This window comes from Pelodiscus sinensis, chromosome 5, assembly GCF_049634645.1.
Source record: "Pelodiscus sinensis isolate JC-2024 chromosome 5, ASM4963464v1, whole genome shotgun sequence".
Taxonomy (NCBI): domain Eukaryota; kingdom Metazoa; phylum Chordata; order Testudines; family Trionychidae; genus Pelodiscus; species Pelodiscus sinensis.
This window is the reverse complement of record NC_134715.1, coordinates 127,833,602-127,955,497: the sequence shown is the minus strand read 5'-3', so window position 1 is coordinate 127,955,497 and position 121,896 is coordinate 127,833,602. Positions and strand designations below refer to the sequence as shown.

General features: G+C 47.3%; 1 protein-coding gene and 1 long non-coding RNA gene across 2 annotated transcripts; one reads left to right on the top strand and one right to left on the bottom strand.

The window, feature by feature from the left end:
- Positions 1-9,104: 9,104 nt before the first annotated feature.
- LOC142829704 (uncharacterized) lies at positions 9,105-17,578 on the top strand. The gene is made up of 2 exons (XR_012904448.1): positions 9,105-14,517; positions 17,202-17,578. It is a non-coding gene; the product is annotated as an uncharacterized LOC142829704 (long non-coding RNA).
- Positions 17,579-18,094: 516 nt separating this feature from the next.
- Positions 18,095-93,059, bottom strand: ADRA1D (adrenoceptor alpha 1D). The gene is made up of 2 exons (XM_006139230.4): positions 90,847-93,059; positions 18,095-21,392 (listed from the first exon to the last, which is right to left on the bottom strand). The coding sequence occupies exons 1-2, from the start codon at positions 91,808-91,810 to the stop codon at positions 20,824-20,826; spliced, it is 1,533 nt and encodes a 510-aa protein (XP_006139292.2). The 5' UTR covers positions 91,811-93,059; the 3' UTR covers positions 18,095-20,823.
- Positions 93,060-121,896: the final 28,837 nt, after the last annotated feature.

Sequence of the window (121,896 nt, the reverse complement as noted above, 5' to 3'; positions counted from 1 at the left end):
CCAATGCTGGAGTAAATTTGCCAGGTCTCAGAATGGCTGCACTATGCTTGTGTTTCTCCAGCAAGGAGGCTGGAAAAGAGAGTCAACTCCTGAGACAGAAAAGAACAGCAAAGATTGAAAATGTAGCATCTCTCTCCTTTTGGGTGTTTTTTTTTGTCTTGTTTTGTCTCCTAGGAACGGGATCAGACTCTAACAACAACAGAAATAACTGCAACTCGAGCTGCTTTCTACTAACATCTTCGCTTTTCCCCAAAAGGTCAGTTATTACTATCTTGAATACCATCTAGGCGAGTGTCAGTTGATTGGGGAGGAGGTTTGCTTATAAGCATTCTCTCCAGCTAAAGGGAACGGGAACAAGAGATGTTCAGATGAAAGTCTTGCTTAAAACCTTACCTTTCAAATGCTTTCCCCCTTTTTTGGTATCTTTAATAAGAGGATTTTCAAGGGTGTGTTTGCCATGGCATGAGGCAGGCTGCAGGGCTCTGTGGACCAGCCCCGCCAAAACCTAATTGATTGTTGTTTCATGTTGGATGGGGACTGGGTTGTGTGAACAGCTTTGATTCTTTGCACCCCTTTATTCCATCTAAATTAATACACCAGCACCGCATGGGATCTGTTTTCCGTGTGGCTCCCTTCTATGAGCTTCTCAATGATGTGTCGGCACTTGGCAATCGACAGATGGTGATGGGTCCTGCCGTTACTGGACGCGATGACCTGTTGAGATCCCTTCCAGTTCTAGTGTTCTATGATTCTATGACAGTGCCGGGCAGCCAAGCGTTCACATCATAGATGGCCTTGCCGGGAGAGTCTCAATGGATCACGGAGACCGACCTTCCCTCTTCTCCCTAGATGCGGTTCCCTCTGGGCATGAGCGTCCGGTGGCTTAGGGGGGAAGGCTCTGCTTTCCCAAAACACCAGCCTGGCCCCACCCACACTCTGTCCCCCAGCACGTCTACAGTAGGCTCACTGGGGGCAGAGTGTTGTTGCCCCCAGAGCTCTCCCTCCTGGTGCTCCGGGGTAGTTTGGGCCATAGCACTGCCTCCCACCCTGGTGGTCCTGGGGCCAGGGAAGCTAATGCTGGCTTGGGCCATGTGGCTGCCTCCCTCCCTGCTCTCTGGGGATTCTGGGGCGTGCTCTTCCCCTCCCTGTGATGGGGACGGGGCCGGCTCCCCCACCCCCAGCTGTGCCGGCCGCCCATGCCTCCAGGGCCAGACAGGAGAACCATGGCCGGCCAAAGTAGGTAAAACTTGCTCTCCGGCTGCCCATGCTACGCCTGAACTGTGCCTAAACGGAGAATTTCCCTCTCCACGAGCTATAATGCGTTGACTTTCTCTAACGAGCATCCTATTTACTCAAAGCCATGCAAAATCCACAAATCAACAGACCGTTCCTCATAATTCTACAGAGGCTTCCTGTCTGGGCTCAGTCTGGGCACTTCAGTGACGGCTTGTTTGCTTTTGGTAGCTGGAAAATAATTGAAATGGCTGAGCGAAAACGGGGAGAAAATGGCAAGAAAACTATTGTGTGCCCAGGCAGAACAACTGTAAACAAGTTCTCCTGTGTCATGGGAGCCCGCCCAGGTGTCTGACAAAGTGCCCATCCACGAGGTAACACTACAAACTGCTCCATTTTTAAAAATTTTGCTACCTTACATCAATCCCTCCCGTTCCTTCATCACGTCTTTGCAAACTATCCACAGTGAGACTGAGCAGCACATAGGCACCGACTTATCGTTTTGCTAGGGGGTACTTGAGCCCGGTTTTGCCCCAGGCCACACCCTCTCCCCAGCCCGTCCTTCAAGCCTCTGCCTCACCTCTTCCTGCCCCTGCTCTATCCCTGCCCTGCCATTTCCCCGCCTCCTCTCCAGAGAGCACCCCATCCCCACACCTCACAGAGTTTGAACGCGTTGAATTTGCATTTGCTAGCTCCTCTCTCTTCTTACAAGCACTTCCGGAGTGCTGCAAAATAGCTGAGCCATTGGCATGCAAGAGGAGTGGAGAGCGGAGGTAGGGGGGAGGAACTTGTTGCTGGTGGGTGCTCCATACCCACTTTTTTCCCCCCGGGGCTGCTCCGGCCCTGAAGCATCCCCAGAGTCAGTGCCTATGTTGTAGCAGCTAAGGCGTGAGACAATGGGCTTACAACATTTGAGTATTTGCAGGGGTGCTCACATCAGGGCAGGAGAGGAATTGAGTCAGACCAGCTGAGGACCTGACCTTACACATCCAGTCCAACTTCTTGACATTCGAGAAATGGTGGAAGAGTATTTGCTTTAAAACAAGGCGGCTAACGCACCAGTAAAGGTACTTAACGGATGATCAAATGTTTGACAGTGCTCTGGAGACGTGCAGCTGGCTTATCACCTACATAGCACCCGGGAGCTCAGTGGGATTCTGCTGGTTTATGCCGAATTGCAGAGCTAGCCCTGAAGGTGCTGAGTCATCTTATGGCACTCGGATGTTTTATGGAGCCAGGGAACCACCCCACACTGGCTTAGGCAGAGTGCAGGCCTGCTCTGGGGCTCACACACCGTCAGAGAAAAACAGGAGCCGGAGTCACCCAGCAACCAGGAGTGCCTGGCTGTGGAATGTGATGAGTTCTGTGCTGCTATCTCCCTTGGGGCAGGGAGTTTGTTTCCTATCTTTTTAACTGGTGTGCGGGGCAATGCTTCGGGGATCGTCTCACAAGCCTCCATATCATGGGGTTGTCCCCCACTTGTTTCTGAAAAAGGACCATTTGTTCCTCCCCTTTGTTTATAAGCAGAGGCAGGGTGATGAAGCTAACAAAAGGCTCGTCAGTACATGAACATAAGAACGGCCGTACTGGGTCAGACCAAAAGTCCATCTAGCCCAGTAGCCTGTCTGCCGACAGTGGCCAGCACCAGGTGCCCCAGAGAGGGTGGACCAAAGACAATGATCAAGCGATTTGTCTCCTGCCATCCCTCTCCAGCCTCTGACAAATAGAGGCCAAGGACACCATTTTATCCCCTGGGTAATAGCCTTTTATGGACCTAACCTCCATGAAATTATCTAGCTTCTCTTTAAACTCTGTTATAGTCCTAGCCTTCACAGCCTCCTCTGGCAAGGAGTTCCACATGTAAGGAGTTCCGGTAAGTCCTGGTGGGGACACTTTGAGCCAGGAGGAGGGCAGCCTTGTTTCCAGCATGGGTCCCATGGGCTCTCCTGCAGGAGGCAACAGGGAGCCAAGCAACAGGCTGCCCGGCAGGTTAAAGGGGCTGGCTGGGGGCATGCGCCCTCACTGGTCTGGGACTGCCCCAGCCTTGAGGCTCCTCCTGGTACCCACTGGATGGGGCAGTGTGGGGCTGAACCTCCTTTCTCTCTGAGATTAGTACTAGGACTCTGCTCGTAACTTGCTGTTCCCCTTCCTGTCGCAGTCAGGGAGCAAAAGAAAAGCAAGAAGCATTTCTACATCTCTCTCCCTCCTGGCTGGTTTGGGGATGGGCAGAGGATTGGCCCCTGCTGGGTGCTCGCTGCATGACAGCGTTGGGAAGGGAAGAGCAAGCAGCATTCTGGTGAGACTCTTGGGGGAGAGGGGTCAGCCCCCCTGCCTTCCCTATATGGCAACCTTGTCCCCTCTCACTCTGACACAGCACTATGGGTATGATCCTGCTAGCCCTTCTTTGGGTCACTAAAACATTTTGCATGGCTCACAGGACTAGCTGGAAGATGGGTTTGTCTTAGAGCAGTGGTTTTCAAACTAGAAATGTCGGGCCCTGGGGCTCATTGCCGCAGGGGGATCTGGTGACCAGTGGGGGTGCTAAGGCAGCTTCCTGCCTGTCGTGCTGCACCCCAAAAGCAGCCAGCAACAGGCCCAGCTCCTGGGGAGATGGGGGGAGAGGGAAAAGTGCACAGGGCATCCCCTGCCCTGAGCACTAGCTCCGCACGCCCATTGGCTGGGAACCTGCTGCCGGCTGCGTCTAGGACACAGCCTGGTCTGCGGTGCCAGGAGTGGCAGGAAGCTGCCTGAGCACCCCCGCTATGCTGCTGACAGGGGGGCAGGGCTGGGGCAAGAGGGGTTTACCTCCAGCAGCTCCCAAAGTCAGAGCCCCCTCCTACTTCCCAAAGCTCTCATCATCAGTCCCACCCCAGAGCCCACACTCTGGGTCACGGGCATCAATGATTTTCTGCAACTGCGTCCTGAGGAAAACGGTTTGAAAACCGCTGTTGTAGAGAGGCACTTTCTATACCTTTGCGAAATGAGACAGGCAAAGGCAGAGTGATAAACCCAGGTATGCCCTTCACAGAAGAATTCACAAAGGGATTAATACAGTCAGAACAGGAGTCTATTGTTGAACGGCCTAGGAAGTTTATGCTATTTCTGGGGAAAAGGGCTTTTAAAAATAGAAAGCCATTTCCAAAGGCATTTATAGTGAAGAGAACCAGGGGAAATAAATTCAGGTCGAGCATTTATTGTGTGTTGGCTTTTCAATGAAAAAAAAAAGAAGTTTATGAAGAAAGGTTCACGCTGGCCCCACTTTTGAGGACTTGACTTGGTTTTTAATCTGTCTCTCCAAGGTTCTTAGATACCACAGCAAGAGACACAATGCAGATGATGACAAGCAATTCATGGACACAAGCAAATCTCTTCTTAGGCTCTGGTTCTGCAAGCCGCCCTATCTCACTCATTTGTCTGTTATCACATTGCCTCTCTGTCCCTTCTGCTTGACCAGGAGGGCTAGCATGGGCGGTGGGCGAAGATAGGCCTGAGGGAGGCAAATCCCTAACCCTGCTTCACCCCCACCCCTTCTGCCCAGGCCTCGCCCTCACGGGAGCCAAGCCACCTCCCCTACAGCATCACGGGAGGTCAGGCACTGGGGCCAGCAACACTCCACCCACAGTACGCCTACAGTAGGCATTCTGGGGACAGTGTGTGGGTGGGGCCAGGCTGGCGGTTTGAGAATGCAATGCCTACCAGCCGCCCACGAAGACTAATTTTGGTTGCTCATTAGTATATATCTCTTGCAGCTTTCTTGCATTTTCTTCCACTTTGCCCTTCATACGGGAATCGCTATTCCTGGACAGAGCCATGTTCTCTTTCACATCCTTACTCCAGCATTAAAGACATAAGGCAGTATAACCTGGCTCTTTGGGAATGTACATTTTTGCTTTGCCTTTGAACAAAAAAAAATATTTCAGTTGTTAAATGTGTTTCAGGGCATTCCCCAAGGAGGAAGAGAACTAGCTAGACCCAAAAGACATTGGAAAAATGAGTAAAAACTTTTATGTGCTGTGGTCGGTGGCCCCTCTGCTCATCGCCTGTTTGTTCACAATTTTTGTTGGAGGGAAGCTCTCTGATCTCATGGGGATGTAAGCTGGGTCTAAATGAATGTTTTCCTGACAGCTGGCTGGGATGGGGGAAGAGACGCTGGGTGTGTCTATGTAAATACAGTTGGCTCCTGCTTTGCTTAGATGTGCTAGATATTCAGCAGATGGAGTGGTGTTTTGTTGATTGTAATCAGCTTGGGCAACTTATGTTAGCACTGAATGCAGGGGGAGTGAAATATGGTTACCAATTTTTGTGACTATTGTGGGAATACAGGATTGTGCTTAACCCATTCCATTCTTTCAGTTTAAAGAACCTTGGTAAAATAAGGGCTCGAATATCAGAGCCCTGTAAAACAAAGGTGCTGGAGCCATTTCTATAGTGGAGATGCCAAGTGCCTTGGAACCAAATTGTAAACTCTGTGTACAATGGAAGCCACTTCAAGTCAAGGGGTGCTGCAGCACCCCTCCTTCCCCGCACCCATAATTCCAGCACCTATGCTGTGAAAGTAAGAGGGGAGAAGGGGACAGGACTCTCAGCCTGCTTCTCCCCACTGTTCAAAGAATAGAGCAAAATGGGGCGTCATTAGGAGCCTCTTTTGTTATTTTTAAAATGTTCCATTAGAGCTGAAATCACATAGAGCAGGACTGTGTTTCAGCCCAAGAGATGAAATCCTTTGAGATGGGGGCCCTGTTTCTGTCCAGCCTGCAAAAGAGCTGAAAAGGACGAAGGCCATTCCTCTCCATGTAGTACCTGAGCACCTTTTATATCATTTTTCATATCAGTATTATAATGATCATTTCATTCTACCACCAACTTTCACACGTGGTATCGACACACTCTAGGAGATGGACACGAGAGGCTGACATCATCCCTTCTCACGGAAAAACCCACAGGAGGGGGCTCTGGGAAAGGAAATCTCTGGGAGTATCCTTAGCAGCAGTCAGTGGTAGTGGGGCTTATATTGAGGTATTTTGCCCAGCCGACAGCTTGCCCAAAGATTACAGCTGGAGCAATAAAGGCTGAGACTTGTGGTCTCCCCAGGCCCCAGCCTCATCATAAAGATTACAGCAGCTGTGGGTTTAAGAACGCCATGGGCTACATGTTTGGTTACCTCTTTTACTAGCCCATCTACTGGATAGTGAGCTAAGAAAGTAGCAAGGCTCAGTCTGTCCGCAGGAGCACTGCTTGTGTGGCACATGCCAGTCAGTGCGTCCATCCCCCTTGGTGGGGCAGGACGGGAGGCAGGGAACGAACTTTCTCCCACTCTGAAAAGATGTTTTCTGAAGCCTTGTGCCTGTCGTGTGTGTCTCGGTTCATCCAGTAATCTGTCAGTGAGGCTGCAAAATCATCCCAGGAGTTTATTCCAGCGCTCATCATCTATAAATACCATCTGCGTGCTGATGGTGCCGCCTTTCTGTCGGGCTCTCTTGACTGAGGCGGTGGTGTCTGACGTCTCACCCTGCAGCACGGCTGTAAAAGTGTCTCCCAAACAGCCACATACTTGACCCACAGCATTTTTTAAAGACACTTGGTCCTAAACATTGGCCCTCTCCCAGCATCGTGCGCCCTTTGGTACTCCGAGGAAGACTGGCCAGCTTCCCTGTGTACTTGGCATGGTCCATATCGCAGGCCTCGCTCAGTCTATTTTGAGACGCCCTCGTGACATAGGTCCGTCCCGTAGGGACTGAATGACTGGGGGCCGTAGGGATGTGGATTTCTTTCCGTTTGCAGGCCACTGCACTAGGAATATTTGTTCCTCGTGTAAGGGGACTGTTACCCCTTACTAAAACTCTGTGGGAGTTTTTTGGTTTACCAGCTTCAGAAGGGGAAGGGTTCATGAGACTGACAGACCCCAGAGACAATGGAAAGCAGTCAACACTCCAGCTCAGCCTGACTGACAGGTTGTAAGTGGGGATTGTTCTGGCTCTCTCTCTGAGCAAACAGGGAGCTGAAAGAGCAGAGCGAGCTGTGTGCAGGAGAGGTCCTGCAAAGACAGAGATCTGAAAGAGGAGTACAAGAAGAAGTCCTGCAGCGACAGAACCAGACACAGACAGGCCAAGCAGTGCAGACCCTGTGTTGAGCAGCAGACTGGCAGTGCTCAGAAAGCCAAAAGGAACAGAGAAACAACACAAGGAGCTGGAACTGGCCAAGCAGCACAGCCTGCAGCTGGATGTGGTGAGCTACTGGGACCTGCAAAGTGTGGGGAAAGGCTCTGGACTGGGAGAGGGGTCTGGCCACTTAGAGACTGAGGCTGTGTGGTCACTGCCAGTGCAAGCGTGTCCAGCCTGCAGCCCCTTGCAGCACATCCAGGGCTTCTAAGGAAGAGACTGTGAACTGTCCTTACACTCTGCAGACTGCTGTGTTGATGTCCCTGTGCTACAGAGCAGGGCTGTGTGTTCTCATTTAACCATTCTCATTGTTTCTTATTCTATTCTCTTTAATCAGTTGATGTTTAATAAATTGTATTTGCTTTGAACCTTATGAAGTGATCACTGGGCCAAGAAGGCCTGCAGTGTAAAGAGAGCACCTCGGAGTGGGGACACCCTAACTCCTGCCCCTAGTGACTACAAGGTCAGGGATTAAGCCCCAGGAAACCTGGGCCCAGCCTTGTTGGGGTTTCAAGGGCTCTGCTACTCAGGAGAGTGGAGGGGGAGCCCTCAGGATCAGGGAGCCGTGGGGTAAAGGAAGTGGGAGCGGGGACTCAGATCCTTTCGCTGGTTCATTTCACCGGGGTGTATAGAAGCCAGGAAAGTTCACCACAAGAGCGGGACCATTCCCCCGCTTACACTCGTTATGTGTTTTGTCAGCACAGAGCTTAGTGCAGGCACCAGACGCTGAGGTAAAATTCAGGACCTACCCACAGTGGGAAAGACCATGGTGGGCCATGAAGGCTGACCTAGGGCACAGCCTGAGAGGCGATATGTTCTAGGGTGCAGGGAAGTGGCACAAAGAGGTAGGTGGGTAGTCCAGAGGGCCTCCCTTGTGGTGGTGCCTGTTTTTTAGTGGGAGGGTGTGTGTGTGGGGAGAGAGGCCTTCAGGACTGTCATTGCGGCACTTGTCACTGGCAATAGATCACTCTGCAAACTCCATACATAAATACAATGAATAAAAACATCTTTTTCTAACCCCACAGCCAATTCCCAGGAGCTAAAATAGCTGCGTCGGCCCTTGATGGATAGGCTGTAAACTACAAAAACCAGACTCTACACAGAAATAAACAAACGACTGAAACTCTGTCACAAGCAAGTGAAAGTGAAGTAGTTGTCTCCAGAGTCTTAGAGGGCAGGAGGTAACTCCCCTGGTCAGGTGTGTCTGGTCTGCTCAGCAAAGCAGGCGCGCTCTTCTGGGCCAGTAGGATGTACTGGCCACCCCTAGGCCAGGTAAAAGTTTATAGCTGGTTCAGGCTAGAAGGGAGCATTATGAGCATCTGTCAAACCTCCTGCTTAGCCCTGGCCAGAGAACCACACTCCGTTTATGGGCTTAATGCAGGAATCACTGTGTTTGAAATGGATTGTGGGTATTTTAAAGTAGTGGCTCTCAGTGCTTACAGGCTACTGTACCCCTTGCAGGAGCCTGATTTGTTTTGTGTATCCCCAAGTTTCACCTCACTTAAAAACAACTGGCCTACAAAGTCAGACATAAACTAGAGACGTGCCACAGCACGCTAGTACTTGAGCTGCTTCCTCCCGCGCAGCGGCCCGGCTTCGCAGTGCAGAACTCAACCGAGCACCACGGCGAGAGGCGAAGGGGGGCAGGGCGGTGATCTACACAGCCAGGGGGCAGGAGGCGAAGGGCATGACATAGGCTCCAGGTCCCGCCCCCTGGCCGTGTATATCACTGCCCCGCCCCCCTTCGCCTTCTGCCGTGGCGTTTGGTTGAGTTCTGCGCCGCTCAGCCGGGCCGCCGCACGAGAGCAAGCGGGTCAAGCGGCCATTTGGGTTCAGTGTGGGGCCTATTGCAGCACGGGGCCAGGGCAGCCACCCCGCTCGCCTGCCCTATATCCACCGCTGTGTGGGAGGATGAGAGAGAAGTGCCCCCAGCCAGCACCTTTCACCTGCCTGTCTCTTTTCTGTATGGTTTTATGAGAAGCAATCCCATTCCAAGCACATCCCATTTTCCTGGCACAACTATCTTGCTTTAAGTTAGGAGAAGAGGAAGCTGCCTGCTGAATCCTAACTCTTACCATTTAGGAAGAGTTCTTGAACAGCCAGCCAGCCTGACAGACAGACAGACAAACGCTCGCAAATACATAGTAGATAGAGCAATATAAAAAAGGCATTGTATGAAATTTCAGTTTGTAATGACTTGGCTAGTGCTTGTATGTAGTCTATTGCAAAACCAGGCAAATAATGTAGCTGAGTTGATGTATCCCCTGGAAAACCTCTGTGTACCCCTAGGGGCACAAAGAACCCCTGTTTGACAACTAGGCTACGTCTAGACTGACATGATTTTCCGGAAATGCTGTTAACGGCAAAGTTTTCCGTTAAAAGCATTTTCGGAAAAGCACGTCTAGATTGGCAGGATGCTTTTCCGCAAAAGCACTTTTTGCAGAAAAGCGTCCGTGTCCAATCTAGACGCGCTTTTGCGCAAAAAAGCCCTGATCGCCATTTTCGCGATCGGGGCTTTTTTGCTCAAAACAAATCTCTGCTGTCTACACTGGCCCTTTTGCGCAAAAGGGACTTTTGCCCGAATGGGAGCAGCATAGTATTTCCGCAAAAAGCACTGATTTCTTACAGTAGGAAGTCAGAGCTTTTGCGGAAATTCAAGTAGCCAGTGTAGACAGCTGGCAAGTTTTTCCAGAAAAGCGGCTGATTTTCCAGAAAAACTGGCCAGTCTAGACACAGCCCTACTGTGTTAAATGGTAACCTGTGTTCATTTAGGCCCAATTTTTAACAGCGAGGGAGGATTATTAACCACTGTAATAAATTATCTACGGAGCAGGTGGATTCTCCAGCACTTGCAGTCTTACTTCTAGTTTAAATTACTTCAGTTTCTAGCTGCTGGCTCCCGTACTTTCTTTTTTGGCTCAACAAATCTCATCCTAGACACTAGCCTTTTGAAATGGCAGTGGGTGAAGAGACAAACTCAGTGGCGCCATGTAAACATCCCACCTGAGTGGCAGTGTGCGAAAGGATGGATTGGGGTTTAGACGTCACGGGGGCAGTGGAAGAGGTGTGGGTGCTGAACTCCTGCATTCCATTCCTGAAGTAATTCTACCTCTGATGTTACAAATCATGAATGGAGTCTTCCGTCTGCAGAAAAAGGCATAACCCGACCCATTGGCTGGAAACTGATGCTAGGGTGTACATCTGTAACAGCGAAGGTATTAATTAATCAGAGGAACAATTTGCCAAAGGCTATGGTGGATTCTCCATCACTGATAAATTTCAGATCAAGAAGGGACAGTTTTCTAAAAGCTCCGCTCTAGGAATTATTTGGGGAGAATTCTCTGGCCTGCGCTATGCAAGATGCTAGTCTACATGATTACAATAAGCCCTCCTGGCATTGGAATGTATTAATTATGAATTAAACACAGTTCTGCCAGTAAAATAGGTGTTTCTAAATCCCCTAGGCTGCATTAAAATATCTGCCTTTGCTGCTACCAGATTGCCAATTTATTTCACACAGGTCACCAAACATACTTCTCCAATAGTAAACAATTTGAGGTTACATGTTACCCAGAGCTGGAGTCAAACCAGTGACCTCATGGAAAAGGATTTGTAGTTCTTTATTCACCCTGAGCCATTGAGCTCAAGCATTGGTTTAGATGAGTGCTTATCAATTTTTTTGGAAGATTAATATTTCATCAGAAAATGCAATTTTGATTAAATTGAAACAATTTTCATTAATGTGCTACTTTTGGCAAACTTTTTGATGGGAAAATACTGAAGCAATTCTCTTTGGGTTTCTTACTTAGAACAATAAGGTCAAAGCAAAATGTTTTGTCATATTTTTCACTGTTTCATTTCATTTAGACATTTACATGATAATAGCCCAATATTTGATTAATTAAATATATATATACAATGTCAAATAGTATGACAGTGTTTTGACATTATCAAAACAAAACAGCATTATCATAGCAAAATGAAATGTTTTCCTGTTGCCGAAATTAATCAGCTCTATATCATGAGCATGAAATGATTCCATGTTACCAAATTGAAAACTTGGAATTTCCATGCATGGGAAACTTGGACTTTTTGTCCTCATTTGGTGTGGGAAAAAATTGAAATGTTGGGATTTCCCATGGAACAGAAATTCCATTTTCAACCTGCCTGTGTGCCAACAGAGTTGTATTTTGAAAGGAAATGGCTAGTAACCTTGGTCATATAACTATATTGAGATTGTTATTGATGCTGATTAAGATGCTACTAGACTATTTGTTGTTTTTAAAGTTTTTCCTGTTACAGACTAACAAAACATTTATATGAGCTTTTGTGGGCACAACCCACTTCTTCAGATAATGTTAAAGACTACTCGGCTACCCCTCTGAAGCATTAGAAGTTTTGTAACTTTTAGCTGGCAATCAAAGGGCATTTAGGAGGTGAAACTGGTCATCATTTTGGTCCTACAACACCCCAAATCTATCCTTTGGATCTTGCTGAGCTGAGATGTCTTTCAGGTATTGCTAGCAGTGGACAGCAATGTAAACATGGTTCCAGGTTTTCTGCCACAGTGTCATTGTGGTTTTTGGATACACGTTTTGTAATAGTTCTTTTTGCTGGTTGCGATGTGCTGTGAGTTCCAGTCTTCTGAAGTGCTGAATATCTCCAACACGCCATTACCAGAGCCCTACGCGGATACAACTTTTGCATCTGCATCTGCAAAAGGGAGCTGTGGAGATCCACATCCATATCTGCAGATGTGGATACCCGTGGGTATAAAGCAGATATTCACAGATTTGCTGGACTTTACCCCTTGCAATCTATAGGAACTGATGGAGCTTAACTCTTCACATAATCAGGCCAACACTTATTAATATGTCTGATGAGTGCTTCCTGACCACGGAAGGTATTAAGATTCATAGCACTGACTTCAGCAAGCTCCCAGGAACTGAATACGTTTTGTCTTGTTTTTACCACATGCATCAGGCAAGTACAAAAAACTCAAGATGCCAGACAGAGAAGTGCCATGTTCAAGGAAGAGCTACAAGTCCCCTGCCTTTGAGCCTCTGACTTTGCAAGCCATGGAGTCTGTGCAACACTTACATGCCCTTAGCTGCTAAGTTAAAGGGATTGTGTGAAAGCCGAGATGGGACATTTTGCCCTGGTAGAGAAAGATCACTAAGTACATGTGACAATAATAACTTCCTTTATTTTTTTTCAGGGCTCTGCAATATTACAAATATGTAACAAAGGAAAGGAAAGGGTGTTGCTTTGCTCCTGTGGCATCTAAAATTTCACCCCAACAAGTGGGTGGGAAATTGTAGGCAGAAAATTAGAAGAAGCCCCTTTAAAAAGGTGCAGTCTTTTAGGTTTTCTTCATCCCTAATGACTGTGATGTTTGTGCAGCTAAAGCAACATTGGACTCTGGGCCCACTAATGGGGGGGGGGGGAGGAGAAGGGGTCAGTTGCCCCAGGGCCCGGGATCCCTGCTACTATTGCACTTGCACCCGGAGTCCTGGGGCCTTTAAATCACTACCAGAGCACTGCACAGCACACGCTTTGTGGGCTGGGGGGTCGGAAGGAGCACCACAGTCTGGGTGGTGCTGAGGGCTGACGGCTTCAGCCCCGCCCCTTCCGCTCGAGGCCCAGCCCCTCCCGGGAGCACAGAGCCAGACCCCACCCAGGGGCCGAGAGAGGCTGTCGGCGCTCTTGTTGGAGCTACTCAGGCTGCGGTTTATCCTCACATTGTAAGGACATATTTCCTTCTCCCTGGCACCGTGGCTTGCTCCCCTCCAAACCCTCCCACAGAAGAATTCAACTTTTTGGCAAAATACTGTGATCCAAGCCCGAAATATTTCCATTGTAAAATGTTGTTCTGGTGCCTCGGGAGCATTGCCGTTTGGTTGCCCATGGTTCCATTCTTCATCCAAGGCCAGGCCCCAAGCCGAACTTCATCTCCCATGATGCACTGCCTCCCTTTAACAAGCAGGGAGATCACGATGTTTTAGGAGATGTAGTCCAACCAAGGAGTCTAAAGCATAATGGGTTCACAGGACCTATCCTTTGAGTGTCTCATGCTCCCATTCTCCTTTGTGGTGGCATTTCACAATGGAACTATTTCAGTGTTGGACATTTTTAATTTTTTGGTTGAAAATGAACAAAGGAAATCAGAGATTAGTCAGGAAAAAAATTCATTAACTGACCCCCCCACATTTTCCATCAAACAACAGTTTCAATGAAAAAAAAAATCAACTAGACCTAATTCTTCACCTTTATCACACTGGGGTCACTTTTCCCATTCCAGAACCCCCACCTAATCCCAGGATCCACAGTTCCTCCTATTCAGAACACGCCCTTCCCCATTCACCAACATGGAAACACTGGGATTCGCATGCCCCCTGACATCTTTTTGTGATTCGCAGGCTGAGAATTGCTGAGTTAGATCACTTCAGGGTGACATGCCTTCTTTTCAAACCCCCATCTTATATACCAGCTGGGCAAACTTTTTTAATTAATGTAATTTCACCCTCATGTAAATGCCTTAATTTTTTTTTATAAATGTGACCTTTATCACCTCCCTCCCTCCTATATTTCAAAATTCCTACAAAGCAACGATACTGCAGCTTAACAATAACGATGCACTTTTTAGACAGCATTGTGCGTGTATTTGGTACGGACCAAAACATGTGCATTCAGTTTCGAAGAGTTTACATCAATCCAACATACTTCAAATCACGAAACAGAAATACTTTGACTAATAAATACATCTGAGGATGAAAAATAAAAATCTATACATAAAAAAAACCCAGCCATTGCTAAAGGAAATGTACACTTATATACACATTGTAAACAATAGAAATGGAACCTGACTTCAGTCCTGCCTCATGGTGGATAAAACCTTCTGTCTTCCAGGAACGGTCGTTGGGAGGTTCTGCTAACATTGTAGCTTCAACGAATGAATGCTCAGAATGGCCACACTAAGTAAAACTATGCAAAAAGTGACCCCCCCAGAAAGCCAGTCTAAGCAAGTGGGAGTTCTTGGACACTAGCGATGCACATGCTTTATGAAATGGCCTAAGGATTAACCGCTTGGAAAGTTTGGCGATGTTGGGTTGGCTCACCACCTGGGGTAAGTCAGCACGGCTCTACAGAAGTCAATGGAGCTATGTCATTGGCATCAGCTGAGTCTTGGACCCGTTTCCTCAAACGGGTGAAAAAAAGTTCTATCCTTTGGCGAGACCTCTGCTGGTTTCCATTGGTGACGGGATTGCAGGGCAAAGCTCGGGCTGCAGACTCCCAGGTTACAAGTGTTTGGACCAGATGTCCCCCTCTCCCTGCAAATTAGGTACATTAGTGGAGGGAACCCTGGCCTACTGGAAAACATTGTTCTGGTGGATGCTATTAATGGCTAGTCCTAGGCTGAGAGGACAGTTCAGGATTTCAGTTTGCCATGAGAGGAAAGGAGTCTGTGCTGATAAACTGTGGTTGGAGAGCAGTGGGGTGTGTGTGAGGGCTCTCTGGTGGAGATCCAGGGGTACAGGAAGAAGGAGGCAGAGGGCAGGTGGTAGTGCAAAGCAAGAGTCCAGATCTGCATGTTTCTAGATGTTTCTGCATGTTTCTAGCGATCTAGATATTGATATGGCCCCCATCATCAGAGTTAAGGTCTGAGTGGTTTTGGATCAGAGTAGGGGGCAGGAGCTAGCCAGCTGCATCTAGTGTTGGGCTCTTTGTATGTGTCGGGAGGCGGAAGGCGAAGTAAAAACAAATTCTCTCTTCAACAGAAGGAACTAGAAACCATGTGGATTTCAGCTTGTGGTGTCACTGTTCTCCCAGGGTAGGGAGACTGGGAACCTGATTGTGCACAGCATGTAAAGGAACAAGAGCAGAGAGTTTTACAGTGCAGCGAGTGTGGACTCTTTTCTGCAGTGTGGTGTTTTGTGCAGGAAAATGTTAGGCTTCAGGCACTTGGCCATATGCTCCTTTTAATCCAACACCACTTTCCCCTGATCTTAATGCAAGAGGTTGGGAGCTGGTATCCTTGGGATTTCCCAACAGATTTTCACAGTGCTGTTTGAAAAGCCCCATGTTAGGCTGGGCTCAACCTTAAACCTCTACATCCTAAGATTTTCAAATTTGGAGGAAGTGTGGGCTTTTTAAAACTACGTTGCAACACTGGTCTGTTTCTACCTTGGATAATGAGGATCAGCTCTCAAGCTTCAGGGCACAATTACCTGCAGGGGTCAGGAAGGAACTTTTTCTGATGGGTGTTACTGCACAGTTGGGTATATGCATGAAGGGTTAATTTCTATTTCCTTTTCAATATCAGGTGTTGGCCACAACATAGTATTTGCCATGGTTCATGCACTCTGGTCTCTATCTTATGCTAATTACATATTCCATGGGTCTTTTTACTGAATATGGATTTGACACATGTGACCTTTGCACTAATTCAATTTTAAATTGGCTCATTCATTTGTAAATACACGATTTACAGATTATATCATATGGGTGCCTATAATGTATTATATGTATGGGTGCCTATAATGGACTCCTCGCCGCTTTTGTATAATGTATTAGGTTTAGTCTTACATCCGAGAGTGGATATTTTTACCTGTGTTGGTTTCTATTTTTGTTTTAAACTGGCTACATCATAACCCCACCTAAGGAGCCATTATGATCAATTATGTAAATAATATATTTTGGTACAAGCACTCCTTTTGAAAGTGTATATGTCATTTCACATTGCAATTAAATGAGTTGCAGGAAAAGGTCATTTATAAAGTGTTTACCAAAATGGTTATCCAATCAGGTGAAAAACGTCTTCTTTCAAAATTCCCATGAGTGTTTTTTCATTCCTCGTGATAATTATTTATATGAGCCAAGATACTTTTTCCCTTGATAGACAGGGATGGTCTCAAGAGCAATTTTGCATCTATAGGAAACATTAGTAGGTCAGAATATGAGCTTTTAATATCATGCATAACAATATCAATGGGAGCATTGTAGGAAGAGACTAAGGCTAGCTAATGATCAATGGGCCTGATTCTTTTCTAATATAATTCAATGAAATTCACTGGAGGAACTATGGGTGTGATTTTGATTACACTGGTGTAAATCTAGACTCCCAGGAGGTCTAAAGCTGCATAGGTCCAATGGACTCCCACTTTAGTGAAGCGATATTGATTTGTATTAGCCAGAGGATCTGGCTTTTTTTGTTTTAGAAATGCTTCTTTTTGACATATCTGAAATAGTGTGACCAGGAAGATAGAGCTTCCCTGTGTGCTTAGTTACCACCCAATTTGGAGATCAAACCTTAGTGATGGTTAAATACTGATGGCAGAAAAATTTACCCGGGGCATTTTCAAACACCATATAGGACAGGCTGCGACAGAAAAGAACTGAATCACCCGAACATGGTCAGTTACAGTTTGATTTCAAATGCAACTAGAACTGCTTGCCAGAAGGGCAGAATTTGGCAAGACACTATCGAAGTATTGCACAGTTGCCAGGGTTTGAATCCTTTTCTCTGATGGATTCAGCCTCTCTGCACAAAATCAAAACAGGCTTGTCAGAGGAAACCTGCATCCCTGGTTTATTTGAAGAACAAAATGCTGTCTAACTGCGTTAGACTGCAGCCCGTGGCAGGTATTAACAAATGGCTTTACAGTGAATACCCCCACATCATGCCCTAGGGCATCTCCAGATGTCTTAATTCAAACACCAGGACAGCTCCAATTAACAAAACAAAGGAGGTATGTGTTTGTGTGTGTTTGCTTGATGACACTTATTTTTGTCTCCTCTATTCCCCTGCAGCTGTGAATGGAACCGGTGGCACACCCACAGTTGGAAGCATTCAGCAAAGCAATGCCTAAGTGAGCAGAGGTTATGAATTCAGGTATATAAAATCATAAAAATGAATCAGAAGCAGCTAATTTAAAAGGTCGGGCAGACGTGTTAGCAACAACCTCAGCTAGTTGGGAGGAATCTTTGCTCAAATGCTTGCTAGGAATGGCTAGACCACACTTGAAAATCTCCAATTCATGAGAAAATGCCCGTGATTCCGGAAATGACAGTGTGAGTGTGTGTGTGTGTGTGTGTGTGTGTACCTGCATGTAGAACCGAAATCGACACATACCCACGGGTGGATGGATGTATTCACAGCTCACCGAGAGGGAAATCATCTGCATAAATCCATTAATATGATCAGAGATTCCCATGTCAGATCAAATTTTCATGCTGCCTTTGACTAGGCCTCCATTTTGGTGGGTGCAATTACTATCACTTGCACCTCCCACAGCCTGATGGCAGGTGGAGGTCACCCCTCCTCCCTTGGGTACATGATTAGATGCACCTTTTGTTTCCTCTCCTCCACATACGCACATGGGCCCCATCCAGCTGTTGCCGTACAGCACCCTCCCTGTCCAACGGGTTAGACGCCAGTGCAGCTCCACCTTAACATCCATGGAACACGTGCAGATGTGGCTGGCGTGTGGGGAGAAGGACAGTGAATGGAGCCTCTTTGGTGTATGTTAGCACAGACCTTACTGTGGTCCGCACAGTGTCTCCGTGCTAGGCTCTTCCCCTTCCTACGCTCCTGACAAGCCACCTGCTCTGGGATGGATTTCATGCTGCTCTGGCTTTGCCTACCTGGTGCTTTCGTATATGCCTGTAGCCTGCAAGTGCCTTGGCTTGGGGGGGGGGGGGGGGGCGCCTGTCTTTGATTGGCTGTAATTGCCCCAGGCCTCGCTCCACGATGCCCCTCCTTCCCCAGTGGTCGCTCCTCTGACTTGAACAGCTGTGGGGTCGGGCCCCAGACAGGTGGCAGTAAAGGAACAAGATCTGCAGATTGAAACAGGCCCGGCAGCTGCCGCGGGAATTTGAAAGGGCAGAGTTGGGCTTTGTGAGCCACGCTGTTCTTACACTGCTAACGGGCTATTGGGTTGTTCTCAGTGCTCCTGTTATTGATGCTCCCTGCAGGGCTCCTACAACCCCCGCAAGCTATACGCTGTTCTCACTGAGATGGCCCAACTGGGCTCTCCTTGGGAATTTTGCCAGGTGACTTGGCAGAACTGGGCCTATTGGGATTGCTGAGAGCTATTTGGCAAGCGTGTTAGCAATCCCTGAACTCATTGTGACGAACCAGCTATGGTTCAAAGTGAGTGCAGCATTGGCTGGTGCTGCTTGCTATTGTTGGCTTCCTGCAGGGACATATTTTGACACACACCAGCCCTGCTTGTGTAATAAATTCATTTTGGTCAGTGTCAGCGTGACAACAGTATTGCAATAGTTCTCCTACAGCCCACTCCATACACCACCTCTTGGTATCCAATACATTAGTTCCTTCCTTCCTTCCTTCCTTTTGTATATTGAGTTTCCATTTTAAAATGAGGAGAAAGGAGGAGAACACATAACACCTGGTTCTTCTAACACCGTGAGCCTGGCAGATCACGTTGGCTACGTCTACGCTGCAGGTTCTTGCGCAAGAACATTTTGCAGAAGATATCTTCCCACAAAAAGTTCTTGCGCAAGAGTGCGTCCACACTGCCATGGATGCTCTTGCGCAAGAAAGCTCTGATGGCCATTAACAGAATGGCCATCAGAGCACCTGTGCTTTTTCCGATAGGGGTTTCTTGCGCAAGAAACTCCTGTTGTCCGTCCACACACACCTTTTTGCGCAAGAGCTCTTGCGCAAAAAGGCTTATTCCTCGTAGAAAAAGAAATAACTCTTGCGCAAAAAGCCCTGTCTTCTGACGATCTACTGTGCTTTTTCTTGTGCAAAAACGAGCTTGTAAGGTGGACACGCCGCGAGTTTTTGTGCAAAAACTCTGCAGTGTAAACGTAGCCTTTCTCTTCTTGCAAAAACTTGGTCCAAGAGGCTAGGTAAACATACTTCAGGCCCCAGTAACAAAAGCCATGTTAGTCATAATGGGCCAAGTTTGCCCCAGGAGGGACTGCATTAAGCTGGGTGGAAAACACCTGGGATGAATTTGGCATCACATCTCCACAAGGGAGTGTGTTTTCCATATCTTTGCACCAGAGGACAGACCTGAGATAAGACTTAGACATGGGTTCAGCCCACAATCCCTGAATCCAAATGCACTAGGGAATTGGACAGAGCTTGGGTCTGAATCTAAGTTAGGCTCTTTGTGGGGCCTCCTGAGCCCATCAACTGCATGAAATGCAACAAAATAGACACCTGAAATACACAATTGGGTGAGGTTTGACCGACTAATTGGCTGAGTGCAAATATACGACCAAGCATAACACAGAATGTGACCAGGCACAGAGCTGTGTAAGTGCTACCGATGGTGCCCTTTTGGAGGGTCACTCGCTTTCTCCACATGGTCTAGGGCACGGGTGGCCATGACATGCTCTTGGTTGAGGGCTTAATCTGTAGCTCTGCATGCTGGGAAAACCCCCCCACCGTTGCTCCCGTTTGGCCACCTCAAGAGCAAACCCACCTGACGATAACTGAGGGCCACTGAGCAAGGAACTGTACCCAAACGGCACAAGAACCATGACTATGCACCTGGATGGACTCCGCTCTAGAACGCTGGCACATCACAACGGGAGGAACGCCGGCCCCTGTGGAGGGATGTTGGATTTGAGCGCTGACACGCTGACCTCAGAGATGGGCCCACACGCAAACCACGCGATGGCTGAAGCTCAGTCTGGAGCTCGTGTCTGCCCCTGCTTCTCTCTTATTGTTTGGGCAGGATGGAGAGCAAGGCCGGGGGCGGTGGCAGACGAGCCAGGCCTGGCCAATATCATAAAGCATGCCTAGCAGTGTTTCCTCGCTGCTGTCTCAGAGCCTTGCCCAGCACCTACTGCCAGCCCCAGCTCTGAGCCCCTGGTGCATTTCAAACGCCACATAAAATGAGCAGGGTATACCACAGATTGGGATTAGGAAAAAAGACCCACGCTTCCCTTGGCTTCTGCATGTAAGAGAGGATGACTGGTCAGGCATAAACCCAGCTTATGCATCACATTTGGCAGCAGGAATCGAACCCTAGGGCCCGTCCCCTGGAGCAAATGTCACCATGGGACTCCTTGCTGGGAACAGCCTCTGGAAAGAGACATGGTCACGTGCACTGAGACAGGAGAATTCCACCCAGCTTTGGTGTCTCCGTGGTGTGGAATTTTCCCCTTTTTGATAACTGCTGTGCCATTCTGGGGAACTAGACAGCAGCTTTTGCAATTATGAGACACCATCCCCCCACCGATTGTTTCTCCGGACCTCGCAGTCTCACTGCTCCCTTCGCCTGACAATACGGAGGAGAAGACTCTGACCTTCCACAGGCGCATGAGTGTTTCCACCCTTGTTCCTAGAGCACCCTGTAAGCTCTGTGGGCAGTGATCACAGACCTCCCGTTTTCGTCACCTCTTACGACACGTAATGCACATTTTAATACAAACAAACAGCTGTCCCGGGGTCTTAAATATCCGTTTCTCTGAGCCCACAGCAGTCCGGTAAGTCGTACATTTGGGGGTCAATGCCCTCCATGAAGTCGTTAGGGATCCCTATCGAAACCGACTCCACCTCCATTTTGTAGGCGGCGGCCACCCCGCCTTTGCTGGAGCCGCCCTTTATTTTGTTGGAGAGGGTGTTCATCTTTTCTTTCAGCTGGGTGGAGGATGGTTTCTGGAAAGCGGTGAGCACCCTCCACCCTTTGAAGCTCAGCGTTCGCCTCTTCGGGGCTCGTTCCTGGGCGGTGGAGTTCAAGATGAACGAGCTGTTGAGGGTGGCGATTCTGGGCCCCAGGTCCAGCTCAGAATCCCGCCCCGAGCTGCTCATGGAGGCTGCTCGCCAGTGGTTGTCGTACACCCTCCAGAGCGGCCGGCGGCGCCGGCGGCACCGGCACTTGAGCAGCCTGATGAACGCTCTCTTGAACTCTTTGCTCGAGCAGGGGTAGATGATGGGGTTCACGCAGCTGTTGAAGTACCCCAGCCAGAAGATGACCTTGAAGACCAGCTCGGAGGGCTTCAGGGAAGGGAAGAAGGAACCTTGGAGGAAAATTGGGACAAAAAAGGTTAGAATCACAGAATCATAGAACACTAGGACTGGAAGGGACCTTGAGAGACCATCAAGTCCAGTCCCCTGCCCTCTTGGCAGGACCAAGCAACATCTACATCCCTGATAGGTGTCTATCTGACCTGCTCTTACATATCTCCAGTGATGGAGATTCCACAACCTCCCTAGGCAACTTATTCCAGTGTTTCACCAGGAAGTTTTTCCTAATGTCCAACCTAAACCTCCCTTGCTGCAATTTATGCCCACTGCTTCTTGGAAGGCAATGGGAGAACTAGAACGGCAGGTCAGAATATAAAGCTCTGCAAGGAAGGGCGGAACCAACTGCAACCCTGCATCAGCTCGGCATGCACCAGATCTTACTGATGTTTATGGAGGGCTCAGGAGAGAAGCAGCAGCTCAGGACCATTTGGAGAACGGAGGCTCATGGCCAGCGTATACAGCCCTCATAAGTCCTTGAGGCTTGGATTCTCACTGGGCAGGGTGGAGAGTCAGCATTATGAACTATGGGAAGGAGGGTGGGTGGAAGGGAGCAGGGGATCGCTGGGGTATGATGACCGTAGATCTGCTACTAAGTCATGAGCCACCCCGCAAGGCAACGTAAACCTACCTCACAGGGAGTTGATGAGGGCTCGCTGCATAGTGTTTCTAAAGGACTTTTGGATCCGGAGCTGAACAGGTCTTTGTGCTCCAATTCCTTTTTGACCTTTCTTTAGGTAGTATTAAATCATGGGGACTGAGTTATCCTGTAATTACGTCTTCTTAACATGGGCAATATTAACACATGGCTGCTTTTGGAGCAATTGTGGACCAGCTGTAGACAGGAATGTCCACTAGCTGCTCCCCATGCATAACCTGTATGAAGGCCGGTGTTCCTTGTAAGCTGAGCGTTTGGGCAGCCACCTAGGAGAGATTTAGGTGCTGTCCAGCTGATTGGCAGAGCCCCCACAGCTGGCAGCATGTGTTCCTCTTGGTGGTACACATCTGCACATGCTTTGGTGCACATAATAAACTTTATTCCACACATGGACGGGAAAAAAATGAGAGGGAATGTTGATGAAGGCCCTTGAGTGAAGAATCCACCAAGAGGAGAATGCAGCGGCACAGGGCAGCCACCACGTCCCTGCCACTGTAAGGACCAGATGCTGGGAGGATGCGGCCCAGACTGAAAAGCCCTCGGTGCTGACTCAGGAAATGTGTGGCAGGAGATATGCCGATTGTGCACATGACAGCAGTAGCCATGCATAGCACAAACACCGAGAGAGCGGGTGAGTGCTGATATCACACACCAGGGGAGTGCAGTTTAAGGGACAACATGGAACACAGAGATGTAATTTCCTGTCCCAGCTGCTGTGATTCTGGGCTTCCATCTTCATAGCACCATGATTCTCTTTGGCACTAGATATTAATGAAATTTTTTGGCATGCTTTTTGGATCTGGAAGCAGTGCAGTCTAATTGATAAGTCACCGGCCCTGGCTTCTGGTTCCAGCTCTGGCACAGTCCTTGTGCAACTCAGTTTAAAAACTGTTCCGTGCCTCAGTTTTCCCATCTGTAAAAGGGGCAAAATGGTATGCATCTTTCTTCACAGAGTGCTTGGAGATTTACAGATGTAAAATAGTAATGTAAGTGCTGACTGTTACTCACTTTTTAGCCTTAAAAATTTTTCAAACAAAATATAACCCCTTAAACCTTCCCAGTTATTTTTTGCTTGCAGTTTGCTTTACTAACTTTAAAAGACATGCACAAACACAAATAAAAAACCCACAATGCAATAGGCAAGAGACTGACAGGTGAGCTTGTCACAAGTGCAAAGGGATTTAGGAACATGAGCCCAGAAGATTTTCAATCTCAACTCGGGTAGGCACTTGTGACAATTTCATTACATTAATTCAGAAGGGGTTTAACTATGAATTTTAAATTAATTAATTAAATAGATCATAATCATTTCTTCAGCTTGGTTAAATTAAGCATTATTCCAGTATCACTGCAAAGGAATGCAAACAAATACGACTTTTTATGCTGCCCACCTTTCGCGTCTAAAAAGCCAGGACTTCCCAATCATGAACAGCAGATGTCACTGTCGTACCCACAGAGTTCTGCTGCACCCTATTACAGTACACAGAAAAGCCTGAAATAACTTTCTGACTCAGCCTTAATTTCTTTTAATTTTAGCTCTGGATGACAAATCACGACACTGTGTGACTGAGCGTTAATTCGTATTTTGTAAATATCATTAGCTCAAGGTATCATTATTATTTTATCTGCGCACATAGCCCTTGTGTCATAACAGTTGAAAGGGTGTTGAGAGTCTGGCATGAAGCCACAAAGATTCAGCAATTCCCTGTGAAGGAGTAAACCTTCCATGGCCCAGTGAGGCACGTTCGAAATCTTCTGTCAGAGGAAAACATAATCTGTAAAAGCCAGGGCCCTAATTCAGCAAAGAACTTCAAGCCATCTCTCTTTTGCACAGAACTTAAGCATAAGCCTATCTTTAAACAGGTGCACTCTGAAACTGTGTGTAGCTCCTATGGGCATCAGTAGGACTTACGCGCTTAAGCACAATCTTACAGTGACATGTGACATGACAGGCAAGGCAAGTTTTTAAAGTGGAGTATGTGTGTAAAACCTAGTTCAGGAAAGCAGGTAAGTCGTGTTTAAGCACATGTTTAAGTGCCACTGAGGACAATGGAACTTAAAAACATGCTTAAATTTAAAGTTAATCAGGGATGGTCTGGCTAGTGACGCTTTCCAGAATTGGGATCAAAACCATGTGCTGAAACAGGGCCAAGTGGTGATTTGCAGCAAGGGACTATGAATGTTTTAAGTTTAGGTTGCTCTTTGAAACCGACCATGTCAATAGAGCTGTGCAGCTCCCAAACCACTTGATCTGTAAGTGTCAGGGTTTTACCCTTGTATTATTATGAGTGATGCTATGGTGCGTAGGAGCCCTGGTCACGCCCAGGCCCCACCGTGCACGGTGCTGCACAAACGCCAAACAAAAGGCAGTGCCTGTCTCAAGGCGTTTACCATGCAAACATAAGGCAAGAGACGGTAGCATGGCTGCAGACTGACAGGGGCGTACAAGGAAGCAATAAAACAATGTTGGTGAGCAGGACGGGCGGCGATCTAGCTGATTTGTAGGTATCCTGGCAAAGGAGGAATGGAAAGGAGAACAATGAAGTGGCTTTGTGGCTGTCTCTGGGGCGTGCCTCTCAAGTGCCAGGGGCAGGCTGGAGAAAGCAAGGAGGCGTGTGTTTGGCCCAAGGTGCCTGCCAACAGCGCCCTTTTGTTACCGTTTCAATCCGAGTGGGAAGGAGATATCCCAGTAGTGAATGAGAGCTGACTGGTAGGATGGGGCTAGCAGGACTGCCAAGGCAGGGGGGAGGGGCAGCTGACTTGGGGCCCGATGATTTAAAAGGGCTTGGCAGCGGCAGTGTCCGGAGTTCCCAGATGTTTGAAACTGCTGCCCAGTCCACACTGCCTGGGGCTCCGGCAGCTAAGAAGGTTTGGCTGGGGGAGGCTAGCCCCGCCCCTTCCTCCAGAAGCTCCGCCCATTCCAGGGGCCTGGAGCTGGCCCCTCCCCTGCCCAGGCACCCAGCTATTCGATCGGCAGCCCTGCCAACAGGCTGGGACAATGATCATCACGGCGGCATTTTAAATGGACGAGAGCGAGGCAAGGCTGCATTGGGGAGGATGTTGCATCGATTGAGAATGAGAGACGGCGAGTGCCTGGAAGAAAGTTTTAGCTGTGCAGTTGGAGAGGAGAGGCCATATCAGAGCCATAGGCTGCAGAGCCAGGAATACCTCCTGGGCTATGGTTCAACCATCTTTTCTCCAGGCAAAACTGAGCAGCGCTGTGACCCCGTGTGCCCGGTTGCAACACCACTCACTCGAATTGCCAAGTAGCCTCACTCTGATCTGACCCAGCCACCCTCCCCTTCCAGCCAAACCTTCAGACCCATGAGTGCAGCCAGCTCTACTAACTCTGAGAGGGTATGTCTACACTACCCCGCTAGTTCGAACTAGCGGGGTAATGTAGGCATACCGCACTTGCAAATGAAGCCCGGGATTTGAATTTCCTGGGCTTCATTTGCATAAGCAGGGAGCCGCCATTTTTAAAACCCCGCTGGTTCGAACCCCGTGCAGCGCGGCTACACGGGGCATGAACTAGGTAGTTCGGACTAGGCTTCCTAGTTCGAACTACCATTACTCTTCATGAAATACCCAGAGAGTGGCAGAGCAATCGAGCTCCCACGGTTGGGGAGATACTCACTCAGATTAGGAGGGGGTGTGTGTCGGAGCTCATGGGCTAGGGGACAGGCTGGTAGTGGTGAGACTGACTGAGAGAAGAGGAAGGTCAGGAGGCGAAATCTCCGTTTCCTCCCACACACTTGAACTGGGGCTCCACCGCCCTGTTCAACACGTGACACAGACGGACTCTGCAAGAGTAGAAGATCATGCCCAGATTAGGGCCCCACGGAACAGGCAGATGGTGGTGTTCTCCGCAGTGCTGGAGAAAAGAGGCAGCCGTGAGGGCTTGTGGGGAAGAAGGAGCAGAAGGAGCCAGGTCTGGAGCGGTGAGGTCGACCCGTCAGTCACGGTGGTTGTGTTCGGGTTTGCGGAGGAGATCACCCAGAGATGAGGTGCAGAGGGAGAAGAGAAGTGGGACCAAGGACAGAGCCCCATGGAACGGGAAGCTGGAGGAGGATCCTCTGATAGGTTTTTCTGAAGGGGTGATTAGAGAGGTAGGAGGAGAGCACAGAGTGATCGCAGCCCAGGCAAGACAAGGTCTCAAGAAGAAGAGCAGGCTTGATGGCGGTGAAGGGGGCTGGCAGGTTGAGGAGGAGGATGGAGTATTGGCTCTCAGCTTCGGCTAAGAAGAGATCATCGGGGAGAGCAGTTACAGCAGAGTGCAAGCCAGACTGCCAGGGGTCTAGGGTAGATTGGAGAACTCCAGACATCTACAGAGGGGATGTGAGTGGGCTTCATGAGGGACATCAGGAGAAGGGAAGGGGTTAGAAGTAGTGTTCCCTCTAATTATTTCCATCCACGGCAGAATAAATTTTGTTATGTGCACCGAGGCATCTGTGGATGTGCACCACCAGTAGAAACGCTTCCTGCTGGCTGTGGATGCTCTAGGCCAGGCATGTCCAAAGTCCGGCCCGCGGGCCAATTGCGGCCCATGTTCTGGTTTAATACGGCCCCACAGGTAATTTGGCAATATCTATCTTTTATGGCCCCCAACGAATCCATATGTATTGAGATGAATACATTGTAAAATCTCAGTTAATGTCAGTTGGTCTAAATCAGTTATAAATATATTTGGACACAACATGTATACTTGGTGTTATGTTCCTGTTCATAATTTTTGAACTTAAAAGTTGACAGACAACCTTTATTACCAATAATATGTAATGTACTTTACAATGTTCCTGACATATATTTCAGCTTCCTGGATTTTTTTTTCATCTGGCCTTCAGATATGAAAGGCAGAGTGATTTAACACCTGTTTAGATTTGTCATCCATGTGACGAAATGAAAAGTATGCCGTTTGCAATAAACTTTGCATAAAATAGTTAATTTGCATTTAATTTTAATGGTTCAAAGAATGTCAGGCAAAATGGTTGGCCCTCACGCATGTTCACTTCATCAAATCTGGCCCTCTTTGAAAAAAGTTTGGACACCCCTGCTCTAGGCTCTCTGGGCATCATTTGAATCTCTCCTGGCTGGCAGTCCACACACACAGCTTACAGGGAACACTGACTAGAGGAGGACAACAGACAAGCACCTTCTGTGTTGGTGATGGGGAGAAGGAGAGAGCTGTAGGCGGGGATGGTATGTCTGCACTCGCTCGTTAATTCGAGCTAGGTAGGCAAATCGGGCAACCGGAGTTGCAAATGAAGCCCTGGATTTAAATACCCCGGGCTTTATTTGCATGTTCCCGTCCAGCCGCCATTTTTAAATCCCCCTTAGTTCGAACGAATTGCTCGCGGCTACACACGGCAGTTTAAAGTTAATCTGAACTAAGTCCTTAGTTCAGATTAACGGTTAGTTCGGATTAATTGTTACACCTCATTCCACAAGGACTTAGTTCGGATTAATTTTAAACTACCACATGTAGCCGCGGGCAGTTTGTTCGAACTAAGGGGGATTTAAAAATGGCGGCCAGACGGGAACATGCAAATATTTAAATCCTGGGCTTCATTTGCAACTCCGGTTGCCTGATTTGCCTACCTAGCTTGAATTAACGACCTAGTGTAGACATACCTGGAGGGGAGGCACTCTGGCAAGCCAGGAAAAGTCACGTCGTATTTGTTAATTTTCTCTTGAAAGACATCAGTAACTCTGCATGGAGAGAGCAGTGGAGGCCGGAGGCAGGGAGGGTCAGATGAAATGAGTCAAAGATGGCAGAAAGGCAGCTGGGATTATGAGTGTGAGATCGCTGAGGTTAGCTACTAGGAATAGGTTCTCCTGTGCTTAGCCCTGTGTGCTGCTGTTGGGGACTGTAATGCATGCTTGGATCTCGACCTGGGCTTCACAACTGCTTCTGTGCACTCAAACTCACCCTAGATCTGGGATAGTGATAGATACTGATTGATCTGGATGCCCCTAAACTTTGGAAGGCTCAAATTTTCAAGCCACATCCAGGTGGCTACTTTTGAGCTGATTATGTAGGCGTGCGTGTCCCTTATGTACCGTGACAGGGTCAGGCCAGAGGGATACAAAAGAGCAATGGAAGGGAGGTATATTAGCCCCAGACTGAGTAATTTTCTGTTTCCAGGGTAACCGGCAGGGGCTAGTCCAGAAACAGCGAGAACTTGCCAGAATCAATTGGGGCAATTAAGCGAGCTTACAGAGTCAGGTGAGCCAAGGCTAGTTAGAACACCTGGGACCAATTAAAGAACCAGTTGAAACTGGCTATAAAAAGAGCTTCTCTGCAGTTAGTTAGGGCACATGAGGAGCTGAGAGGACAGAGGGAGAGCTGCCAGGAGTTTAGGAGAAACAAGCCCCCGTGGAGAGTAGGAGGATGAGCCTGAGAGAAAGAAAGTGATGGGGAAAGTGTGGGAAATAGTCCAGGTTTTTTTAAGCTGTCTCGCAGCAGGTATTGGAGACTCTTACAGGCAGCTGCTATTACAGGGCTTTGGGCTGGAACCCAAAGTAGAGGGTGGGCCCGGGTTCCTCCCAGTACCCACTTCCCGAATTCTACTTGGGGTAAAGACTGGCTGGGGAATAGAAAAGGGTCCATCCAGCCCTGTATTATTTGGGGGGGTCCACCAATATGTGGGGTTTGGTTTCCCTCTATATCTTATGTTGGCTGATGCCTGAGGTGTGGGGCCTAAATTGAGGGCTGCTGTGAGCCTCTGAGGCAAGCAAATCCCCCTGAACGCACAGGCCCCACCAAGTTCCAGTAGGAGCGTTGCCACACTACAAAGAGCAGGAGCACAGCCCAGGGGCTTGTGTTCAGGCCTGTGTTTTGGATCTTGAGGGGGCTATTCCTGACTGGGTGACTGTGGGCAGATGGTGTGATAGCTCCATGCCTCAGTTTCCCCACATGCAAAATGGGGATAACAACCTTCTTCTCCTGCCCAGAGGTGTGATGAGGCTTAATTCAAGACTGTCTGTAGAGTGCAGTGAGTTCTGTAGGTGAAGGGAGATGTAGAAGTGCAGAGGGGAAAAAAGGAGAAAAAAAGAGGAAAAGAACATAACACTACAACAACAAAGGAAAAAAGGAGCCGCGTTAACAATGAATCTTGTAACTACGTCTTGAGTCACGTCAGCTAAGAGATCAATTCATGCTTAGAGCAACACATTTTAGGGAAAAAATACCTAGCCGTACACTTATTACCTCTTGGTGCAATGTGCCGACTGTCAAGTCTCCCTTGTTTCTGTATGTGTCGTTAGAAACTGTGCATTTTTATAAGGAGAGTGCACTGAAGTTTAACACTAGTTGTTGTTCTTCTAGAACTTTGTGTACATATAAGACCAAGGGGCTCATTAGCATCCCTATTTGTATGCAAATATGCATGCCCCCTCAAAGAGATGCAAAGTAAGTGCATCCATAATTCATCCCACCACTTGCAGTGTGATTACAGAGCTCATATTTGTTAGTAACTTTATATACATGTAAGCACTCATCAGCGTGGTACTGAGGAATAATGCTGAGCATAGTTAGATAAGGCAGAAAAAATCATTAGTCAGAAAGCAGTGGCTGTATCTCTCTCCCACATGGAGAGGGAGGGCTTTCCAGATTGGGGCTCTGTTATATAATCGTTACATTACAGATGCTATTCAGGCACAGTGTGAAAATGCTGAATACTGAACACACTTAAGAGGCAAAATCCCAATAATTTGAAGTGAGATTTAGGCTCCTATGTGAGTAAATCAGTTTTGAATAGGAGACTGGAGCTCCTAACTCACTTACGTACTTTTGCAAATTTTGCTCAGGGGCTCCCAGCAAAATGGAGCCCTATATCCCAGATTGCAAAGAGTAGACCAGACAGGCCGCAACCAATGAACATTGTTACAGGCTGGGGACTGACTGGCTAAGTAGCAGTTTTCATCCACAGTAATCCCCAGGTCCTTTTCGGCAGACGCTGGATATGAGGAGGCAGTGTGCCCTTGTAGCCAAGAAGATTAATGGCATATTACGTTGCATTAGAAGGAGCATTGCCAGCAGATCTAGAGAAGTTATTATTTATTTGGCTCTGGTGAGGCCACATCTGGAGTAGTGTGTCCAGTTCTGGGCCCCCCACTATAGAAAGGATGTGGACGCATTGGAGAGGGTCCAGCGGAGGGACCCAAAATGATTATGGGGCTGGAGCACATGACCTATGAGGAGAGACTGCGGGATTTGGGATTGTTTAGTCTGCAGAAGGGAAGAGTGAGGGGGGATTTGAAAGCAGCCTTCAACTTCCTGAAAGGAGGTTCCAAAGAGGATGGAGAAAGGGTGTTCACGGTAGTGACAGATGGCAGAACAAGGAGCAATGGTCTTAAGTTACAGTGGGAGAGGTCTAGATTGGATATTAGGAAAAACTGTTTCACGAGGAGGGTGGTGAAGTATGGGATGGGTTCCCTAGGGAGGGGGTGGAATCTCCATCCCTAGAGGTGTTTAAGTCTCGGCTTGACAAAGCCCTGACTGGGTTGATTTAGTTGGGATTGGTCCTGCCTTGGGCAGGGGGCTGGACTTGATGACCTCCTGAGGTCTCTTCCAGCTCTGTGATTCTATGAACTATGGAATGGCAGCGGGAGAACCTGTTGGGGCCACTCCACCAGTGTCTCCATCCACACTGGCACTGTGTGGTGGGGGTTGGCCTGGCGGAGGATCACTCAGGAGTTAACTGGTCCATGAGGACAATGTGCATCAAGGTGCCTAAGTAGGGAGAAAGATCTCGAAGCAGCAGAAGAAGGGAACCAGGCACATGCCAGGTGAGGATCTCAAAGCGCAATGCTAGCATAGTCCATTCAGCTTTGTTACACCTCACTGCCTCACTTCTCACTCCACAGGAATTACCTCTGTGATGGACAAGGCCCTGGGTCTGCAGAAGAGCCAGGAATAGAACCGACATTTCTTGGTTTCGAGCCCTGCGGGGTGACCACAAACCCATCTCTCCTTGTATTACACTTGCTGTTATTCTGCAAGCTTTGCCGTTTACACGCAGAGAGGGGGCAGTGTTTTTCCTCCTCTAGCGATGGGCGAATAGAGTGTGCCAGAGAAGGCACACCTGAAGATGGGGCATATACGGGTCAGTACGAAGAACTGAACTCTTAACATGAGACTAATTGGCAGAAGCCATGGTGCAGCACCTGCCTCGTGTTCTGACTTTTTCATGAGTCTCTCTGGTTGTGGGTACTTAGGGTTCGGCTACGCAGCAAACCTGGAATGGCACGTGCTCAGTAAGATTCAGATGCTGCTTCTGGGGCTTTACAAACATTAAAAAAAGGTTATGGGGCAAATCGCAGCGCGGGGGTGGGCAGGGTGTGAACAAGGGGCAGAAATTAACCAGCCTGGGAGGGTCAAGTAACTTTAGGGTGAGGCAGAAGAGGAGCTGGAAGGGAAAAATCAGGCTGGGGGGGAGGAGGAGGGAAGCTGGAGTTTTATTCTGTTGGGTCTATTACTACCAGCTCTGTGTTCTTGGGGAATGAGGGCATAGTATCTAGGCCAGTGTTTCCCAATTGGTGCTCTGCGGAACCCCGGGGTTCCTCGAAGTGAAAGTAAGGGTTCCATGAGAATGTGCCATTGCCCCGCCCCCTCTTAAAGAGACAGTCTATTTTGCAGGGTTTTTTTTTGCTCGACCAATTCTGACGGGTGTTTTTTTTTTTATTTTTTTTTCTTGCCAAATTTTACCCTGGGAATCCTAGGGGTTCCTTGAAATTATTTTAAGCTGAAAAGGGTTCCGTGGCCAAATAAAATTGGGAAACACTGATCTAGGCTATCCGACTCATGAAAGACATCCCCCCGCCCAATCTCTGCTTGAACCAAAAGAGGCAGCAGCGAGGGGGTGGGACAGGCGACCCCGCGGAGATGATGCTGAGGGGAACTGGCGTTTAAGCTGGCTCCCCACAGCACCGCTTCCCCCCCCCCTTGCTGCCTCTGATACAGAGGCAGTGGAGGAGGGGGGAAGGAATGCAAGTAGTCGACGACTCGCTTTCATCCCTAACCTAAACCCCTCTGAAAGCTCCCCATGTCTCCTGTGCCTCACTTCGTTAGTATAGAGAATGAAGAACATAAAGTCCAAGGCAAGAACCACACCCTGCACCCCCATCCCCAGCCTGCCCCTGCACCTCACCTCCTGCCCAGATCTTGCTCCCTCTCGCTGGCAGCCGTGTCCTGCACACTGAACCCCTCATTTTTGTCTCAACCCCAGAGCCTGGGGGGGGGGGTCCACAAAATCCACTAACACTAGAACCCCAGAAGAGTAAATCGGGGATTGGTCTTGCTTCGGGCAGGGGGTTGGATTCAATGACCTCTTGAGGTCTCTTCCAACTTTATGATTCCATGGGAAGCCTTGAACCTCCCCCTCCTTCTCCCCCTCTCCCCGTGGGGCTGCAGGTCTGAAGTGTCTCAGCTGGGGGCCACATCAGTGAGGATTGGGGTTTTTTGGAGGGTTTTTCTTCGCTTCTCACTTGTGTGGTCCCCAACTGATTTTTCTGTGGGTCAGTGGCCCTCGACCCCAAAAAAGGTTCCCCACCCCTGCCATAAATAAAGAAAACATGGGAACCTTTTGTGAGAAACTAAGTAAAATATTAGTGTATGTCCATTTAAAATGAAGTTTGATAGAGTTAAAGCACTTAGTCTGTTTAATTTAACCAGTAAGGAAATATTAATTTAAATGATTAAACCGTTCCCCCTAGCTGCCGCCTTAGCAAAATAGCTCAGGCGTAATTATATAATTAATGGCGAGTTTCCATTAGCAACTGGTGGTCCACGGGAAGGTTTGCATTCAGCCCGGTGGGCCCACGGGGCCAAAAAGTTTGAGAACCACTGTGTTAGGGTATGTCTACACTACCCTCCTAGTTCGAACTAGGAGGGTAATGTAGGCATACCGCACTTGCAAATGAAGACTGGGATTTGAATTTCCCGGGCTTCATTTGCATAAGCGGGGAGCCGCCATTTTTAAAACCCCGCTGGTTCGAACCCCGTGCAGCGCGGCTACACGGGGCACAAACTAGGTAGTTCGAACTAGGCTTCCTAGTTCGAACTACCATTACTCCTCGTGAAATGAGGAGTAACGGTAGTTCGAATTAGGCTTCCTAGTTCGAACTACCTAGTTCGTGCCCCGTGTAGCCGCGCTGAACGGGGTTCAAACCAGCGGGGTTTTAAAAATGGCGGCTCCCCGGGGTTTTAAAAATGGCGGCTCTCTGCTTATGCAAATGAAGCCCGGGAAATTCAAATCCCAGGCTTCATTTGCAAGTGCGGTATGCCTACATTACCCTCCTAGTTCGAACTAGGAGGGTAGTGTAGACATACCCTTAGGGAGTTGGGAGAGCACTGTGTTGTGGGGGTATGGATGGGCTGGTGGCAGAGTGGCAGAGTTGTGGGAACAGCACCTCCCACCCATGAGGAGCGGCCCGGGCCCAGCCCCACTGGCCAGATGCCCAACCTACACTCACTCAGCGCTGGCCTTGCTGAGCAGGTAGAGTAGCTATAAAACTTTTATTGCTATATAAATTCTTAGTATGTTATAACAGAAATCACTTTACCGAGAGCTGCGTCCACTCCAATTTTTCATTAACCTCTCTTATGCACACTCATTGCATGACTATGTTGAACTCCTTTATATTTAAAAAAAATGTGGTTCACAGTTACAAAAAAAGCACCCCCTCTTTACAGCGGTGGAAATGACGCCAGACAATCAGGCCCACAGAATCACAGACTGTATGCTTTTCAGGGCAGAGACTGTGGCTTGTTATGTGCATGGGCAGCCCATAGGACACTGTAGTCTGTACCAGGATATAAATAACATAACAATAACTTTATGGAACAGCCACAACTGTGTGCTTCATTATACAGCAGCTGTAACAGCCAACGTCAACTCTAGTATTGCCAATCCCAAAATATCAAAAATCATACTAGCGCCTGCCCTTGCAAATGATCAGAGTAAAAATAATCTCATGATTTTTCAGTCAAATGGACTCTTTTATTCAGTTCTGATTTGGGAGCATTTTAGGGGTCATGTGTTCAAACTTCTCTTTACAATCTGGAGGATTAAACACTTTGGCTACGTCTAGACTGGCATGATTTTCCGGAAATGCTTTTAACAGAAAAGTTTTCCGTTAAAAGCATTTTCGGAAAAGAGCGTCTAGATTGGCAGGACGCTTTTCCGCAAAAGCACTTTTTGCGGAAAAGTGTCCGTGGCCAATCTAGACGCTCTTTTGCACAAAAAAGCCCCGATCGCCATTTTCGCCATCAGGGCTTTTTTGCGGAAAAGAAACCTCTGCTGTCTACACTGGCCCTTTTGCACAAAAGTCTTTCTGAAAAAGACATTTGCCTGAACGGGAGCAACATAGTATTTCTGCAAAAAGCACTGATTTCTTACAGTAGAAAGTCAGTGCTTTTGCGGAAATTCAAGTGGCCAGTGTAGACAGCTGGCAAGTTTTTCCGGAAAAGCGGCTGATTTTCCGGAAAAACTGGCCAGTCTAGACACAGCCTTTCTTTTTAACTGAAAGCTAAGATTCTGAAGAAACAGTCTTGTGAAAAGTGGCCACCCCGTAAATCTGTGGAAAAGCCTTATGACTCTTGTTTGTAGTCCCCAGTTTTTCTGCACAAATAAAAGGCATCATTTATATCTTGAGAATAGAGATTGCTCAGGATAATCGAGTAGAACGTCTAGGATTTCCATATTGCCAGAGGTCACGGCTAGAAAAGTGAAGGTTATTGGATGGAACTAATGCACGGTAAATATGCCCTAGAGAGGTAAGACCTTTGTTTGGATGGCTTATGCTTCATCTGCACAGATGATACCTGGTGATGCTATCGAGCTTCAAGCACTCACTGGTCTTCAGAAAAATTCCATCGGCGTTAGAGACTGAAAGAACACCTGTGACGCATGAGATTCCCAAAAGCTGTAAAAGATGATTCTGAAGAAATGAGTTATGTGGGATCTATGGCATCACAGGTGATAGATCCCAGAAACAACAGTGTGACGGATCCCTCTCCCCCATGCTTTATGAAATGGACTTATGAACACAAATATACATATTTCAAAGATGCTTGGAACAAATTGCTTCATGTGACCTATCACTCTTCATATCTTAATCTGCTGGATCTGTTTATCTTATTTTGGTGTATGTATCATTCTTGTGTGTAAAGTTAGACCTAAGGGCTACGTCTAGACTGGCATGATTTTCCGCAAATGCTTTTAACGGAAAAGTTTTCCGTTAAGAGCATTTTCGGAAAAGAGCATCTAGATTGGCACGGACGATTTTCCGCAAAAGTACTTTTTGCGGAAAAGTGTCCGTGCTAATCTAGATGCGGTTTTGTGCAAAAAAGCCCCGATCGCCATTTTCGCGATCAGGGCTTTTTTGCGCAAAACAAATCTGAGTTGTCTACACTGGCCCTTTTGCGCAAAAGCTTTGCACAAAAGGGACTTTTGCCCGAACGGGAGCAGCATAGTATTTCCGCAAGAAGCACTGATTTCTTACATGAGACAGCTGGCAAGTTGCGGAAATTCAAGCGGACAGTGTAGACAGCTGGCAAGTTTTTCTGGAAAAGCAGGTGCTTTTGCGGATAAACTTGCCAGTCTAGACACAGCCATGGAGTGTGGAATGGTTTATGGTTTTTAAATGTGTAAAAGGAAAGTCAGCAAGGGTGATTCCAAAGCGGGGGAGGGGGGTGGAGGCAATGTCTGGGCAATCATACGCAAATTGCCTTTTGTCCTTGAATCTTAGCAGTGGTTGGTAGGGACTTCCCATGCAAAAAGGGAAACTTTAAAAACAATGGGAAAGTAGGAGTGTTTGGCTGGCACACCCAGGGGAATGAACCAAAGACCAAAGGCCCCAGGGAAAAGGAGACTTCCTTGGTTTGGAAGATGTGGCTGCGAAAGAAAGTTTTAGGGTGAGTCTATGGTAAGTTTGTACTGAAGTTTTAGTGTAGAAGTAGCTAAGCGTTTTCTGTTATTTTGAGTTTGTAATCTACTTTGCTCTGCCTGTTCTCACTTATTACCACTTAAAAGTGATTTTATTAAGTATAAGCAGTAGGATTTATTTTCTATCAAAGCAGAATTATTACCTGGGGGAGCAATCATTTAGGTAATCCCCCTTTTACAATGAATTATCTTGCAGGGTTAAACAATTTGAGTAAGCATACTCACCCCCAGGGCTGCTCTCTCCTTTCAGCTAGCTGCATTGCAAGCAGTAGTTCAGCCCTTGCTTACAGAATCAAAACCCCAAATGAATTAACTGTTGATATGTAAATACAGCTCATGCCGGGATGGGGAAGGAATCCGGGGTGCGGTTATGTAAATCCAATTCATCCAGGGCTGATGGAGGATCGGTGGTTAGACTGGAATGTGGTGTATTGTAACTAATTTGGCTGTTGTGGGGTCACAAACAATGCTACCCCTAAATGTAGGAACTGTAAAATATGACACCAGTGCTTGCAGGAGAGACACCATCATTGTAAGGGGTCTCAGATAAACAAGCCTCCCCCTTGCAGAGTTGAGTGAACTGAGTTGGGGGGAATGCCTGCCAGGTGTGAGCTGTAAGACTGGTTCAACTTGTCTCTTTTGGCCAGCCTACGTGGTGGCTAAGAGTTGAAATCACTAAGAGCTGAAGTCATTGGTTTGGCCTGGAGCCAGACCCATTGCGACTGGTGGGAACAGCCAGTGGACAGTCGGTAGGAGCAGCGGCAGGTGGTCAGCAGGGTGGCTGGTGGGCGTGACCAGCAGGAGGCCAGCAGGGTGGCTGGCGGAAACGACCTGTGGGCAGACGATAGGAGCAGTGGCAGGCGGCCAGCAGGGCGGATGGTGGGAGTGATTAGCAGGCAGCTGGCAGGGTGGATGGAGGGGCAAGCGGACCACAGGAGCAGCACAAAGGTGGCATGGCCTCAGGCTCAATGAGTGAAGTCATCAGGGTGATGTGTCTGGGTCTGCACTGACTGTACAGAGCTGTAAATGGGGCATTTGAAGTGGGGAATGGAGAAAGTGTGGGTAGGTAAATGGGACCCACACATTGTTGGACTAGTGAGCCTGAGAGGCAAAGGACATTGCTCAATCCTTTTGAGCTGGGACGGTTACTCCTGGGTTGGTCATGAACTCTGGTTGTGGTATTTTCTCACGCTAATGCCATGTTACTTCTCTCTCTTTCATTAAAAGTTTCTTCTCTACTCTCAGACCCTGTGCTTGCGAGTGGGGAAGCATTGCCTCTCAGAGGCTCCCAGGGGTGTGTGAATTTCCCAGGCTACTGGGTGGGGGCTCGAGCCGGTTCTGTGTGAGATGGATAAAAAGGGACCCCTAGATATTGAACCCAGCCCTGGCAGCTGTTGGCGCTACCTGGCAGAAGGGTTACAATCCTATCTGGGGAGTGGTACCACAGGAAGCTAGGCCCTAAACTGCATTTTCCTTGGACCTGAAGAGATTCTGTGTCTGCGTTGCTGGGTGGGAGCAGTGATCTCAGCTCAGCGTCTTGGCTGGTGGAGACCAGGGAGCTGTCCCAGCAGGACAGGGCAGCGAGAAGCCCCAAAGAGCAAAAAGGAGGGTGGCATTGGCACCGTGTTGGGGACCACTGGTCTATAAGGTGCTACAGGACTCCTTGTCGCTTTTGCAGATCCAGACTAACAGATGTAGTGGAGCATAATCTTTCATGGGTAAAGACCTACTTTGTCAGATGCATCTGACGAAGTGGGTCTTTACCCATGAAAGATTATGCTCCACTACATCTGCTAGTCTGGATCTGCAAAAGCGACAAGGTGTCCTGTAGCACCTTATAGACTAACATGGCTACCCCTCTGACAGCAGCTACAGTTTAAGAGAGATTTACTTCTGAGTGTCAAGTATCAAAGATTTTTTATCAGTCAACCCAGTAACCAAACTGTTTCTGATGCTTTCAGTTTAACGTCTGTCCCAGGGAAGATAATGGAGCAGGTAATTAAGGAAATCATATGCAAACACTTGGAAGGTAATAAAGTGATAGGGAATAGCCAGCATGGGTTTGTGAAGAACAAGTCATGCCAAACTAATCTGATAGCTTTCTTTGATAGGATAACGAGCCCTGTGGATAAGGGAGAAGCGGTGGATGTGGTATACCTAGACTTTAGTAAGGCATTTAATACGGTCTCGCATGATATTCTTATTGATAAACTAGGCAAATATAACTTAGATAGGGCCACGATAAGGTGGGTGCATAATTGGCTGGATAACCATACTCAGAGAGTTGTTGTTAACGGTGCTAAATCCTGCTGGAAAGGGATAACAAGTGGAGTTCCGCAAGGGTCTGTTTTGGGACCCGTACTGTTCAATATCTTCATCAATGATGTAGATATTGGGATAGAGAGTATGCTTATTAAGTTTACAGATGGGTGGGGTTGCAACTTCTTTGGAGGATAGGGACATAATTCAAAATGACCTTAGTAAGTTAGAGAAATTGTCAGAGGTAAACAGGATGAAGTTTAATAAAGAGAAATGCAAAGTGCTCCACTTAGGAAGGAACAATCAGTTCCATACATACAAGATGGGAAGCAACTGTCTAGGAAGAAGCATGGCGGAAAGGGATCTAGGGGTCATAGTGGACCACAAGTTGAATATGAGTCAACAGTGTGATGCTGTTGCAAAAAAAGCAAATATGATTCTAGGTTGTATCAACAGGTGTGTTGTAAGCAAAACTCGTGAAGTCATTCTGCCGCTCTACTCTGCACTAGTTAGGCCTCAGCTGGAGTACTGTGTCCAGTTCTGGGTGCCACATTTCAAGAAAGATGTGGAGAAATTGGAAAGGGTACAGAGAAGAGCGACAAGAATGATTAAAGGTCTAGAGAACATGACCTATGAAGCCAGGCTTCATGAACTGGGCTTTTTTAGTTTGGAAAAAAGAAGATTAAGGGGGGACATGATAGCGGTTTTCAAATATCTAAAAGGGTGTCACATGGAGGAAGGAGAAAATTTGTTCTTCTTGGTTTCTGAGGACAGGACAAGGAGTAATGGGATTAAAGTGCAGCAAGGGAGGTTTAGATTGGACATTAGGAAAAAATTCCTAACTGTCAGGGTGGTCAAATATTGGAATAAATTGCCAAGGGAGGTGGTGGAATCTCCCTCTCTGGAGATATTTAAGAACAGGTTGGATAGACATCTGTCAGGGATGGTGTAGATGGAGCTTGGTCCTGCCTTGAGGGCGGGGGGGCTGGACTCGATGACCTCTCGAGGTCCCTTTCAGTCCTATGATTCTATGATTCTATGTTTGCATTCCCTAAATCACAGTTTTTAGACAATGTCTTATAAACCATTCAACACTTTCCCCTAGTTCTTGAATTCTCTGCTGAGAGCATGCTCTTTCATAAACCACATTTCTCTAGGGTATAATGTATGTGTCGAATATAGCCAGAATGCTTTTATAATCATCTTTGTGACTGTCTTCAGTAACGTCAAAGTATTTAAAGCTCTGCTGTGTTTGCTTTCCTCATAGCATCAATTATATGCCCATATATATCCAGTTTCTTCAGGTCATTTGTTTGCAAGGTGAAATCTTGCAAAATACTGCATCCAGTTTGTCCATTCTAAAGGTTTCTCAAAACTGAAGTTTTCTAAGGGCCTTGGCCTGTTAATGAGATCATGCAACTTTTGTTTCTTTATTCCTTCTGTTTGCACCCTCTGTTGCTGTTTTCATAGAATCAAAGAATCATAAAGATTAGGGTTGGAACAGACTTTAGGAAGTCATCTAGTCCAACCCCTGCTCCAATCAACACCAACCCCAGCTAAAATCATCCCAGCCAGGGCTTTGTCGGGTCTAGCCTTAAAGACTTCTAAGGAAGAAGATTCCACCATAAGAACATAAGAACCACCTCCCTTTCTTCTGTGTCTATTCTTACTTTACTCCTGACACCATGTTCCTGCACCAATTATGGATGGATCACAGAGCTGGCTTTATATACAGCTGCTGTGTTCATCATAAGATCCTTTAATGCTCTGCCAGGTACAGCTGAGGTTCGTTTAAATAAGGTAATTTACCCACAGTGCTATGTTGTGGCAGAACAGTGTGATACGGTTTAGCATCCCATTTCTACTCCTGCAGATTTCCATTGTGCGAGCACCAGGGCTTGTTGAGCATCCGTGCTTGAAGAATTCACAGCATCTGATTGCAGCATTGGGGCACACAAGCCTGTCGGATCCTTTGCAATCACATCCTGGGCTGCTGTAGCCTACTCTAGTGGGACAGAGAGCGTATAGTTCAAAGCGGGTTGCCGGCCATGACAGAGTGCAGTGGTTGCGAAATGAAATGCCCCATGGCAGGGAATCTACTTTTATGTAGAGGGGCAGCAAAAGTCATGGGAGCTTATGAGTCCCATTTAAACTCAGCTGTGATTCGGGCTTTATTTATGTTTCTCAAATTAAAGTGCAGCCACAAAGGGAGTCATTAAATGTGCAAGGAGTATGACTACAGCACTGCAACTTTCTAGCTTAGGGGTGTGAAAAAACGCCCTCCAGGTGCAGTACGTTATAGCGTTGTAACGCGCCAGTGTGAATCAGGCTACAGCGCTGTGAAAGTGTCAGGGTGGACTTAGCTTCGCTGTTCTGGCTCTCTGCAGCGGGGTGGAATAACTTTACCCTTGACAACTGAATTGTTTGCTGCCACTCCATAGAAAGTAACTTCCACTTCATATGTTGCTCTCAAGACTGGAGTAGAGGAGGCCAGAGGGGTTAAACTGTCCGCTAGCTAGAGTAGCCTCTACAAAAATAGCCTTTTTTGGTGTCCTATAGTCTACCCCTGTGCTAGGGGTGGGGTATTCCTGATATTTGTATCAGCTCACAGCAGCTGACTTTCAAGACCGTGCCAGATCCAGTGCAGCCAAATTGGCCACACAATTTTGCAATTCGTGGGCAGCTCTACTGCCTTGGGCTCTCTTCTGCTTCCCAAGCTAGACAGCGCTGAGGCAGGGTAGCACCAGGACGAGCAGTATGACTATGCAGGTAGTAAGAATTTGGGGAATTAAAGTCAGGCACACTGGCTTCTTCCAGCTGTTACAGGCTTGGGAGAGTAGAGGTCCAACATCAAGCCCACCTTCACATCAAGGTCTTGCTGTGAAGATCACCTTTGCCTGTAGGGGGGAGAAGATCTGTAACTCCTGCTTGCCATTCCTTTTGTGGGCTTTTAACCTGCTTCCAGTGCATGTGCAAAGCCGTGGACTTGATCTTCAAAGCCAGCAGCTTAGCAACATCAATGGCTGCTGCATCTTCATCTAAGGCACCCCCTCAGGCAGATGGATTCCTTGGGAGGGGCCTGTTTGCAAAGCCCAGGGGTGGAAGCCAGAGAAAGTGTGTTCTCAGCTGAGGGGGTTTTGGTGGTGAAGAAAACTCCTAGCAGCTGACCAGCACCAGGCCTTTTGCCAGGTCCTCCTCTCTGAGAAAATGTTCCCATCACAACTGGAACAATTCGTGTTTTTTAAAAATAATTGAACAAGCAGCCACAAATAAAGACTAGGATGGAAGAAAGTGTGTGTGCGTACAGGCTGGTGGAGGAGGGAACGAGGCTGAATATATATTTAATCAAGCTGCATCTTCCCTAACTGAGGTAGAGCGAAGAGCAGATGATTCCAAGAGGTCCACTAGAGACACACCATGTGGACTAATTGAGAAACGCCTACAACCATACTATGATGAGAGTTGCAATAGAAAGCACATAGATAAAGCAGGAGATTTCTTCTATGGCCTGTCACCAGAAGTCATATATTTCAATGAAGGGGAAATTGGTAACAGGTTCTGGAAATGGCCTTCTTTCCAAAAAAACTTTCCAGGGTGCTCTGTGTACATAAACAGCTAACACAGAAGGTGCCACTTCATGGCTCTCAAGACTGGTGCATAACTCTTGGCTTCTGTAGGACCAATAAAATTTCGTGCTGTGCCTTGGAAATGTCTTTCTTTGTGTCAGTCCTAACATACTAGGGCCGTCCTTACCCACACGCAAAATAAACAGTTGTGTAGGGTGTCATGATTATGAGGGTTAGCCAGCAGCCTGGGGATTAAGGGGTTAACTACACCTAGCCAGGTGGAGTGACCAATAGGAATGTAGGTGGGACTTTTCAAACTGGGACAAAGGAATTTGGGTTTTTTCTTTTCTCCCTTTTGTCTCTCTGAGAGAGTTCTCTGCAGCTACAGAGAGGGACAAGCATGTCTCTCTCTCTCTCCAAGACACCATTCTTCATTTTCTGTAAGTAGGGTAAAGTTTAGGTAGTTTCGTTAGGTTTTATTGTTTTAAGGATTGGGTATGGGATCTGAGATCTGGCACTGTTTAAAAGATGTTTTGGCTTTTCTTTGTAACTAAGTTCTAGGCCCATGGAGTTTCTCCATGAGTATATTTTGTTACCCTGCTATCTAGTCATTATGCTTGCAACAGGAATATTGTTGTAATAATAAAAGTTCTTTCTTTTCTTTTTATTAACCTGGCATTGGTTAATGGTGTGCCCTGATTTTTGTTTTAGGGGTAAGATTTCCCAAATGATCTTTCCCCTGATTTCTTTATCAACATTTGGGTGGTGGCAGCGGAAGTTTTATTCCCAAGATCTAGGTTTTTAAGATCTTGGGGGAAGTTTTATACCAAAGCCTGGTAGATAAGGCTTTGGGGTACACTTGGTGGCCCCCACTTCTGCATTTACCATGCCAGAGTGGGGAAGGAGCCATGACATAGGGCACTTGAGCATTTGGGGCACCACTTGGTCTTAATGTCCACCCACCCACTTGACTTTTTTTTAGAGACGTGATTTATAATCTTCAGCCACACACACTGATGAAATGTTTTTAAAGCCAATTTTAAACTCAGGTCCTGTTGATTTCACACAGTAAATTCAGAAACTGGCAGGGTGTACCTGGGGTTGGCAAAAGGCTTCATGATCACTTTGGCACTTTCACAGCTTCAGGGTTCTGCTAATAGCTCTGGCAGGCTTTTTCACTTTTAAGTTAACTAGATCCTCTCTGGAGAAAGGCAGAGCCACAGAACCGGGATAGGAAAAGTTATCTCCCCCTAAATTTAGTACTCCTAAATTTTAGGAATGGCCCTGTAACATGCTCTTCTCCCCAGAGAAGTAGTGGTTCAGGGGGGAGGGAGGCTGAAGCCCTGAAGAAACCTATTTTCAATATACCTCCATGATAAAAGGTAACTTGCAATCCAGTTCTCTTCTCAGTTGCTGCTAGAAATACTGGGAACATTTTTTTGAGAGCTCGTGAAATCCTGGGGAAAAGGAAATACAAGGTTCTCAAGCAACTCATAGGATGCCTGGAAAACCTCAGTCATGTTGGGTCGGGCCCAGCATACACACTTTGTTTTTCCAGCTCAGAAGTTCTTTTCTCCCCTCTTGGTTTTCTAAGAATGTGAACTTGGAGGACTCCTCCTCCCCTCCCCCACCCTGTCCTGTTTAAACACTCATAAATATGCAGATTAGACTTGGCTGTAGGATCAGCTTTGGAGTGTCTGAATCCCACAGGGAATACATGCATTTTTATATGCTCTGGGGCTAGAGATCCCAGCTTCACGAGAGAAGGGTGAATTCCATCCCCTCCCCAGCCGGAATGCCTTTTCCAGATTAAATTCACTCCATGACATGGCCCTGTGCACCACTTCATCTCTAAAGCCTGTGTTCAGGTCTGGATTGGGCCTCGAGCATGGTTTCTGCTTGAGGGTGAATGTTTCCAGGGCTGAAGAATCGGTGGAACTACTGAGGACAGAGAAGTGCATGCCTGAAAACTTTGACTGGGCCGGGTGTGGAGAAGACTGTGACCCTGAGCCCTGCACCTTGACAATAGGCCACTCTATAAAAGGAGATGTAAGAGGTCACGATAGGCATGTTTCCACCAGATTGCCCTCAGGGGTTTCCTGCCCCCATCAGAATTCAACCTGCCATTGCTTCTGGTGCAGTTCAACTCCCTCGCCCCTGCTGTGGTGCACAAAAATGCTCAGCAAGATGGCTTGAGAGCAGCAAGCCCCCGCAATGGGCCTTGTGATGTCACAAAGGAAGGAAGGCATGGTGGTGGCTCTTTACGGCTAAACCTCTTAGTGGATCTCTACTGAGCATGCTCAAGAGTGGTTATTTAGAACCAATCAAAGAGTTCCTCATTTCTTTACAAACAGGACTGAGTTACACATTTCTCCCTCCCCCCCAGAATATCTTTTGCAGTTGGAAAAGTGTTGGTCGTTTCGTCCCTCCCATCCATCCATCCATCCATCCATCCATCCATCCCTACCTCCCAATCTTGTATAATTCAGAAAAGCTGGGGTGACTTTTCTTGGTATGAGAGATTTAGGGACTTGCAGCTTATCACAACACTCTATAACCCCCCTAACCACCTGTTTGGCCTGTTAACACGTCAGCAGTCACAGGCCAAACTCTGCCTTGAGTAGTCCCTTATAATCTTACTTATGCTAAAAAAATCTGTTCCACCTTGCATTTTGCTATGACACTAGACGTTCCTTTCCCTGGCCTGAAGAAGAACACTGTGTGGCTCAAAAGCTTCTCTCTCTCTCTCTCATCAACAGCAGCTGATCCAATAAAAGATATCACCTAACCCACTTGTCTCTGATATGCTGGGACCAAAATGGCTGCATTGCCCCAAAAGAGATGTTTTCAGAAAACGAGGAGCAGGCAAAACACAGGGCACTGTCAATGGCAGCCTTCTCTTTGACATTCTCTACCATGCAAAAGTAATATCAGAACAGCAGCAGCAACAACAGCAACATCAGAACTGGGGCTCCTAAGTGCTACCAATAATAACAATAAAAAACCCACCACTAACCACTGCCTGAGGCCCTGAATAACATCCTACTTTGGTTTATTTATAGCATTATCTTGACGGGACAAAACAAGATTTGTACAGCACCTAGCGCAATGGGGCATAACTAGAACGCCTAAAGGCTACTTTAATACAAATACAAATAATAAAATGTTTAGGCCCTGATTCAATTCATACTGAAGTCAAGGCTCCCATGGATTTCATAAGAAACAAGTTCTTTAGGTCCAACTTTATCATTACATCCTCTGCAGACATTTTACACACCTGTAAGGTTTCCATTCTGACTTGGTGGTGCTTTCCTTCTAGAACTGGCCTTATGGTAGGGCGATGTGGGTGACAGTCTAGGTGCCGTGGTCAGGGAGGGCTCCAGGGTCAAGAAGCAAGGAGTGGGTTGGGTGTGAGGATGCAGAAGGGAGCACGGGGCAATTGTTGGGGGAAGGCTGGAGAGGCAACAGGGGCCAGGAGTACCAAAAACTTCATCCAGGACGCCATTTTCCTCAAAGCCAGCCCTGTATGCACCCCGTTATGTCATTACTTATTATTATTATTTGTATTACCATAGCACCGAGGAGCCCCAGTCAAACATCAGGATCTCACGGTGGTAGGTGCTGCAAAAAACGCAGAGCAAATAGACGGTCCCTGACCCTACGGGCTTACAAAGCACAAAACAGATTGATACAGAGAAGCCAGACAAGGAAACAATGAGACGACCTGGGACAGCATGATCAGCAATGGGTTCAGTGCACCAGCAGCCTCGCTACTGCCCAGGTGTTTGTATGGATGTGAAGGAGGGTAGCTTGGTGCATGGATGTAAAGAGCTCCACAGGGGCAGAGCAATGGGATGCTGTGATGAGGAGAGTAGGCGCTCTGTGGCTGCCATGTTAATCCGGCCTGCTAGCAAGAGATAGGCCTAAAAGCAAGGTGTAGCTCAGTGCCTCACTCTCATGATGAGGTCCATCTTGAGCCTTTTTCTTCACTGGCACGTTAATTTTCAGTTCATGCCCCACCCCCTTTCTTCATCTGTGGTTTCGAGGACAAGAGGGTCAAAGCTTCATCAATATCTCTTGGTATGGGAACCATCTCCAAATTTAAAAGCATTCTGTGTGGTATCTGTGTTCCTCACTGTTGCCTTTCAAGCTGGATTTGCAGGACTTCTTGCCCACTTAGTTCACCCTCAGGCTAGTTAATTGAAGAACTAACACATCCTTGTTACACTTTCATGTCTCAAAGACCAGGTCTACACTAGACCTGGCAGCTCGTTTTCAGCTACGTAGCTGAAGCTGTGAACCTTGAGTCGGCTTACCTTAAGCCAAGCTTGGCTGCGTCTCCACAGTGGAAGGCCAACAGGAGCAAACGATCTCATTGGCTACCCTTACTCTTTGCAAAAGATGCTAATGGGGGCTCCCTCCGAGATCAATTTATCAAGTCTAGTTGAGACTTGCTAAATCAAACTCCGGAAGACCGTTCGCAGCAGCAGCGATCTTCCATGTAACGAAGACAAGCCCTAAATGACTCCAATTGCCTCTTGAGTCATCAATATTAAAAGCCAGATGATTGACAATTGCCATATTGCAGACAACAAATTAAATGTCATATAACGACTGCTGCCCTTTCTTCTGAAATTAATCCCTGCTTTTTGAACAAGGGTTACCACTTTGCTGAGTGGCAGCAGAATTCTGGGGCCTTGGAGGTTTGCGTCTTAGTGGAGGAAGAGCCATAGTATGGAGACTTCTTTTATTTACATACATAAACCAGACCTGGAACAGAGGTGGTCACAAATGGCATGCAGGAAACACTCTCTTTGAGAAATCCCAGCTCACACACCAGTACCTGGTTCCCAGGAAGCTAGTTTGTCCCCCGGAGTTGTGTCCAGAGATAAAGAAGAAAAAAATGAACAAATTCTCTGCTATCTGCCAGAGCTTCTCTCAAAGGACCACTTCCTAACAAAACTAACAACAGAGCATTTTTTCAAAGACGAAAAGCTTGTTTGCACAATAAGAAAAAGCTGATGATACATATAGGCTTTCAGGGTCTACGTAGTGTTTATGGCAGTAATCTCCAGATGCTATCTGTGATACTGGGACAGATATATTAGCACAGTACTCAGTTTTGTGTAGCAACACGTGCTCCCTCTAAGACAGCAACATATTGCAACACCTGGCAAAATGGTAAAGGTTGGACCTCCCTGGTCCAGCACCCTTGGGACCTGAGTGGTCCCGAACGAGGGAATTTGCCAGACAAGGGAAGGTCAGTCCTCAGGCTCTCCCAGTTCTCCCCAGGGGACCGTACTACCCCCAGCTCACCTGCTGGGATCTGCTGCCCCTAGTGGGGTTCCTCTATGGGCTGCTGGCCCCACTCTGGCTGGTGGGGCTCCCTGCCCCTGGCCAGACTCCTCTCTGGTCCACTACCCTGCTCTGGCTAGTGCGGTTCTGTGCTCCAGCCAGCATTCTCTCCAGCTGGCCTCACTCCAGCCTCAGCAGGTCTCAGCGTCCCCGGCCAGCAGGACTCTTCTCCAAGTCAGCCTCACTCCAGCTGTGGCAGGGCTCTGTGCCCCCGGCCAACAGGTCTCCCAGCACTTGCCCCCAGGCCTTTGGTCCTGTGAGCTGCCAGCACCCTCAGTGGTTTGGATGTTGCCGGACCAGAGAGTCCTGAACCACAGAGATTCAACCTGGACTTCAGGGAAATGCCTTTCAAGACTGGATCTGTTGACTGTCCTTCTGGGAGGCAGTTAACAATAGTCATAGTCAGACACTAGGGCAGCTTTGCAATTTTCTGACAAAATGTTTTTATGACAAAGCAGCATTCTCCAGCAAAAAAAGAGTCCAAAAACTGCTGAAATGTTTTGTTTGGGTATTTACAAAATGAAGGTTTTTTGTTTTTGTTATTTTGCTTTGAAGTGACATTTTGTTTTGGAATATTTATTAATGTGTACTTGAAAATTTGCATGAACCAATAAGCTGGAAAAAATTAGATAGGGTCAATCAAAACATTTTGAAACATTTTATTTTTTTCACCTTTGGTTTTTTTTTTTTTTTTAATCATTTTTGACATTTTCCCTATTTTGGGATGGAAAAAATGTGAACTCCCAAAAACTCTTAGGCTACGTCTAGACTGGCAAGATTTAGCGCAAATACTCTAACACAAAAACTCTTGCGTTTAGAGTATTTGAGTAAGAGAGCGTCTATACTGGCATGTGCCTTTGTGCAAAAGATGTGCTTTTGTGCAAAAGCATCCATGCCAGTGTAGACGCACTCTTGCGCAAGAAAGCTCCGATGGCCATTTTAGCCATCGGGCTTTCTTACGCAAGAAATTGATGTTACCTGTCTACACTGGCCTCTTGCGCAAGAAGACTTATCCCTGAGCGGGAGCGTCAAAGTATTTGTGCAAGAAGCACTGATTTCATACAGTAGAACGTCAGTGTTCTTGTGCAAATACTCACGGCCAGTGTAGACAGGTGGCAAGATTTTGCGCGAAAGCGGCCGCTTTTGCGCTAAATCTTACCAATGTAGACACAGCCTCATAGTATGGGGAAATCCATTCTTGCCCAGCTCTAGCTGTGATGTTTAACTAATGTTTGTAAAACTTCTTTGACAGCCATACATAAAAGATGGTACAGTTAATGGTGCAGATAAGGCAAATAATAACAACCAAAGCACAGCATAATATGCAACAAGCTGAGAATGGGAAGAGATGAACAGGACCAATGAAGAGGACAAAATGGAAACAGCTACAAGACTGAGTTTCTTTTTGAAGTATGGGCTCTGAAATTGAATACCTTGTTCCAGATGAGCTCTTTATGACTCCAACAATTGGAATGGATTCAGAAGTTTGGAAAACCTGCCTTGTAGTGGCAGACTAAAGACGCTTAATCTTCTCTTGGATAAGCTAATAAGATCAAGGGTAACTTGATCACGGTCTATGAGTACCTATATGACCAAGGGATTTCTAATATAACATGGAATAGCAAAATCCAGTAGCTGGAAGCTATTATCTGCTAACACTGGTCAAATTCACACTGCAATTAAATCACATATTTTTAACCATCAGAGTAATTAACCACTGGAGCAACTCATTAAGAGGTGTGGTGGATTCACAATCACTTGAAGTTTTTAAGTCAAGACTGAAGTCTTGTGAGCTGTTTCATGTCTTTTAGAAAGACATCCACCCAAAGATCTGCAGAAGGTACTTGTGGCAAATAACAACACGGCACAAAGCACTGCAGATGACCTGAGATGAGGACTCTTTATGAAAGCCGCTGATGAATTACTGAAACTGCTCTAATTATATATAGCAATAAAGCCTTATTATCCACCACAAGGTCCTTTGCTGGGTTCTCTTCACCATGCCTACATGAGGGTGCATGCTGTATGAGCCAGAAATGACAATGAATCAAGTGACCCTGTCAAGAGGTTTAATTGCATATAATGACAGATTTGGTCATTGGGAATCACATGTGAACACTTAGTTAATTAGAATGAGATTCAACGTTGGCTTTTGAAATCATGAACTCACTCTGCTCTCTCATGTTGAAAGCAAATCTCCTTTGGTTTGTTTGGTTTGCTAGTAAATTCCAGCAGCAAACTCTGTGGAGAAGAACATGAGAATTTCTCCACAAAGCCAAATACTGTATGCCCCCGCCCCCCATTTATTCACCCCATCAATGCCCACATGCCCTAGATCAAATGGCTCTGTGCCTTGCACTGTAATAATGCTTCCCAAAGACGTTCAGCCATGGGTCTTTCTAAGAGTCAGCAATGGGTCACTGACCTTCCTGACCCTCTGCTGTGGCACTATAGGCCTGATGCTTAATCCACGTGTAGGTAAAATTCACCATCGATATCAAAGAAAATTGTGTCTGGGTAACGCGTGCAGGTCCAGACACAATGCAGTATGTAGGGAACCTCGGCGCATGGTAGGGTACACACTGCAATAGTGTCAAGGCTGAGCCCCAGTCAAGAGTAAGGATCACGCTGGAAAGGGGAAAATCAGGCCTTGAGTTGCTTCTCAGCTCCTCTCTGATTGTACCAGGCTCCCAGAATTCCCTGCGGCAGTTTCCTCTCTGTGTGCTCCTGCTGTGGAGGTAGATAGTGGTGCCAACTCGATTGTAGAACTTCCAACACCTTTGCCCCGCCTCTGCCCTGCTCCTTTTCCAAAGCCCCGCCCCTGCTCACTCTACCCCTCTTCCCTCTGTCACTTGCTCTCCCCCACCCTCGCTTATTTTCACCAAGTTGGGGCACGGAGCAGGGTTTGGGCTGCAGGTGGGGGTGCTGGCTCTGGGGTGGGGCCACTGATGAGGGGTTTGGGGGGCAGGAGGGGTTTCTGGGCTAGAGGGTGGGGGCCAAGGTGTTTGGAGTGTGGAAGGAGGCTTCAGGCTGGGGCAGGTAGTTGGGGTGGGAGAGGGCGTGAGGGCTCTTGCTGGGGGTGCAGGGGCCAGAAATTAGGGGTTCAGAGTGTGAGTGGAGGTTGGGATCCAGGGGGATGAGGGCTCTAGTTGCGCGTGTGGGCTTGGGAATGGGGCCAGGGATGAGGGGTTTGGGGTGTGAGCACGGCTCTGGCCTGTGGGGGTGGGACTGAAGGGTGCAGAGTGCGGGAAGAGGGAATGGGATCTGGGAGGGAGTTAGGGTGTGGAATGGGGCTCCGGGCTGGGGCGGGCAGTTGGGCTGCGGGAGAGGTATTTGAGGTATGGGCTCCTTGATGTGTCTCCTGGAAGGGGCCAGTATGTCCCTGCAGCCCCTAGGCAGAGGCACGACTAGGCTGCTCTGTACGCTGCTCATGCCCGCAGGCCCCAGCCCTGTAGCTCCCAGGGCTTCCCAGCCAATGGGAGCTGCAGAGCCAGCTTTTGGGGCAGGGGCAGCACACGGGATCTCCATGGCTGTCCCGGCCCCGAAGGGCCACAGGGATATACCGGCCACTTCCGGGAGCTGCATGAAGCCAAAGCAGGCCACAAACCTTCCTTGGACCCTGCTGCTGTGAGCAGACCTGCCAGGGTCCCTTTTCATGCACCAGACACCTGGCAACCCTACAAGGCCAAAGGAGAGGGCTGGCATGTGAGCTGACTGGGTTGCAGCACCCCCATAAGAATAGGCAACCCACTAGTCCCTTATTTCCGTTGTGCCATAGGTCTGCCCTGCATCTCTGGGCACTGCACCCAGGCTCTACGCAGGAGAGGTGGCTGGGCTGATGAAGGCCCTGTTCAGTAACCCTGACTCAGGCAAAGCTACCACTGACTTCATGTGTTATGTCCCTCCAGCCCAGTTACTCCCCATCTCCTCCGTCATTGGTCCGGACATGAGCTGTCCCCGTCTGGCCTTACAACCAATAATGGCAACCAGAATAAACAGCTCATAAATAGCCCTCCTCTCTCCTTGGAGGCTCTCGCTACATTTTTCGGACTCTGCCTCGGAGAGGCTGAGCTTGCTCAGGGCTGTGGAATCTGGGCTTGGATCCTGAGGGGAACAGTCTGTTCCCTGCCCGAGCAGGAGACAGCGAGCTCTCGGCACGCGTCCTTCTCAGGCTGCCTCTCCCGACATCCATCGAGCCTTCGCTGGCGGTTCGTGCCTCGCGGCTGGTGCTGCCGGCACACGCTGGGGAGACGTGGCAAAGGACCCAGACGAGCTCCTGGCCCTGGCCCAGTGTGGGAACTCAGTCCCCGGGCAAAGTCATTGCTAGAGGCTGCCCTTTACTCAGCAGAGGGAATGGGAAAAGGATCGGCTTTTGGATTTGCAAGGTGGGGGCTTGGGGAAGACCCCGCAATTTCCTCCTCAAGTCCCTCTTCCCATCCGATCCCTGTCACCACACATGGCCTCCCCCTCCAGGCCGAATGCTAGAATCCTAGGGTCGGAAGAGCCCTCAGGAAGTCACCGAGTCCAAACACCTGCCCAAAGCAGGACCAACCCCAACTCAAGCATCCCAGAAGTGTGGGTGTGTTGGCAGGTGACTGGGCTATGGGCTCCGTTCTTCACCCCCGTGGCTAAGGAAAGCTCTCAGTCCCTGAGGCTAAGGCAGGGTCTCAGAGGGCAGCCTAGGAATCATATTAACCAATGGTGGATTAGTCATTGTGCCAATTCCTGGTTCCTCAGCCAATTGGTGGGTCCTGGAAAAACGGGTATTCCTGCAACCGCCCCTGCCCGGTGCTCTTGCTGGGGGTGGAGGAAGCCCTCGTACCTCACTCTTTGGCAGCTGCGCTGGATGGACAGAACAGGGCAAGGCCCCATGATCTGACCCTGCTCCTGGAAGGAGCTCCAGGAGGGAGGGGAAGCCTCTGTGCCCCCCCAAGCCTATTTCTTTGGCAGGCGCACCAGTGGGGGAGAGGCAGAGGGGTGGGGATGGGCCAATGTAGGATGAAAATTTTGGAGGCAGGTGATGATATTCTGTTAAGAACCCCTGTTCTAAATTTGGAGTCTAGGACTGGCACACAAACATGTACATGATGGTTACCCCCACACACCTAGCCCACGATGGGAGACGGGACAAAACACATTCAATGGTGCTAGGGACAATGTGTCATTGTCCAGTACTCCTAGGCTATGTCTGCATTCGTGGCTTCTTGCGCGAATAATATGCAAATGAGGCTAAGCTTGGAATATCGCCGAGCCTCATTTGCATACCTAATGAGCCACCTATTACTTGACAGGAAGAACGACATTGCACAAGAGGGTTTTTCTTGCGCAAGGAGGGGCAGTGTGGACGCTCCTTCTTGTGCAAGAGCCTCTTCTGAAGAAAAATGGTGGCTCATTAGGTATGCAAATGGGGCTCGGCAATATTCCACACTTAGCCTCATTTGCATATTATTCGCGCAAGAAGCCGTGAGTGTAGACATAGACCTAATGTCTCTGCTTTAATCCCCAGATGGACCACATCCTGCAGAAATACCTTCTTGAAGCTGACAGGCATCAATTATCAATTATGTGTTACATGGTGATATGTCTGACACTATGTAAGTTTATATTATTGCTCTTAGTTTGCCTCATAATTAGCACTTAGCCAGGGGTCCAAGATCTTACCCCCCCATCACTTTGATCTGCCCATTGAGCATTCTATATAATTAGTTGTAAACTATTGTTTGGCAGTGTTCACCGAGCTTTAATAAGCCATGTGACTCTCGACAGCGCTGTGTGTAATAAACTCTCCTGCTTGCTTCACAGACGGTGTCCAGATTCTGTTCCTTCAGCCAACATTCCCTCAATCCCCCCCACCATCCACGTGTGGAATAAATTTTATTGCGTGCACCAAAGCACCTGCAGATGTGCACCACCAATAGAAACACATGCTGCCAGCTGGGGGACATTGTGGGCATTCTGTGCTAGGCTTTCCCGCAGCTGGTGGAAGAAAGGGCAGGTAGCTGCAAAACCCTGTTACCCGTATTTCAGAACACTGTGAAACTCCACGCGCCTGGTCCAAAGCCTACTCAAGCCCACAGGAATCTTTCCTTTGACATCAGTGGCCCCTGGATCAGCACCACTTGTCTGAACACTCAGGATAGCGTCTCCGGGGTGTCCAGATCGGAGAAAGAGGAGATCCTATTTAGGGGCTGAATTCTTCCCTCGCATAACTTCACTGGCCTTTGTGGAGTGATGCCAGAGAGGCATTTGGCCCCGCATCTCACAGGCCTGCCAAGGACCTATGGCTGAGGAATGCTTTACTAAATGCACTCCGGCTACCCCTGGGCGTGGTGCTTTCTGTGCTGTCTCACAACGTGCCCTGCTAGCATTGGCCTCCGGAAGAAGAGAGACATTCCCCGCTCTCCAAACACAGCCCCGGAGATGAGGTATCTCTTGCAGCATCGCGTGTGCGTAACTGGAAGACAATCAGGCGGTTTGGTCCTTTCCCTATTTGTGTCTGGCTGATAGAGGGCATGACCCGAGACAGCAGACACGGTGCCGTAATTGCATGCTGCAGTCAGACCGTTCATCTGACTTTTAAAAAATTGTTTTTCTAACTGAGGAATGACCTTATAAAATAATCAAAATGTCTGGGGGCTTCAGAAGAACATTGGTTGGAACAAGCTACACGGGGCACAGGCAAATATGGTTTTCCCAAGTGCAAGAGGATCTTTGTGACATTTCATATCTGGGTCGGTCCTTTTTGCTTGGCCTATCTCTAACAGGCCGAGCCAAAGTCTGGGAGTGTTCTGCTTACAGACCCAAGAGAGCCACTGCTTTCAGTGAACTCCAGGCAGATGCATTTGCTGTGTGCAGCTGGTGTGCTCAGCTGGGCAGTTGCTATGTTAGCTCACACACCAAGCACACAGGAAGAGCAATTTCAGAGCTTCCATGGGACTTTAAAAGGGGAGCTGACATGGTTCTTTCCCATGGGGTTATCTCAGGCTCATTCTCTCCATTTCTTCTTACTGGTGCTATTTAAATAACCCAATGAGGTTCTCGCCAGGTAGGGAAACTGAGTCATAGAGCTGTTAAGAAATTCACCCAAATTGACGGAGGTAGTCAACAGAATGAGAATTAAAATACAAGTGCTTGTAGTTCCTATCCAGGTGCCTATATCACTAGACCACATTAACCACCTAGAAAAACTACACTTGTCTCATCATCCCTTATCGAAACCCCAAATCATCCAGCATCATCCTGAGTCTTCTTACTGTATTTTGTGTACTTAGACAAGACAGACAAAGAGTGAGAGGAAGGAATCCAATTTCCCCAAAAGATCAGCTCCTGTCTGAAGTTTTGGCCACATATTGGGGTGCCCAAAGTTGCCGCACATGTCAATTTGGCTTGCTAGCTCTTCAGAGAAACTGTCTACATATGGGTCTCTGAGGCCATAACAACACATTTGCCTTACAAGGATCCAAATGGGATCAAATTTGAAGATAAACTGAATTTGATGGCCTTAATAATAATGTTCCTATTGCACACAGAATCTTCCGCAGAATGGAGATTCCATTTTCCAACCCATTCTACTTCTGACTTTTCAAAATTTGGTTTAGCTCTGAATCAGAATGAAACGGCAACATTTTTTGCAGCACCGAAATTCCAGAAATGTTTGATTTTGGAAATATCCATTGTTTTGCTTTGATAAGATAAAATGTTTTGCCTGTTATATATAGATATATCTATATATATATGTCCCTCTATGAAATACGGATAAGGGATCTTTCGGAAAAGGCTTTATTTTCTGCAAGATCAGCGTCTAGACTGGCGCTTTTTTCCGACAAAGCTCCGCGCGGAAAAAAAGCGGCAGCCATTTTTATGCTAATGAAGCGGGGGAGATTTAAATCCCCGCTTCATTAGCGATTGCGATACGCCTAATTTACATGCCTTTTACGAAAAAGGGATGTAGTCTAGACGTAGCCAGCTAGTTTATCCCTGTAACGTAAACCGCTCAAGCCTGAGACTGTCGAACAGCTTTCCAAAGGGAGCAGTGCAGGCAAACCCAAAACCCCTAACTGGTTTCAAGACTGAGCTTGATAAATTTGCAGAGGGGAAAAGTCTGATTGCGTTTCCCACAAAGGCATGTGGCCCATCTGTGGCTGCGAGTAGCAAATATGCCCAATGGTCAGAGCAGGGACGCTGGATGGGAAAGGCTTTGAGTTACTACAGAGGATTCTTTCCTAAGTGACCGGCTGCTGGGTCTTGCCCACAAGCTCGGGGTCTAACCAATCTCCATATTTGGGGTCTGGAGGGAATTTTCCTGAGCTCACACTGGCAATGCCCCTGGGTCGGTTTGCCCTCCTCTGCAGCATGGGGCACAGGTCACACGTTGGTTTGAACTCGAGTGACTAATGGATGCTCTGTCACTTGAAGCCTTGGAATCCTGGCTATGTTTCTGAAGACGTCACGTCGTATGTTGTGGGCCTCCTACAGGAGTGGGTGGGTGAGGTTCTGTGGCCTGCGATGTGCAGGGCAAACTAGATGAAAGTCCAGGAGTCTGTAGACTGGGGTTCTGAGACTCGCTACTGTTCACTGTGTAGATGTAACTTAAGGGGCTCATGGACAGACACTGCGGTGGTGTCTCAATCCTGACCTGGAATTTCTAGCCCCATCAGTGCCTGTTAGGGATTAATGGGGTCCAGTTTTCCACTGGAATGCCTGGTTGAAAAGAGATCCTGGCACCTCCGGCTGGCACCGCAGAATGGGCTGATAAAAGTCCAGTCAGTAGCACAGCAGGTGCCCGGGGCAAAGGCAGACTCCTTACCTGCCCTGGCTCTGTATGGCTCCTGGAAATGGCCACCAGGTCCCGGTGGCCCTGAGGCACATGGAGGCCAGGGAGTTCCGCATGCTTCCCCCACCCCCGCAAGAACTGGCCTTGCAGCTCCCATTGGTGAGGAACTACAACCAATGGGAGCTGTGGGGGCGGTGCCTGTGGATGCAAGGGTGGTTTTTGGAGCCTCCTTGGTCAACTATGTGCCTAGGGGCTGCAACAACCTGCTGGCCACTTCCTGGGAACCATGATATGTGTCACAGGGACCCTACATGCTCAACCCCCTCCTGTACCCCAACCCCATTGCCCCAGCCTGGAGACCCCTCCTGCACCCAAAATCCAACATCCCTGGCCCCACTCCAGAGCCTGCACCTCCAGCCAGGGACCTCACCCACCTCCTGCACCCAGCCCACCGAAAGAGAGTGAGGATGGAGGAGAGGGAGTGACAGAGAGAGAGAGAGGGAGGATGGAGTGAGTGCGGGGGTGGGGCCTCACAGAAAGGCAGGGGAAGGGTGGGGCCACAAGGCAGGGATGCAGCAAGGGGTATTTAATTTGTTACAGTAATAGCACTCCCTGGAGCAAGAGATGCCAACTCCCTAACCACACAAAACCAAACAGCAGTGGGCCAGCCTTTTGCTAGAGACTTTTAATGACAGACACAGCCAACGGTGTTTGTGGAGCAGCAGGTCAGCATTTCAAACAGGCCCCCTGCACACCACGCTAGCACAATCACTCCCAGCAAGCAGTAGAAAGAGAAAATTAACTGACCCTTTGTGTGTGGGGAGTGTGTGTAGAGGAACAGGGGGTTGGATTTTTTCCTCTCAATGGAAAGATGTCGCTGGAGTGACCAGGGCAACACATCAGTGTGAGGAGAGACACAGGGCCTTCTACAGGAAGGATGACACTACAGGAAGTGTCTACAGGAGGCTGTCCAGCGAGAAACCCACCAAGAGCTTGTGAACGAGCGATAGTCTTCCCATGGGCTACGTCTAGACTGGCATGATTTTCCGGAAATGCTTTTAATGGAAAAGTTTTCCGTTAAAAGCATTTTCGGAACAGAGCATCTAGATTGGCACGGACGCTTTTCCGCAAAAGCACTTTTTGTGGAAAAGCGTCCGTGGCCAATCTAGACGCGCTTTTCCGCAAAAAAAGCCTGATAGCCCAGATTTGTTTGCCATTTTCGCGATAGGGGCTTTTTTGCAGAAGTCTACACTGGCCCTTTTGCGCAAAAGTTTTGCGCAAAAGGACTTTTGCCTGAATGGGAGCAGCATAGTATTTCCGCAAGAAGCACTGATTTCTTACAGTAGGAAGTCAGTGCTTTTGCGGAAATTCAAGCGGCCAGTGTAGACAGCTGGCAAGTTTTTCTGGAAAAGCGCCTGATTTTCCGGAAAAACTGGCCAGTCTAGACACAGTCATAGTGTCTGGGAACGTCTGAGCAACTCCATTCACAGCCTACTTGGCTTTTACTCCAGTGTGAGGCTGAGACCAGAACTGTTAACCCTAACCTGGTTCAGTTAGGCGGGTCCTGTGGGCCAGCCAGGCAGCCTCGGAGGACCAGAACACACCGTATTTCAGCCAAGTTCCCTCTCCTCTCCCCCAGTCACATTCCTTGGAGGCCACTATGCTGCAAGCTACGTGTGTGGGGGGAGGAGGAGGTGTCAGGCAGCCTGTCCTGGCCCCTGGGGATGGCTGCTTACTGCAGGTTTTGCTAATCAGGCACCAGACTGCATGAACTGCTCGAATCCTTCCCGTTGAAAAGCAAAACGATGAGCCATACAGAAGAGGCGTCGGGGAGATGATTTTTGGATGCCAAACGATCACCTCCCACCGCACTTAATCCCACTGCTTCCACAGCTTGTGTTCTAAATGCATTGTTTGCTCAGCTAGCATGCTAGAGACGGTGGTTTTATCCATGCATCAGCTGCACCTGCACCCACAAAATAAGCTCTCCCTAACCCTCCAGGAAGCGAATTCTCCCCTGGTGCCCCATATATGTCGCTTGGTCCCACCTTTGCAGGGACAGCCTGAGAAAACAGCCTGGCCCTTCAGCATGCTCTGAATTCACACCTCCCTCCTCTAGCACCATCTCTTTGAACATCAATGATCTCTAGGCTCTCTCTGGCCAGAGTGGTGGCCCCTGCCCTGAGAATGTCCTGTCAATGAAACAAGGTGATAGCACATCAACAGACTGCAACTGCATCGGCCTGAGAGAGAGAAGTCTTTTAGGAGGAAGGAGAAAATTTGTTCCTCTTGGTTTCTGAGGATAGGACAAGGAGTAATGGGCTTAAAGTGCAGCAGGGGAGGTTTAGATTGGACATTAGGAAAAAATTCCTAACTTTCAGGGTGGTCAAATATTGGAATAAAATGCCAAGGGAGGTGGTGGAATCTCCCTCTCTGGAGATATTTAAGAACAGGTTAGATAGACATCTGTCAGGGATGGTGTAGATGGAGCTTGGTCCTGCCTTGAGGGCGGGGGGCTGGACTCGATGACCTCTCGAGGTCCCTTCCAGTCCTATGATTCTATGATTCTAGGGATTCACGGAGTAGAGAGTATTCCAGAGGCACGTGCATGGGAATTGATCAACAGTGTTGCTGGAGGAATAAACTCTGGCTACAATGCAGCAAAACTAGGAAAAGGCATTTACGTTGTTCTAGATTTTGGAAACCCTCATTAAGAGTCCAGGAAAATTGTCTCAAGCAGAAATAGGAAGGGAAGAGAGAGCAAGATGGGTTCAAGGTCCCAAGCACTGTTCCCTCTAATTTTTTCCATCTGTGTGTGGGATATATTTTGTTATGTGCACCAGGATGTGCACCACCAGTAGCAGCACACGTTGTCGGCTGTGGGTGCCTTGTTCATCATCCCACCCTCCCCGCGCCAAACTGTCAACTTATGTGCTCAGATTGACACATCACATATAATTATAGAGTCAAACTGAATCAGTGAAAATCAGTTCCTTCTATTACTGGAAAGAAAAGTGACCTTTTCTGGAAATGAATAAACAAAAGTGGGTGGAGGGCTAAAAAAATTCTATTTTTATAGTGAGAATCTGAGATCATGCCTAACACACAACCTTAGGTCCTGTTACCATGAATGGAAAACGGAAAGAAAGGCTCTTAACGAAGAAATTGTTGCACAGAAGACGATGGACACGACTATCCTGACACTTCCAACCCTGCAGCTGTGGCTTGGGAGTGCCTGTTACAGTTGTGTGTGTCTGAGCGGAGGGACACACAAATGTTGCCTTTCCAGCTCCCTGATCCTAAGCTGGCTGGTCATTTGGCATAAACTAGAGCAGCTGAGAGTTGCTCTAATTTATGTCAGCTCCTACTAGAGGATTCCCAGGGGGTATTCCAGCTGGGGATTGGCAGGATGTCTAAACACTCCAACTAGGGTACGTCTGCACAGCAACATTATTTCGAAATAACTGCCTGCTGTGTAGACGTGGACTAAGTAATTTCGAAATAATGATAGTTATTTTGAAATGTCGAAATACAGTCAAGCTGGAGGACTTCTTACTCCAACTCCTATGACCCTCATTGTACGAGGAATAAGGGAAGTTGGAGGCAGAGTGCTCTATTTTGAAATAAGTGCTGTGATCTTTCAAAATAAGCTACGCAATTGACGTAGCTCACTTTACGTCGCTTATTTCAAGTTCAGCCCTGCTGTGTAGACGCACCCCATGTGTCCTGCAGGCTCAGGCTCACAGACTCTTTGGGCCAGATCCTGCACTGGCACCAATGAATGTAGCTCCATTGACTTCAGCCTGAATCCAAACTGAGGCTCTCTCCCATCTCTCCGTCCAGTCTTGTGTAGCCACCGGATGCAGCTTTGCTGTTCCTCCTGTTACAGAGTTTGCTGCTGCTGCTGCTGCTGCTTTTCTTGGCATTTCTCATGGCTCTTACCACCAAGAGGGCAGACACATCACAGGCTCAAAATGGCACACTGACCCCACTCCGCAAGCAGGCTGGGTTTCACTTGAAAGGCCGGGCGCACCCCTCAAGATTGCCTCCAACCTTCCGTCAGCCCCGAGGCTTGGACAGGCAGCAGAGTGTGCGTGTGCGAGATGATGCTCCTCCGGCAGCTTTCCAATGTGGTGTCAGCAGGCGAATGCAGATAAGTGTCCAGTCGGCATGGGACAGGCACAACCCCTCTGAGCACGGGGCTGCTCAAGGGGAAGGACCTTTTCACGTTTAAAATTGGGCAACAATACTCCATCACAGGCTGGTTGTTAGTACAGGTGGGACCTCCCTGGTCCGGCACCCTCGGCAGCTCACCGGTCCCAAACCACAGATTTTGCCAGACCAGGGAGGTCAAGGCTCCCCTCCCAGCTGCCAGCCCTGCTCCGCGCCAGCCCTGCTGGGGGCGCCATAGCCCCGCTGTGTCGGCCCAGCTGGGGCTGTGCTCTCCACCACCTCATCCCACGACCACCGGGCCTGCATGCCTGACCGCCATCCCACCCCTGAACCTAGCCAAGCCGGGACTCTCCGCTCCAACAGTGTCCATGGTCCTGCCGGACCACGGATGTTGCCGGATGAGAGAGTCCCAGATTTTACCAATAGCGGATGTTTGGCAGAGACAAAGGTGTCATGCCAACTGTGCAGGAGGTGCTCTCTCGGGGCACACCCGCCTATAAAGCTCTCTCTGTGCCTTCCAAGTCAGAGACTCCTCTAGATTACCTACACTGTCTCTACACTTAAGCCGCTGTAGCATTTCAGTGTAGCCATCTGTGCACTGATGGGCAGGGATCTTCTCTCAGCTCATCTCCCTGAGAGGCGGTAGCTCTGTCTAGGGAAGAACTATTCCAGCGCTGTCTACACTGGGGGTTAGGTTGGCTTAACTCAGGGGTTCTCAAACCTTTTCCTTTCTGAACTCCCCTCTTCCCCCCAAAAACTATAAAAACTCCATGGCCCATCTGTGCTTATAAAAGCCAGAGTTAGGGGGCAGCAAACAGGTCAATTGCCTGCCCCCCCCATTGGTGGGGCTGGTGTAGCCCATAGCAAGTCCCCGCTTCAAAGACTTAGTCTAACTCAGTGGTTCCCAACCTTTTGGGGCTGCCAGGCACCTGGGGCAGGGCTGTGCATGCGCCGTGCGCTTGGGGGCGGGGCTGCTCACGAGCCACGGCACACATGCGCTGCACGTCCGGGGAAGGGCCACGCATGCGCCACGTGCCCGGGGCTGGCACCACGCATGCGCCGCGCGCCTGGAGCCCGGGGTGCAAGAATGGCTTAGGCTGACCCATGTCACTCGGCAGGCACACATAAATGCCCCAGCGGGCTCCAGGGCGCCCGTGGGCACTGCATTAGGGACCACTGGTTTAACTAGTCCAGGCTGCCCTTCCCTCATTTTACGTGTGGTTTTGTTTTCTATTTATAGGTTTCTTTTTTGAGTCTCCTGGCTGCAGTATGTAAGTGGAACCCATTGGTGTTACAGATGCCTAATGCACGGGGAATATGAGTCTGTAGCCAAGTCTACACCAAAGGGGAAGGTCGAATCAAGATATGCAACTCCAGCTACATTAATTATGGAGCTCGAGTTGACATACAGTGATTTGAGTTTGCTGCCATCAGCCTCCTGTTGTGGGGATGGAGGGGAAATGCTCCCAGCGGTTTCCCTACTCCTCGCAGGAGCAGGAGTACTGGCCGCCAATGGGGGCACCTTCTGAGTTTGATTTAGTGAGTCTAGTTAAGACCCTCTAAATCTAACTCTGAAAGATGGATCACAGCAGCGTCGATCTTTCCCGGAGTAAAGACATGACTTGTTACAGTCCCATCTACTGAATCTTGGTGTTTTAAAAGGCAGAGCCGCAGCAGTCTGGGACTGGGCACAAACTGGAACAACTGAGTCCCGGCTTGCGCCAGATCCCAGATGCTGGGGGGAACTGGATTTTAAGCCAGCTCCCCTCCGCACTGGCGCCTGCTCCCCCTGCTTGCTGCTTCTGATACAGCAGCAGCAAGGGTGGGGGAGAGATGAATCAAGTAGTAACTCGATTTGTCACTTAATTCCCTGTCTGTGGCAGAGATGAGAACTGACCTGAATTTCAAGAGACAGGAGCATCCCACCTGCCCTGTTTTCAGTTCCTCACTGTTTTGAAGCTGTAAAAGAGGGCTGTTTTTTATCATGAAGGTGCCAGGCACAATGGGAGGATGCCCATCAACCCGTAGAATCCCTTTCCAGTCCTTGTAGATGAACATTTCAACCATCTGGAGCTTATCTCCTTCATGCATGCCATTGGACAAATAGCCTTGTATCAAAGTAAAGAGGACGTGCTTATAGAATGCATCTGAGTTTGGACACTGAGAGAGACAGGATCGGAGACTAGATGGATCATCGTAGTGCGGCACATCCTATCTGGCACCTGGCAAATGGATTTCAAGTGTGCCAGACAGCACAGAAGGACAGAATCGGGGGACACGATCTTTCCTGCTCTATCAATTCCTCTGCCAGTCTTAATAAGCAAATTGCTTGTGCTGTTCTCTGGAAGGCAACAGGTGTCGAGAGCGTGAGCCGCAAAGAATGGCTAATCAGCGAATGCATTTCCAAATGGATTCAACACACCTCGCTCCGGGTTGGATTCCACACCCTCAGGGCCCGGGTGGCTCCCAAGAGGAAGAGAAAGGAAAAGAGACGTGAAAGTGACAGTAAATAAACAGATCAGGGGAAAAGAAAAACTCACTTTCCCAGCTCAGATTTCCAACCCACTTGACCCAGTCGCCATGGTGACTGTACCCAGGAGATTTGGAGACAAGATGACGCCCATCTGGCAGTTTCCGAGGCAGCATCAAGGAGGCAAACACCGAGAAGTTGCCCTCCCCCTCGTGAACTGCACGTCATAGTTGGCTGCTGTGGCGTCGGCAGGCTTTAAAAAGCCCTCGACGTGTGTTTTCACTTGAGTGAGCTATTTTAAATCTGGCTGGGGAGGGAGGCCGAATGCAGCCGACTGGACGAGCCTCTGCCCTGGCGAGCAGATAGACTCCAGGAGGGCGAGGCGAGCTTATGAAATAGACAATCGGAAGCACTCCAAGCACATACTGGCGAGGGCTTGCTTTTTCGGATGGACTCTTCCCAGGGATTTGGAACTGGCTTTGTGGGTGTGCTGATGACACTCACAGGAGGTAGAAGCTGGTGTTGGCCAAGCACCAACTTTGAAATACCAATACTTATACTGATTTATGGGGAATGGTTCATTCCCCATCAATGGCTCAGTTGCCCTGCGGGAGAGGGAAGTGAATTATGGCAGTGTAATCTTTCCTCTCAGCCTCATAAAAATGGATTATTCTCCTGTGCAGCCCCAGGTGTCCGAGGGACTCAAAACACATTGGCTGAACAGACTCATAGCATGCAAGGCCAGAAGGGATGTGTATGATCATCCACTCTGACCTCTGGAGAGAGGAGTGGAGCTGTTTGCACACCACGGCTCTAGACGCTGAAATAATCACAGACACTTGGCCAGGTCTGATATTCTACCACATAGAGGACAGTGACTGGAGATAGGTACACACTAGCAACATGTTACACTGGGCAGGTTAAAAGCAGGAGCCTTCCTCCCCAGAGGTGGCTGCATTTTAGCACTTCATGAAGGTCATAAAACATCACCCCATGATTCCTGCAGGGGAGGGAAGTGACTTCCTTCCTACACAGGTGAGTGAGAATGAGTCCCCGAAAACACATGGCCGAGCGATAGCATCCCCTTTGCAAAGGTATCGAGTCTTACCCAAAAACGTTCCAGTGGTGTCTATACCAGAGCAGAACCTGCCAATCAGCATTTGCAGGTGCAACGATTCAGCAGAAGCTGGTGGGTTCAGAGGCTAGGGACTGCAAGAGAGGTTGGTTTTTAGCATGTGGCGTGCAGAAAGCAAATGAGTAACATCCACTATGTCAGAGTCAAAAACACAGCTGGTAATGGTTCATTGGCTCTTTCATTAGCAATGATCCCAAAGCACGCACCCTACAGATTAGTTATAAAGGAATCACTTCATGAAGTGCTAAAATGCAGCCACCTCTGGGGTGGAAGGCTCCTGCTTTTTACCTGCTCAGTGTAACATGTTGCTAGTGTGTACATGTCTCCCGTCAATGTCCTCTACTTGGTGGACTATCAGACCTGGCCAAGTGTCTGTGATTATTTCAGCATCCAGAGCCATGGTGTCCAACCAGTTCTGAAGCAGTAGCCACTATAGTCAGAGCCACAGACACTATCGTGGCCACTGCTATAGCAAACTAGCCACGTTATTCTGAAAAAAAGTAAATAATTTTGCAAGCCAATTCACCACATTCAACCAGCTAAATAGCCACAGGTGGCTAGTGGCTAGCGTGTTGGACACCACGGTTCTAGAGACAAATCTTAACAACATTACAGTTTAAAGAGCTTCTTCTTTTGATCAAGTGGCAGGTGCCTGTGGTTTAGGAGCAGGATGGCTTTATCTCCCATGCTCCAGGTAGGTGACTACCATGCCTTTAAATATACAGCCTCACATGCATTACAACAGCAATATTACACAACCAGTGCAGGAGAGAACAGGAGGGAGCAGACCGTTTCCAGCTGAAAATGCAGAATAATTCTTTAAGTAATGAACTGCATATTAAATATAATAGCATGAGATTTGAATTAACTCCCTTCCCCTCTCCCGGTCCAAACAGCACCGAACTTTGGGGCAGTTCTGAGCTGCAGACAAACTTAATTTCTTCCCCCCATCCCCATTCTCTGGTCTGAATAGGACCTTTCCCGAGCCCGTCTGTATGTAGAGAGAATAAACTAACCCAGCTCTGTGTGATCCGACTGATTTGCGTGGTGTGTTTGGCGTGTGGTGATGCTAACAAAACCTCTGGTTCCTGGCCCACTTTCCACATCTCAGTGCTACCAGGTGCAGGGAGCAGTAAAGCTGCAAATGGAGCCAGATTGCTGGGCTCTGTGGAATACAGTCTCATTTCAGTGGACATGCATTGGCTACTGGTGTGCTCCAGGATCATTTTTCAGCAGACCATACTGGTTCAGCAGCTATAGTGCTGGCTTTCTGTCTATCTCAATGCAGCCCCACTAGAACTCCACCAGCTGAGGTGCACACCCACAGAACCTGAGTTCTGGTGAAATGATCATGCATGTGTACTGGGAATCTGATGGTTTACGTCTCCTTTCTAATTCCCCCCTCTCCCACACATGGATCTATATTTTCAAGCACATATTATAGCATACTGGCAAAGACCCTTTCATCTCTGTGTATTTGCAGTCATGTGGCCAAGTACTTCACGGCATTAGCCCTAATGCTTTTTCCTTTCATCGCAGTACAAGGGTAACTATTTTAGCAGCACCAGTCTAGCAGGAAAGCCTCCAGACTGCCATATTCATGACATGGCTCTGAAAATAATCTGTGGGACTCATCGTCACAGGATATTACTGAGGTACCTAGATCTCCTGGTTTAGGGCACAAACAATGTGTAACTACTGGCAGATTTGAAAGACATTTTCCTTGCTGGAAAACTATCCTCTAAATGCCTCTTGCAGGGTGTCCTGCCTCACTTGGAATTATCCAGTGGATTTACTCCTGATTCATAGGAGTGCAGGTGAGAAAAGCCTCAAGCCTTCTGTTTCCATTACTTGTTTTCCACCCCTGTTTTACTAGATTTTTTGGGAATCTTGGGTTGTGGAAGATCCTAGAAAAGAAAGGCTCAAGTGGGGGTGGGGTGTCTCAAAATATGTGTGTCTATATGGCTGGCTGTGGAACAAGGTTCCTATAGAACCTTGTGCAAGTCATCTAATCTCTCCATGCATCTGTTAAACAGGGGTACGGAGAATAATTCTCTACCATGCAGGATTGTTTGAGGATGAAATGTTGAGGGGCTCAGATACTGTGGTAATCGGGGCATGTCAAGAGGTAGCTACGCCTCTTTGCTCCACCTTGAAAGTGTCTACACTGCTGTTTCTTGTGCAATACCGGGGTTGTAGTGTGGACACTCCACAAGGTTTTGCGCAAAAAGTTGACAGTAGATCGTCATAAAAGAGGGCTTTTTGTGCAAGAGTTATTCCTCTCCCCACGAGGAATAAGCCTTTTTGCGTAAGAGCTCTTGCACAAGAAACCCTGGTTGCCCGTCCACACATACCTTTCTGCACAAGAAACCCCTATGGCTAAAATGGCCATCAGAGCTTTCTTGCGCAAGAGAGCATCCACATCGCTATGGACGCTCTTGCGCAAAAGCACATCGCTTGCGCAAAAGCACGTGGCAGTGTGGATGCTCCATTTGCGCTCCAGAGTTCTGGTGCAAAAAGTTCTTGCACAAGAAGCCTGCAACTTAGACGTAGCCAGTGAGTGCCCCAAAACTGTGATCACTTCAAAACAATGGGGGGGGGAGGGGGGAATTCTGCATTTATAATGAAATCCCACTCTTATTTTAAAATATATCCGGTTTTGCTGCAAATATTGCACACATTTCTGCTGCTCACATGCTAGAGAACTGAACACCTACATTCTTTGAGGGAGGGGCCATCTCCTACTGTGTATACGTACAGAGCCTAGTGCAACGGGCCCCCACTTTTGACAGCATCCTTTTGGTGCTACTGTAATATTATTGCCAATGCTTTCTAACAATCATAAACAATGAAACAAAAGACAGGATTATGTAGCACTTTAAAGACTAACAAGATGGTTTATTAGGTGATGAGCTTTCATGGGCCAGACCCACTTCCTCAGATCAAGTTGTGGAAGAAAATTGGCATGACCAATTGGTATATATGGTCGTGCCAATTTTCTTCCACAATTTGATCTGAGGAAGTGGGTCTGGCCCTTGAAAGCTCATCACCTAATGAACCACCTTGTTAGCCTTTAAAGTGCTGCATAGTCTGGTCTTGCTGAAACAAAAGACAGGACTAACAAGATGGTTTAAGAGGTTGGCACAGGCTTGCAAGGCCTAAGGGGAGCTGGCCCTGCTGTGACACAGATCTCCTAGGTAACTGAGGGCAAGTCACTCTGTCTCTGTGAGGCAAGGCAGTACTATTCTCCCCACAGTAAAACAGGCTGCACTGTGAGAATAATTACATTCAAAAGTAACGAGCAGCCCTATGGCACCTTAGAGACAAACCAATGTATTATATCATGAGTTGTGGTGGATGAAACCGTGTGTGGTGTACAGGGCCTGCAGTCACGGGAGTCCTATAAATGCATGAGACAGACAGATCAGGTTCCAGGCAGTCAGGGTCACTCACATAAGGGTATGCAAAACCTGGTGCTAAGCCGGCACGGTGTCTCTTGAAACGAGGCCCTTGTGTCTGACTGCCACTGCTCTGTACTGCCAAAGACGGGCTATTTTAAAAGCAGAGACACACCAGCTCTGAAGCAGATTTGACATGACTCCCAATGAACTCTGGCCCACAGCCTTGGCTTAGTCTCCTCTCAGCATCAAGCACGCTGAAGGCAAATGCTGTAACTTCACAGATTGCGTTTACCCAGTCCGCCGTCCGATCTCGTTAGCAAAGAAGGCAGGCAAGCCGGTGGCAGTGTGCCAGCCCGACTTCACAACACAGCCACGCTGCCTTCAAGATAATTCCTACAGAAAGGACCCCACCAACAGAAATAGCAAGAGTTCGGAGAACTTTCCTCGTGCATTTTGTAATTAATTAAACTTTAAAAACACAGATTCCTTGGCAGACCTCCACAGGCTGTGTTCATATAGGGCCTCGAGTCCAAGTGATCGGCTGACAGTCTTCTTCGTTCTGGGGTGTCTTTCTGTTTGGTGGCCATTCCACATCTAACCCTGCTTTGTTCTCTAAGCATAAGTGAGGCAGGGAGGCGTAGTGAGGCCAGGTATTCAGGGGTTGGGTCACCTAGGCTCAAATCCCAGCTCTGCTGCCGAATCAGTGTGTGACTTGGCTTTCTGTCCCCCTCTCATCGCCACCCCGTGTCCGACGGATGTCGACGCAATGGGAATCTTTTCCATTGACTCCAATTGGGTTTGGAATCAGGCCCCAGCTGCCTGGATGCAGAGCTAGGACTTTGACGTCAGTGGGTATGGGAACAGGCTGCCGTAAAGAGAAAAGGTCCCATTGTGCCAGTTCCTGAGGAAGGCAGCCTGGGATGAAACAGATTACAGCCTGTTAACACACACAAAGGGAAGACATCAGCCATGTGCAAGGGACTGTAGCTCAGGTTGGAGCACATGCTGACTTCTGATGCGGCCTGAGGTAGCTGTCCGGATCCGCAGTAGCAGGGTCTCTTTTCCTTTGCAGAAAAGCCGAGGTTGCCTGGTAAATATTGCAAGGGAACGTCTACACAGCAGGGCTAAACTCGAAATAAGCTAGGCAATTATCAGAGCTCAAGTTGCGTGGCTTAAGTCGAAATAGCTTATTTTGAATTTGGGAATGTCTCCACGGCACTTATTTCGAAATGGAGCGCTCTTCCTCCGACTTCCCTCACTCCTCGGACAATGAAGGTCATAGGAGTCGGGGTAAGCAGTTCGACAATATTTCGACCTTATGTCGAAGTTACCGCTTGTGTGCAGACACGGACTAGGCTAGTTCGGAATAACGTCCGTTATTCTGAAATAACGGTGCTGTGTAGACGTACCAAGTGTCCCTGGCACCGAATCTCAGGCCACAGGATCACGCTGCAGTTTTTGTTTCCAATCACCCTGCAGGAAGTGTGTCCAAGTGTCTATCACTATCCATCAATGTGAGGCAATTGCTGTCCCAAACAGGCCTGGATCTCACATGCTTCTAAGTCCCCTGGGTCTTGGCAGTAATAGGTCACTGTTCCTAGCGTTGAGTCTCAGATTCAGTTCCTGTATCTAACACCCTGCTGGGGCAGCAGGATCCCCAGCTATCTAGCTCCCCAAAGCAGTGCCATGCTCCTCCTAAGGCCCCAGACACTCATACATTTCCACAGAGTCTGGGGGAACTTGTGTTTCTCAGGTAACCCCTCCAACAACAACACAGCAGGTAAGCAAGGGATACAGGCTTCGCAAAGGAGTTTGTTTTTCATGTATATGTCACTCTCTAGTGTGCTTTAAGTGAACTGCCTGTGGCTAGCAACCAAGTTTGTGTGGTAGGACCCTACTATTGTCCCCTGTTCCAGACAAGAAACGAAGACACAGAAAGACTAAGTGACTTGGCCGAGATCACACAGGATGTCTGTGGCAAAGCCAGACTTGAGCCTAGATAAGGAGCAGAAATGAGACCTGAGCTATGCATTTAACCTTTTATAATTCATCTCCACTGCCCCCAAGACTGATCCTGCCACTAGCCAGCAGGGCCGATAACCACAGACAACAGTTTGATCCATATTAGGAATAGATGCAGATTCCTTTTTCCCAGTTACACTGATGGCCTTGAGGTAAGATCCTACATTTACAATGCACCTGTCATCTCCATCCAGAGCTTTATTATATCAGTATGATGATGTATTCCTTGTATGCCCCTCGTTTGTTGTATCTGGATCCCTTTACAGATACACAAAGGTTCAGAACATCAAGCTACTTTGGGGTGGGCTAACTTCACACCTAGACAAAACTTACCAGCCACCCACACACCCTGCCAGCAGTGCCAATACCTCACCAGCATCACCCACTCTGTCATTCCTGTATATTTTGTGTCCCGGTATTATTGTATCCCATTGTTTATCGTAGATCCACTAAGCTTCTGAGATACCTAGAATAGCAATAACCTCTTTTAATACCAGGCACTGAAGCTACAATAGAAATGTTCGTATTTACACTTCTAGCATTTATTTACAAGCACTTAAAACTTGTCAGGATTTAGTTGCCTGCTTTCCTGTGATGTAATTGAACGGGACTCTTTGTCATTTGATTGCCTCTGCACACTATTCTCTAGCCTCTCCTCTTTACAGGAATATAGATAAATCCCTTTAATAAATCCTCTTCTAAGGGATGAATCTCTCTGACCTGTGTCCTCTTTCACATTGGTTGACTTTTCCCCAGCCTACTTAGTTCAGGGGCAGGGAACTTTTTGTGGGTTGAGAGCCGCTGATCCACAGAAAACTCAGTCATGGGGCCACACACAAGTGGGAAGCAAAACCAAACAAATAAACAAGCCCTCACTTACACGGCCCCTGACAGAAGGAGAAAGGCTCTCGTGTGTGGGCGGAATGTGGGGGGCATCTAAGAGGGTCCAGGCTAGTAGATTCTGTGTACTCCATCCCCATGGTGGGAGAGTTGGGGGGGAGGGTGGAGTGCCAACATGGGCTCCCCAATTCTGGGGAGGAGCCCCAAGCATTGGGGGCCAGATCCAGGAAAGCATCCGGCCCCCGGGCCTTAGGTTCCCCATCCCTGCCTTAGTTTAAAAACTCTTCCATCACTTTTTAAAAACGTGCATGCCAACAATCCGATTCCATCTGGGTTTAGGTGGCTGCCATCCTGCCTGTAGAGGGCCCTCCTTTCCCCAAGGGTTCCCCAGTTCCTAAATACACCGAAATCCATCCTCTGAACGCCTCATCTCATCCATCCATTGAGACCCCGCAGATCTACCCATCTAACTGGCCCTGCGCATGGAACTGGAAGCATTTCAGAGAATGCTATTACGGAGGTCTCGGTGTTTAACCTCTCTCTAGAAGCCTACATTTGGCCTCCCTGCAACCTTTCCCTATATCACTGACACCTACACGTATCATGGCCATTGGCTCCTCCTGAGAAAGGCACATAAGCCTGTCTAGATGTCTCAAAAGAGCCACAATCTTTGTACCCAGCACGTAACTGACCATGTGGTTCTCCTGGTCACCACAGACCCAGCCGTCCATATTTCTGATAACTGATTCCCTCGTTACTATTACCGTCTTTTCCTGAGAACGGAGGTTCCTTCCCCCAGATGGGTATCCTCAATGCACGGGGACACCATGACTTCCTCTGGCAGCAAAGTCTGAAATAGCTGAGTTGGAGTGGAGGGAAACAATAGCCTTTCTCCTTCCCTGAGACTGACAGCCTTGGTGCTGTTGAGGAGGATAAAAGTCTTGGAGTGGGACCACTCTGATGTGTCCTGGAAAGTCTCATCTACGTACTTCTTGGTCTCCCTTAGCTCCTCCAGTTCATCTACTCTGATCTCAGGAGAACGTACTTGGTCTCTGCGGGCCAGGCGCTCCTTACACCAAATGCATACGCATGCCATGTGTGCACAAGGCGGATAATTGTACATGCTGCCCTCGGTGCAATAAACTGCATAGCCCCCACTGTCCAGTTGGACGTCTGCCTGCGTGAGTCTTACTCTTGCAGGGTTTGGTGGGTGCACGTGTGCGTTTGTTTCTTCTTTGTGTGTGTGGGCTTGGTGGTGGTGCGTGTGTGGGTGGTTATTGGCCCGAGTTTAGAGAAGGCTCATTAGATGTGGCTGTATTCACGTTCCCTGCAAAACTCCCATGTTTTCTGCTCTTTTAGGAATTGTCTTTGGGAACCCCCTCTCTCTCTCAGTTAGCCTTGCCCCCTTGTCAAAGGATCCTAAGGGATTAGGGGCCAAATGCTGGCAGACTAGAGTCTCATTAGAAAGCTCTCAGCTTGGCCTAGCCAGTTGCTAGGCCCAGCACACAGTCCTCCTAGCACACCACAATATATTCCTATCAAGCAGGCAGAGGGCAAGTAAAGAAACACATAATAACAACAGACTCCCACAAGGATCACATAGTTGCTTCTCCTTTTCCTGCAGAACTGCCTTGCCAAACGCCCCTGGTCGCCAACTGATCGTACAGTGCTTTCCAAAGGAGAGTATCATCTGAATTTTATATGGGGGATACTGAGGCACGGAGCAGCATAATGAAATGCTCCACATCATGCGGGTGGAAAAGTTAGAACTAGAACTCTTGCTTCCTGACTGAAAATCTACCCCCAGAACAGTGGGCTGGAAGGATACACGACTAACAAAGGAAACAGGAATGGGGTCACTCCCTGCTCAATGTGCTTTTGTAAATCTCCCCCTAAAATGCCGTAAGGGCAGCTGGGATTTTTCTCACAGCGTGAAAAGGTTCAGCCTACGGCTTTCTGGCTTCATACCAACTGCATTAGGAAAGGACTCTAGCTAATCCTAATGGATAGCTTTTTGTTGATAAAGAGCCATATCCTCCAGCCCCCCCAGTAATCCCCCTCTTGCACTGACCATACCAATGAATATCGGACATTATGAAATACAGCATTCTGTGCCAACCGGGCAATTTTTATATGGGAACGGCTTTGTGGTTAAGGCATGGGGATGTGAAGTTGCCGAGTTGTGTGCTAACTCCAACTCTGCTGCTGACTTCTTCACTGACCTAATAATCTTGCTGTGCCTCAGTTTCCCCTATAGCAAACGAGAGATAGTGGAAGCTGTCATGAACTGGTAGGTTCACATGTGTACGCTGCTTGAATTGCATACTTTTCAGTATAGAACCGGGGCCCCATGCTTTGTGAGCAAGAAGATTTGAGTTCTAGCGCCATGATGTTCAGAACAGCCTGACAACAATCCTGTAAAAGAGAGAAGGCAGGTGAAATAATATTTATTTCTTGGACCAACTGCGTTGGTGAAAGAGACAAGCTTTTGAGCTTGCACAGAGCTCTTCAAAAGCTTGTCTCTTTCACCAAGAGAAATTGGTCCAGTACTAGATACTACATCACTCACCTTCGCTCTCTCATATCTTGAGACTACCCCTGCTACAATAACATACTTGCAAGGCTGTTAGATGATCATGGATCTGTTGCAACATTTAAGAACTTCAAGTTGCAACAGATCCATGATCATCTAAGAACTTCAAGTTGCAAAGTGACAACAGTGAAGTTTCTAGGGTTGCCTGAGATGCTTAATAGTTCATGAACATCTCCTAAGGGCTTGGAGATCTTTATATGGAGGATGTTAAGTACATGCAACAAGTTATAAAATTGCCTTTACAGATGTTAACTTATCAGGTGATTTTTTTTATTTTCAGCCAACAATACCTCTCAGTGCTCATTCCGGTGTAGTGTTTCATGTCCCGAAAACACTCTGAAAACATGAATTGATTCATCCACCCGACACATCACTAGAGAGAACTTCCGGTATCCTCACCCGTGTTTTACCGATGTGGATCCTGAGACAGAGCGGACCTGACTCTCCACTGCCTTGACTTTATGTAGTCGTCTATAGCTAAGCAAAGTGAACACAAAACACCACTCAGGGAGAATTCTCCACTCACAGGACACCACCCTGCCACGCGGACAGAATGGCTCATGACAGAGTCTGTCAATCTCAGGGCAGACTGTCCAAAAGCAGGGCAGAAATCTCAAACGTGCTGTATGTTCTATAATGAGATTTTACCAACCGAGTGACAAGCATGAACTCCTAAAGCACTGTTACAGGCTGGGACCAATGGAGCGGCACCCCCTCTTACTCTTGTCTGAACCTCTCACTGCCCCTCACGAGGCATAAGGGAGCAGTTGACAAAGGCTTCCCCTGTCGACCGATCTGTGTCTTGACTGCCGCGCTGTGCCGGATCAGCTGATTGTCAATCAGCTGAGCCGGCACAGTGCGGCGGTCATTTTTATTTTAATGAAGGCGGGGATATTTAAATCCCCGCTTCATTGACTATGTTGGGTAGCCTATTTTACGTGCCTCTGTTGGCAGAGGCATGTAGTCTAGACATACCCATGATGCCCGCTAAAGGCAAATGAGGCATTGTGTAGCACCACTTTACCTTAATCAGTGCTTCTTTTCCTGGTTGGTATTTCAGGGTATGAAGAGATACGGAGTGTTTGCATTGTAATTACCAATCATAGAATACTAGAAATGGAAGGGACCTCAAGAGGTCATCGAGTCCAGTCCCTTGTCCTCCTGGCAGGACCAAGCACCATAATCCCTTATAAATGTTTATCTAACCTGCTCTTAAATATCTCGAATGATGGAGATTCCACAACCTCCCTAGGCAACTTATTCCAGTGTTTAACCACCCTAAGCTTTTCCTAATGTCAACCTAAACCTCCCTTGTTGCAATTTAAGACCATTGCTTCTTGCTTTCGGAGCTTGATGCCTTTATAACATTGCTTGTTATCACCACAAAATTGCGAGTAGCTGTAGATAACTCTATTTGTTCTGGCAGAATCGATTCACCACGAGTTGCTAAAAGATGAATCCATAGCTGCACTGCAAGAGCATTCAAAACTGCATCTGCACCCATGTTCTACTTTGCAATATGCTTATAGCATATCTCATTAATCATGTTTCCAGATGCTATTAGCTAATATTTGCCCAAATTTGGATTAATGGAGAAGGAACAGATTGTTAAATGCTTCATTCTGGAGCTCTGGGATAAAATTCTATGCATTTGAGTTAACAAGGCCAAACCACCGCTATAAGTGAGATTAATACATGGAGCTTCCTACAAGCATTCCATAAAGTCTAACCATTAAACATGTTCTTGTAGCACCAATAACAGGTTTCCAGCTATGCAGCTGTCAGTGTTCAATGAGAATGGGGCCTTGGCATGTGTTGCCACCTGTTCTGCCAGCATTACCCATCCAACGAGAATTCTCCTCGCACTTACGAGGGGAGCTTCTTGTTCTTATGGGTATAAGTGATGACACAAGGTGCTATGCTAGGGAGAATCAAGCATGCTTTTTTTTTCAGCAGTAGAAATCGTATTAATCACAGCTCACCCCAACCGGGCCCTGATTCAGCAAAGTAATTAAATGTGTTTCCAACTTTCAGCATACAAGTAACCTCACGAAAGTGAAAACAAAATTACATGCCGTGCTGAATTGGGGCCGCTGTCAATTGCGGCAGCTTACGGACTGAACTTTGCATGAAAGGGGCAGAGAGGGGAATGCTGGGACATGCTTACTAGGGCTGGGAAAAATCTCCCATGATGCACCACAGCCAGACTCTTCCATAATGCACCACTTCTCCTTTCCTTGGAAAACCTTAATTCTGACATGTCCTAGCTTTTGAGTGCCTGGCTTTGAAACCGTAATCAAGTTCTTTTAACACTGTATAGCCTTTTGCGTGTGTGTAATGTCCCAGGTGTTTAATAAAGCCAACTGATGCTTTAGATCTGTCCCACAGACATCTGCCACTTATGGAGTAATTGACAGCAGTAGTGAGTTGTTATCTTCAATCTGGACCAACAGTAGAGGGGGATGAAACACACACTTTGAGTAGAAACAAAAAACAGGACTGTGTAGCACTTTAAAGACTAATAAGATGGTTTAATAGGTGATGAGCTTTTGTGGGCCAGACCCACTTCCTCAGATCAAACAGTGGAAGAAAATTGTCACAACCATATATACCAAAGGATACAAATAAAAAAAAAATGAACACATATGAAAAGGACAAATCAAACTTCAGAACAGAACTTTGAGTAGGTTTCACAGATAATTTCTGACAGCAAAGGAATGATGAGACTCTAAAGCATACAATGGAATCCAAGATTTCAGAGGGGAATATTTTGTACAGGGCACAACCGCTTCTCCTTCTTTCCCCAAACTTCTTCTGTTGTGTCCCCTACCCATGAGAGTCTCATGTCTTCTCCATCCATTGCTCCTCATCCTACTCCTATTCTCTTCACTTATCCAGTCCCATTCCCCACTCCTCAAGTTTCTTGGCTCTGTCCCAGTGTCTGCCCAGCCAGTCCTAGTTAATGGAGTCATTGACCGCAAAGGAAAGAAAGGCTCCCTGCCTTCAGTTCTGGTGTCTGATCCCAAAGCCTGCACAATCCCAAACACGCCAGAGGAGCAACTGCCGGCCAAGCCCTGCTCACCCCCCATGAGAATGCTTTTTGTGCAGATGGAATCTTCAGAGAGGTTTTTCAAACTTTTTTTCTTGTGACCCAGTTGAAGAAAATTGTTGGTGCTGCAACCCAACATAATTTGAATAGTGTGTAGGCTTCAAAGTGGGGCTGAGGGTGAAAGCTTTGGGGTATAGGAGGGAGCTCCAGCTTTGGGTGGGTCATGGCTGGGGCAGGAGGGGCTTACCTTGAGCGGCTCCCAGTCAGACGCCTCCCCTCCTCCCCTGCCCCGCTGCACTAAGGCAGCTTCCTGCCTCTCCTGGCACAGCAGACTAGGCTGCACCTCAGAAGCAGCCAGCGCAGGTTCCCAGAAAATGGGAGGGTGGAGATAGCGTTTGGGGGCAGTGTGCAGAGCACTGTGCACTCTCCCCCCTGGCCCCACATATAGAAGCCGAGCTGCAAGCCGCTTCTGGGGCACGGTTCAGTCTGTGGTGCCAGGGCAGGCAGGGAGCTACCCTAGCACCCCCACTGGTCACCTGATCCCCTGCAGCAACGGGACCCAGCGCCCGACATTCCGTGATCCTGTACTGGGTCGCGACCTGTTGTTTGAAAACTACTGTTCTAAGAAGTTTTTATTGAACATATGAACACGGCTGTTTTCCAAAGGCTTGTAATGTGGCTACAGTTAAGTGGATTTTTATGGGGATGATAAAAGGCACATCCCTGACAACACAGCCAACCCCCTACAAAATTTCAAGGTCCTGTGCCAAAGCATGGCAGTACCGGAGTTTAAATTCCGGTGACTTTTTTTTGTTTTTTTAATGTGGAAAAAAAGGTGGGTTTTTTTCCTCACCTCAATCTCAAAAGTGCCATTTTAGCCATCTTAGCTGAAATTTTCCAAAATTACAGCTCTCTGGGCAGCATTACTTTCTGAGCTCGATGCCTTTATATCATTGTGTGTGGCCATCACAAAATTGTGAGTAGCGGTAGATAATTCTATTTGTTCTGGCAGAATCAATTCACAACAAGCTACTAAAAGATGAGTCCGTAGCTGCCCTGCAAGAGCATTCAAAACTGCATCTGCACCCAAGCTTTACTTTGCAACAAGCTTATAGCATAGCTCATTAACCACGTTACTAGATTTAATTAGCTAATATTTGCCCAAATTTGGATTAATGGAGAAGGAACGGGTTGTTAAGTGCTACATTCTAGATCTGTGCGATAAAATTCTATGCATTTGAATTAACAAGGCCACGGGACTGGTTTAAAAACATCTACTAGGCAAGTACAATTTGGATTTCTTACGAGGGGCAAAAACCAATCCAAACTAAGGTGAACGCTCAGGAACAAAGAGGTGACACATTGTTCAGTCAAAGAAATGTTAAGCATCTAAAGAATTCTTCTACAAAATGTCAAACTAGCTACCCTGGGCAAAAGTCTCTGTTGTTATAAACTCTCATTGCGTCACTACCTGTACGTCAGCGGGGAGTCTGGCTCAATAATAGCATCCCTAATTTTCAAAGCACATCACAGGCATTAATAAATACGTCCACAGCACACTCCTGGGAGGTTAGCTGAGGTGTCTGAGGCAGAATGAGAATTTGTCACTTGCAATCCTGCATTCGCTCGGCTATGGGTCTGATTCTCGGGTCTAATCCAGTTCTTCTGCAACACTGTCAGCAAAAAGCAGCCAGAAAGCCAGTGACAAGGGATCCCCTTCTGACTCTAATCTTCCTGACTCCTGCGCATGGTGATTTCCCAGGAGGAAGGCAATATTAACATGGTCTCCACATGGGAGCAGTACCTAAGGCAGCTGGACATAATTTAGAACATCCTGATACAGGGCTGCTCTAGATTATCAAGGGATCAGACCTGCTCTCGGATGGTCCCAGGATCTGGGCAATGTAAAAGTGATTTAAAGCTCCTACTTCATGTGATTTAAAAGTTAGCCCTTGATACTATTACATTTGATGCTGTTAACCACTACACCCCACTGAAACAAATATACTACCTATCAAAACGGTGCATTATAGACGCCAGTGTAGAAACAAATTAAATTGATATATGCCCATATAGTCCTATATACTGCAAAATCTTTCTGCTGATGATTACTGAGTCCACAGTGCCACATAACACCGCTGCCGAAAGTTTTATTTAACACAGGGCATTTTCCCCATGGTTTCACAGAGCATGTCTAGAGGTTTACGACTTTGAATCACAGTCATTTTAAATCTTCCAGGTTCTCTATTTTTTCCTGTTTGTATGACATTTCTCATTACGGAAACTGTATTCAGTGTCAGTGACTGGCCATTTGGCTCTAACCGTCTCTCCCTCTGGTATGGTTTTGCAATCGGCTGCTACGGTCTGGCAGCAGAGTAACTCCGTAAGTTTTAAGCCTAGCTCTGTCACTACCTCAGCGCCTGATTTAGAGCAAACCGAAGCAGAGCCAGTGTTCAACTGGTGACTTCGGAGGGGAGACAGTCCAGCCCTTCCCCCATTCGCCTATGGCTGCTCTTCCAGCCAGTGGGCCGCAGTGGGGAATGGGACCCCAGCACAAGGATTGCCAACTCATGTGACTTCCGCAGCATTCTAGCAATGTTGTGGTGTTTTTCATCTGTCTCATGAAAACATGACGAAAGACGCCAACTCATGGATTTTCCCAAATTAAAGATGGCTGCCATCTCCTATCACTGTCAATGGGGGTGAAGTTAGCAAGATGGCTGCCCTTTCCCTCCAGTCTACCTGCATGTGGAAGTGAAGCTGCCCTTAATAAAGTTAAAAAACAACAAATGGTCTGGTGGCACTTTATAGACTAACAAAACATGTAGATGGTATCATGAGCTTTTGTGGGCACAGCCCACTTCTTCAGATGACTGGAGTTATGAGTTTAGGATATTTTGGGTGTGCACATCCTAAACTCATAACTCTGGACATCTGAAGAAGTGGGATGTGCCCACGAAAGCTCACGATACCATCTACACATTTTGTTAGTCTGTTACAGAAAAACAACAACAAATGGTCTGGTAGCACTTTATTAAGAAGCTTCAGGGAGTAGCTGAATTACGCTGGGAGCCATTTTGCTTCGGGGCATAGCTTTGATCTCATTGAAAACAACGGGAGGCAGCAGCCAACTTTATAGACTATGTTTCAGGGGCTAGCCAGGGGACAAGCACTACAAATTGCTAATAGCCCTGGATCCATGTTATTAGGGTCTCCAGTTCAGCAGGGTTCCAACTAGATCTGGGCAAAATGATACATTTCCATTTTAGGCACCTAAATACCAAGTTACTAATGCAGAATCAGAGAGTATAAAAACCACTAGGGCCCATGCAGTAGCATTACTCTCTACATGAGAGGCTCTCAATCTGTGGTCCATGGACTATGTCTAAGGCTGTGGTCCCCAACCAGTAGATCGCAATCTACTGGTAGATCTCAGGGGCTCTAAGAGTAGCTCTTGAGCCCTCTCTGAACTGTGCGCCTGTGCAATACATTTACATTCGATTTCCTCATTTGAGGAGCAGCTACTCACCGAGCAACAACACAGGTGAGTAGCTGCGAGGAATGGTGGGAGCTGGGAGGTCGGGAGGGCTGAAACACCCCAGCAAGCTGACTGTGGCTTTCAGCTGAAAGAGGCTGCCCTGTGCTCCAGCTGATTGGCGGCTTCTCCTCTGTGCCTGACCATGTGGAGCTTGGTGCACCCTGGCTGAGCACCATGGCCAGCTGGCCGAGCAGCCGCTTCTCTTCCCTCCAGCCCGGCTGCCCTGCGCTCAGCCCAGGGAGGCTGCGTCTAGCTCTAGCTGTGCTGGAGCAAGCTTCCCAGGCTGAGCACAGGATCACAGATGCCCATCTGATGCACTGTATATGACTAGCAATCTCAGACTACAACCCAGACTTCAAGACACTGGCAGATACTGTTCAGTCACAGGTGTCACACTGAGACTTTGTTATTGGAAGAAAAAATATATAATTATCAATACTTGATTTTGGATTTACAAAATAGCAGAGAACAAAATGTATAATTGTAAATGCTTCATTTGACATTTAAATAGCATGAATTAAAAAAAAGATCATTTATTTCAGAACTATAAACATGTGATTTTAATTTTATATATTGCATAATTTAAAAATAAACTGTTTAACAGAGATAAGGGCTGGGGATAGCAAGTAATGGACAGGAGAATAGAGAGGGCGGGGCTGCAAGGAAGGGGCGGGTCTTCAAGGAAGGGGCGGAGCGGTAGATCTTCGCCTGATCTGAGACTTAAAAAGTGATCTTGGGTGTAAAAAGGTTGGAGACCACTGGTCTAAGGGGTCCGTGAATGAGACCAAAAACCAAACAGAATTCAACTCTACATACAGACAATAGAGTTCCAAAGTTGTCCATGGCTGCATTCAAATATTTTTAGGAGTCCACAAATAAAAAAAAGGTTGAAAACCACTGCTCTACACAACATTCTGATTAGGAGAAAGCCATATGGATACATCTGGTTTCCAAGATATCATTTTTACTAATCATACTAAAACATACAAAACCTAGCTACATATCTACACACACACACACACTACCTCTCTGTTAGATTCTGGTGGTTCCGGTGACAGAAAAAAAGGGAGGGCTACTAGATGAATCCTAAAAATGCCCATTTACTAATGCCATACTATAAAAGTATGGCAATTAAATATACGACAACTTTTTGTTTTTTAGAATTCCCATAAGAAATGTATCTCAGAACATCTGGTATTTTTTCTTTCCCAGTCTTCAGCCAGAAGATGAGAAATAAGTCTGGAGATTTTCAGTGAGTTGGTTCTTTATATGGGAAGGCCCAAATGAGCTACTAAAAGGACAAAGGTCAATTTGTCATTTCAACAGTGAAGTCTAAAACATACATGCAGGGCCAATACAAAGTTTCAGCCTAGATTCTGGTCCAGATTTCAAACTCCCTACAATTTGTTAGAGTTTGGGTATGGGATAAATAGATCTATTTTAAACAATCAGTTTAGGTTTCAAGCACTGGGTAGGTATGATCAGATCCAAGGTTTTAGGGTGTGTGTGTATCTCTTTTAAGAACTGATACTACGAAGTGTTGGCCTCCCTCAATTACAGCTAGATGAAATTTTTTGACATGAACTTTTTTTCTGGCAAAAAATGCCTATTCAGGTTTGTTGAAACTTTTTGTGAAATGGTGTAGATTTTACCAATTTGTTTTGGTTTAAAAAAAGTTTGCGGGATTTTTCAAAGTTCTGAAAAAATGTTTCATTTTGACATTTTTAAATGCAACACTCTTTAAAATGACTTTTGTTATGTAAACAAATTAAATGTTAAAAATATCTGCTTGTATCAAACAAGAAAATGTTGTATCGGGTCAAATGAGAGGTTTTATGTGACCCAAAACTAGTTTGTTTTTTAAAAGCTTTTTGATTTAAAAGAGAGAGAGAGAGAGAGAGAGAGAGAGAGAGAGAGAGAGGGAGAAATCATTTTCATGTTTACTTGAAAATGTTCAGTTCACTGGCAATTCCCCCCAAAATGGGAAAAGAGTCAATCAATTATTCATCCAACTTTGCCCTCAGTTCCCTTGAAGTCAAAGCGAACCAAGAAGGCTCAACACCTTAGAGCAGTAGGCTATTATTGTGCAATGAACCTTAAAGATTTCTGCAAGGTCTTGAGGGGACTGGTTCAGGGAAGACCCCCCAAACTGAATCGGACTATCCAAATCTCCGGTTTCTGAAAAATGGAATGGAAACACTTGGGAAAAGGGGTTTCTTATGGGATTCTCAGCATTTCCTATTCTGCTCCCAAGCAGATATGCCATGGGACTCAGTGGCTGTGCTCGTTGTACCTCAATAGAATCTGCATTCAGTTCTGTGTAGAACTAAAACAGTACATAAATAAAATTCCAAGTGATTTGGTGTAACAAACAGTATCTCGACCTTTACTATGGACTGAACCCAGCGCTGAAGTATGAATTTCAAAGGTGTGAGCTAAAAGACTGAGGGTTCCTCTACACTGTGATACCCCCAAGCCACACAGCAGTGAGTCCCAGCGGCTGGATCAGCTGATGTGAGTTCATGGAACACATGCGTCAGGGCTAACAATAGCAGTGTTGTCATTCCCTGTTGGGTTGGAACCTGGGCTCTGAGACCTGGTCCACCTTGCATGAGTGGGAACATCTATGCAGTTATTTTCACCCCATTGGATGAGCCTGAATCTGTTGACTCAGGGTACATCTATACTGCCCCTCTTCCCAGCAAGAAATCTCAGAGCCTAAGTCCTCCAGCTCTCTCGATCAGGGATGGAAGAGCTCCTATAGCAGACTTGACTGGAAGTTGCAATAGTTCCCATAAAATGGTTTGATTCTAAGTTGCACAAAGGATCGGTCCAAATTCTTCTCAGATATAAGCCTGATTTTCACACAGCGGAGTTACACCACGGATGTATTTGGCCCGTTGCTTTATAGCAGGGTGCAGTTTAGCGTATTGCATTTTCCAAACCAGTTCTGCCACTTCTAGCCCTGTTGACCACCCAATATAAAAGGGAATAAACACTGAGTAATACTTGCAATACTTCCTTTCATGCAGCCTTCCTAATCCCCCTTTACAACAACCCTCCATGTACCCAATATGGAATTACATTTGCCATTCACAACAGCACTGACTGCAGCTCCTTCTCAGATTAGCTGCAAAACAAATACCCTTTCCCTGTCACATAATTTACAAATGATGTAATCGCTGAAGTCAGAGCCACAATCGTGGTGCCAATAGCCTGGATTTTCTGCAAACCCCCTTGGGAAAAAGCTTCTTGTGTCCTGTGAAAAGCAATCAGTCTATCTATCTATCTATCTATCTATCTATCTATCTATCTATCTATCTATCTATCTATCTATCTATCTATCTGAAATGAAATGTCTGTCCATCTGTTTGTGCAAAAACTCCTCCTAAACAGTAACAACTGGGACCACCAAATTTGGTAGGCAGCTTCCTCTTACAACCAAACTCTGCTCTTGCTTTAAGTTAGGGTGTCAGGAGCATAGAATCATAGAACACTAGCACTGGAAGGGACCTTGAGAGGTCATTGAGTCCAGCCCCCCGCCCTCGTGGCAGGACCCAGAACTCTCTAGACCAACATGGGAAGGGGCAGGAGTGAGGGAAGACCACTTCACCTGGAGAATGGGAATCCTTTCCCTCCCCCGCACAGCTCTCAGGGGCCTAGGGATACCCTCCTTCCCCCCACCCCACGTCGCTCCTCTCTGGGCCTGGGCACTCTCTTTTCCCCGCCACTCCTCACAGGCATGTGGAGATTCCCTTGCCCCACCCCTCCGTGATTTAGGCCCCACCCAGCCTAATGATTTTCCCCCTCCCCACCGCCACTTCACCTGGAGCATGAGGATCCCCCCCTCCCCCTCATGATTCCTCACAGGGCCAGCTGTGTCTTCCTTCCCCCCACACTTGTAGTTCCATACTCCCAAGCAGCACCTCCCATATCTGCAGTGCCATTTTTGGCAGTATAGTGTCCTGCCACCTCCTGGCTGCTGGAGTCTTTCCCTGCAGCGTGTAGTTCCACACATAACACCTGCATCCTACATGCTGCCATAAGTGTAGACATTGCCAAAGAGTAGCACCTGGAAGCTTTGTGAGCCAGAAACACACTTCTGATCCCTGCCCTGCTCCCTTCTTGCTCTCAGGAGGTAGCAATGTACGCAGCATGCCCAGGCTGCCCATTCCCTTCCTCTCTGCCCACGTGCTCTGGAGCTGGAATAAGCATGTGAGTGGCCCTATTTACTCCTATGCAATAGGACCAGGGTCCAGCAAGAGCAGGGATAGGGTATTCTTACTCCCCCCCCGAAAGGGTGCATAGAGTGAGTCAGAATATAGCCCTTTCCTGGTAAAAACAGAAGTGGGCCCAAGGGAGATGTTATGCTTTGGGATGGAGGGGGTGGGGCTTGAGCCAGTGTTCACTAGGGCCCCATCTCTAGCCTGAAAGTGACTTTGGGGTGTTCCTTTTAGGAAACAAACACAGCAGGAACGGGGCTCTCCCCACACATGAAGAACAAGGCAGCTGGCTCGGCTGCCCTTGAAGGAGGACAATTAAGGTAAGTCTAATGACTTACAGAACAAGGAGAAATGGTCTCAAGTTGTGGTGGGAGAGGTCCAGGTTGGAGATTAGGAAAAACTATTTCATTCCAGTGCTTCACCGCCCTCCTAGTGAGTTACCTAGGGAAGTAGTGGAGTCTCCATCCCTAGAGGTGTTTAAGTCTCAGCTTGACAAAGCCCTGGCTGGGTCGATTTAGTTGGGATTGGTCCTGCCTAGAGCAGGGGGCTGGACTCGATGACCTCCTGAGGTCTCTTCCAGCTCTATGGTTCTATGATTCTAATGTACTCCAGAGGAACATGCGGTGTATCTGTCATGGCTCTGCAGAGGTGGGTGCTTGTGCTGCCTGTGCCCAGAGGAATCGGAACCGACCACCACAAGACCCAGGTAAGGGCAGCGAGGTGTCTCCCAGCCATGGGACCCTGAGGAGCATCACCACTATACAGCACTACGCTGGCAGCCTGAGATCAAATATGGATTGCGGGCTGGACTTTGAAAGGTATTTCGGGACCTATCTGAATCTTTAGGTGCCTAAACACCTCTGGAAATTCAGCCTCTAGGCATTCAGCTGGCACCCTCTATTGGAAAAGACGCTCTGGCATATCCAGTCAGGGTGTAAGTTTAATTCCAGCGGTCTGCAGAGTCCATGGGTTCCCCTCTCCATCGGAACGCAGAACTCCTATTACTACATGCCCAGAAGCCTACGCTTCCTACAGGGGCATTGGGTGTGATTAAGGTTTCATCCCTTGCTGAGCAAATAGCTTCCTAAAATGCTTTATTAGCTATGCAAATATGTCCTTATTAATTGCACCGATACTCTTGACGATTGCATTGTATGCTTGGGGATATGTATCACCATGCCAGGAAGGGTATAGGTCACTCAGCTGATAATAGTCCATGGAGGTACTAGGGAATACATTTAGATTTCAAGCAATATTTCTGCAGATTGTTCTAGGACCAAAAACCAGATAACACCACTGTGCTTATACACAGACTTATCAAAGATCTCACAGTGGCTTTAAAATATGAATTACAGTTTGAGCATCTCTAATCCAGCACCCTCGGGACCTGACTGGTGCCGGACCAGAGAATTTGCCAAACTACAGGAGGTCAATATTGTCTTGGGACAGTACTAACACTTGCACTGCTTGCTGGGCTCTTAGAAGACAGTGAGGGGTAAATCAGAGCTAAACAACAGCACAGAACACTGGAGCCAGGACGGGTGGATGTAAACAAACTTTATGGGACTGTGAGAAACTTGATCACCCCCATCTTAAGTGGATATCCGGCTAACGAAAATCATGCTGGACCATGGATATTGCCAGACCAGAGAGTGTCGAACTGTAGTTAATTTCCCCAATACTAACAAATTAGGTAGTTGTTATCCTTGTTTTACTGATGGGTAAACAGCAGGGTCATCTGGTATATCCGGGGTCACACAGGAAGTTAAGAATAGAACCTCAAAGTCCAAATTTGTAGGTGCCTTCTAATCACGAAGGGTGCTCTTTTCCACAGAAGACCAGATCCTCAGCTGGTGGGAAATGGAGTAGTTGCACCGACTGGAAGGGAGCTCTACTGATTTATATCCACAGGAGGAGCTGTGCTTATGTCTGTGATGTCACACAGTATATTTGCCAAAGCTCTCCTGCTAAGCACTGTTTAGTCATTCGCACATTTGAAAGAGTGTGATGCAATTAAAAGAAATCAAACACAGCATGGGTTGCTTTTTTGAGAGTCAAACAACAAATGAACTTGTGTAATTTAGAAAAAGATCTCTAAAAGCCACCAGGAAGCGGACATCAAAGTCATTTTTCATACTGAAACTGTCATGTTGTACACATGGAGAAAGAAAAATGTAGCTAGGAACAACAACAGTTCTTTGCAATAAACGTGTTTTCTTTTTCTACTTGAAAAGCTGGGCCAGCTCTGCAGCTGGTGTAAACCAGTCTTAGTTCCATTGAAAGCAATAGAGTGATGCCAGTTTACACCAGTGAAAATTCTGGCCCGTCTCCTTGGAGCATATTTCTCCTCTGCTTTCTATTTAAAATGACTCTGTAATAGAGCTTCCAAATTCCTAGGCTCAGTAACAGCATGCAAAAGAGTTGAAGTAGAGTTTGAGTTTTGACTGTCCATGCCTGCATGCTGATGGGTGGGACCATATGTCACACAGAAAACTGATGAAAGAGACAGACCAGTTAGTTTAACTTCTGTGCTAGGGAAGATAATGGAGCAAGTAATTAAGGAAATCATCTGTAAACACTTGAAAAGTGGCAAGGTGATAGGGAACAGCCAGCATGGATTTGTAAAGAACAAATCATGTCAAACCAATCTGATAGCTTTCTTTGATAGGATAACGAGTCTTGTGGATAAGGGAGAAGCGGTGGATGTGGTATACCTAGACTTTAGTAAGGTGTTTGATACGGTCTTGCATGATATTCTTATCAATAACCTAGGTAAATACAACTTAGATAGGGCTACTATAAGGTGGGCGCAGAACTGGCTAGATAATTGTACTCAGAGAGTAGTTATTAATGGTTCACAATCCTGCTGGAAAGTCATAACAAGTGGGGTTCCTCAGGGGTCTGTTTTGGGACCGGCTCTGTTCAATATCTTCATCAACGATTTAGATACTGGTATAGAAAGTATGCTTATTAAGTTTGCAGATGATACCAAGCTGGGAGGGATTGCGACTAATCTGCAGGATAGGGTCATAATTCAAAATGACCTGGACAAATTGGAGAAATGGTCTGAGGTAGGATGAAGTTTAATAAAGACAAATGCAATGTGCTCCACTTAGGAAGGAACAATCAGTTTCATACATACAGAATGGGAAGCGACTGTCTGGGAAGGAGTATGGCAGAAAGGGATCTAAGGGTTATAGTGTACCACAAGTTGAATATGAGTCAGCAGTGTGAGGCTGTTGCAAAGAAAGCAAACATGATTCTGGGATGCATTAACAGGTGTGTTGTGAGCAAGACACGAGAAGTCATTCTTCCACTCTACTCTGTGCTGGTTAGGCCTCAGTTGAAATCTGGTGCCCAGAACTGGACACAATACTCCAAGAAAGATGTGGAAAAATTGGAGAGGGTCCAGAGAAGAGCAACGAGAATGATTAAAGGTCTAGAGAACATGACCTATGAGGGAAGACTGAAGGAATTGGGTTTGTTTAGTTTAGAAAAAAGAAGATTGAGGGGGGACATGATAGCCGTTTTCAGGTATCTAAAAGGGTGTCATAAGGAGGAAGGAGAAAACTTGTTCATCTTGGCCTCTGAGGATAGAACAAGAAGCAATGGCTTAAACTTCAGCAAGGGAGGTTTAGGTTGGACATTAGGAAAAAGTTCCTAACTGTCAGGGGTGGTTAAACACTGGAATAAATTGCCCAGGGATGTTGTAGAACCTCCATCTCTGGAGATATTTAAGAGTAGGTTAGATAAATGTCTATCAGGGATGGTCTAGACAGTATTTGGTCCTGCCATGAGGGCAGGGGCCTGGACTCGATGACCTCTCAAGGTCCCTTCCAGTCCTAATATTCTACGATTCTATGATTCTATGACTGAATTTATACCATGCATGTTTCTATCATCAAACTTTTCATTTCGACAGCACACGACATACATTACTTTCTAAAGAGATTTGAGACCATTAAGCTTCATAATACTTCCCTTCAGGAGCAACTGGTGCCTGGAGGGAGGAGGAAGGGGATTCAAGGAGGGTCAACCAGAGGGACAGGGAGGATACCCCATTTAGAAATTCCATTTTTGTAGAGAGGCACAGTGGGGCAGTGTATCTCCCAAGAGCTACCACAAGCCACCTATGCTTCTCATATGGTCGGTCAAGAACATTGTACCTCAGCTTTCTATTGCACTAATGGATATAGAGAAGGTAAAGAGGCTTGCTAAAAGTCACACAGTGAATAAGGATCCTAGCTCCTAGTCCCCTACTCTGAGCAACATACTATAGATGACCAGGGGAAGAGGGGATAGATAGAGATCTGTAAAATACATTAATGATGTAGAGCAAGCAAGTAAGGAAGTTCTATTTACTCCTTTGCATAACACAGGACCTGGTGGCCACACAATGAAATCAACAGGCAGCAGGTTTAAAACAAGCCAATGCACCGCAAACCTGTGGAACTCCTTGCCATGAGATATTGTGAAGGACAAAAGTATAACTGGCTAACAGCTATTGACACAACCATTCCCTGTAAACTTAACAAATTCTTTTTTGAACCCAAAGTGGTCAGGGATACAACCCCACATTATGCGTCTTCCTGAATACTTAATTGTTAGCATCTGGGACTGGACAGGGGATGGGGCTTTTGAATTGCCCTGGTCTGTTCATTCCCTCTGCAGCATTTGGCTCTGGTCATTGTTGGAAAACAGGATACTGGGCTAGATGGACCATTGGACCGATATGGCTGTTCTTATACTCCCTCTTTTACTTAGGGTCAGAGCTGGCTCTTAAATATAGCTAATTAATCCTTACAACATCCTGATGAGGTAGAGTTCTTGGCTCCCTGCTATGACCTTAGACCATGACTTACTCAACTGCATCTTAATTTTAGTAACAGTGAGCCCTAAGATGATTTTGAAAAGGGACAAACCTACCACAATGTACATCTTTTTAAAGTGTTCAGACAGAGCAGCTGTGTCCCTGGTTCAGAGAAGGGCAACAAAAATGATTAGGGGTTTGGAATGAGTCCCATGTGAAGAAAGATTAAAAAGACTTAGAAAAGAGGAGACTAAGTTGAAAAGTCCAAGGGGGTGGGGATATTATAGAGGTCTATAAAATCATGACTGGTGTGGAAAAAGTGAATAAGGAAAAGTTATTTACTTGTTCCCACAATATAAGAACTAGGGGTCACCAAATGAAATTAATAGGCAGCAGGTTTAAAACAAACAAAGGAAGTTTTTCTTCACTCAGCGCACAGTCAATCTCTAGAGCTCCTTGCCAGAGGATGTGGTGAAGGCTAGGACTTTAACAGGGTTCAAAAAACAGCTAGCTAGAGGGTAGGGACACCATTCCGACCCATTCTGGCTAATAGCCATTGATGGACCTAACCTCCATGAATCTCTTTCTCTGGATATGGGTGACAGGGGAGGGATCATGTGAGGATTACCTGTTCTGTTGCCTCCCTCTGGGGCATCTGGAATTGGCCACTGTCAACGGACGGGATACTGGCCTAGATGGACCTTTTGTCTGACCCAGTATGGCTGTTCTTATGTTCTTATGTCCCTGGGACCCTGCAAGCTTTTGATGATTGCTTATTGTAGGTGGCATAATAGCCACATTTGTTTAGACCATTAGAAAAATCAATGACAACACTCCCAAAGCAATGAGCAGTCCTATGGCACCTTAAAGACTAACAGATTTATTCGGACATAAGCTTTCGTGGATCAAAACCACTTCATCAGATGCATCCCAAAGGTGTTTCATGTAAGCCGAATCTCAGATACACAGCCTTCCATCACGTGACATTTCCCTGTCAGCCCAAATGACAACAGGATGGGAAAAAATGCCTGGCTAGTGTCAAGAGGATGCATTCTGATCCCTCTAACGCCCCCGCAACAATAACTAAGGGCATGAGAAAATCCCATGTAGAATGGCTCTGAGATTTCCTGGACTATAGGGCTTCCCTAAAGCTGTTTATTTAACGAGCTGTCTGTGACTGGAGAAGGATGATTCCCGATGTGGCGCCAGATCTCAGCTGGTGTCGATTGTATACACTGACTTCTAGGGCCTATTTTGAAGGATCCTGTCTCACTAACTATGTTTGGGGTCCTGACAGAGAATAAGGGGTATTTAAACTTTCTTTTCTTTATTGACTAAGGGGAAGATCTGATGGTAGGGCCTAGATGCCTAGATACTGTGTGAACTAGCACTTGGGTATCTAACCAAAGAAATGAAACATGTTTTTTGGTGTTGTGGTTGGCCCACTCTTCTTCCCAAAACTACAGAGGTGGCCTGCATTTTACCACTTTCCAAATGCACCAGAACAAGCCAGAAGCAGAGTTGGGGAGTTCCTACTTCTAGGTTAGAGAATGAGCAAATCAGCAGCCCCTGATAAATAGTGTGGCCCATCACAAGGTCTCAGCAGAAGTCCACAAAGCAGGAGTTTCATCTCTCAGCAATCAGCATATGCCCTGTTCATTTGCAAACGGGGCAGCCTGCTCCAAAGCTCACTGATTCCCAGCGGACTTTGGTTCAGGACAGCTAATCTTTGGCAACATAGTGTGATGAGGATGAGGCCCGTCCACTGGGGAACTGAGACAGGACCAAGGCAACCCCATCCAAGAGCACAGAACCTGGGAGAAACAGAGCAATGCAGCGACCGAGCTGCTGACCGATCATGTTAAATCACTTGATTCTTTCCCTCTCTCAGTGTCTCTTTGCTTCGCTGTCTTTGCCAAAGTGCCCACACCCCCCTCAGCGCAGTCAGGAGAATTTTACAAGGTATTTCCCCCCCCTTCGCCATGACCCTCAGTCTGTGTCTGATCTAGACCAGTGCCAGCTGCTGTTGGACACCCCACAATGAACTGAGAGGGGGGCGGGTGCCAGGACGCAGACCTGTCCCATTAGCTCAGGGGTGGGGAACCTAAGGCCCGGTGGCTGGATGCGGCCCCCGGCTTGCCTGGATCCGGTTCCCGGGGCTCTGATGTGCGAGGGGAATGCGGGGAGCATTTCTCCTTTTCAGTCAGGGACCGGTCAGTGAGGGATTGTTTCCGTTTTGCGCCCCCGACTGATTTTTCTGTGGGCCAATGGCCCCCCACCCAAGAAAGGTTCCCCACCCCTGCATTAGCACTTTGGAGACCATCCTATTTATGTCCCCCCTGAAAAGGATCTCACCCTCCCTTTCATTGCCAGCAGCGCTGGAAAGGAAGCCTGGAAGTTTACTGCTGGCAGGAAGCAACAGCTCAGGGGAGAGGGGGGACCCTGTTCCCCCTGTAACCTGGGACCTCTGGAACTTAGCGCATGAGCTCAAAGCCAGCTAAGGCAGGAGAGCAGCCCCATTAGCCTCTCTGGGTGGTCTCCTAGATGGGACGGCGCCCATCCCCTGCAGGTGTGTGGGATACACCCCCACCTCGCTGGGGAGCCCACCAAGGCCAAGGGGGAGGGGGGTGACTCACCGAAGGGCAGGACGAAGAAGAACGGGAACCAGCAGAGGATGAACACCCCCACCACGATGGCCAGGGTCTTGGCCGCTTTCTTCTCCCGGGAGAACTTGAGGAGGCGCACGGAGAGGGAGCTCCGCAGGTTGTGCCCTTTGCTGCGGGCGCCGGAGAGCGAGTCCTCCAGGACGCTGCGACAGTGAATGCGGAGCACCACTTCCATGGACTTGCTGCGCTCCTTCTTGACCCCGGCCTCCAGGCTGCGGGTGGTGCGCCGGGCCACCACGTAGATCCTGAAGTACATCACCAGGATGACGGTGAGGGGCAGGTAGAAGGAGAAGAGGGAGGAGAAGAGGGCATAGCCCGGCTCCTCCGTGATGCTGCAGATGCTCTCGTCCGGCGGAGGGGCCTCCTTCCAGCCCAGCAGCGGCCCCACGGAGATGACCGCCGAGGCCAGCCAGACCACCCCCAGGATCACCACCGCCTTGCGCTCCGTCATGATGGCGGGGTACTTGAGGGAGTACTTGACCCCGATGTACCTGTCCACCGAGATGATGCACAGGCTCATGATGGAGGCGGAGCAGCACAGCACGTCCACCGCCGCCCAGATGTCGCAGAAGACGCGCCCGAAAGCCCAGGAGTCCAGCACCTCCAGGGTGGCCGAGAAGGGCAGCACCGTGGTGCTCAGCAGCAGGTCTGCGATGGCCAGGTTGACGATGAAGTAGTTGGTGACCGTCTGCAGGTGCCGGTTGCAGGCCACCGAGAGGATGACCAGGATGTTGCCCACGATGGCCGAGAGGATGAAGAGGGCCAGGAAGACCCCCACGCCCACCGCCTGCACATCCAGGCCCGCCGGCAAGGAGGTGCCATTGGGCTCCGCGTCCTCCCACGGCAGCCCCCACGCCCGCCACGACCCGTTGGCGCTGCCCTGTCCCGTCTGGTTCCCGTGCGCGCTGGCATTGGGCAGAGCAGGGAAAGTCATTTTAGAAGGGTCCGGGCTCCATGGAGGGGCGGCTCCGCTGGGAAAGGGAGGCTCCCCCTCCGCCCTGGCTCCTGGGAAGAGTTGCTGCCTGGTCCCAGCCAGGGGGTCGGCTCCGAGCCCCTTCCAGCCCGCCCCACCGGGAGGCGCGCAAAGAACCCAAGCGCACGGGGGTACCCCCCCCGGCTCGCCTTCATCCGAGGAAGTGCTTGGCTGGAGGAGGCAACCAGAGCCCGCTGGTCAGTTTCACGCCCATCCTCCCCTCCCGTGCCGGGCCAGGATGCCGAGCGGAAAATCCAGAGCTAAAGGGGGGGAGGTTGCACCAGCTCCTCGGATGCTCAAACTTTGCATTCGCGGCTGGCCCCGAGCGAGATCTCTGCCTGGCTTCCCGGTGGCACCAGCCGCAGCCGCAGCAGCAACTGAGTTCTCCAAACTCCTCCTAGAGCTTCTGCCGCGCTCCCTGGCCGAGGGGGGGCGGAGGGAGGGAGAGGAGGGAGTTTTGACTTTGGAAAGAAAGAAAGAAAAAACCCGGATCCCGGAGCCGGGCATCAACCAGGAGCCGTTTCCGCTCCGGGCCGGGAGGCTGCAGGCGGCTCCTTCTCGGCGGGGCAGGCGTGGGGAGAAGGAGCCGCGCCGGGGCGGCTTGGGAAAAGCAAGAGGCAAAGGCTGCTCCAGAGACCGCGCTCGCTGGTCCCTGCGGCAGCCGCACCGAGCCCCCGTGTCCCACGCTAGGGGGCAGCAAATGGCCGGGATCCGCTCCCGCCAGGCAGAGAGTCGCAGGATCGAGCCCCGCGCCTGGGGGGTTGTTTAAAAGTCCCAGACTCGCTCCTCCCCGTGGCGCGCTGCAGAGCGGCCCCTCTAGGGTGCACCCCCGGCCCTGCCAGCAGCCCCCTCCCTCCGCCCATGAGCCAGGCAGCCTCCCCTCCCTGGCATCTCCAGCCCCACCACCGCTTGCACCGCTCCCGCCTTGCGCGCACCCTCGCTCTAGCCGGGCCTGGCGCGCAAGCCCATGTCTGCAGCAGGGCTCCCCGGAGCGCCTGGAAAGATCCAAGCCCCCAACGTGTCGGGCTGGAGGAAGGCACCTGGGGAGGGCTGTGGGGGGACCAGCCCTCGCCCCCTCTGCTGTCAGCTCCGTGCAAGCCTCCAGAGGAACCGCGTGTGACTCCCATGCCCAGGCGTGGCTCGGTGGCGTGTTTACCCCGCCACTTTTCTCACGGGTCCACCCGAGTCCCGTTTCCAAGTCATTTCTTTCCCATGCGCTTCCCCTTCTTGCCTCCGCACATGATCGTAGGGCAGTGACTTGGGTACCGCGCTGGAATGGGCTAAGCTAGTTCCTACCGTGCACAGGAAATACTTCTTTCACTTAATGTTTGTCTTGCATTTTAACAGATATTTCCCGCCCTCCCCCAGTCCAGTGGCAACAAACATTTGCAACAAAGTGATTTAACTGCAGGCTTAGCAGAGTCTGCTGATTCATGTTATGTGCAGAATTGGCCACAAATGGGGCATATTTTCCTTGACATATGTTCTGAAGGAAATGGGGGGGGGGGGGATTTCTTCCATTTGAATTTTGCATATATGTGTGTGATTTTCATCCTTCTTTTAGTTTCCAGATTCCCCTCCCCCCCCACAATCGAAAAGAAGGGGGTAAGAGTAAACACACACACAGTGAAAAACCATCAAAAAATCCCAACCTGATTTTTATTTAGCAATTCATTTATGTATTTGGTAAGAACAAATAATTTCAATCAAAATGACAGTTTTCTGCTCTTGCCAAAAAGGCATTTTCATTAAAAGAAAATGTTTTGATGACAACATTTCAAACTGCCCCATATATTGTTGTTTTTTAGCTGGGAAGCCAAGTTCATTTTGCTATTATCTTAGCTTCAGGGAGATCTATCTAAAGCTGTATAGATATAGCTATACAATTTGTGGGGCTATCACTCTAGATAAATATATCTAAACTATCTATGTGCACACAGAGGCTACGTCTAGACTGCAAACCTCTTTTGAAAGAGGCTTTTTCAAAAGTATCTTTCGAAAAAGCCTCTTTCGGAAGAGAGCGTCTAGACAAGAAGATTCTTCAAAAAAGTGGCTCGCTTTTTCGAAAGAGAGTCTAGATGCTTTCTTTCGAAAAAGCCCTGTTTTCATGCAATAGCGCCTTTTTTCGAAAGGTGACTTTCAAAAAAAGGCGTTATTCCTTGTAGAATGAGGTTTACCATCGTCAACAAAACTGCCACGTTCTTTCAATTTACTGTCGACAGAACGTGGCGGTAGTCTAGACGCAGGTACAGGTTTTTTTTAAAAAAAAACCCTGTAGTCTAGACACACCTAAAGAGACTGAAAACCTACTTTTTCTCCATCTTCAGAGGGATAACAGAGTTAGTCTGTAACTAGAAAAGCTTAAAAAACAATGAATAGTCTGGTAGCACCTTAAAGACTAACAAAACATGTAGATGGTATCATAAGATTTCGTGGGCACAGCCCACTTCTTCAGATGACTGGAGTATTAAAAGTCCAGATCCAACAATAAATAAGGGAGGGGGGGGAGGAGGAAAAAAAGGAGAAAAAAAAGACAATGAATAGATTGTTCAAGTAGTTACAAGAGGCTGATAAGAACAATTAGCACCTCCATTGTTTGGTTGGTTGGTTAAGTCATTAGGATGTGGAAGGTAGCCAGCCTATATCCCTGTTCATTCCATTCTCATTCCACTTGTCATCACCTACAGCCCACAACTTAAACCCCTTCAACACCTTATCGACAATCTACAACTTATCCTGGAAAATGACCCCTCACTCTTACAGGCTTTAGGGGAAAGGCCAATCCTCACCCTCAGACAACACCCTAACCTCAAACAAATTCTTTCCAGTAACCATGCAGCACTCCTCCATCATAATCACCCAGGAACCCATCCCTGCCATCAGCCCTGGTGCCAACGCTGCCCACCCATCTATACAAGCGATTTCATCACTGGACTCAGCCACTACATCAGCGGCTCATTTAATTGCACATCCATGAATCTGATCTATGCCATCAAATGCCAGCAATGCCCCACTGCCATGTATATTGGCCAAACTGGACAGTCTCTACAGGAAAGAATTAACGGACACAAATCAGACATCTGAAAAGGCAACACAGAAACCTGTTGGAGAACACTTTAACCTGGCCAGGCACTCATTAATGGATCTCCAAGTCATCGTGTTGTTTCAGGCCAAGTCTATGAGCCAAATACAAAGGGAAGGGTTGGAACTTAACTTCATTCCATTCTGATAAGAATCAAACTTGTAAATGAACAGAGATATTGGCTAGCTTGCACACCGACCTTCCACATCCTAATGCAGTAGTCCCCAACCTTTCGTGGCTGCCGGGCGTCTGGGGGTGGGGCTGCTCACGCACCGCACTTCCGGGGGTAGGGTCATGCATGTGCTGCGTGCCTGGGGTCGGGGCTGCCCCACGTGCCCAGGGCCGGTACTGTGCATGTGCCATGCGCCGGGAGTAGGGGCCGCCCACACGCCCTGTGCCCGGGGCTGGCATCATGCATGTGCTGCCCGCTGGGGCGGGGCCGGCCCAGATGTTTCGGCAGGTGCACATAAATGCCCCGGTGGGCGCCATGACGTCTGCGGGCACCGCGTTGGGGACCACTGTCCTAATGACTTAACCAACCAACCAAACGATGGAGGTGCTAAGTGTTTATATCAGCCTCTTGTAATTACTTGAACAATCTATTCACTATCTTTTTTCTCCTTTTTTTTCCTCCTCCCCCCCCCCCCTTCCCTTATTTATTCTTGGATCTGGACTTTTAATACTCCAGTCATCTGAAGAAGTGGGTTATCCCCACGAAAACTCATGATACCATCTACATGTTTTGTTAGTCTTTAAGGTGCTACTAGATTATTCGTTATCTTTTAAGTTCTTCTCCATAGTTAAGAATGAGTAGCCTTTTTCATGTAAAATAGTATTTAAATTCTCTTTTACAAGTGTAGACAGATTGCTTACTGCAATACTGAATAGTGCTTTTGTGGCGCTGACAGGCAGAATTCAACCCGGGAATCGAACTTGGGACTTCTTTGTCGCGTTAGCTAAAAGCCAGCTGGCTCTAGGCAAAGGCTGTAGAACAGACTTATTCTTTCTCTCCGTAAGAGCATGTCTACACTAAGAAACTATTTTGAACTAACTAAAATTGATTTAATAACTCCCGAAATAACAAAATCAAAATAGTGTGTCCACAACTACACGGAAGCCTCGAAATCAGTCTGAGGCAGCTCTGTTAATGCGGACACGCTACCTCAACTTAGAGCCCCAGGAAGCACTGGGGAGTAATTAGTTCAAATCACTCTGGGGAGTAATTATTTTGAAATAGCGGGACTGGAGCATCCACATTACTGCTATTTCGCAGTAACTGTTATTCCCCAAGGAAAGCAAAAGTACAGATTCTGTAATAACCAGCTTGTTATTTCAAAATAATGGGCTTGATAGTATGGACGCTTCGCTTATAAATTCAATGTAAGGGGGTTATTTCAAAATAACTCTCTAGTGTAGACCAGGGCTAAGAGGTCTAATTGCCACTAGGTGCCACAGTACACCTCACCCAAATGTGTGGGTTACACTATGATACTTTATGAGTTCTATGTAGGTTTTTAGACCACATCCTCCACCAATCAAAATTACATGAATTACACTAAATCTTTACCCTAAAAGTATTTAGTTTTCTGTATGTTTGGGCCCAGGTCTGCAAAAGTATGGAAGTAAGGAGCCTAAATACCTTTCTGGATCTGGGCCTTGGTGCTTTACATACAGAATTGTAGTGGTTAAATTTTGATTTAAAACTAACTTAAATTGGTTGTTTGGCCACTTAATTCAAATTAAATCAAATAATCCTGGTTTCAGTTGAAATGATTAGCAATAGGTTTGAGCTAAAATAAAATAAGCTACTCTTTAAAAGAGAAAATGGGTGTCCACACTGGGTTTTGCACTGATTAAACTAAAGTGGTTTAACTAAACCAGTTCCACTTTGTACATAGACAAGACCGCTCAACTAAATCTGTTCATTTTAAGAATTCAAAGGGGTCACTACAGCTGGTTGGATTTTTTTTTGTTAAAACAGTTTTCTATCAGAAAATGCCATATCAGTGAAACAGATTTTTTTTTCTGCAAGATCGTAAAGATATGATAAAATATCCTGCACTGAAATATTTTGAAATTTGTGTAATATATATGTGTTACATTTTTGAGGAGCAGCTGTTTTCATTAGCATAAGGAAAAATTGATTTCAGGCTATCACAAGAACCTTGAAAACAGGAGTTCAGCTAATTAACATATTAAGTGCTTATCTTATTTTCTTGTTGAAACTGTCAAATTGTTTCACTATAATAAAAATAGAAGATACTGTAATCTCTAGAAAATGAGATTTCAGTCTGTACTAAATAGCTGTTGCCCTTAATACTTATAGTAAATGAAATTACAGAAAAGTAAAATAAAAATACAATATTTCAGCAACTGTGTTATGCCTTATTATTATATGACACATCATAGTCACTACTATTACTGGCATGGCATAAAATAATGGAAAAATAAAAAATAAAACATTGAAACAAAATTTTCACTTGGAAACATTTTTGAACTTTTTACAAACCAAAATTTTTTTAGCAAACTTTTTTTGGATTTCTAATTTGCAGGATATTTTGAAAAAAAGTGGGGTTCTTTTTTATTTCGAATGAATGTTTCATGGAATATTTTGACATTTCAGAATTTGTTTTCATTCATTCCAGAGATCCTCAGTTTTGACCACTTCTAATAGCCTTAAATGTCAAAGGGGGAAGCATCTGCTATCATCTTACATTTCCTCGGCCACCTCTAGCTTTCTAATGACTTTGCTGACATTTGGAATTTTAGGCAGCCGTGGTGCGAAATGCATTCTTGAGCACAAGGTAACTTTTAAAATTAAAATAAAATATTTAAAACACCAAGTGATTTGGTATTATTTACAATACATTAATATTGTAGTTTACGCCACAGGAGGCAACAAAGCAGATAAATATTTTAAAAAGGGAATGCAGGTTTTTCTAGGTCCAGCACCAAGGCTGAACATGTTTTATGCATTAGATATTTCCAAAAGTCACAATGCTAAAGTTAGTGGTGTCTCAACATGGGATTACAGTCTGCAAAGAGACTTCTGAACTTAAGCTTGTCCAAGAAGTAACATAAACCAAATTAAAATGTGGCTGTGTTGGAAGTCATCAGATGGGGACAGAGTCTAGTGAAAGGAAAACAAGGAACAAGCAACAAATCTAAAACCTTAAATGTGGTTTTGAATGGAAGAGAATCACCAAAATCAGGATTTAGTGTTGTATTTGTAGGGTTTCTGTAAGAAACTCACACAATGCTTCCAGTCCTATGATTCTATGTAGGGATATGTAGTATCATTGCTGTGATAGATTAGATAGATAAAAATGAATGGTAGAACTGGCTGAACATTTTCCAGCAGAAAACTGTTCTACTTTAAAATAACGAGTTGTTGAAATGGAAATGTTTCCTAGGAACATGTTGATTGTCACAAAATATTGCATAGGAAATAATAGAAATGAAGTAATAAGGTCAAAATGAAATATTTTTATTTTATTGGAATGGAGCACTTCGTTTTTTAATCTTGATATGCCTTGTTTCAAAAATCATACATAATTTACAATCCCAGTTACTAATTGCCAAGTAGAATACCAGTTGAGCAAATCATTTACCAGTTAGGATTCACTTATTGTGTGTGTGTGTGTAGTGTGTGTGTATGTATTTAGAGAGAAAGAGAAACAATAGAATATATTATCAGGCTGCTGAATCAGAATGTGGCCCAGACATAGCATTTACATTTATGAATCTGGAATAGAAATGGTATCATTACTTAGCAGAATTTGAAGTCCCCGAAAGTTACCATCTAAATGAAGACATGAGACAGCAAATGGATATAGATATAGATGTATGAAAACATCAAATTAGAAATGATTGACCCGAAACAATTTTTTCAGACATTTCGTTTCACAGGATATTTCAAAGGGTCGACCTTCTGTTCCAATTCAGAATGAGTTCTGTTTTGTTTTTCAAAATGTCAAAATGACTATTTCTTGGGAAGTTTGGAGCTCTAATGGATAGTTACTGTAGAAGGCTGAATGTGAACACTCTTGGATTTTGGGAACTTCATGGTGGGCCCATCTGCCTTTAATGGTTGGCACCAAACCCATCGATATAGTCTCAGGCTTTGGGAAAGGACGCTGAATCAGAATGTGGCCCAGAGATCGAATTTATATGATTGAATGCTGCTAAGCAGTGATACCATTTCTGTTCCAGATCAAAGTCCCTGAAAATTACCATCTAAATAAAGACATGAGACAGCAAATGGATATAAACCAATAGAAAGAGGGTTGGGAGGATGAAAGAAGGACAATGGTTATCAGTGTAGCTAAGACCCATGGACTCCAATGCCCATGCAGATGTCTGTGTTCCACTTAAGAACCAATGTGATACATACACTATAACCAATTGTATGTTTAGTTTGCAGGGGTGAGTGAGGAGGGTTATGCACTGAAGCAAAGGGAAGGGAGGGAATTAGACAAGCGGAAAGTGGGAAGGGAGGTGCGGGCTGTAGATAGGGTTTCGTTTTGTTTTTTACAAAAGTGGACCAACAACAACCAATAGCGGTGGAGGAAAATTGCTATTAGCCAGGCATGGAAGGGCTGCTTCCAGCCTCTGACACCTCCCATGATTCTCTTATTTTGGGATCTAGTTCAAAATTGTCCTTGACCTTTCTCCAGTTTCTGTTACCAGCCCCTACTCCTTCACCGTCCCCTCTACTCTTCTAATACTCAGCTTCCTCTTTGCCCCTTTGGACATTCTGTGAGTGGAACTGCCTCTTTCTAGACAGCTCTTGGTGCCAGGTATTGCCTTCCAGTTTGCTTCTGCTTGTGCCACTCATTTCAAGTCTGAAGCACCTGATTTATTTCCTTGGCTTCCAACTCTTATTTTTTTCCCCCTCCATGCTGTTATTTAAAGGGATGATGATCCTAATTCTAATAAAGTCATGGACAAAACTACCGTGGCTTTTTCTCTTTCTTTGTTGGGTTCCCTTTCCTTTTCCAAAGCCCCATGCAGTCAACTGGAGTCCTTTCATGGACTTTAATAGGTTTTCAGTTGGGCCCTAAAACATTTGGAGATACAGTTTGCATCATAGACACTATCTATGTTTGTTTGTGGCCTGTGGTACTGTTTGGGGTTATGCGGGGCTCAACATGTGGCTCTTGGGTGGGATCTTTTGACCATGGCCTCCACCAGGAACATGCTCCACAACGGTGAGGTGTCTCCCAGGCAGGGTGAGCATTGAAAAATGCAAGTGGACAGGCTGGCTGAAACAGACGGGTACAGTGTATCGGCGTTTCTAGCCTCCAGGGAGGAGGTGCCGGAAGTGCCGGGGCATTTTGGGAAGTGCTTTGTATTCACGCCTGTCAGTGTGAAAGAAGCAATTTGCATCTATTTGCATATATGTTTGCATGTATATACAACCACACTTAAGCTGCGGCCCTTGGCATGTGCTGTGTATATCATTGTGGCCCCCGGGGCTTCCAAATATAAACCTGTCTTGTATATATTTTACATGCTCCCTTAACTTATGTTCACTTCCTCACGATGACATAAGGATATTTCAGATGGCAAATACTTAACATAACACACATTAGATGCTAACACACATAAACAAATAGCACAAAAAGAAGTGGCACAGACCTAAGCTAAAAGTGAATTTGGATTCTGTACATTTGCTGTCCTTTTGACTGCTACATTTATCTTACTATGGGTCAAAACTCTGATCAGCTCCCCCTCACCCCCAGGAAAAGAGATGTCTGGTTCGTTCGTTCGTTCGTTCGTTCGTTCCTTCCTTCCTTCCTTCCTTCCTTCCTTCCTTCCTTCCTTCCTCCATTGCAAAATAAACAAGCAGATATTCAGTAGACCGTGGCTAAAATATTAGCAAATTAGGGCCAAATTCTGGGCTGATTTGTAATTGATGGAAGTCCACTGAAGCTAAATGCAGCCAGAGAGGTGAAGGTCAGCATAGGCCCTAATATGCTGATGAAGATATCATTTCAGAGGTCCTGCCCTGCGTATGGATGAGACTTCATCCCCAGGTCTGATAATCTGGATGATGGCAAATGTACACAAGGCCAAGGAAAAGAAAGTATTCAAGAAATTCCTAGACCTTCCACCACAGCAGTACTAACGCAGAGCAGGAGTGAAATTCTAGCTGTTGATCAAATGAATTAGCAACCAATAGAAAATAACGGAGTGAAGCTCTTTGAAGGCAACTTTCAATGTAATCAGAAAACACAGCACCTATGGTGCTATCCACCACAATTGCAGCCTGTAACTCCTCCCCACTGCAACCCCCAGCAGCATTAACGTCCCTGCCTGAACTTAACGGATTGCATCGGTCACAGCCATGCTAACGAGTGGCAAAGGTCTTTGGTCACAAAGAACCAGATTCTGTTCCTCTCTTTCACCTCCTTGGCAAGTGGCTATGCTGATTTCAGTGGGACACGCATGGATAAGGCAGCGCTCCCTGTGAGTAGGGATCTGACCCACAGTGAAAATTATCCTGCATTAATAGCACTATTTACCACTTTTGTTACTATCTTCCCCCTCTCTGTGGGTTAGCAGCCCCGACCCAAAAAAGATTCCCCACTCCTGATCTAAACAGTGCTTGGTCCTGCCGTGAAGTCAGGGGATTGGACGTGATAACCTCTTGAGGTCTCTTTGGGTATGTCTACACTACCCCCCTAGTTCGAACTAGGGGGGGTAATGTAGTCATACGGAGTTGCAGATGAAGCCCGGGATTTGAATTTCCCGGGCTTCATTTGCATAAAGCCGGCCGGCGCCATTTTTAAATGCCGGCTAGTTCGGACCCCGTGCCGCACGGCTACATGCGGCACGGACTAGCTAGTTCGGATTAGGCTTCCTAATCCGAACTAGCTAGTCCATGCCGCGTGTAGCCGCGCGGCTACATGCGGCACGGACTAGCCGGCATTTAAAAATGTCGCTGGCCGGCTTTATGCAAATGAAGCCCGGGAAATTCAAATCCTGGGCTTCATTTGCAACTCCGTATGACTACATTACCCCCCCTAGTTCGAACTAGGGGGGTAGTGTAGACATACCCTTTCAGTTATAGGATTCTATGATTCATCTCTGACTTTTCCATTTAATGTCATACCCATTAAACATTTCCAAACATTTCCCGGGTGCAAGTTACACTTGCGTGACCTGGATCTCTAGTGGTGTCTGAAAAGCAGCATCATGATAAAACATCATATATTTCGCTTGCTGCTTTACCAACAGCAAGGGGCTGTCCTTAATGGAAACCCCAGTAGAATTCACTAGAATCCTTCGACAGTCACTACTGGCCTCTCTTGGGACCAGATTTTGCTACCCTTCCTCCTGTTGAGATGAATGGAGCTGTATTGATTTAGACCAGCTCTAAGATTTCACCTGGAGCAAAATACAGTCTGTTCCTTGTATTACATGCTGTGCAGTGTTGTAAAGGATTCTGAGCAGGTAAAAAATAAACGGGCTCTTTATTAAGAGAACTATTTACAGAGATGCTGCAACGGTAACTAGCATTCTAGCTATGTGTGCACAGACTACCTTCCCAGTGCCTCCTCCAAATTCTTCCCTCCTGCAACCTGGGCCTCTCCCTCACAGTTCCATGCAGGTGGCTTTGTTTTTTACAAATTGAAAAGAGCTGCACATTTATAAGGCATTCTTACCACTAGTGATGCCCCATAAACACAGCTCGGTCTGTGTTCCTCGTTCACCTAGCTGCTTTTAATCCAAGCTGTGGATATTTCGGTACAATGGCAATATTTTGCATTTCTGTGGATTTTTCCCTATTGAAGTCAATGGAATGGGGACATCAGGCCTTCTGTTTCAAACTCTCAATCTGTTTTTCAAATATTAATGAAAAATCTTCCTCACAGGTGTGTTGTAGGAGCAGTATCTATTATCCATTATTGCTGAAAGGGAAACTGAGGCACTGAACAGTGATACTAAGGCTACAGATGATGTCTAGTGAAACTGAGAATTGTACTCAAATCTCCTCATTCACTGCTTAGGTACCACAGAAGCCTTTTCTCCCTTATAAATAGACACTATGTTGCTATTTTCCTCTCTGGGAATCCTCTGATGGCTTAATTCAACCTGTCAGTTCTCCCTGTTGTTAATGCCAAGTCACAGCGAGATGTGTCCAGTAGCTGATGTTAGTTAGCACATATGTCTCCCAACACTGGTCCTGCTGTTTCCACTAAAATGTCTATTAGCTTTTGCCCTGTACGGTGATGGCAGGTTAATTAATTCTGATCACTTTTCAAAAGTCAAGAAAAGAAAAAGTGTGAAAAAGCCAAGTTATAAAAAGAAGACTCGAGCCATATATAGACATACCTGGCCAGATATCCCTGGAGTAACGCTACTGAAGTTACACAGGTAATTACTCTAGTAGCCTGTGCTAGAGATTCACAGATTCCAAGGCCGGAGGGACTATTGTGACGATGTAGTCTGACCTCCTGAATAACACAGGCCAGAAGAGTTTCTCCAAGAGGATCCCAAGAGCAGGGCCTTTAGAGAAAAACATCCTCACCTCATTTAAAAAATCACCCGTGACAGAGAATTCCCCACAACCCTAGGGCTGTGTCTAGACTGGCCACTTTTTCCGGAAAAGCAGGCGCTTTTCTGGAAAAACTTGCCAGCTGTCTACACTGGCCGCTTGAATTTCCGCAAAAGCACTGACGATCTCATGTAAGATTGTCAGTGCTTTTGCGGAAATACTATGCTGCTCCCATTCGGGCAAAAGTCTTTTTCCAAAAAACTTTTGCGCAAAAGGGCCAGTGTAGACAGCTGAGATTTGTTTTCCACAAAAAAGCCCCAATCGCGAAAATGGCGATTGAGGCTTTTTTGAGGAAAAGCGAGTCTAGATTGGCCACGGATGCTTTTCTGCAAAAAGTGCTTTTGCGGAAAAGCGTCCTGCCAATCTAGACGTGCTTTTCCGAAAATGCTTTCAACAGAAAACTTTTCCGTTAAAATCATTTCCGGAAAATCATGCCAGTGTGGATGTAGCCCAGCTGGTGAATTGTCCTGTACACAGCATCTGAGTGAGCTCCCCCCTGGCATCTAGCAGTGTGCTGCGGGCAGTGGAGGGGGAGGGAGAAGATTTCAGGAAGACACTATGTTTGCGTAAATCCACCAACAGGGCGCACTGCATGATGGAATTGCTCTGCCAAGGGAATGAAGTTTGGCTGGTGCTGGGTTACAAAACCCTTTGGCTGAGTCTAGACTGGCATGATTTTGTGCAAATACTTTTAACGGAAAAGTTTTTCCGTTAAAAGTATTTGCGCAAGAGAGCATCTAGACTGGCATGTGCCTTTGCGCAAAAGATATGCTTTTGCACAAAAGCATCCGTGCCAGTGTAGACGCTCTCTTGTGCAAGAAAGCTCTGATGGCCATTTTAGCCATCGGGCTTTCTTGTGCAAGAAATTAACGTGGCTGTCTACACTGGTCCTCTTGCACAACTTGGCTTATCCCCTGAGCGGGAGTATTGGAGTATTTGCACAAGAACCACTGATTTTGTACATTACAAAGTCAGTGTTCTTGTGCAAATACTCGTGACCAGTGTAGACAGGCAGTCGCTTTTGTGCAAAATCATGCCAATCTAGATGCACCCTTTGGCCGTGTCCAGACTCAGGGTTTTTTTCGGGAAAAGTAGCCTTTTCCCGAAAAAACTTCCCCTGCGTCCAGACTCAAGCCGCGTTCTTTCGAAATTATTTCGAAAGAACGCGGCTTTTCTTTTGATGGCGGTAAACCTCGTTTCACGAGGAAGAACGTCTTCTTTCGAAAGTTCCTCTTTCGAAAGAAGGCGTTCTTCAATGTAAAGAGGCCGTCTTCGAAAGAGAGCATCCAGACTCACTGGGTGCTCTCTTTCGAAAAAGCGGATTTCTCTTTCGAAAGATCCGCCTGCAGTCTAGACGCGATCTTTTGAAAGAGGCTCTTTCGAAAGATGCTTTCGAAAAAGCCTATTTCGAAAGAAGCCTGCAGTCTAGACATAGCCTTTGAGTGCAGAATTAGGCTACGTCTACATGAGGGCTATATCTACACTGGCAGCTTCTTGCGCAAGAACATCTCCTGTGCAAGAGAGCTTACACCTGTTAAAAAAAAGAGTGTCGCTCTTGCGCAAGAAGCCCTCTCTTACCATGCCTTACTGTAAATTTCCTTGTGCAAGAATGAGCGTGCAGTGTGGATGCAAGAAGCCGCGAGTGTAGACATAGCCTACATGTTTTGTCGAAAGAGGCAATGCAAATGAAGCATTGCTTAGCATTTTCTCATGTTTCATTTGCATAATCTATTCTGATCCATTTTTGCACAAGAGGTTTTTGCGCAAAAACGTGCCGTGTGGACGTATCGGTTTTGTGCAAAGCCCCCTTTTTGCGTAAGCTCCTTATGCCTCTCCTAGAGTATTCCTCCATGGTGTTCCTGCATGGTGGTGCAGCCTCTGTCGTAGAATCCCTAGCTGTCATGTGACCCTACCCTCCTCGTTGTTTAGAAGTAGAGCGGAGTCCACTCATTTGGTGCTGAGCCTTATACCTGCCGTGGGACAGTGTGGGAGTGAAAGAGACAGCACAGCTCATACTAGCCGTGAGTCGTGGAACCGCAGCACGTGATGTTGCAGCAAGGGGGCAGCAGAGGGCAGTAGCTAGCGGAACGGTGGCCATCAGCAGCGACGGCAGAGTGAATGGCAGCAACTGTGAGCCAATTGCAGCAGCGGCCACAGCAACTGAGGCAATGATTGACACTTTTGGCCACACCCCCAGCCACTAGGGTAGGCGGTGAACTCACATGAATGTATTGGTGCACTGCACGCTGAGTCTTCACAGGTCAAGGACAGCACCTGTGAGTGAGGGAGGTTGTCACGTTAAAGGGACATTTGATGGTCAGACTTTCACACTGCAAGGTGAGAAACGGAGGGAAAGGGCTCTGCTCATTGTAGTCCGGGGTGGGTGTTTTACTCATGGTCATCTGCTTTTGAGTTATGGTTGTGGTGTTTTCCTAAATTAATACGGCTTTTCTTTGCACTTTTTATTAAACGTTTTCTTTGTTGGACTGTGACGGGGCTAACCTGCCCCGCACTGAGCAGGAGGGAGAGGAGCCCGTTTATTGGGTAGAACACGCTCCTCCCCCACAGCCCTACTGGGCATGCTCGAAGTGCAGCCTGACTATAAAAGGCTGCCGGGCTGCTCAGTTGAGGCAGACCACCGGGGAGGAAGGAGCTCTGGCCCAAGCTGCAGGCCCACCGCTGGACCGGCCGTCAGATTCAGAGCTGGAGGGAACGCCGCTGTTGCTGCTACCAGCCCCGGGGCGAGCATGCCCCCAATGCCGACTCTGAGGGGCCGCCCGCCCCGCTGTAGGGGACACCCCCAGAGACGGGGCCAGCTGACGTTGCCACCGCCGCCAGCCCAGCATCGCCAGGTGGGACCTCCGTCAGCCACAAGGCTGGGGTAGGAAGCAACCTAGGGCAAGGGGCAGGGAAACGCCCCCAGTGGGCTCAGCGCATTTCGGGGAGGACCCCCCCGCTGAGCCAGTGGTGGGAACCACCCACCACCATTAGGGCCCTGGGTTGGGGTCCGGTGGAGAGGGAGGGCCCAGACCCCCCTACCCCAACCCCTCAGGGCGTGGACTAGGCCTCAGGGCCTGCTGTGACTGTGGACTAGGCCTCTGGGCCTGTTGCGGAGGCTTGTCTAGGCCTCAGGGCCTGCTGCGATTGCTGGACTAGGCCTCAGGGCCCATTGCGGCTACTAGACTAGGCCTCCGGGCCTGTTGCTACTGCTTTAATCTCGGGGAGAAGGGAACGGGGCGGGGAGGACCCCGCCACATGGACACACACAAATGCCTTGTCTACACTGGCAGATTTTGTCGACAAAAAACATCTTTTGGCAACAAAACAGTGAGAGTATTTATACTACAGTGTGACTTTTGTTGGGAAAAATACCCAGTTTTGGCACAAAAAAATTCCAGCCCTGTGAGAGATTTTGTCATTTCCCCTCCTGTTATTTCTGACAAAGAGCCAGTGTGGACTCTGCTGTTTGTTTTATCCAGAGAACTGGATTCTACCCGTATCCCACAATGCCTGTCCTCATGGCTGTTCTCAGTGTTTTGCGAGCTCTGCTGCCCTGCAAACATGCACCCCTCCCCTTCCAAAGGTCTGGGAAGTATCTGACAGCTGAGTGAGATGCTCCGTTTGAGGAATGAAAAGACCCATTCTGCCCTGCTAGGAACACAGCGTCAGGCTGACTGCTACTGCAGGGGGAAGGCTGGAGAGACAGCTGTGCTGCTTTGAGATTCCTCAGCATGCAGAACTCACAGAGCTACTCCGGGTGCTGCTCCCAGCAGCTGAGAGTGCTGTGGGAGAACTTAGAGGGAATCCCAAGAAGTGCAGGGAGCAGTTCTGCCTTCCCACAGCACTGCACTGTGGGATGCTTACCCACAGTGCTTTGCTCTGTCTCTCAACAGCGGAGCTAGCAACGTGGCCATGAAACGTGGCCATTGGGAAGCAGAAAAACGATTTTCACTTTTGCCAGCGTTTGCATGTCGACAGCACTTTTGTTGCCAAACCTCCCCAGTGTAGACATAGCCTCACTGCTCGGGAGAGAGGAAGTATTGCCTCTTAAAGGTGTCCTGGGATTGTATCTAATGTCGCTAGTTTACTGGGTGGAAATGTGAGCCAGTTCTGCTTTGTACTGTTAAGCCTAAAGATACTGAACTTGACCCGTGTTGCTACCCACTGTACATGGCAATGGGTTACCATTTCCCTCCCTGTTAAAAACTAACACCTGATTTCCAGTCTGAATTTGCTTAGCTTCCATTTCCATCCACCGACTCAGCTTTTCTCAGCTAGATGGAAGTGCCTGTTATCAAATATTTGTTCCCTTCTTTGATACTGGCAGACCAGTCAACCTGCAAATGACCCATAACAACCGAACCAGAGGCATTGCAATTGTAATCAAAACAATCCATTTTGTGTAGGAGTATCAGACATGTTAATTAGGCTAGTAATCCCCAACTCATTCACCTTGTAACAATAAGAGTCTAAGAATAGTTGCGAGGTGTGTTTGTCTGTGATTACCTCTCTTCTGTTAAAAGTTTAACCTGATCTAATTAGCGTGCGGCCACTACATCCTGTTTCTGTTTTAAAATGCTTCATTACTGACTCAGAGATTCACAGGGGGTATGATTACAGAGAGGGGAATTGTGGTGTAATAATATTATTGTCCTCGTTTCTCCCTTGTAATTCCATACAGTAGAATTGTCTGTGCACCATCGTAATTGTCTCAATGGCTATTGGGAAAGGCGTTGTCTGAGAAAGGACCTCTTCTTCTTAGCACATGTGCTACCTGGCTCATGGCAGGTGACCAGGATTCATCACCAAATTTGGTCCATCGGTGGACTCATTAGCATCTCCGACTCGGGCTGGGCACTGATTGATCTGTATCCCATAAGGACTCATTGACTAGAGATCACACACTGTTGGCTTGCTTTCACCAAAGCCCACAGAGCGGTGATGCTTCTCAGCCCATAGCCTACTTCAGCTACAGGCTGAACTTCCCCCGTTTGGCACCCTCAGGAGATGACTGGTCCCAAACCAGGGAATTTGCCAGACCAGGGACGGTCACTGGCAGCTGTGGGGCTCCTCTCCGGTGTCGGAAGAGAGTCCGGCATTGATGGAGCAGAGATGGCGGGTGCGGGGAGGAAGGGGTCCGGGCAGTGAAATGACCCAACAGTGGCGAGGGAAGGCACTGGCAGCAGAGAAAGACACTGACAGCACCTCACAGCCAGAGCCTTTCATTACTGCGTGTAGCTACACACCTTGGTGACCAGGGTGGACTCAGCCCAACTTTTGCAACGGCATAGCCACATGGCTACACATGTAATACCTGCGCGCTGGCGTGCATGCGGACATAGTTTCCTGAGAGAGATGCCCCTCCCCTCTCTGAGGCTATTCCAAAGCCTTTTCCAATTTATGGTCAAGAGATTTACCCCCATCTGTTTGTCAGGGGCTGGAAATGGATGACAGCAGAAGGACCAAGTGATGATGCCCTGTTCTATTCACTCCCTCTGGGGCATCTGGCTTTGGCCGCTGTTGGAAGACAGGACATTGGGCTAGATGGACCTTTGGTCTGACCCAGTATGGCTGTTCTTATGTTCTGATGTTTGTATTTAAAGACCCTTTGAGAACCCATGGCTGTAGACAAGTGGGGGCGTGGATAGGGTCTTAGCCCCTCCAGAAACCTAGAGATTGCACTGGTAAGGAAAGAAAATGGCTGCACCAAACTCAGTGTCATCACACTGTGTTAGAAGTGAACATGTTTAGCGATGATAGAAAGTTACTCATCAAAGTGATCTTCAATAGCTCTTTTATTTCTTATCTCAAGGTCCCTACCTTCCCGCTATAGGAAGTTGTCTATGCCCCGGCAACATCTGGTGTTTATATGGAGCTCTTGGATTTTGGATCCCCTGACTTGAATGGGAGGAGTTCGGGGTGCACCTGGCTATTGGATCAGGTCCTCAAAAGGCAGAGCTGTAGCAACCCATCTCCAGGGTCCAGATGGTGTCTTCAGACTGGCTGTGACAGGGCATGTGCCCTGCACTGGTCCTTTACGGGTAAAACCCAGACCTGGGAGAGGGCTGAGAACAAAGCCCGCAGCTGTGGTGGATACTGCCAATAAGGGGATCCAGCTGGGGCTTTATAAACAAGGGCCCTGGGAGGGAGGTGAAGACACACACCTTCCTGCTCTAGCAGGGGAGCAGGAGGGACCGGGCTGTCAGGGAAGCTGGAGGCTTCCTGAGACAGGGCAGCACTGGGGAAAGCAGGCAGAGCTGCGGAGCTCTGACCTGACTTCACACCCAGGCTACAGGGCCTGAAGCAAGGCCTGAATGTACTAAGGCTGCAGAGAGGCAGCCAGGATAGGCAAAGGCAGCAGGTCCATGCCCCTTGCCAATGATCAGTGGCCATTTCAGACTGCAGTTCGCCCCTGAGACGGGGCTAGATGACGACTGGCAGTGGGTCACTGAGGCCAGGTGGGTACTGGCAGTGGGTCACTGAGGCAAGGGGAATTGGGGGGGGGGATTCCTCGGAGGGGAGGACCCCAGAGTGCAGAGACACAGCACGGCTGATAAAACCCCAGAAGGGGGATGAGAGACAACTATAACGGGCACTGCCGGAGGGCAGTGTGCTGAAGAGGATGCCGTGGTCCGGGAGCGTCGCGGGTCCGGAATGGAGACCGTGGAGTGAGGACATGGGGAGACACCAGCCAGAGGGAGGTGCCTTGCGGGTTGATAAGAGCTAATTCCCAGTGCTACTGGCAGGAGGTGCCATGGCGGTAAGTTGCACCCCCGTGACACTGGCAAAGAAGTTACTTACACAATAGCTCCCCGGAGCGAGCTGTATAAATAACTCTAAACCGTGGGGAGGAAGGAGTTACATTCCGGTCCTAAGTGTTTCCTAAAGGAAAGTTAGACACATCATCACCTTGTTACAGGTGGGGAAGTTGGGGCTAATCGAGGTTAACCTCAGATGCAGGATAAGAAACCTGCTGATCTCCAGGTAGTTAAGCCAGCGCCTTACCCACTGGACCACCCTGCTTTCCTTATAGCAAGCCTCATCTCCCCCTTCAAACCATCACTTTAGAGCTTCATAAACAGCCTGAATTATATTGTCTCCTTAACAGGCACTGTGGAAACGACTAATTTTTTTTAATAAGCCTGTTTTCCTGTGGCCCTCATCTCATCAGCTGGCCGAGTTGTCCTTTGTCTAACACACCTTTCCTTTTAAAGATGTTTAGGGTCAGATGGCCTAGACAACAGTGACACTGAAAGCTGGGGAGAACGGGGATGATTGTCAAAATGCCAGCCAGGTATCAATTGTAGGAATAAGTGCATCGGCACACCTGCCTTGAGAAGGCATGTACTCCAGCTGGGCAGGACTGTCAGAAGACAATCAGAGATGACATGTAAGTCCTTAACAAGCCCCTGAAAGCCATTATCTGACTTAAATCTTTCTAATTTCAGCTCACAGGGCTCTCGAGAGCTAATGAGTCAATCAGATGCAAGCCCTCCTTGCAAATGACTCATGAAAGCTATTTCTGAGAAGACAATTAATAAAAACCCTGACCTGGCAGGCAAAAGAAGCCAGTTGGATTAGCAAGAGGAGGTTGGGTTATAAAAGTGACCTGTGTCCAATTTGGCTACTATAAGAGTCATTAGTTCTGATGGAGAATGACCAGAGATTGTACAGGCAGTCCCCGAGTTACGCGGATCCGACTTACATCGGATCCGCAGTTACGAACAGGGCCCTCCCTCTCCCTGGTCTCCAGCAGACCAGGGAGAGGAAGCAAAGCGGCGGAACACGCGGGCAGCGGACAGCCCAGACGCGTCTGGGCTGTCCGCTGCCCGTGTGCTCCGCAGCTTTGCTCTGCTTTGCTCCCCGTCCCCCTGGTCTGCAGACCAGGGGGACGGGGAGCAAAGCTGATGCGTCTGGGCTGTCAGCTGCCCCCGTGTTCCGCCGCTTTGCTCCCTGTCCCCCTGGTCTGCATACTAGGGGGACGGGGAGCAAAGCAGAGCAAAGCCGCGGAGCCTGGGGTTCTTAAGTTTAATCTGTATGTAAGTCAGAACTGGCGTCCAGATTCAGCCGCTGTTGAAACTGATCAGTTTCAGCAGCGGCTGAATCTGGACACCAGTTCCGACTTACATACAGATTCAACTTAAGAACAAACCTACAGTCCCTATCTTTTACATAACCCGGGGACTGCCTGTAATGGAATTTAAGAGAGCTGAGGACAGACATGGAAACTCCAGGGAGTGGAACTCTCTTCTGTTGCTAGAATGGGGGAGGTTTAGAATCCTAGAACTGGAAGGAACCTCGAGAAGTCATCAAGTCCAGTCCTCTGCCCTCATGGCAGGACCAAGCACCATCTAGACCATCCCTGACAGGTGTCTGTCTAACCTGCTCTTAACTATCTCCAGTGATGGAGATTCCACAACCTCGCTAGGCAATTTATCCCAGAGTTTAACCACTCTGACAGTTAGGAAGGTTTTCCTAATGTCCAGCCTAAACCTCCTGTCATGGTCATGAAGGATGGCCAGCAGCCTCGGGACTAAGGTGTTACCTGGGGAGGTACTGTTATCAGTCAGCCAATAGAAATGCAGATATGGATTTCAAACTGAGACAAAGGAATTGTTGGGTTTTGCCTCCTTTGTCTCTGAGCCAGTTTGCTCTAGATACTGAGGGAGACAGAAGACATGTCTCTCTCTAAGAAAAAGACTCTTCATAATGTGTATGTAGGATAAAGTTTAGATAAATCCGTTAGGTTTTCTTGTTTTCTGTTATGGGACTTTGGATCTGATGTCTGTGCTGTTAGTTACAAAAGAGAGGAAACCCCATTTCTAAGTTTTGGCCTATGGGAGCCCCCATGAGTATATTAATTGGTGTCTTTTTCCATCCAGTCATTATGGCTATGTCTAGACTGCATCCCTCTGTCGACAGAGGGATGCAAATCAAGCACATGGAAATTGCTAATGAAGCAGAGATTTAAATACCCCGTGCCTCATTAGCATAAACATGGCCACCTTTTTTTTCAAAACGTCTATACGTGGATCTGTCAAAAATAAAGCCTTTTTTGACAGATCCTTTAAACCTCATTTTTTGAGGATTGCAGGATTTGTTGAAAAAAGCTTTATTTTCAACAGATCCGTGTCTAGACTGCCATTTAAAAAAAAAACAACCTCTGTTTCGAAAAAAGCGGTGGCCATGTTTATGCTAATGAGGCACGGGAAATTTAAATCCCTGCTTCATTAGCAATTTCTATGTGCTTGATTTGCATCCCTCTGTCGACAGAGGGATGCAGTCTAGACGTAGTCTTTGCTTGCAACAGGAGTATTGTTTTGATGATAAAAGTTCTTTCTTTTTTTTTTTTTTTTATTAACCTGGTATTGGCTCAGTTCTGTGTTCTGGAAAATCTGTCTGTGGGATCTGCATGCCTCTGACCAGGGGATAGCAGCCACAGACGGCAGTTTGTATTTTCTCTTTCCTTTCCAAGCTCTTTGGGGTTGGTTTCAAGTGTCCACCTCTGTTTGTGGGTTCAAAAACACTTGATGGTGGCAGCGGATTTTTATCCCCAAAATCTAGGTTTTTAGGATTTTGGGGGGAAATTTTATACCAAAGCCTGGTAAGATACGGTTTTGGGGTACTTTTGTGGGCCCCCACTTCTGCATTCATTGTGCGAGAGTGGGGATATAGCCATGACACCTCCCTTGCTGCAATTTAAGCCCATTGCTTCTTGTCCTATCCTCAGAGGACAAGGAGAACAATTTTCTCCCTCCTCCTTATAACACCCTTTTAGATACCTGAAAGCCACTATCTTGTCCCCCACTCAGTCTTCTCTTTTCTAAACTAAACAAACCCAGTTCTTTCCATTTTCCCTCATAACTCATGTATTTTAGACCTTTCAGCATTTTTGTTGCTCTTCTCTGGACCTTCTCCAACTTCTTCACGTCTATCTTGAAATGTGGTGCCCAGAACTGGACCCAATACTCCAGTTGAGCCTGTGAACTACAGTTAAAAGTATTAAGGCTCCTAGAGATGGGGGTGTGTCTGTCTAGTCCAGCGGTTCCTAACTTTTTCCAGATGGGGACCCATTTTGACGATTCAGGAAGACTTGGTGACCCAGGGCAATTCAAAAAACGTGTGAATGGCTCCATAAGAGCCACCTGGGGAGACACCTGACGACCCTTTTGAAATGTAATGGCGACCCATATTTGGGTCCTGACCCATAAGTTGGGAAACCCTCCTCTAGACTGTAAGGTAAGGACTTTTCTGTGCTTGCAATTGGTAAAACAAAGTCTTCGCCCTGACATCTTATTTACTTTTGTAATCTCTCAGCCAGGTATTGCAGGCAGCAAAAAAGGCTGAGTTCTTTATTCTAGGAGGTTCCTTCCAAAACCTTAAATAAACACTGTCAGAGCTCCCACGTAGAAACAGGCAAACTGTATAAATCATGCTGGGTACTTTTGATGGGCAATACTATCTCATTCACAAGCACTGAGTCCAGGAGTTTCAAACAAAGAAGTGTTTAGGGAGGAAAACCTGGAAAGTCGTCTTAAGGAATGTTAAACATAAATATCGTAGGTGGAGTCAACATATGTTAATCTGAGCACGGCACTGTCTTCACAGTGGAAGGCCAGCAGGAGCAAACTCTCCCGTTGGCTTCCCTTACTCTTCGTGCTTGCGAGTAGTTCTGGCGCCAACCAAGGATGCTCTCAGCATTCGATTTAGTGGGTCTTTACTAGACCTGCTAAATCGAATACCAGAAGATCGATATCTGGCACAGGAAGTATAGATGTGGCCTTAGATTTGTGAATGGCTGAAGCTCTGTGGCCAGTTCCATCTTCTCCACTACTCCACCATACTTTGTTGTGCAGGACTGGTGGAGTCCAAGGATGTGAGCAAGTTTGTCTCCAGGTGCTAGGAGAAGTGGTGTGTGTGTTCCACCACCCACACACATGAAATTATTTCATGTTTTATTGCTGCAGGTGTCCTTATGCAGCAGAGTCCCTCAGGTAGACTTGTACTCTTTGTAGAGTACAAGCTATCTCAGCTCAATTTGCTGCTTTGATGCTGTCTCTGTACTGTGTGTCCAGCATATCTGGGACCTCTTTTATTTTCCCAGAGGCAATAGCTTTTTATTACCCAGACTCATAAGTGAAATGCAAAGAAGGCTGGATCAAGTCAGTCATTTCTCTTTCCTCGCCACCAGGGGCCGACAGAGAGCTTTCTCCCTGTTAATCTGGAGTTGTCAAGTAGCTCTGGGCCATTCTTCTTATTCACCAATACATGTCAGTAGTGAGTCTTCTCTCTCGGGTTTTGGGCTATGGGGCTGACATTACCGTTACAGTGAAACTAGAGGCTGCAACAGAAATTGAGACTCCTTTGCGTGAGGCCTTGCTCTGTAGTGAGATAGAGCCCTCAAAGAGCTAACAGTCTAGACAGACAAGACAAATGCTGTGAAGGGGAAGAGTGATAAAGTGACTTGCCCAAGGTCTCAGAGCAGGTCAGTGGCAGAACTAGAATTAGCACTTTGGTGTCCTGAGGCCCAATCAAATATCCATTCCATCACATGACCTCACCTCATTTACAAACAGAGATGTGACACAAGTTACAGTAAGAACACCAAAAAAAGGATGGACAAAGGTTATAATACTCAACCCTAACTGAAATTCCCATTGCACATCTTCACGTTTCCCCTGGAAGACCTGTGTATCCCAAGGTTTCCCCTGGAAGACCTGTTGTGACCCAATGATTTAGAAGACCAAACCAATTGCCATTAAAGCCAGGTGAAAGACTTCAGTGGGAATTGGATCAAGCTAGGTATCTGCCTTAATACCCTTTTCTGGGAAAATGAGGCTGACTGTCATGGTATACGCGAAATCAAATCCTAGTTTAAGTGTTCATAGCTGGAGTAATAAGATGAGCGAATTCACCAGTAGAAACAAGTGCAAAGGGATTGAATAGGCTCTGATGTTAGTAAAATTCTCAGGAAATACACAGCTGTACGAAATATTGATCTACAGCCTGCTGTCAAAGTGGGAAGGTCGGGCGAGGATTGATTCAGTGCTCCTATGGTGCACTCATTTTATGAAATGCTTACTGATTCACACAGGATTCCTTTTGCAGAATCAGTGCCTGGAACAAGGTTCATGTCCTCCAAAGTAGGGATGTGAAAGTGTAATCGTGTACACGGTTAATCAATGAGCTTGGGCTGAGCAGTTAACAATCATGATTCCACGCAGGATCCCAATAAGCGTGGGGAGCCGGATAAAAAGCTGGCGTCTGGCATTCAATGGCTCTTGGGGAGCTGCTTGTCACCCTGTGCTGCTTCCTCTATCACCCCGTGTGTAACTGAGCAAATGCCACACTGTGTGTAACCATGCAACTGCTGAATTTTTCAGCACTTACACTGTTACTTAATTACATGCATTTTAACATCCCTGCTTCAAAGTTAGGTCCTCAATACAGCAGGTTTAGGTTAACTAGCAGACACTCAGCTGGGAAATTCAGAACATCTCCAATTTAGCCTAATGACAGCTGTTAGGGAAGAAGCAGGTGACCCAGGAGCAGATAGGGGTAAACAGACCACTTTATTGTTGACACATGTTTACCTGGGACCTCCAACACAAAGTTCCGAGCGGCAACAATTTGGTACCAGTTACACCCTTTCATCTATTTTAGTATGTTAATTCACACATCTATCACTACTTTCCCTGTATCCTTATTTAGTATGTTAACTCCCATACAAGGAATATTAACAGGCAAGCGATGAATATTATTATGCCTGCTCCTAATTACTGCTTACAGAATTTCTAATTAAATCGACAGTTTTCTACACTACAAACTTTCCGAATCAGCAGGTTACAGAGATTACAAGAAATGTGACCCTGAAGGTATTTTTTACAGAGCAAGCGAGAGTAAGTAAAAGACACAACAAAGAAGAGCAGCTGATGTTTATCTAACTTTGCAAGCTGCAAGAACAGAGGGAAAGAGCATATTTATACATCAGAAAGGATAATACCTGCTTTGGCCAGTCCATAATCTATCTTTCCAGACTTCAGAAACAAAGCGGGAAAAATCATGCTCAAAGGACAAAGCCTGTTCTGGTTGTACTTGTTTACCACTGATGTATAGTCATTCCAGGCCCCTATTAATTCTCACATGTCCCAGCAATAGTTTATGACAAAGACGGCTGCTTAGTCAAAACAGCAGGAGCCGAAGTTTTTCTTCCTAGGGCACATTTGGCTGGTGCCGAGGGTGCTGCACCATGCGTGACAAATACTCAAGCTTTGGAGATTGTTTATCCAAACAATCTTGAATTTGTCCATCCTTCCTGGCTTGCCTGTCATTGACTTTTATATGGATTTGTATTAGGTTATGTTATGCACCTTGTGGCAGCAAGCAGAAATCGCTGGCACGGATCAAGAGCCTGATGCTCTGGGTGCTGTAGAAACACCATCAGAATGTCAGTATCTGTCCTGATGATCTTACAGTGTAAGCAGAGACAGAAGAGATGACAGATGGATACAGACAGAGATCACGGAGCACAAGTAAAGGATCATAGAATCAGAAGAAACCTCCAGAGGTTATCGAGTGCAGTCCCTGGCACCCATATCAGTGCCGACTGCCTAACCTGCTCTTAAAAAAATCTTCAGTGATGGAAATTCCACATCTTCCCTAGGCAATTTATTCCAGTGTTTAACCACCCTGACAGTTAGGATTATTCTCCTTATCCTCTGCTGATAGGAAGTTTTTCCTAATGTCCAATCTAAATCTCCCTTGCTGCAATTTAAGCCCATTGCTTCTTATCCTCTCTCCTCTTGTACCAACTTTTTCTGTACTTGAAAATAATCGTGTCCAGGGTTGGACTAATGCAGGGGCTCTAGGGGCTTCAGCTCTGGGGCCAGGCTCAGGAGGGCCCCACAAAAATAAATCAGTAATTATAAACGTCTAGGGTCACCACCTTCGCCTCTGCCAGTCGATTGGTTTGTGAAATTCCTTTGTAGAAGAATGGCTGCTTTTAAATCCAGCATTGAGTGATCAGGTAGGTTAAAATATTCCCCTACAGGTTTGTGTGTTACCGTTGAGTTCTGTGCTTTGGATGATGTCGTTAGCTGTTTAAAAAAGGCCCTGTCCACTTCAAAGAGACATATCTATTAGTTCTTTCTTCCTCTTGCCTGTGTTACACTGTGTATCCCAGAGACAGCCTTTCATTTATACTGGACATGTTCCAGTGCCATCTGGAGAGGGAGAATTGGCTCATGAGGAGGTGTAAAGGGAAAGATGAAGATTCAAGAGATGCAGAAGCACTGCTGAAAGAGTGGCCTTACTCCCTTCGTTAGCCTGGACAATCTGAAGGCAGAGAATAAAGACAAGCTGGGTTTAGAATGCTGACCTGAATGGGTTTGCTTGGGGGAAATGTCTTTTGTTTCTCATCTTACACATTTGAATAAATAAAGAGCTTTCACCCTAAACTCCAATGGGAAATGTTTAAAATGACATCTCCTAAAACATGTGCTCCAGTAACTATGCAGAGAGAACACTATTGTGTGTCAATGAACTTCTCTAAGGGTGTGCCTACATAGCACCCTAATCTCGAAATAAAATACACAATCTGCTTTATGCAACTGGTGTATTTTATTTTGCTTGAAATTCGAAATAGCCTATTTTGAAATTTGGTGTGTCATTTCATAATAACATGATATTCTGAGACATCCCTTAACCCTTGTGGAACGAGGGTTACAGGGATGTCAAAATAGCATGTCCACTATTTCGGGACCTATCTCGAAATAGCGGGCGCATTCAAAAGATGCGGGGTAGCTACTCTGGGACACTTCCGGTATCCTGAAATAGCCCTGCGGTGTAGAGATGTATGCAAAGAGAACAGTGACCAATGCACTCTTCCAACCCCTCTCTCCTTCCTTCCTCCAATAGGCCAGGAAGGAGTGATGAGTCTGTGTCTGAAAGGCTAATGCTCACCAGCTGTTGCAGACCAAGTAGGGGAAAGAAAGCTGGACTGGTGTAGAATCCTAACACTCAACACCCCATCAGCAGCCCCATCCCTTACAGAAGGTGGGGATGAAGATCCAAAAATAGGTAGGTGTTTTCAATGAAGTTTGTAAAATAGGAGGGTAATTAGAAATTGGATTTCAACATGGAGAAGAATCCCACAAGGGTGATAAGATCCCATTTCAAGTCTTACGGGCCCTTCCTGCAGCAGTGTACCCAATCGAGACGGGATAGGAAACTACACCTCTATCAGTAGACCCTTGACTTGTGGAGTCCCACAAGGATCCATTCTCCCTCTGGTCCTTTCAGTGTCTACATGCAGTCACTAGATGAATTTGTCATATGACTGACTCAAGGGCCACCAATATGCTTATGGTAGACAGCTTTACCTATCCTTTGCCAGATACGGTCCCACCCCTACCACCAAAATGGATCAGCCCTTGAACAATATCAACTCATGGATGAAGAAGAGCTGGCTGAGGCCAAACCTAGGCAAGACAGATGTTGGTGGGTAGAAGAAAGGATTTGGAGAAGCTTGCAGTGACAGTGCAGTCTCCTTTGGTCAACTGGCCAATTCAGTCCATAGTCTAGGAGTGCTCTTGGGTTAATCATTGATACTAAATGCTCAGATAGAACCATACACAAATAACACTTCCATAGATTCCAGGGCCAGAAGAGACCATTGTGATAACACAGACCACAGAACTTCCACAAAATAATACATCTTTTCTGAAGAACATTCAACCTTGATTTAACCCCCCCCCACACACCATCAGTAATGGAGAATCCACCACGACATTTGGTAAACTGTTTGGCTACGTCTAGACTGGCATGATTTTCCACAAATGCTTTTAACGGAAAAGTTTTCCGTTAAAAGAATTTGCAGAAAAGAGCATCTAGATTGGCACAGACGCTTTTCCGCAAAAGCACTTTTTGCCGAAATGCGTCCATGCCAATCCAGACACAGTTTTGCGCAAGAAAGTCCCGATCGCCATTTTCGCGATCGGGGCTTTTTTGCGCAAAACAATACCGCGTTGTCTACACTGGCCCTCTTGTGGAAAAGCATTTGTGCAAGAGGGCTTTTGCCCAAACGGGAGCAGCATAGTATTTCCGCAAGAAGCACTGATTTCAGACAGTAGGAAGTCAGTGTTCTTGTGGAAATTCAAGTGGCCAGTGTAGACAGTTGGCAAATTTTTCTGCAAAAGCAGATGCTTTTGCGGAAAAACTTGCCAGTCTAGAATCAGCCTTCAAGTATTACCACAGTAGTACCCTCCTAGTTAAAAATGTGTGCTTTATTATTAGTATTAATTTGTCTCACTCCAGCTTCCTGCTATTAGATTGTTATACCTTTCACCAGTCAATTGAAAAGCACATTATTAAATAGTTGTTCCTCATGTAGACATTTATAGAGTGTAATCACATCACTCCATAGACTCTCTTTATAAAGCTAAATTGATTAAAAGGTTAGAAAATCTCCCTTACAGTGATAGATTGAGCCAACTCCTCGAGTCTTTCTTATGGCTCGTCTCTGAACCCTCTTCAGTTTATCAACATCCTTCTCAAATTGTTGGCACCAGAATCCCAGCTGTGGTTGCAACAGTGGCAAATTTTGAGGTAAAATAATTGATCATCTCCAGCTGGTTTGGAAACGCCACCTTACCCTGCCAAACAATGGCTTGGCCTCAGTTATCCAGGCCGTAGTCACCTCCTGACTGGACGCCAGCAACGTGAAATATCTGGATGAAACTATCAGCATTTAGGAAACTTTGACTCTGCTCAGCCATACAGTAGCTCAGACTACTCTGAGCACACGACACATGCCCTCCATTCTCTGTCTTGGTTTCTCATAGGAGTTTGAACTTTGTTCAAGGTCTTGTTCTGATTCTTCAAGGTGCTCCATGGCCTAAGCCCAGGATACCTAGAAGATCAATTCAAGCTTCAGGATGAATGCTATGGTTGACAGTCCCCACCCATTTGAAGCAATAGAAAACTCAACAGTGAGGATATAGCTTGTCTGTGGGGGTATAAAACCTGCTTGGAGGACAGTCTAAGCCTGTGGATCGAACTCCTCCAGGACCATCGCAGACCTTACCACCTTCTCTCCAAGTGCAAGATGTATGCCTGTGGTCTTGCTTCTCTAATCCAGCCTGAGCAACATGCGCATTTCATAATTATTATAACAAATATCAGTCCTCTCCTACACATGCTTCTTTTCCTTGGGAGAGGATGAGAGAGCAAACCACACAGAGATGCTATCAGCATTCTGTAAGATATTACTGTACAAGAACCTATATAGGACAGAACAGAAAATAGCGTGTTATTAAGTTATTATTTCTTGCACAGGTTATGTTTTGGCTTTTATTTCTTGCACAGGTTGTAACTTTATCGATTTAATACATTAAACCCATAAAGATATCTTCTTGTTATTGTTCCTTTATCTATTGAAGAAATTGCTCTAAATTAAAAGATGTTAAGTGTGAGGAATCATCTAACTGAAGCATTAAAAAGACATTTCTCAGAGGATATTAAAAACCACCCGTATTCAGCGGCTTGAGGAAATATAATACAGAGTGAGTCAGGCACCAATTAGGCAAAGAGGAAACCCCCCCCCCCATGAAAACCCAGCCAATGAAGTTGGGAAGCTGCGTGGCCAGTGCCTGTATGACGACATTTCTCTTTCACAACCTCTAGGCTAATGTTTGTTTCACTTCAGCTCCTCAGCAATAATAGAATCTGTTTCCACTAGGCTCAGATGTGATCCGTCCCATCAAACTCTAGTGAACAGACCAGAAATGTTTTATTTTGCCATTATTGCCCTTTCCATCGCATGCTTTTATTGAACGTTCTCACTGATAAAAGGCATTTTAGCGTTGGAGAAGGATGTAAGCTCGACAAGCTGGAGAACTCCCACCTCTTGAGTAGCAAGTTTCCTTTTTTCTTTAACTGCTTCCTGCTTGGTTATGTTCTTCGACCGACGTCTCAAGTGGCTGCAGTGGGTTCAGCAGGGTGGCCTCAAGGAGGAGTCTCAGGATTGGCTGGGAAGATCAACACACTAACATCAGAGTTCTCTCTGCAACCAACGTCAGCACAGAAGCACAGGTCATGAAAACACCAACATTGTTGGGCTGGCCATTGTGTACGTTCACCTCACTATCACCTCCCATAGCAAATGTTCTTCTCTCAGTTCAGTCATGGAAGAAGGGCTCATGGAAGGCAATGGAAGGGTTTCAGAGACCTACTGAAACTCAGAACATCTTAAAAAGGGAGGCATCAGCCCAACAAATGGGGATGACTCAGTGTGACACAGAACACAGGGCGCCACACCTTAGATCAAGTGACAGCTCACTTTGAGGAGAACGGACGTGCTCGTGAGACAAAGAAGTGACAAAGAAGGAAAGACGGGGCACAGCA

Coding starts and splice junctions, on each gene's coding strand:
- ADRA1D (XM_006139230.4), bottom strand. CDS start 91,810: ATGACTTTCCCTGCTCTGCCCAATGCCAGCGCGCACGGGAACCAGACG. Junction 21,393..90,846: donor CTTCTTCGTCCTGCCCTTCG/GTGAGTCACCCC, acceptor TTTTCCTCCAAG/GTTCCTTCTTCCCTTCCCTG.